This window comes from Apodemus sylvaticus, chromosome 2, assembly GCF_947179515.1.
Source record: "Apodemus sylvaticus chromosome 2, mApoSyl1.1, whole genome shotgun sequence".
NCBI lineage: Eukaryota > Metazoa > Chordata > Mammalia > Rodentia > Muridae > Apodemus > Apodemus sylvaticus.
Window position 1 is genome coordinate 145,457,331 of NC_067473.1, and position 143,868 is coordinate 145,601,198.

Below are 143,868 nucleotides of genomic sequence, written 5' to 3' on the forward strand. Positions count from 1 at the left end.
CCTACTCTGTGATTTCAAAAAGTTATTAAATTAATCTAGACATTTGGGACCATGCTGAGCAAGCATTTGAAACCTCATAGACCAGCGGACTGAACGAACAGCAGTCTGTTCCAGTTCCTGGTTGCAGTTCCCGCCTAAGAAAACAAAGAAAAAAAGTCCCCTCCCTAACCCTGCAAGAACCACACGAGGGAGGGGATTAAAAGTGTCCAGGTACATTCATGCTGGGGACGCAGTGGCCGGCGGGTGCATGGCTGGTCCGTGTCTGGGCTGGAGCCTGGAAGGGCTCTTTTTTTTTTTTTAAATTAATTCGTTATTATTTTTGTATGTTTTGGAAAAAAAATCCACGCCACTCTCTGCTCCAGATGACCCCTGGGCAACCCCGCCCAAGGCCTAAGAAGTGAAAAAGAGTTCAAACAGCATGGCAGCCAGAGAAAGGTCTGTGTGTGGAAACGCGTTCTCTCTCTGCTGTGTGGGTTCCTCCCAGTGCTCCTTGCTGCGTCGGGGAGTTGGTGCCTGGAAGGGTGTGCGCCTGGAGGTGGGTGGCGGCGGGTCCATGAGCGTGGCCAGGCGACAGGGGCCTCAGCTAAAGCGACGTCTCCAGGCTGTGGATGGGACTCCCTGGACTTGAAGAGGTAGCTGATTTGCTCGTGTCGGTCGTCAGGTTGATCCCGCTGTCGATGGCGCTATTGTTCTTGTTGAGCGAGGACGGCGGGCTCGAGTTCTGCTTGAGCGCGGCATCTTCTTCCAGGTCGGTGTCATCGATGAGAGGGATGTGGGGCTGGGAATCTTCGATCCGGAATTCAGGATGAGCCATGAAGTTATGGATGGAGGTTCGAGACTCGGGTTTTTCTAACCCTTCGTAGAGAGAGCTACGGAACGCCTTCACGACGCGGATCTGCAAGGGAAACATTTTGGTCAGGAGTGGGCTGGCCCTGCCAGGGACTTGGAGGAGGGTTGGGGGAGGGGAGGGCACGCAGGCGGCTGGGATCCACAGTCGTTGGTGTTATGAGCATCGATGGGGGACGGAGGGCAGAGGGCTTGGGGGGAATGCATCCATGAGTTGGTTTTTAAGTGGCTTTGGTTTGGGTCAGAACTATGGTGTTAGTGGGGACTATAAAAGCACCACCACAGAGATGCTCAGGAAGGTGTGAACCGGAGCATGGTCCACTCCGAAGGGCACTCGACCTAGTGAGAGACTGAGCCTTGTTAATGTCACAGCAGAGTCTGACCATGCAGGGGACTTGGGGGTTGCAGGGGAAGTAGGAAAGAGTCTATTTGTTAAAAAAAAGTGAATCTTCAAAAAAACCACACACAGTTAAGAAACCAAACCACATGGAACAGGTTTACAGGTCACACAGAGAAGGAACAGGAAGGAGAGACAGTCGGATGAGGTGGGATGAGAGGACACACGAGGGCCAAACAGAGAAGGGACATCAAGCCGAGGCAGCAGAGCAAAGCAAAGCAAAGCCAGGGAAGGCTTTCGGAGGTGCAGGGCTGCAGCAGCCACGGTCGAAGCACAGAGGAGCCGCACACGGGACGTTGGGGGCAGGGAGCATGCCACGGGAGTCAGGGGCCACACGCACACACACCGACACACAGCTACACTTGGAAGCCTGCACAATGTGAACGAAGTTGTTTGTGCCCAGCGCCTCTTTCCTTCATGCATTTGGGAGGTAAACACTCGAGTATGGGCTCAAAGCCCTGGCCAGCCATTGCAGCTTGCTAAGGAGCGCCCTTGTTTCCTGCAGTTTGGGGTTTATGTTTGTGTTCTGAAAACACAAAACCAAAAAGAAAAACAAAACAAAACAAAAGACAGAGGCCAGAAGTGGACAGTCAACCCTGAGATCCCCTCCAGGTTTTGGGGTACGGGGATTGGATACCGAGGGTTTGGCACTGCACCACAGTGAGAAAGCCAGAAACTTCAGGTCCTGAGGCCTTTATTCTCTCCTCTAAGAATGCGAGGAGCCTGGCCTCTGGTCTCCAAGGCTGGTGCAAAGAGCCCTGGATTTGGAATAAGAAGGGCCAGGTTGAAGTCCTGGCTTGGCCATTCCTTATGCCTTGGCTGTAGAGAGCTACACTACCACCTATCTGGTCACGTTCTAAACTACCTTACAGGGTACAGGGGAACAGGAACATATGCTTTGTGTCTTATGGGACTGATGGGACTTGGAATAAAGAGATTTCTTGCTGTCTTCCCAGAGCTGGCTCAAAGTAGGGCAAAAGAGAAAACACAAGATGGCCCGATGCTACCAAGTGGACTAGCCAAGTGTCATATATGGCCTTGGCCATGAGGGCAGGAAGCCTGCCCGAGACTGTTGTGGGAAGTCCTTGGAGTTGCAGCTTAGAGTTCAGCAGAACCAGGGATCTCCTCTGTGGGCCTGGTTAGGGAGATCCCTGTTCCCAGAAGAAACTCCTAGATGGCGCTGACTGCTGAGCCCGCGTCACAGCTGGCGGATGGCTTTCCATCTCTAAAGGCATTGGTCAGTTCCCTGCTTGGGCTGTGCTGTCTGGCTCTTGTCCCCAGGCAGCTCTCCCTCCCTCCTCCTTTGCCACCAGCCTTCTCTTAGCTACAACTTCCACTTGCCTTCTGAAGACCATTCTGTCCCTTCTCCCTACACACTAGTGACCCCAGAGGACTCTGCTTGCTGGAATCCAGGCAAGCTGTCGAACTGGAGTGGGCGAAGGCAGGCAAACTGAGCACTGTTGCCCTGTGTGGTGCTCTCAGCTGTCTCTGTCTCTGTCTCTCCTAGGCAGCTTCTGTAGGTCGTTCATCTTCTGATCTAATAAATAAGCTATTGAACCCTTGGAAATTAATAATAATAATAATAATAATAATAATAATAATTTTAAAAAGGTATAGCCTTAGTTTGCTTATCTTTTCTTTGTTATTTGTTTGCTTTTTTTTTTTTTTTTTTTTTTTTGGCTTTTCGAGACAGGGTTTCTCTGTGTAGCCCTGGTTGTCCTGGAACTCACTCTGTAGACCAGGCTGGCCTCAAACTCAGAAATCCACCTGCCTATGCCTCCCAAGTGCTGGGATTAAAGGCATGCACTACCACTGCCCAGGTTATTTGTTTGCTTTAAGGGAAGGTCTAATATAATTTAGGCTGGTCTCAGGGTATAACCTTGAACTTCTGATTCTCTTTATCTGTGCTTCTTGAATGATTTTTTTAGGGACTAGGATTTCTAATCCGCCAGTTGGGAGTGCAGATGTCCCGCCCTGTGTCTTTCTAGCTGGTGCTCTGACTCCTGAGGCTGACTGACTTGCCATAGGACACTGTCTGTCTGTCTGTCTGTCTGGAATGCCTAAGTTTGAAGGAAGTTAAGGGATAGTGGCAAGCCCTTGTCATGTGACTGACAACGCAGAGGGACAACACACAATGAGATGAGGCCCCTCCCCGCTCCCCCTGGCATGGAGACAACAGAAGGAATGAACTGCTCTGGACAGGACTGTGGGGACAAGACTTTTCGGGACACCCCGCCATGGCCATCTCAAGACTCCACTTCGGTTTTCTCTGCAGCTGAAATGGAAAAAAAAAAATAGGGGAAGAAAAAAACAAAAAACAAAAGCAAAAATCTCTTCCATTTCCCCGGCCTGCCTGCTCTAAAGATGGGGTTTCAGGACAGGAGACTTGGGTGGGGGGCAGGGAACAAGGTGGGGCCAGTGGGTGGGACTGTGGAAGTTTGCTTTCAACAGTCTGAGGGACCTGAAAACTCTTGGCCATTGGGGTCTCTGGGGAGGCAGAAGCCTTTCTCTGAGGCGGGCTCCGCATACTCGAATGTTTACCCGGCTTCAAGGAAGCCAAGCGTCTGGGATTGATTCACAGTCGTTTCAGGCTCAAGGGTAAAGACTCACAACCTCTTTAAATTTCACTCTCTCTTGCTGAACTCTGTGTCCAGGGTTCTCTAGCCCTCTAGGAAACAAAGACATGGAATATTCAGACAGTCGGAGAGCTCAAGGGCCCCCCAGAAGCAAGCTGTTCCCTTGCCAGCCCAAGCTTGCTTCAAATTCGTTACCAGATGCTAAGGAGAAAACCCAGCTTTCCTCTTTGCCACTGACTGCATAGCTCCTCACCACAAATGCTGCACACACTGGAGGTTCCTGAAACCCAAGTCTAAAGGCATGCGTGCATGCGTGTGTGTGTGTGTGTGTGTGTGTGTGTGTACACGCGTGTGCATGTGCATGTAGATCCTTGCCCTTGGCATAGTGGGGCTGAAGCAAGGTTCAGTGTGAGCCTCTTCAGGCTTACGGAGGACAGGGATGGCTTGCGGCAGCTGAGGAGCCTGAGGGGGATGGAGAGGAGGCTGGCTTGATGGATGAGCCTGGTCGACCAGTGGAGGTACTCTATGACTCTGTGGGCTAGAGGAACGCGCGTGGATACAGCCTCTCTACTTTCCACACATAGGGTGATGGAAGGGGTGCTCCTTCTCATCTGGAAAGCTGTGGGCACCAGCATTGGCTCCCAGAACTAATGCCATCATCTGTGTTAGCGAGTCCAGCTTGTCTGGAAAGTGGTGCAGCGCAGAGCGTGAGGGGCTTCAGGACATACTCCCATTGTCCCCCTTGCTTGTGACCTTGCCCAAGTGGTGTCTCTTGGTGACCCTGGGAAAGCCTCCTCTCCTCGTGGTGAGATGTATGTGAAGTGAAGGACGAGGGGCTGTTGAGTAGAGCTCAAGTACACAGCATTAGTGGCGCGGCCTTGAACCCCCAGGCGGAAACCCAAATTCAGCTTTGAGTCGGGATGAGAAAAGCTCACAACTGCCCTGGGTTCTCTCCCAAATGCTCTGGTCCCATCCCAACTGAGCGTGTCTCCCCATGCATACTGTCTATCCCTGGGGCATCTAACAGCTGCGCCGTGGAGGGGTGCACAGTGGGCTCGCCAATAGAAGCTTTCTTATCCTACCCCTTTGTAATCAACTTTTAATGACATGAAGGAAAGAGATAACTCCTGGGGTTTGCTCAGCAGGCATGTGGCCAGTCCTCTGCTGGGAAGATCTTGCAGAGTCTGGTATCCCAGCTTCATCCATCTTTCTGCTTTCTGTCTTGCCTATTGGACCTTTTTCCTATCAGAAGAAAGAGTTTTGCCCTCTGAAGGGACCTTGCCTGATATCTAGAGGGTGTTCAGAGTCCCAGGAGAGCAGAAGACAGAAAGTACGCAGGCAGAGGATGAGAGGGTGCCTATTTGATATCCGAATTGTGATCTCGGTGATCGAAATGCCTCCTTAAACCACACAGGTGACAGCCCTTGCAGGAGACCGCACTCCGCAGAGGAACGGTCTGGATGTTGAGATCTCATACCCAATGAAGGGCTCACAGAGATGAAGAATTACAAACTGTAGCTTAGAGTATAGGGTACCAGTGGGAGACTGTTAAGGAGGCTGGGGAGGTGACTGTGGGGACAACTGAAGGAGCTGAGCTTGCCCGACCGGAGAGGGAATGAAGGATCATGGGCCAAAATGGTAGATGAAGCCCCACCTTGGCTTTCTCCCTAGGACTGCTCTAAAGTTAGGGCTACTGGAATGAAGGAGGCACTGGCTTGTCTAGAGACAAGAGCATGGGGCACAGGGGCGTGTCTGTAGAAGTGAGGCAGGGACAGGCTCCTTGATGGCTCTGTATCGGTGTGGAAGGAAGAGTGAGAAAGAAGATGCTGGGGTGAACGAGTGGCTCTTTGTCCTAGAATGTGAGTGCTAAGCTGGAGGGGGACTCAAGGGTAACCTCGGAGGACGTGGATGCTTGGGAATGCTGCATCAAAGAGGTGAACTAGGATGTATAAAGAATAGAGTTTGTTCTCTGCAGCTAGACTCCTAGTGGTCAGAACTCGGGGTGATGCAGGAGTTGCCAACAAGGATATCTCTGTGGGAACACTTGGTGACCACACTTCAAGATGGGAGGTGCCAAGCAAGGCCAGAACTGGATTGATGCGACAGGGAGGAAGGAAAAGCCAACTCAGTAAGCACGGCCCACTCACAAAGGTGAGAAGGGGTGTCTGCTCTGAAGGGAAATCCTGGCCTTTATCTCTCAGGGACTCAGATACCACGCACTCAGGAGTGCCTTTGCCTCATTGGGACTAATTTTATGTCAGTGGCAAAACACAATTGGGCCTCCTAACCATCCTCTATGCCAGGGAGCGTGGCGCCATGATGTCTCAGGACACCAGCAGAGGCTACCAACAGGTTCCTAGTGATCTGTGCATCCTGCGAGAGCTGAGGGCCCTAATGGATGAACCTGTATGCAGAGCCTCCCTGCCGCTGAGTGTCCTGGTTTAGGATGGGTGTAGGGGCACTTTATAATGTATCAAGAGGTGGAGTCTGTTTCTTATCAAAGACCTTGAAGGCAGGCTGGGGTAACACAGGAGTTGTGTCTGTTAAGAGGCCAGAACGGAGGCTCCATGCACATTGAGAAGACTTGAATGGAGGCAGACAGGAAATATAGAGGAATCTTTTGGCGCCTGAGACCTTGGACAGGTCCAGCAAAGAACTAGGCAGAGCCAGAGACCAGAAGCCCAGGTCAGAGGCCGTGGTATGGGCAGATGTGCTTGGCAAAAGGAAGAAAAGGCTTTGGGGGTTTAGTTCAGGGGGTAGGGCATTGCTTGGCAAGCACAAGGTCCTGGTTTTGGTCTTTAGCCTGGGGGAGGGAGGAGGACAAAACAACAAAAAGGACCCCCGCCCCCACCCCCAAATAAGGTAACTGGCAGAAGAAAGATGAAGAGGAGGTGAGAGTTCCAGGCTACCTCTCATATAAGAAAAGGATACCAAGGTTAGACCAGCTCTTTTGGGACTAGCTGCTACCCATGCAAGATGTGTGTACCCCACTATTTTCTACTTGAGATCAGCTAGGTGAACAGGAGCCTTGTCTCTACCAGGAAGGGGCCAGGACTTGAGCCTGCTCCACTCTCTGTGGGAGACGGGCTGGTGGGGCAGTTGATGTGCCCAGCATACAGGGTGGGGATGCGGGTGGTCCTGAAGTGCTTCAACACTCCTGGCTGTGACCTCCGACCTTCAGTGACTGCTTGACTATTGTGTTGAGTCCCGCTGTGACTGTGACCCCTGAGAGATTTCAACACTGCCAGACCTTCCCTCATGGACCAAGCTTTACCCAACAAGGTAAGACACTAGAATGAGTGCTGTCCTGTGCCACTGGTGACTGCCATCCTCTAGCCTCAGGTCCTGAGGGGGACTGGGACCCTTTGGATTATGGAAATATTTTGACTATGGTATGACCCTTGGATGGACTAAGACCTGTTGAATGCTTATAATTCTAGTGACCCACTGCTGGTGACAATCCCTGACCCCCAGCTAGCTCCATGACTACTTGAGAACTCTTGACCAATGACACTGTCTTTAGTAGCCCTCAGCCCCTGGGCCTTACAGTGACCCCTGTCCCACCATGTTCTCTGGAACCCGGCCCCTGCCCGCCTGCCCGCCCAGGAGCTGGCGTTGGCAGTGCCAGCGGAGGCCGTAAGGAATCACACTCACGCCCAGCTGCAGCAGGAGGAAGGCTGGTCGGAGAGGAAAGAGCATTGGATAACGACACGCGACTAGGGCTAGAGAGACTGGCTACGTCCTGGCTCTGGCTGGTGACGGAGGACTGTCTCCGCAGGGCCCCCTGGAAGGAGGCCCCGCTCTTGAAAGTATTGACTACTTCAATCTGCAACGGAGGAGAGAACGAGACAAGTTGCGAGAAGAAACGAACACCACAGCTACACAACTGACGGGCGCAACGTCACAAACAGCCGCAGCCACGGCGACAAGGACAACACCACTTAAAACAAAAATACCAGACACACTCCAAGGTTCGGAAAGATGTCTGCTCAGCTCTGGGACCATCTGTAGGCCCTGGGGATCCCAAGCGGGGGTGGGAGGCCGGGGAGTGGCATGTGACCTCTTTACTCAATAGTGGCTCAGGAGCTGGGGTGGCCGTGACGTCAGAATTAAATGGTGGCTTCAGGCATAGGGCCAGAGTAATATTGTGAGACCTCTGGGTGGATTGACTTTGGATGGCTTATTTACTAGCTAGGTGCCCTTGGGAAAGTCCTGTTCCTTTTCTTTACAGAAGGTCAACACCATCCATGTGGCTGACGTGTAAGTGTCATAGCACCTGGCTCACAACATTGTGCAGACAAGGCAGGCTCAGAACTACTCACACCTATCCAGGATTATAATCATCAGGGGACTGTGGTCCCCTTCCCTCCTGAGATGTGATACCTGTAGGGCAGTGTCACCTACCCTAGCCCTCACAGGAAACAGGGCCTGCCAGGGTCCTGGTCACAACAGGAGAGTCCAGACCTCTGGGAGGCAACCCTGAGTCTAAAACCCATTTCCTTAAATTGCAAGTGGGTAGAACAGGGGAGTCATACCCTCCTCTCAGGGGCTGTAGGAGTCACATGAGTCCCTGTGGGCTGCAAGGAACTCCAATGGAGCGGTTTGCTGGAGTCTAGGGGAGGAATCTGGGGTGATACTCCATAGATGTCTTTCTGGGCAAGAGATCTCTTCCTCTGGATTCTACAGCATATCCAAAACTACACCTGCCCTAGGCACGGGGGACTTTGGGAGAACATGGGATGTGTGTATGTGTGTGTGTGTATGTGTGTGTGTGTGGTGGGGGGCCTTCCTGCGTCATCGTGTGCCACACAGTGGCTACCTAACTTCTGTTGTGGAGATGAAGCCTGCTTTTGGCTGAGCAGGCATATATGTTTTTATGTGTAAACTTGGCTTGCAAGCATACCTCTGTTTACTGGGATTTTAACCTTTGTTCCATATCTAGGTGGGATCAAGGGGCAGTGCTTGGAGACTCTTACAGAGGCGGAGACTGTGGGCATTTTCTGTAAAGATGAATATAGCTCCCAGGCTGACAATTTCCCTCCAGTATTGTCTGCTCCTCCTGGTAGCCACCCCAGCCACAATAGAATGCACACTCACCTTAGCCCTCATAACCACCCCTATCCTCTCAGGGGGATCTCTCTGGAAAATCATGGTGGGTGAGAGTTATGTCAACTCCTGGCTAGGCTGAGAAGGCAGTGTTCTTCCCGAGGCCACACTCTGCTTCTGTAGCAGAAATGTTTGTGTGTGCGCACGCACGCGCGTGCTCACGTGGCTGGAGGGATAGTGAGGGCTCTTCTGAGGCCAAATGACGGGCATGGGGAGTGTTCACTGAGCCCGCTCCGAGGCTTCTAGAGCCACCTGCCCTCACGTCAGAGAGTGAGGGTGCACTGGAACACACTGGCCACACACCCCTAAGACTGGCCCAGCCCTAGGAGCTCCCCATACCTGTGTCTGGATGCGGTTCAGGCCTCGGAACCACAGGATCTGGCCACGGCGAAGCTCCCGCTCTGCGTGGTCGATCTCCTCCACATCCTCGTTTAACTCCTCCTCAGGGATCTCCTCCTTCTGTGTTAGCCGCCCTGCCTCTTTCAGGAACTTGAGCCTGCTGGTGGGGATGGTGGCGATGACCTGCAAGGGATGAATGTCCCAGGCAAAGGTCAGGACTGCAGGTTTTCCTCCCAGCCCCTGAGTCCCTCTCCCTGTTTTTCTGCCCACTTCCCTAGTCACACGAAAAACTCCCTCTTTAACCTTTGGCCCATCCTAACTCAACAGTTGGTTATTTCTTATCAATAGCATTTTTTCTCTACCCACTTATCGGACACAAGGACACAGTGGAACAACTTGGCCTTGAGGAACTGGCCACTGTGCCTTGGGATGCCCCAGGCCTTATTGGTCATGTGAACTAAGACAAATCATGTGCCCCTGCTGAGCACTGGACTCCTAGTGATAAGGCTTAGGAGCTGTGAGGGCCCAGGCAGGTACTGTATGCATGCTGGACAGAGCTTTCTGTGGATGGCCTTCAGTGAGCACAGTGTGCACTGAAGAGGCCAGTCCGGGACCCAGAAGCTGTATGTGTGTGGGATATGATCATTCGTACGCTTTCCTGAAGGCCTTGGTTCCCAGGCTGAGGCTTTACATCTGTGAGGGCTAGACCATGTACTGGGGCTTCCTAGGAGTTCAGGGTCGGTGCTGGCATTGACCTCACTGCTCATGAGTCCCCTCCCCTGGGTGCTGAAGGAGCTCTCAGGGTGCATGCCCCAGGTCCCCAGGAAATAGGGAAAGGGTCCTAACCAAACTTAGTTCTTAATGCTCCAAAGAAGTGCCAAAGGGAGCTTGCATGGATCAGAACTTTATCGCTGAGTTAACATTTGCCACTGAAATTTCTACACTTAGTCTTGGCCAAAGGCTAGGAAGTGATTCCCATCGAGACAGGGCATTACCACGTAGTCAAGGCTGGCCTCAAACTAGTGGCAAATCTCCTGCTTCAGCCTTCCAAGCTCTGGGGTTACAGACATTCAACACAATACCCCATGGCCACTGTATCCCCATCTCTTCTACCGTCTCTTTATCTTTTATTTTTTATTCTTTGTGGCAAGGTTTGGATATGTAGCCCACTGCACCGCCTTCAAATATGCAATCCTCCTGCCTCAACCTTCTGAGTGCTGAGATTACAAATGTGTACCACTATACCTGGCTCACTATTGTGGTTTTTTAGTCTAACCTGGGGATACCCTAAGAAGAGAATCATCTTAGGCCTACGGTGAGTTGACTGTCTAGATGTCTGGACACCTTGGGAATAGTTCTTTCAGCTTAGTTTATTGACAAAGACACTTCTCCTGTGTAGAGTCCTGAATCAGAAAACTGAGATTTCAAGCTGTCAGCAGTATGATGGTATATGTGATGGTGTGTGCATGTGTGTGCCTTCATGCATGCGTGTGTGTGTGTGTGTGTGTGCATTTGTATATGCATGCACATGTGCATGTATGCTTAGAACTTGGGAAGTGGTAGAGAATGAACCAGGTGAAAGAATGTCTAGGGTCAGGGATGGAGTGGCCACTAGAGAGTACCTTCAAGTGAGGAGACCCCCGAGATAGGCACAGGACCACCTCAAGTCACACGGTAATGTGGCAGGGTATGCCATATTACCCTGTTTGGGACCACTGGTTACTACCCTCAGGTTACCAATAGATGATTCCCCTTTTAGCATGTTGGCTTCAGGTTCTGAGCTGGGGCAGCCCCTCCTAACATTATTTTTTTTTTCCGTAAGCTTCTATTTCTGGCAAGTCATGCCAGTAATAATGGCATTGCCTTTGGACATAAATTTAAGTTAAAAGAAACTGCTTGCAATTTAAAAAAGAAAACACCAGCAGCAGTGAAATACAGATAAAAGGTCAAAATCGGAGTGTTGGTACCCACGTGGCCTACATTTGGAGACTCGAACTGACTCCATTGTTCTGACGCCCAGTGTTGGGAAGGGTCTTCCCTGGTATGGACAGGGGGTACAGGTCACAGCTAGGACCTATCCTGTTGTTCGTCTTCCTTCGGCTCGACACCCCTCCCCCCACGCCCCTGCCACATACCTGGCCCCAGACAAGCTCTCCCAGGCCTATGAAGATGCACCACATCCACTGGTCCAGCTGGAGTGGGGAGCAGCTGAAGGGCTTCCCGCCAAACTGCACGATCACTATCTGCAGGTCAGAGATCGGAGGGACAGACAACGGAGATGGCACGGAGGGCTGGGGAGCCACCGCCTTGCCCAGCCCAGGTTAAGTGGGGGCTGGGTACCTGGATGGCGAAAGTGCCAAGGACGATAGTGCAGAAGATGGGGTTCCGGAAGATTCCGTCAAAGACGTTGCGCTCGCCGTGGATCTTGCGGGCGTTGATCTCATTGAAGAGTTGCATCATGACGAAGGTGTTGAAGATGATGGTGTAGTGCTCCGAGGGTGGTGAGTGCAGAGGGGCGTTCCTTCCACTGTCGATCTGGAACATCTTCTCACCTGCCAAGCCAGAGGGTGGGGCCAGGCTGAGGTGTGGAACGGAGCACAATGTGGCCTGTGCCTCCTGCTCAGCGGGTTTTAACCTGGTGGGAGGTCACCAGGGCCTGAGGAACTGAACTAAGGGGGATAAAAGGCTTGGGACCATTGGTTGCCTTCCCTGTGGACATCCGAGAAAGGTGGCATGCCAGCTGCCTTACAAAGTGGCATTCCTTATGAAGGGTGACTGTATCGAGAAGATACAGATCCTTGACATAAGCCACTACAGCCTAAGCAAATGTGGCCTGGACTGAGACCTATGTATCTGAGGCCCGGCGCCCAGACTGCAGTGCTGTGGGGAAGTAGTGGAGCCAGAGTGCCACAGAGCACAAGCTGCCCTTGAAGTCACTATGTAGCTAAGGATGACCCCAAACTTCTGTCCCTCCCGCCTTTGCTTCCAGAGTGCTGGACTGACAGGCAGGCACCATCCTGCCTGGTTTGTCTGCTGCTGAGGACGGAGCCAGGCACTTGAGGCAGACTGAGCGAAGGTTCGACCACATCCTAGCCGTAAGGGAGGAGGTGGAACCTCTTCAGGGTGGAGTCTGATGGGACATTTCAGGCCTTTAGGGGGCATTGTCTTGAAGGGAACTGTGGGGCCTGGCCCATACCGTTCTCTGCTTCCTGGCCACAAAGTGAGCAGTTTTTCTCTCCTTTGCCTTGTCACTGACTCCATATGGGGGGCAGAGTCATCTGAATATGACCTCTCAGAAAGAGTCCAAGGGAACCCCTTTTCTAAGTTAATTATCTCAGGGACCTCATTTTAATGAAGGGACACTGAATAAGGCACAGGCAAAGGCTCTGAGTGGCTGGAGCCCTCAGCTGAGGAGATGGGAAAAGGAGCTGACATCCCAACAGGTTGTGTGTCCCTCCCTAAGGAAGTCTACGTTCTCAATGAAGACATCTTCCGGGAGCAAGGAGTTCCTAGAAGGGGCCAGGGAAGGGCAGGTTGTTCGCCCAGGGCTTTGGCTCTCAGTGGCTAACCTAACAGAAAGCTTTCATCAGTCCCAGATGCTAACACTACCGATGACTTTGAGGTGAGCCAGCCTGGGACAGGGCGTGACTACTTCTAGCTCCCTGCGTGCTGCAATCCGCATTTCCCTCCCATGCCACAATCTCCCCATGAGTGAAACAGAATGACATGCGTGAAGGCAGACATCAGACGTTGGCCATGGCATGTCCAGAAGTTGGTGACCTACGCTCAGAGGGGTGAGTACAAGGGCGCTCGCTCACCTACGAAGAGCAGGGTGAAGATGAGGGTGAGCTGGTAGACAGCATGGCCCAGGATGTTCTTCATCATGGTTCGTGAGATGAGCGGCTTGTTGCGGCCATAAGGTTTCCTCAGGAGCAGAGTCTCGGTGGGCGGCTCTGTTGCCAGGGCCAGGGAGGCAAACGTGTCCATGATGAGGTTCACCCAGAGCATCTGTACAGCCTTGAGAGGGGAGTCCTACGACAGTGGCAGGGAGAAGTCTGTCACAGAGCGAGCCACCACAGCCACAGAGCATCAGATGGACCCGCTGCTGGGTCTCAGCCGGTTCCCACTAGAGGATGCAGGCTGCCCAGGCTCTGGTGCTCTGAGCATGTGCGGGACAGGATCTTGGAGTTTCTAAGGAGACCAACCAATATGAACTCCAAAAGAAATGCCCTGTCATGACAGGAAGTCTGTCAAGTAAGCAAAGCAGGATGCTAAAACACAGGTTATCACCACAAGCACGCCGGTGTAGACACAGTCAGATTCGCTCTGTGCGGTTCAGGCTGGACAGTATGCCCCATGTACACTGACTGAAGAAGCTGACCCATTCATCCTTCACGGCTCACAACTACAGGCCTTGTCCATAGCAGCCAGAGCCGGGCTTACCCAGAATCCTCTGCCCCTTGCCATTGGCTGTACTCTTGATCGTCCCTTGGCCCAGGGAGCCCCCCTCCAAGAGGCCTACCCTCTCTGAAAGCTTGACAGCTTCCTGTCTGCCTGCCTTCTCTGTGCTTCCCTGACTGTTCTGCCACTTCACCCCTGCCTGGTAGGGCTGCCCTGGGCTTTCTGCTCCCTTTACACCTTATCTGATTACAAGATTCTCAGAGTCAGGCGTGCAATTTTCCCACCAAAGCCTGCGTGGCCCTGCTCACTCAGGGATGTTGGGCCAACTGATCCTTGTCTCCAAACCTGTTTTCTAACTGGCATCTGTCCAGTCTCCAGAAAGCTGTCATGCAATGTCTCTAAGATACCACTAGAGGGAGCTTTTCATTCACAGACCAGGAAAGATGCCCCGTCCCCCTCCACCCCCAAGTAGATAGGGACCCTCAATCCAACACTCAGGCCTGAAGTGGCACACATGGTCAAAAGTGCAGCCACCATGAGCATCATCATGATGGAGGTCACAACAGAAGGAAACAGTGTCCTATGGGCCATGTGGCTCTTGGGGGTGGCTGCACAGCGGACTCTGTTACCTTATGGGTAACCTGTTACCTGATTGTGTAACTGGGAGGAGCCAGGCCTCTGAGACCCTCTTAGAGCTGAAGTCCCTCTCCTTCTCCAGACCAGAAAGTCAGCTTCTGGGAGATGCAGTCTTGTTATAGTTTCAGGAGATAGCAGGAGACAGTGTCCGAGCATTCTCTCCCCAGAACCTCTGTGAAATGGTACTCACCCCACCTGGCTCTACCTGTCTAAGCAGGCAGCTTGCTGAGGGCCCAGTAGCAGTGATCTTGGCACAAAGAGTCTCACTCACCTATCTCTCTGAATCCACTCTACTCTGGTGTGAAAGTCCCACACAACCTGAGGTCCTTATTTGGGCAATTAATCTCCCTTGGGCCTGCACTGCCTCTGTCCTGCTTCTGCCAGCCTCTGGAGCAAGGGTCAGGCTGGTGCCAGTGGACAGAGGGCATGAGGCCTGATACCTCTCATTTCTGGGGCCACCTGAGTCACACTACCTCTCCAAGCCTCATTTCGTAACTGCATAGGGCTGGTGGCTGCTCAGAGGTCCAAGATGGTATCCTGGTCTTGGGAGGAGCAACATAATATGTATTCATCCCCAAGGTTGTGATCCTAACAATCTTAGGATGTCCTGGAGCCTGAAGGCTGCCCTTTCCAGCCTTGGGGATGATTCTCCCAGGACCCACCTGTGTAATGCAGGCGCCTGTGAAGGCCACGATCACAGCTACCACATTGACAGTCAGCTGGAACTGCAGGAACTTGGATATGCTGTCATAGACATTACGGCCCCACATCACTGCCTTGACGATGCTGCTGAAATTGTCGTCTGTCAGGATGATGTCAGAGGCCTCCTTGGCCACATCTGTGCCTGCAATGCCCTGTGGAGATAGGGACAGGAGTCTAGTAGGGCAGCTGGGGAAGTGAGAGGCTCTGTCTGGCCATTCTTACCTCTACACAGCCTCAGTTAGTCCTGTGCACCTCACCCCTGACTCAAAAGAACTGGCACAGTCTGACCACGCACACATACACATGTTTATGCATATATGCATACAAACTTGTATATATATATATATATATATACACACGTATACATATATACAGGCATGCACATGGTCATACAACCACCCCTCTGAGGCCAACATTCTTCCCTGGGAAGTCTGGCCTTGCCCTACTCCTCTTTGACCTTTAAGCACCCCGCAGAACAGAGCTGACCCCAGAAGGACATTGCCTGCCCCCTCCAGGGAGCCCTCTGAGTCTAGGCTGGGGCTCAAAGCCTGGTTGCATACAAGGTGTATGAGAGGGATGAGTATTAAGTGTATGTAGGGAGTCCTGCAAGCCAGTATGCAGCGGTGAGGTCCAAGCTTACTATCCTTGCCTTTGAGACCCAGTCTGACACCCCCTGAGGCCCTCTTCAAGATACCCTTACCATTGCGAAGCCCACATCTGCCTTCTTGAGAGCAGGCCCGTCGTTGGTCCCGTCCCCCGTCACAGCCACCACCTGCCGCTGCTCAGTGTGTGTGCTGTCGATGATGCCTAGTGGATAAAGAGGGTGTGCTCAGGGCTCGTGGCCAGCCCCGAGCCTCTGCATGTCCTCCTGTCCTGTCTGTCTGTCTGTCCAGCCAGCCTCTTCCGTCACTGCTCTTCCCAGCCTGTTCAGAGTCACCAGGCTCCTCATTAGCCCAGGCTGGCTCAGGGCTTCCCATTCTCCAGTACTGTCTGCTCTTCCAGTCCTTTGCCAGACTACGTAGAAGCACAGGTTTGTAGCTGTTCTGTCCAGACTCACGATTCGCTCCATCTGCAGGGACTCCTACACCTGTTTTCCAGTATGTTCTACCTGGGAACTCCAGTCACACGTGGGGAGGCCGTGACCATGTCATTTGCCATCCTGACCCATTGGGCGTGACCTCTCTCCTTATGTACATCTTCAACGATAATTGGTAAGAACCAGATTGAACACAACCATGCCTGCCCCTCATGCCAAAACTGTGGCTTCTGGCCTCCTTGTCTGTGTGTGGGTATTGCCCTGTCTGTACCAGGCACACAAAGAGCAGCAGCCTGTGAGGGCAGGGGACAAGTTCCCAGGTTAGGGGGATCATTCCCTCTAACTGCCCCACCCCCAGGCCAGCTTCCATGCCTGGTTCTTCAGATGACCCTGGCTATTCCCACTGGCTGGCTCCGCCTGTTTGAACCTCTATCTCTGGAGTTGGCAGGTCAGTCTCCGACTCTCCTGGTTCCCAGGCCTTCATTGGGCTCCTCAAACTCAAGGAACTCACTGGGCCCTATGCTGCCTGGTTCCCCAGGGGCCTCCTGTGGTCACATCTCCATCCTGCCTCTCCTGGCCTCTCAGCAGCTGGTCCCACAGTGGGCCGTGTTCTTCTATAGGCCTCCCTCCTGGGTACCTCCCACTCCTGGGTACCTCCTCCTCTGTCTGTCTCTCTGTCTCTCTGGTCTTCTTTCTGTCATCACTTAGTTGGGTGCCCTGGGTTCTGGGGATTCCCTGCCCCCCATTTGCCCATCCCCCCCCTAGGGTTCTAGCCGAGGCCCACATTTTCTTGACAATGGCTGTCTATTGCAAATGGTACTACTAGGACTTCAGAGACCCTGGAAGACTTACATTAAATGATCAGCATCTTATCATGTCTGTCATGCCTGACACCCAGGTAATGGGGGTGGGCAAGTAGCAGGGTCTGCACAGGAGCACTCTATGGGATTCCCTGTTGTTTCTCCATACTGTATCCATACACAACCTACTTTGACTCATTGACTCACACATAGTACTCTACCCATCCTTACTGCAGCTGTCACATTTGGAAGATCCCGGTAACGCCTCTGCCTTCAGGTCACACTTCCTCTCCTGACCCTCCACTGTATATCCCTTTAGCCCATGCAGTGACACCACCATTGGCCCACCATGGCCAAGGTCAATCTCCCCCAGCTTCCTCTTGTTTCTCCCTGATGACATCAGAGGCTCTGATCCCCATGCTGTCTGGATCACAGAACCTCCCTCCACCCACATCCCTGGGGCTTCATATCCTCCGCAGCCTGAGCAAGAGTCCAGTGGCTGGAGCAGAACAGCCTCCTGCACTGTGCAGGTATGTGGTCTGGTGCCTGTCCTGTGGAGCCTGTGCTGTCCATGGTGGAGGACCAGCTAGAGCACACAGCAGGTCCTCCATAAATGCTCAGTGAAAGAGTCAGGGAGTGAACTGCGGAGTCAGTGAGGAATGACCGGTGAGCTAGGCCTCTGCTGTGGTGTCTGAGGTCCTGGGGCTCCATGCTTCTAGCCGCGGGCCACATCTGTCTCTAACTGGAAGACACATGAGTCTAAGGTGCCTAGGGGTTATCCTAGGCAGAAGTAAAAACCCCACCTTCTAGACATTTTACAGATGGGGAAACTGAGACCCAGAGTGGACAGGCTTGCCAAGGCTTCAGAGAGGGTAGTGGGAGTACTGAGACGCATTAGTGCTGATCGGGGTCCCTGAGGCTTTGTGAGTGGTGATGCGCCAATGAGGGGGATGTTCTAGACTTCTGCTATTCCTGGGACTTCTCGTCCTCTGGGTCTGCTTATAAAGGTTGGCTGGAAGCTTCCTACGAGTCTCAACTTCCTAAGTTCTGGGCCAGATGGAGGAGGAAGACAGGCTGCCTTTCAGATGACAAAGAGTGGCAAATACCGCCAAGCCACAAGAGAGCAGACTTTGCGGAAGGTTCCTGAAGGTCTGCACGACAAAGGCTTTATGCATATGGACTAGGCCACCTCTAGCCCAGCTAGGCCCAGGCTCAAGAGGAGGTTGGAGGAGCAGAAGAGAGTCTCACAGTCTCCTCAGACTCCCCAGGGGCCTCTGCAGCCCTCCCAAGGCTGAAAAGGAACTAGTCAGAGGGTCCCAGGGGAGGAGAATCCCTTGTGAGCCCTCTTTCCTTCTGCTGCGGAGCCTGTGTTGTCATAGTGAAGGAGCAGCCAGAGTCCACAGTGAGGAAGGCGCAATGCCATACAAATTGGGCGTGGTTTAGGCCGGGTGAGTTCTGGACTCACAATTACCATAGGTGGTACCCAGGCTTACCTTTGACCAGGGTGTGCTTATCCGTGGGCGAGGAGCGAGCCAGCACCCTCAGCTTTGGCCAGATTTTGTCAATCCGCTCCTGTTCAATCTGGAGAGGGGTGTGGTATGTCGGTGGGGGTCTCAGAGAGAAATCGAGCCCCATGCAGAGTCACTGGGCTCTTCGGGGCGCACCAGCTGGCTTCTGTTCAAGCATGCGGGGCCCTTGCCTCCCGGATCCCTCTCGAGCTTGGCCCACGGCAGAGCCTTTGCGGTGGGTGCATGCGCATGCGTACCTCCCCCTTCTCGTTGCGGATCCTCCGATTGAATTCTTTGCCTTCCAGGCACAGGAAGTCCTCTCCAGGGTGGATAATGCCGCACTTGATGGCGATGGCCCGGGCTGTGTTGATGTTGTCACCAGTGACCATGCGGACTGTGATACCTGCCCGCTGGCACTTGCGAATGGCTTCTGGGACCTGTAAGAGAGGGCAAGAGCCACGCAGGAGGGCACCAGTTAGGCAGGTCTTCCTTGTCCTAAAAACACCCAGGGCCGACTCTTCTTCCAGGAAATCTCCCTAGGTAACTAACCAGGAGAGGCTGATGGTGCCTATGGCCTTCCTTTTGTTTGTGACAGGCATTACCAATTGATCACAACATCCTCTGATTAAATTCGGTAGGATCTCAGAATTCTCAGCGCTCAGAGTACCAGGCAGCTACTACCTACCGACGGTGAGAGTCTATCCTGAGATGAAGCTTACTGTTTCTGACCTGGACAAAGGGCACTGGGAAAATCCTAAAAAATCCACCCATAAGTCTGGCCTCAGGCAAGAGTGGAGAGTGGTGGACAAAGTATACTTAACTTCTCCAGGCTGCACCTACAAGCTCCGTGATCCATCCCTTTGTGTATTTTCAATGTTTGGTGTGTGTGTGTGTGTGTGAGTCATGTGCATTTGAGGTCACTTTGTTTACACAGATTTAGAATAAATGCAAATGGTGCTTCTTCATGTTAAACAGGACTGAAAGGGACACAGCACTGGGCTTTTGCTGACTGAATTGACACACTGACTTCTGGTCAGCCAATCAGAAGGCAACAAGGCCCACCCCTCTCAGCAGCCTCCCCCTTAGAGTGGCCAGGATGCATAGCCAATGTTGGTGTTCACGGATGACCGGATGAGTAACTGGGAACCAAAGCGGGGGCAGACAGAGACATAGTGAGGGGAGCAGACAGAGACATAGTGAGGGGGCAGACAGAGACATAGTGAGGGGGCAGACAGAGACAGTGAGGGGGGCAGACAGAGACATGGTGAGGGGGCAGACAGAGACATGGTGAGGGGGCAGACAGAGACATAGTGAGGGGGCAGACAGAGACAGTGAGGGGGGCAGACAGAGACATGGTGAGGGGGGCAGACAGAGACATGGTGAGGGGGCAGACAGAGACATAGTGAGGGGAGCAGACAGAGACATAGTGAGGGGGCAGACAGAGACATAGTGAGGGGGCAGACAGAGACAGTGAGGGGGGCAGACAGAGACATGGTGAGGGGGGCAGACAGAGACATGGTGAGGGGGGCAGACAGAGACATGGTGAGGGGGGCAGACAGAGACATAGTGAGGGGGCAGACAGAGACAGTGAGGGGGGCAGACATGGTGAGGGGAACCTGCCGCCAAGTGTCTCTGTAAGAGAGAACATACCACTGTGTGCAGAGACCCGGAGCATGCTAGAATCTTGGGCCTGTCAGGTCAGCCCAGCACCCAACTCTTCTTGCACACAGTGGACCTGAGCCCTCATTCCCACCCCTGCCCTGCCAAGCCACTGGAAAGGGTGTGAACTAAACCCTACAGGACCCTCTGTTCTATGTGTGACAAGACCTTTCTGCAAGAAAGTGCGTTTGGGGTGGTCACGGTCAAATGAGGGCAGGACTGGCATCCTTTCGAGTCAGAGATGAGGATACAGAATCACAGCATGTATGTGTGTGTATGTATGTGTGTGTGTGTGAGACTATGTATGTGACTATATGTATGAGCATATGATATACATGTGTATATTATATATGTATATGTGATATGTGAGAATGTATATAAGTATGTGTGTGTATGATGTATATGTGTGAGACTCTGTATGACTGCATGTATGTGACTATATGTATGTGTGTATACATGTGTGTTTGTGTGTGTATGATGCATGTATGTGACTGTGTATACGTGTACTATATACATATGTGTGTACATGACTGTATGTATGCTTGTGTGTGTATGTGTGTATATGTGTTTTTGGTTTTTTGTTTGTTTGTTTGTTTTCCAGACAGGGGTTTCTTTGTTGTAGCCCTGGCTGTCCTGGAACTCACTCTGTAGACCAGGCTGGCCTTGAACTAATATCACCTGCCTCTGTCTCCCAGAGTGCTGGGATTATAGGCGTGCACCACCACTGCCCGGCTCAATGTGTGTATGTGTGTGTGTGTTTGTAGGTGGCACACTTGCCTTGAGCCCCAGAGCTGCTGTTCTTCTAGAAACCTGTGCTTTACTTGGCTTTGGTCCCTAAGGAGGGACCAAAGTGTTTAGAAGGTCCTAGAGTGGGAAGGGGCTTTGCATCATCTGAATCCATCCCTCTGCGCATTGCCTAGATCTGTCTTAGGTAACCCAGCAGATGCTTGGCCTAGTCTCTGCTCGCACAGCCCTGGTGAGCACCTGGGGTGCTCCCTTCCTCTGAGGTCCACTGAGCCACAGTTTATGGCTTATTCTTTCAAAGAACCTTTATTTTTCTCAGATGGAGTGTTACTCTGTCATACCTGAAATCTCCTACAGAGATGGGGGCTTTAGGAGACATGGACTTCAGCGCAGGCTGAGACTAAGGGCTCTGGAAAGCATAGGGGAAGGTGAGTGGAGGAGAAACCAGGGCGTGCTTCTTGGAGGAAGGGGTGTTTGAGCCAGTTCTGTTAAAAACAACTGAGGTTTAGGTTTGAGGGAGCGTGCAGGAGCTCAGGCCATGTAGACAGAGCACACAGAGAGCAGTCCTGTCCACACTGCTGATCTCAAGGCATACGGACAGAGAAAGCTTTGGGTGTGGGGGCTTTGGGGTTGTGCTATACAATGTGTGTGTGTGTTTGTGTGTGTGTATATCTTTCTATGTGGATCAGGCTAGACTTGAACTCACAAACAAAAAACCCAAAGCAAAAACAAACAAATCAAACCAACCAACCAACCAACCAACCAAAACCACAAAATAGCAGTTCTGGGAGAAGCACAAGGCTCCAAGCACCCTGCTAGGCTTTTCTCTCATAAATCCAATGGGGGCCCTCACAAGAGCCAGCAATGCAGCATCTGCAGCAGTTCCGGTCACAAGAGCCAGCAATGCAGCATCTGCAGCAGTTCCGGTCACAAGGGCCAGCAATGCAGCATCTGCAGCAGTTCCGGTCACAAGAGTCAGCAATGCAGCATCTGCAGCAGTTTCAGTCCAGTGACCCAGCAGTGCAGCATCTGCAGCAGTTCTGGTCACAAGAGGCAGCAATGCAGCATCTGCAGCAGTTCTGGTCACAAGAGCCAGCAATGCAGCATCTGCAGCAGTTCCAGTCACAGGAGTCAGCAATGCAGCATCTGCAGCAGTTTCACTCCAGTGACCCAGCAATGCAGCATCTGCAGCAGTTCCGGTCTGGAATGTTCCTTCCCTAAGGGCTCATATGTTGAAGTTAGGTCCCCAGGGTGGCGCTGTCAGCAGGTGCTAGAGCCTTTAAGATGGGGGTTGTATGTGTGGTGTGTCTTGGAAGGGAACTCTGGGACCCCGGTTCTTGTGCTTCTTGCTTCTCAGCTCTGACGTGAGCTGGTTGTGTGGCTCTGCCGTGTGCTCTGTCAAGATGTGCTACCATCTTGCCACAGGCCCACTGACCGTCAACTGACAGCGCTGAAGTCTGTGAGCCCCACTGGGCCTCTCCTCCTCCTTTTATAAGCAGATAACCTCCAGTGTTTTGTTACAGTGATTAAGTTTGGGTTTCCCATTCCTTCTCTTTGCCCTCTGCCCCGGCTGGCTGCCGGGAACATCTTTCCCCTCAGCCTCTCGATGGCAGTGTATTCTTGTCTCCTACGCTCAGAGCTCTCAGCTCCACGGGCGTCTCAGTCCCTCCAGCCCAGAGGGACACTTCATTAAGTTGTTCTGAAGGTTTTTTTTCATGCTCACTCATTCACTCCACAAACAGCAGTGAATATTCAATTGTTCTGAGCGCTGAGGATCGACATCATTAAGACTCCAGTCTCAGGGGTCTGCTTGAAATATGCTTTCCATATAAATAAAACCAGTTTATTTTAAAAAGTGGCTTCCTCTGCTAAAATTATCCAAGATATTCTCACTGAGGAAAAGCAGGAAACGGGCGCTTCCTGTTGTCATTACATAAAGGCTTTTAAACATCTGCTGTTTCTGGTGACAGCCGGTGTCTGTGACTCCGAGGGCTCTGAACACCCCGCCCTGGGTAACCCCAGCCTGTCCCAGATCGATGCTCTCCTGACGGCTTCCTCCGAGCTAGCTTCTGTCAGCCTTGGGATTATTTTGAGTAGGGACTTTGGTGAACACTTGATGTTCCTTTGGCTTGGCTTGGGTGGGCCTGAGGGAGGAAGGCGGTGAGGCTGCCGGGGAAACTGAGGGAGGTGAAGAGTGTTGGGAGTGGGAGCCCTGGAAAGTGTGGGGACCCACCGCAGAGCCCCTCTGCCTGGGCCTCAACATTCTGGAGCCTAGTACAGGGTGCTAATTTTGTGACTCCAGGAGCCATGCGCCGGGAAAAGGGACAGGGAACAGAGTCAGGAAAGCTACAAGAGACACTTGACACAGGTGAGGACATCATGTGACAAGTCACCCACAAGACTGGTGACAGGGGCTTACTGTGAGGTGGGAGGTGGGAACTGGGGCCTGGGTGTGGTAGGGGCTCACTGTGAGGTGGGAACTGGGCCTGGGTATGATTGGTTCTCACTGTAAGGTGGGAACTGGGGCCTGGGTGTGGTGGGGACTCACTGTGAGGTGGGAACTGGGGCCTGGGTGTGGTGGGGACTCACTGTGAGGTGGAAACTGAGGCCTGGGTGTGGTGGGGACTCAATGTGAGGTGGGAACTGGGGCCTGAGTGTGGTGGGGACTCAATGTGAGGTGGGAACTGGGGCCTGAGTGTGGTGGGGGCTCACTGTGAGGTGGTAACTGAGGCCTGGGTATGATGGGTTCTCACTGTGAGGTGGAAACTGGGGCCTAGGTGTGGTGGGGACTCACTGTGAGGTGGGAACTGGGGCCTGTGTGTGATGGGCTCTCACTGTGAGGTAGGAATTAGGGCTTTGTCAGAATGAGGCTATAGGTTCAAATCTTAACAGAAGGCCCGCTCCACCTCACCCCATCCCACCCCACCCCACAGCTCTGCTGGTTTAACTCTGGGATCCACATCACCCAACTTTCTCATTCCCAAACAGAGAAACTGAAGCCCTGGAGATGTTACCGCAGGTCACCTGTGGCATTTCATATTGACTGCATTAATAGCATCTGCAATCATCTTGGGGTCAACTCTCTGGCCATGATGGTGAGAGATTTTTCAGGTTAGATGAACTGAAGTGGGAAAATCCTCCATGGAAGTCGGCAGCGTCTGTCTATGGGCTGGGGTATCAGAGCAAACACTGAGGAGACAGTGACTGAGACCCAGCATTCTTCTCTCGGCTTCCTGACTACAGATGTGATGTGACCAGTGCCTCACACCCCTGCCACGGTGCCATCTCCAAAACAGGAGCTTAGGTAGGCCTTCCTCCATTAAGTTGTGTTGGTCAGGTGTTTTGTTTCATTAATGAGAGAAGGAATTGATCCATCACCCGTGAGAGAATATCCGAAGGGCGTGTTAAAGCTGGTGCCCAACCCTCTGCTGTCACTCGAGAAAACTGCAGCTCCCAACTCCTTAGAAATTAAAATAACTTATTCGTGTGTGTGTGTGTGTGTGTGTGTGTGTGATTTTTACATGCTACAGTGCATGTGTGGTGGTCAGAGGACAGCTTTGTAGAGTTAGCGCTCTCCTTCCTCCGCCTTTACCAGAGTTCTAGAGATGAAGATGACGTCTTGCATGGTTAACGGTTTTATCCACTGAGCCAAGCTGCCTTGCTAACATCGTAGCATGCATTTCTGCATACTTGTCCCAGGAGGCCGTGGGTGAGAAGCCTGGATGACTGAGGGCGGTGGGCAGGAGGGTGGGCAGGAGGGTGGGCTGGTGGAAGACCTGGCGGGTGTAGATGTGAGGCTTCTAGCAGCTGCCTCTGAGCTGAAGATGTCGGAGTCTGGAAGGAAAGGGCCCCTGAGTCAACACTCATTCTGTAAATAGAAGAGGAAGGCCCCAGAAAGCAGGTGGCTTGGTGGGGGCAAGGCTTGGGCTGTGTCCAGCTGGCCCTTGCCAGATCTGTGTTTGAGGCAAGAACTCTAGTGACAATGCTGTCATCCAAAAGTCCAGGGGCTCAAGCCTTGCTCCAAGGTCTTGGGCCGGATCTCTCTATAGGCCTCTCCGTCCTTCCAGCTCCTTTCTGTGGCATCTGGGCCAAGGTCTAGAACACCAGGTCTACTCTGGATCTGCCCATCCACTTCACAGTGGGACTTTGGGACTATCCTGGTCTCTCAGGGCCCAATGTGCTCATTTATAAACTGACGAGCAGAGAAGGGCCTGAATGAGACCAGGGTTCAAATCTCCACTCACTACAGTAATTGTGAAATCCATGAACAGCATTTAAAACAGAAGTGGGGCAGAGACACGTCTGGCATGTTTGACTTCATGGAATTCTCAGGTGGTTCCACGTGTTACTAACTCCTCTGTAAGGATGTTTCCAGCTGGTAGGGGCAGGGTCAGTCTGGAGCTGGAGGAGACTGCACAGAAGGACGTACAGGGAGGGGCTGGCAGGGCACGGGCTGGTGGCCTAGCGCACGTCAAGACAAACCTCCGCCCAGTGATCTCCATAAGGTGATAATACATAACCCAGCTCTGGGAGGCCTGAGCCTGCTCCCTGCTGGTGACAATCGCTGCTGTCCTGGGAGGCTGAAAACCATCTTCAGGGACTGGGCGTTAGACAGATAGATCCATGATAGGCAGGCAGATAAGAAGAGGGGCCACAAAAAGATGATAAAGAGGCAAACTTTCTGTTCTGGAGAGATAGAGATAGAGATAGAGATAGAGATAGAGATAGAGATAGAGATAGAGATAGAGAGATAGAGATAGAGATAGAGATAGAGATAGAGATAGAGACAGAGACAGAGACAGAGACAGAGATAGAGATAGAGATAGAGATAGATAGATAGATAGATAGAGAACACTACCAGAGAGTTGGGATAAGACCATTCATTCTCATGCATTCTCCCACAAGCCCCTGCATATTCTGAAGGTCAGGCTGTTGCCAATACAGAGTCCTGAGACACGACTCAGTCAGGAAGGCCATTACATAGCCTTAATTTTGGGCCACTGACCTATATGCTGGTTTTGGGGTTCCCATGTATGTAGTCTGCTCCCTTACACTATCTCAGGGGCATGTGTGGGCATGGAGGAAGATACTGTTATGTCCAGGCTACTGATACGGCTCAGAGAGGTTATGCAAGTGGCTCAATGCCACACAGCCCATTGGATCTCCAAGGCTAGCACATGGGAATCCAGGTCTGTCTGATCCCTGGGCTTACTCTGATGCCTCTTGTAGCTTCCAGGATGTAAAAGCCCATGTCTGTGTCCTGGTTTCATGTGTTCTTTGGAAGACAAGAGACCTACAGCAGCAGGCAGGCGCATGGAAGACAGCTCTTCACCTATCTCCACTTTTATAAAGGGACCACGAGAGCTCTGAGAGAGCAGGCAGTGGCCAGATGCCCAAAGAGAACACTATCAGTGCAGGGCGTGGCAGGGCGTGGCAGAGTGGGGCGTGGCAGGATACAGAATCCACCCTTGTTGTAGGAAGATGTTCCTTCTGGATACCAGGGCCAAATCTCACAGTCAAGGCCAAGGAGGACCCCCTCCCCCCAGCCTAAGGGGAAGAGGAGCCAGATCTTACAGCTGTACTCTCTGGGTACCCTGGGTAAGTGAATGCTTTGCCTGGCCATAGCACTAACATCTTTTCATGAAGCCTAATCTGGCACTGACAGACACGTACCACACAACTCTTCTTCTGTGACCATGACAGGCCTGGAGCTGGACAGCTCCCCCAGCACTGCAGATACCTCCTTTATCCTTATCACATGGGTGAAGCCGTCTGACCCTTTTGTTGGGAATGGGACCGGACATTAACTTGGAGCCTTGTCTCCCAGATGCCTGCTGAAGGCAGATTGTGGCTGTCATAGGAGGCTGGTCAGGGGACCTTGTTGCCAAGTCACCTCTGGGCAAACAGAGACTGCAAAACTGACAGAATATTATGCCCTGGGTTCTTCTGGGAGAATGCCCTGTGTACCTAGCTGTAACGGAGGATGCAGTGGAGGATGCCCTGTGTGCCTAGCTATAACGGAGGCTTGGGATCCAGATCGGATAATAGCTACATCTCATGCGGTGAGAGGCTTCTGCAGCTAGGCAAGCCCTACACCTGTCCCTAGGTAGTCAGGAAGGAAGCACCCTTGGGGACTGGAGGGACAGTATAAATACGGTTCTTAGTCAGAGCAGCACCTGTGTGGGGAGTCCTTCCCAGTCCTTCTGAGTAGACAGTGTCTAAGCATGGCTACATTGGTTTTAGAGTAAAAATCTTTGAGAGCAGAAGGGTCCTGATCCTGTTACATGGGGACCTGAAGCTTAGAGAGCCAAGGACGCAGAGCTCCCGGGTCCCCAAGCTCGCTGACATCAGGGCCTACCTCAGGTCGCACTGGGTCTTCGATGCCCACCACGCAGATGCACGTGAGTTCATTGAGAATGTCATTCTCATTGTCCCAGTCAGGCTCAGGGCTGCTGGGGAAGTCACGGTAGGCCACACAGATGGTACGGAGCCCGTCACAGGCCATGGGTTCGATCACCTTCTTAACCATCTCATCCCTGTCTCGGGGCCGGAAGACACGGGCCTCCCCTGCCCCACTGAGGATCTTGCAGCACCTGGGGGATGGGAAGGAAAGGATATGAATGAGGCCCACCTACCTTGGTCATTAAATGCCCACCAGATCTGCTTCCCATAATGCCTCAATGCATGCAGCAGGCCTGGAGTATCACCAGGTGGCCTTTTACAATATTTGTCCCAGGCCCCTCAGCTGTCTGCTTTGTGCAGTGTTTGGGAGGTTCTAGTTGCCAAGAAAAGCCGTACCATACATGAGATAGCTTGGGAAGCCCTAAACCCAGGCCAGTGCTTTTCTTCCTTGCTTGGCTATTGGGCTTACCTGAGGAGCATCTAATAAAACAAAGGTGTAGGCCAGCCTTCATGGTTCCAATCGGAACTGTCTGGGATACGACAGGAATCAATGCTCTGTTGTCCTTTCCTTTCCTCCTATCCTTCTTGCTCTCTCTCTCTCTCTGAGAGAGGTCTCAATGTAGGCCAGGCTGGCCTCGAACTCAGATATCCTCCTGCCTCTGCCTCCTCAGAGCTGGGATTAGTGTGCACTACCATGCCCAGCTTCTTTTTCTTTTCTTTCCTTTTCTTTTCTTTCCTTTCCTTTCCTTTCCTTTCCTTTCCTTTCCTTTTCTTTTCCCTTCTTTTCTTTTCATTGAGGTGACTCTAATGTACTACAAGTCAGGGTTGAAAATCTCTGGGTTTGACCAATGTACAAATGGGGAAACTGAGGTGCGGGTGGTGGTGGTGGGGAGTGACTTGCTTAGGTCCGGCCTGCATGGGGGTGGTGATGTATGACACAGACACCCACGGCTGTGAGGGGGCGGGGCTTACTTTTTGAGCACAATCTCCGAGGCACCCTTGCTGTACATGCGGAAGCTCTCGTCAGGCATCTTGATGACGGTGCTCATGGACTTGCGCACGGAGTTGAAGGTGTACACCTTATACAGCTTCTCCTCCGGCATCTGGCTGCGCACTGGCTCGTAGTCCTGCCTCAGGTCCAGCACAAAGCCCAGCAGGCCGCACTCTGTCTTGTTGCCCACCTGCCGGGGCAGGGCGCCCTCTTTTTCTGGGGGCTGTGGAGAAAGGTGGGTGACTTGTGCAGGGCAGGACTCGCCACAGGGGAGTCGCTGACCTGGTTATCATTTTGACCCCGAAACTGCTGCATGGCTGAGCCTCCAGGAATCCTGGGCCCCTGGTGGCTAAGATGTGGGCCTCTGAGACATTCCAGGCTAGTCCTGGTTCTGGGGCTGGTCATTAAGATTTTTTTTTTTAAATTATGGATGATTTATGTTCTAGTTTGCTTTCCATTGTGACAAAAACTATGACTAAAAGCAACTTGGGGAGAAAATGATATATTTTAGCTTACATGTCCTGATCATAGTCCATCATTAAGAGAAGCCAGGGCAGGAACTCAAGGCAGGAACCTGGAGGCAGGAACTGCAGCAGAAGCCATGGAGGAAGCTGTTTAATGATTTGCTCCTCACAGCTTGCTTAGCTGTTCTCTCACACCACTCAGGACAATCCAGGGATGGCACCTCCCATACTGGGCTCTCCCACAGTAGGTTTTAATCATGAAAAAAAAAACTGCCCCAAAAGCTTGCTCACAGGCCTGTCTGATAGAGACATTCTCTCAGCTGAGGTTCCTCTACCTAGGTGACTCTAGCTTGTGTCACATTAGCATAAACCAAACAGTACATTATACAATATAAAAAAGTCAATGATATAAGAAATAGAGGTCTTTATAAATACTTCAAACTCTTCTCATATTTTGCGATTCGGTCTGTCTCATGTAGCTTGGGCTGAATTTGAACTTACCACACAGCCAATCATGTTCTTAAACTCTTCATCCTCTTGCCCTTAGCTCCCAAGTGCTGAGATGACAAATGTGTGCCAGAATGTCTAGCAAGTTCTTTCTTTTTTAAAAAAGTTGAATCCCTCTCTGTATTTCTCATCTGCAGAATTTACCATTGGACCCAGAACTGGTCCCGATCTTTAATTTGTTTGTAATCATCACTGGGTGTGTGTGGTGGCATTTTATTTTAAGGTAACTGCTGATCAAAACTAACACAGGAGGTCCTCCGGCACTCTCCTTGAAGCTTCTCCCAATGTTAGCCTCTCACATCCCCATAGCAACAGAACCATAACAAGGCAGGGGCGCAGATACAATCAAAGCAACCCCATTCAGACCCACATGCATACATGGCACTTGCTTCTTTACCAAGGCATGGCATGAATTCCATCACGATGTCTAAAGAGGAGAGTTTATCACGTGTTCTTGTCTCTTCCTTGGACAGCCACAATCTGCCATTTCTCTGCCTCTAGCCACCAGTTTCCACACCTCTGATCACCTCATCTCCTTTTCGCTTTGGTGTATGATAGAGATCACATACAGATCTATGTACATGCTTTACCACTGAGAGGCCATGTCATGTCATGTCAAGCCCATGTCAGTCACGTCAAGCATGGTGCATACCTGAAAGCAAACAGGACGTCATAGATGTCCTGGCATTTTTACTCAGCAAAGCCACTTGAGAACCATACCTTTCAGTCCACGGTGTGGGCGGACCATCTTCATGATTGTGATTTAAGTTAGAGCATATAGAAGAGTTATTTCTGGCTGAACAGGGCTGGGGAGATGGCCTAGCTGTCTAGTGCCTCACATCAACATGAGGACCTGAGTCTGAACCCTCAGCACCCATGGGAGAACATGGGAGTGGCAGCATGAACTTGTAATGCCAGCGCTGGGGGGTCAGAGACAGGGGACTCTGAGCTTGCTGGCCAGACAGCTGAACAAAATTGGCGAGCCCATCTTCTGTGAGAGACTCTGTCTCAAAAAGTAAGGTGAAGCCAGGTGTGGTGGTGCACACCTTTAATCCCAGTACCCGGGAGGCAGAGGCAGGTTGAGCTCTGTAAGTCCAGCCTGCACTATATAGTGAGATCCTGTCTCAATCAATCAATCAATCAATCAATCAATCAATCAAAATTAATCAATCAATTAATCAATAACTACTGAGGAAGGTATCTGGTATCAACACCTGGCACGCATGCACGCACGCACGCACACAGTGGCCTTGAGCGGGCGGGCATGTAGCTGTGTCTTGCTTGTTGAAGGCTGCCTATCGGGAGGCTGACCCCTGCTCCCACTCAGCACTCGATGGTCTGGTCGTGAGGCTGGTTAGTGCTTGCTGCTCTGGCGTGCTCCTTTTAAACTGCTCTCCAAATAAGCACCACCGACTCATCCTTTCTCCTGGTTCCTCTCTCTTTCCCTCTTCTCCATTTGCCCCTTTGACATGTCATCCTCCAGTGCCTGCTGGTGCCTCCAGCAGCCTGTCCTGTCCCAGAGGCTTAGAAAAACATGGGCTGCTCCTGAAGAGTCCCTTTCCCTTTCCTGGTGGGCAAAGTCCTTCTCTTCCTTAAGGACAAACTCAAATATCTCCTTGGATTTAAAAACAGCCAGCATGGGTACATCTCTTGTATTTTTAATTTCCTCCAAGTTCCCAGGGCGAGCATGGAGCCCAGCACATACTAAGGTGCTTACCTACTATTTGCTGATGGCTCAAGGTGGACTGGTAGGCCGGGAAAGATGTAGGACATGCGGGTCAGTTTGAGATGCTTGCACATGGGCACTAGGGCTGGGGTGAACAGGGGGGCTGCTGGGAGTGCAGCTCTGTGAATGCACACACTCCCTCCAGCACCCCCAGACACCCACCTATCCATCTCACTAAAAACAACCGTGTAGCTACTTGGCTGGTGGTCCTTCTGGAACAGTAATGACGGCTGGAGATAACTCTAGGCCTGGAGATATTTGAAGAGGAACAGATATCAATGGTTATATCCGTGTCCCCTCTACCCCAGAAGTGGCTTTGCCTGGGTCTCAGACCAGTCCTGCAAAAGGGGCTTTTTGAATCCCTACCCTCACCCTCCTTGATATTGCCAAGACAGCATCCAAGGCAAGAAAAAGGAGGAGTCGAGATGCCAGCCTGGGGCCTTGACAGATGAGTTCAGCAGTTAAAGGTGCTCAGTGTTAATCCTGAGGCCAGAGTTTGGACCCCAGAGCCCATCCTGGGTAGCTCACAAATGCCTAGAACACCAGCTCCTGGGAATCTGACACCCTCTTCGACCTCTATAGGCACCTGCCAACACATGTACATGCACGCCTATGCAAACATACATACATACCCACCCATGGATGCACAGAAGTAAAACACAATTAAAGTTAATAAAAAAAAATGCTAGCCTGCGCCAGCAGCTCAGGGCTAGGGAGACTGCTCCACCATTGGTGGGGCATCTTTCTTGCTTATCTCCACTCTTGAAGCCTTGGTTTAGGCCTGGGGAGCAGACTAGAGCTATGTGGGGATACAGGCATTTAGAGGTAGTGACCCCAAGACCCACGGGTGTCAAGAAGGACAGAGCATTTCAAACATGCACACAGCTCCCCCATCTGTGAAACCTAAGGTTTGGAGCATGAAATACACCAGTCATCTCCACATCATCATCTCCACATCGACGGGATGTAGTGAGGGAGGTGGGGTGGGACTGAGTGGCATCTTCCTCCGTGGCTGACCTAGCACCTAGGACAGGCACAGGGATCAGAACATCTCCTGGCTGCCTCAGCCCTGCCAACCTGAGCCTCAGCACCACGTGCCTTGGAGGAACACCCTATGCTCAGGTCAGGGGAAGCAGAGACAGTTTTGAGGCAACTTCACATTGAAAATGAACTTGAGATAATAAACCCCAAGAACATCCCTTTGGCTCACTAAATGCAGTTATGTCACACTTTAAGAACTAATTTTATAACTAACTTTCTGGTGAGTTCAGAGTTTTATGTGTTTTCTACAACAGCATTCCACCCCTCTGCTAATGAAAGAAAATGACGATACGGAGGCCTTAAATAAAAATACCTAATTACTTATTTGCCCAAGAGAGCCGAGCAGCCATGCCTGTCAAGCACCCAGCATTTTATTACCCTCTGTGAAATATTTTAATTTTCCTCTAAAAGGATTTCAAACAATCCAGTGTTGCAAATGGCAGAGCTGCCTCCTCCGTAATTCAATTTGTTTCTCTGAACTTGAGCTCTGAAATCGCCTACATGCGTTATTAAGAAGCAGTTGCCCTCCCCTCTTCGCTCTTGACTTTATTCTTCTTGACAAACTCTGAGGTTTTGCTCCAGCTGCAGGAGGTGTCTGTACTCTGGGGCTGGGACTGCCTGCGGGGAGGGGAAGAAATAAGCCGCTCTTGCTACACACCTGCTGAAGCCAGGTCTGGACTGCTGTAAGAATTTTGAATCAGTTCCAGAGGCCCCCCCCGCCCCCACTCCTGCTTGGGTGTTACACCCCTCAGCCATTCAGGGTGAGGCCATGGGCCTATCATAGCTGGGCCAATCAGTGTTTCTGTCTTTTGGTACTGGGGAGTGAATTCAGTGAAAATCATTACAAGATGGTTTGAAGAGCTACAAACAATAAATACAGTTAGAAAAAATAAATGGGATTGAGGGCTTGGTGAGATGGCTCGGCCAGGGAAGGCACTTGCCACCAAGTCCGAGGACCCGAGTTCAAGTCCCAGAAGTCACATGGTGGAAGGAAAGAGCTGACTCCACAAAACTGCTTTCTGACCTCAAGTATGCCACGGCGTCTGCACTCACACACAGCACACACCCCTTCCATGGACATATAAAATTAAAACCAAATACCTAGCATGTATCACTTCATACCCATTATGATGTTACTATTAAGTAGCAGAAGCTTCAAGAAATAACACATGCCCGGTGGTGGTGGCACATGCCTGTAATCCCAGGCACTCTGGGAGGCAGAGGCAGGTGGATTTCTGAGTTTGAGGCCAGCCTGGTCTACAGAGTGAGCTCCAGGACAGCCAGGGCTATACAGAGAAACCCTGTCTTGAAAAAAAACCAAACCCCAAAAACCAACCAACCAACCAACAAACAAATAAATAAACAAACAAAATAAGAAACAACACAATAAATAAATAAACAAACAAAATAAGAAACAGCACAATAAATAAATAAATAAATAAATAAATAAATAAATAAATAAATAAAATAAGAAATAACACATGTCATCAAGAATGTGGAGTGGCCAGAATCCTTGTACGGCGTTGGTCAGAACACAAGATGATGCAGACGCTGTAGAAAGCCGGAAGCCCCTGAAACACTTGATCTAGAGAAGCTGTGTCACACAGCAAAGTGTACTTCTGGACATCTTCTTAAAACAGTGGCTGACAGGGACTCAAAGAGACCTTAGTGCATTCACATCCATGGTAACTAAGCCGTGGAAGCAACAGGCAGCGGAATGGAAACACAGACGGTGGCTTACACACAGTGTGGAATAATACCAGTCTTAAATAGGAAAGACATTCTGACGTCTGCTAGTACACCAGTGAAGCTGAGGACATTATGGTAAGAGAAATCAGCCAGACAAAGGTCTGATCTTAAGAGGCATCAACTCCTAGAGATGGAGGGCTAAGTGACCGCCCAGAGTTCAAGGACGGGCGACAGAAGTTAGTGTCACTGTGGCCGGAGGTTCAGTTTTAAGACAACAAATTTATGGAAGGGTCCCAGCCATGGGAATGCGTGTAATCCTACTAGCACATGTGCTTAAAGATCCAAAGGTTAAAATGGTCAGATCTCATGGTGTGCGTGCTTTATTACAATGAGGGAAAGTAACAAAGCAAACCCCAGAGTAACCGCTTTTTGAATATTAAACACCCCCTAAGGGTCAAAAACGTCTTAGAGTCTGACACTGTTAGGAGATAGAGTAGAGCAGGTATCATAGAGTCACTGAGTGTCCCCCAAAGGGGGACATTCTAGGATGCCAGTTTCCTCGTCCTGATCGCTTTGGCTACCTGCCACCATGATGACTGGCTCTCTCTGCCATATGTATATCCTCACCACAATTTGTGGTCTCACCACAGGCCCAGAGCAAAGCCCCACTGATCACAGATGGAAACCAACCAAAATAACCTATCCCTTATTCGAAGCTGGTTTCTCTTGGGCATCTGTCACATAGACACCAAGGTTGATAAAGTGCAATTTGGTTATTGTCCACATGACTGGCTTCCTGGGACCAAAGTATCATCCTCAAGGACAGACACTGGCAATGACAGCCCCTCCCTTGCCATGTCTGGATGAGTCACCAGGCATGGTCCTTTCACTCGGAGTTGCCTCTGTTTCCTGCTGAGCCAGTTGCTCACAGGCCCTTCAGGCTGCATCCTTGTGGCTCCCAGGAGGCGGGGCTGCTGTGCCCATTGTACAGCTGTGGGCTCTGAGGCCCCAGGAGGAGAGGTGGAACTGCTCGCATGCAGTTGAGCCAGGACCTGCCCCTGCATCTGCACTCACAACAACTGTTGGTGACTCCTGCCTACCTCTAGAACACTGTCACTGAAAGTGACAGTCAGGTGGGTTGTACCCTGGACTCACTTCTGCCAGCTTTCAGCACCGTGGACCAGCCAGAGACCAACTATACAGTTGATTGATAAATCCACTGTCTGTGTGGAGTGCTGCCAACAGGAGAACAGGTAGGGTGAATTTTGGCACAATTTGTCCTCCAGAATTGTCACCTAAGGGCCTCCCCAAGAACGTCTAAGATACCAGGTTTCCAAGGTGACTAAGCCATCCAGTGAGCCCCACCAGTGAACCATGAGCTCTCTCTGAAAGGCTGGGGAACAGGAAGGTGATCAGGTGTCCAGGACACAAGAGTCCCCAGGACATGTGGAACAAAATCCATGGGGACCTTCTCAAGCTTCTCATGCTACATACGCACTGCTCACATGTGTGTCCTGCTCATATGGACCGAGATCTGTCATGTGAACAGTGTGTGGTGTGTTTTGATGGCATACAGTATATGTATGAATGGTGTACCCAGTGGCTGAGAGGGGTGTGTTGTATATTACCAGTGAGTATTATGCACACTCTGTGGTAAATAGGATGTGTATGCTGTGGAACATGTGTTGTATGTGCCGGATAATGGTGTGTGGCATGTATATGTACTGTGCATTGTACCATGTGCTGTGCTGTGCAGTGTGAATAGCAAGAGTAAATGGGTAGATCGAGTACACTCTGTGTGCTGTTCTTTGTGATATGGGGTTGTGGGAAAAATGTACAGTGTATTGTATAGCATTTGTTGTGTGTGCTGTGCTGCAAGGTATGATTATGATGGGTATTACATGTTATGGTATCCTATGTTAGGTATAATGTGTAGCAACATGTAGTATGTGTCTTGGCATAAGAATGTGTGCTGGTCTGACATGTGTACTGATGTGAGGAGTGTGCTGGTGTGAGGAGTGTAATGGTGTGAGTTGTGTGCTGGTGTGAGGAGTATGCTGGTGTGTGGTATGTGCTTGTGTGTGTTGGTGTGAGGTGTATGCTGGTCTGAGGAGTGTGCTGGTGTGAGGAGCTGGTGTGAGGTGTGTGCTGGTGTGAGGTGTATGCTGGTATGAGGAGTGTGCTGGGGTGAGGAGCTGATGTGAGGTGTGTGCGTGTGTGTGCTGGTATGAGGCGTGTGGTGGTGTGAGGTGTGCTGGTGTGAGGTGTGTGCTAGTGTGATGTGTGTGCTGATGTGAGGAGCGTGCTGGTGTGAGGAGCGTGCTGGTGTGAGGTGTGTGCTGGTGTGAGGAGCGTGCTGGTGTGAGGTGTGTGCTGGTGTGAGGAGTGTGCTAGTGTGAGGAGCGTGCTGGTGTGAGGAGCGTGCTGGTGTGAGGTGTATGCTGGTGTGAGGTTCAGGTGTGCAGGTGTAGTAGTGTGGGGCACAGGCGGAAGGGTGGGATGCTGGGATTACTAGCTCTGTCAGAACTCGGATCCCCATCTGGGGTCCTTTACTCTTGACATCTTTCCTCAGAGGTCCTGTTTGTAAAAGATGAAAACCAGGATTGCTGCTGAGTTTAATGAGGTGGTTTCTGCCATTTCACTCACCCCAAGCCACCACCTCCTTCATGCCTGCCAAGGCCAGAGTCTAGCTGCGGCATGTGGTCTGACTAGAAGCCTTTTGAGTCTCCCTGGAGATAGACTGGACTCTGGCTTTGAAGCCAGGATCAGGCTCAGGGGCGTCTCTCCCTCCCACAAATACCTCAAGCCTGCCCCCTCGGCCTCCTTATACTCAGCTTGGCCCCATGACTCATGGTGGCACAATCAGCAGATCCTTTCTACCATTTAGGCGTGTTCCTCAGGCTCCCTGGTCAGGTGACACAGCAGCCACCTTAGGAACAGGCACCCTGGGACTTCTAACAAGGCACGGCGGGCTCATCTGTTCAGAAAATACCCTGTCAGGGCTATGTTCCTTCTGATCCAGGTTGGGCTCCGGAGAGACTCATTTTCTCTCCATAGTTCATGGAGGCTCTGGGCTCTCACATGGCTTCAGCTCCACACACAGCCATCCTCTGTGTAATATCAAATGTTCAGTACCAGGCCTGCCGGCTTTGAAGAGCCCATGTCTGCTCAGCAGCTTCTGCTAAGGCAGGAGTGAACGTGGGCGGAAGAGCAAGTCTTTCTAAGAAGGCAGAGAGCCTTTTGAATCGGAGGAAAGCCACTTCTACTGGAACACTTGACTGTGTCTCTGAGAAGGACAGGGTGACAAGAAGCCAGAAGCCTTGAGGGTCAAAGAGCTGGAGACTACAAAGGCAGAGGCCTGTGTGTAAAGAGCTCTCAATAGGATTTCTGAGGCAGGGAAGCAATTTGTGACAAAAAGATGACTCATGCAGCTTTCCATGGCGATCATAGTCATGCACGTAAGAGCTGAAGGAAAACGGCCCTGCTCTCTGAAGGGATGGTGCCTGAGCTTGAGGCTGGCCTGCAGGGCCTCTCCCGGCCTCCCTGCGTGCCCCCTCAGACCGCATACACCCATCTGTACTTCAGTGGGTCTCCTGAGGACTGGGGGTTGCGGAGACTATCAGAGGCTCATCTGTGGCCTAAAACCCCTTAGCTCTGAGCTTCATCTCACATCCTCATGTTTCCAGAAAGAGTTGAGTATCTCTAGATTTGAGGGTCTCTGTGGGGCTGTACTTGCCTGCAATGCTATGGCCCCTCTGCCTCTCAGAGGGTTCCTCTGGATTCTTGGGGCCCTCTGCTGTGGGGTGTCCGGGAGCTGCTATAAACCTCTGATCTTTGTCTTAAGACCTTCTAGAGTCTTGGGACTACAGATGTGAGCATCACATCTGGTTCATGCAACGCTGAGGATTGAATCCAGGACTTCCGTAGTGCTAGACATGCATGTAGAGAGAATTTCTTATGTATGTAGGGAAGCATCTCCTGTCAATAAAATGCTGTTGGCCTATTGGCTTACGCAGGGAAGAGGGAGGTGGAAGCTCTAGAACAGAGAGAGGATTTCTAGGACAGAGTCAGGTGAGGGAGAGATTAGCCCCAGACTGAGGAAGATGGTCACGTGAACCTGAGGAGAGGTAACCAACCACATGGTGGGGATTGGAATAGAATAAATAGGGTAATTGAGTTACGAGCTAGTGGGAACAAGCCAAAGCTTTTGGCCTAGGCAATTATTCATAAATAATTCACTCCTAGAGTCGTTATTTGAGGAACTTGTGTGCGGGTGGAAATGCCTGTGGTTACAGGAGCACTGTACCAGCTGAGCTGCCCCCGGGCTCTGCTCGTTTGGTTTCTAAAGAATAAAAGATACATTCAAATCAAGAGGTCTCTGGATCACTGAAGGCAGCCTTCGGATCCAAAGGCGGCTTCGGAGGAGAGCACGCGGGAGGCAGCCATCGAGCCCTGGTGCTGCCTGGTCTGGATCTGGGGTTCATATCCACCTTTTGCTGCCATGGAAAGAGCTATGGGGATGGGACCTTCCTGAGACTCCTGCCACCTCACTATCAAGTGGTCACTGGCCAGTGTAGCCATCCACCTATGCAGTCTTCCTCACCTCCATCCAGTCACTCACCCATGCTCATCCACCCATCCATGTTTTACATTCACTGAATCCTATCCATCATTCCAACCATCTACCCACCTACCTACCCACCTTCCCATTTCCATATATCCATTCATCCATATCCAACCATTCATCTACCCACATCTATCCATCTGCCTACCTAACCACCCACATCCATTCCATTCTGCTACCTATGCACTTAGAACAATCCATATTTATGTATCCATCTATCCACCCACACATCCATCCATCCATGTATCCATGCATGCATCCATCCACCCACCCGTCCATCCATCCATCCATCTATCCATCCATCCATCCATCCATCCACCCACCCATCCATCCATCCATCCATCTATCCATCCATCTATCCATCCATCCATCCACCCACCCATCCATCCATCCATCCATCTATCCATCCATCTATCCATCCATCCACCCATCCACCCATCCATCCATCCATCCATTCATCCATCCATGCATCCATCTACCCATCCACCCACCCATCCATCCATCCATTCATCCATCCATTCATCCATCCATCCATCCATTCATCCATCCATCATCCATCCATCCATTCATCCATCCACCCATCCATCCATCCATTCATCCATCCATGCATCCATCTACCCACCTGTCTGTCCATCCATCCACGCACCCATCCACCCATCTATCTGCATACATATGTCCATCTATCCAACAGTCCATCCATCTGCCCACCATATCCATCCATTCATTCCCCACTCATATTCCTCGGTTCACTCAACATCTATCAAAATCCATCCATCCCTCATCTGTACACTCACAACCTTCCATTCATCCACTTACCCACCCATAGCATCACTTCCTCCCTCCCTCCCTCTCTTCTTCCCTCCCTCCTTCCCCTTCATCACCCCACTAATCATACATTTATTTACCTATAAAGTCACTTCTCCCTCCTCCATCTAGTATTCCAGAGCTTACTTCGTTGCTGTTCACTGTCAAAGAGCCATTGTCATACAGCCTTCAGGAGACACCAAGGACACAGCAGCTTTGCACATGGAGGGTCCCCACACAGAGCCCCGTGTCCTGGCCAAGCTTTGGTCCATTCTCAGTGGAATGGAGCATGGAAAGACCGTATCTTTCCTGCCATGTCCTTTTGCGTGGTTCAGTCTGTCCTTCAGTGTGGAGCACCAACTTGGCTTGCAGGGTAGATGAACGTGGTGGGTAGTTTTAACTTGATATGCACAGTTGTCATTTGAGAAGGGAAAATTTCCATGCCTTTGCTTTTGTTTTTTAAGAGACAGGGTTTCTGTGTATATTCCTGGCTGCCCTGGAACAAACTCTGTAGACCAGGCTGGACTTGAATTCAGAGATCATCTGCTTCTGCCTCCTAAGGGCTGAATTTAAAGGTATGTGCCACCACACTTGGCTTGGGAAGATGGACTTTCAATTGAAAAAATGCCTTCATAAAGTTGGCCTACAGGTGTGTATATAGTGCATTTTCTTAATGATTAATGTGGGAGGGGCCAGCACATGGCAGGTGGAGCCACCCTTGGGCTGGTGGTCCTGGATGCTATAAGAAAGACAGACGAGCAAGCCATGGGTGAATAAGCCAGGAAGTAGCACTCTTCCATGGCCTCTGCATCAGCTCCTGCCTTGACAGTGGTGGACTGTTACTTGGAAGTGAGGAAAATGGACTTCCATCTCTTCTTGGGGGTTCTCCTGGACCAGGTAAAGAACTCCCAAGATGCCCTTAGCCTTATGTGGATGGAAGGGCCTGGGTATGAAGCTGACCCTCTGGACTCCAGGCCTTTCCCAGAACCAGCATAGGGGGTGGGGTTTGTTGGTTGGAGCTTCTAATTTGGGCCTTCTCATAGAGCAGATATCTTTAGGGCCTGGCATTGCCTCTGGATGCCTGTTAGGCTTTGGGAAAGACCCGTTTCTTGACCAGAACAATGCCCAGCGCCTGATTGTTTCTCAGCCTCTGCTTTATTCCCAATGGAGTGTTCTTAGAAAGGTGATTCACTGATGGACCAAGACAGCAGTTCTACCTCATGCTGACCACATGCTGACCACATGCCAGGGTTTGAGCTGGCACCTACCACTCCCAAACTCTGCCTGCCACAATCCAATCTTTTCTCCAGGGAGACTGAGGAATAGAGAAGTTGAGTAACTTTTTCATTCACACAGCTAGGGAGGGGTTCAAGGCCAGGCAGGCATTGGCATCTTAACCACTACCCACTTACACCCATTAGCTCCTATGCTAATGGATGTTAGCCCATGGCAAAGAGAACTGTATGGACAGAGAGCATTGTTTTACAGGCACACACAGGGGTCCTTGGGGGCCAAGCTTTGTGACATAGCAAGGGAACCTGCTACCTAAGAGGTAAGTGACCTCCTGACTTGTGTTACAAATCTAGTACCCCAGGTCCTGGTCCTGGCAAGAATGAAGATATTCTAAAGTAGTGGTCCTCAACTTCTGTAATGCTGTGACCTTTTAATACACTTTCTTATGCTGTGGTGATCCCCAACCATAAAATTATTTTCATCATTACTTCATAATTGCAATTTTGCCACTGTTATGAATTGTAATGTAAATATCTGATATATAGGATATCTGATATGCAACCCTTGTCCTTAAATTCCCAAAGGCAACATGACCCACAGGTTGAGAACCATTGTTCTGAAGGGATGCATGTGTTCCTCCCTTTGGCTTATCAGACTCCTGAAACGACAGACGTGAAGAAACTGGAAATTTCCCCAGGACTCAGACTGTGAGAAGCAAAAGGTAGAATTCTGGTGCTAGCCAGAGGGGGTCTGGGCTTGTTTTCTGAAAAAAGATCTCACACACTTTTGACTTGTCAGACCCTGGCACAAGACTGGAGTCCAGAAAATGATGGATCTGCGATGGGGGTAGGGGATGATGCCCTGACCAGGGCTGTCTATGAATACCTCTTGCCTTCTATTTAAACAAACCATGTCGGGGTTGGGGTAGGAGTGGGTCTCCTTTTATTTCTCTTCCCAATATGGCTGCACTGAACAAACCTCACTCCCCTTCCTGCTTTCCTCTATTAAGCTTGTCTTTGATTGGCCCTACTGAGGTTGAGTGGGCAAACCTGGCTTGTAAGGGTACTGTTAGTATGAAGACTCTGCCCCTAACACTGGTGGTTTTTTTGTTTGTTTGTTTGTTTGTTTTTGTTTTTGCTTTTTTTGTTTGTTTGTTTTTGTTTTGATATTTTTTGAGACAGGGTTTCTCTGTGTAGCTCTGGCTGTCCTGGAACTCACTTTGTAGACCAGGCTGGCCTCGAACTCAGAAATCCACCTGCCTCTGCCTCCCAAGTGCTGGGATTAAAGGCATGTGCCACCACTGCCCGGCTACCCCTAATGCTGGTTAACATGGCTTCTTTCCCAGCCTCAGCAGCTGCACCTTCACCCTGGGTAGACTTTTGACCTCTGACCTTGATGCCACCTACACACAGCTTTAGCCCATCTTATCAGAAGACACCACCAGAGTTCTCTACCAGCCCCTAATTCACTGCTCCATGGAGATTCACCACTGTAGCTAGAGGCTTCCATGCAGTCCTCTAGACAGCTTCCCCCAAACTTCCTCTGACTATAAAGGACACACAGGCACCTCACTCCAAGCCCACTCCATGGGCCTGTGCCCACGTGGCCCCCCTCCACCACCCTGCTTTGGGACTCCCTGCCCATCTCTGCCAAATCTGCAGGACAAAAATCCTCAGCAGTGTCTTGTTATTTTTGGAAAGCTCTGGGAACTGAATAAAGCATCGCCCATCTCCCTCGCTTCCGAACTGGGGGAAAGGAGATAAGGATGCTGTCATTTCTGGTACCCTTCCCCCGCTGGTGTGCCATTACACATGGGCTCCGACCTACTTCCCCCGTTGTCGCTTTGCTTCCTTAGCCTGCAGCCCCACGGTGGCAGGGATGGCTGCTCAGCTGGCGGGGGTGCAGAAGCTGCTTCTCCTTCCTTTGCCCGCCCTGCCCCAGTGCTGCTGACTCTCAGGCTCTTCAGTAACTCACACTTCTCCTGGCTCCTACGGACCCACACCCATGCTGACGCACCCTTCAGGGACAGGAGGGGAGGTCAGGTTTCCAGCGCATTTGAAGGGCTTCTCAGCTACACAGAAATACCCTACAGCTGAGCGGCAGAGAACATCTGGATGAGAGACATCTGGTTAATTAACAAGAGGTCACTGGTGCTTCTCTAGCAAGCAGGGATCTCAGCACAGGCCAGTTAGCTGAGGCAGGGAGTTACGGCTCATTCAGGGGGATGTTTCTGTAACCCGGAATGTCATGACAGCATCCTCTGAGAGACACGCCTTGTGAAAATGGTCACTTTGATCCCAGCACTTCCCTATGAGAGTGGCACCTGCCACCCCAACTCGGACTAATCTCCTAATGCACGTACACTAACCAATACGATATGACAAAATACCACAGCGGCAGATCCTAGCATGGCTCTCCATGGTCTCTCACAGCTTCTGTTCTCTCAGAACCCGGTTGCCTTTCGGACTAGCACTGCCTAGCTTGGCAGAGGAGGCGACAGTGCAGAGCGGAGCTGAACTAGCCTGGACCTGGTGCTGCTCCCTCCCCTATCAGCACAGCCCTCTTCCTGCTCTGAGAGGTGTGAGGAAGGCTGGAGGTGTGGGGTGGGGCTCAGCCTGAATGCACAGTGTCTACACACAGGGTTGGGGTCTCCCACTAAAGTCCGTGAATGCTTGTGTTCTTCAGATAACATGGCACAGTAGAACCCATGCAGAGCCCATGCAGAACCCATGCAGAGCCCATGCAGAACCCATGCAGAACCCATGCAGAACCCATGCAGGGCCCATGTAGAGCCCATGCAGAACCCATGCAGAGCCCATCAGAGCCCATGCAGAACCCATGCAGAACCCATGCAGGGCCCATGCAGAACCCATGTAGAACCCATGCAGGTTCTATGCAGAACCCATGAAGAGCCCATGCAGAACCCATGTAGAACCCATGCAGGTCCCATGCAGAACCCATGTAGAGACCATGCCGAGACCATGCAAAGTCCATGCAGAACTCCCTCTCTTGACTGACACCCAGTGTAGGGTAAACACTAAGAAACGGCTGTTTTCCTGCAGTTAGGTTGTAAGGACAAGAAATAAAGTCTGCTGATCTTCAATGTCCTTGCAACTCAGCACAGGCCTGTTTAGTCCTTTAAATATGAACCTCATGCTAGAACCCTGAAGGTGAGCTTGGGGTAAAGTTTCTAGACTTCTTTGTTCTTCCTGATATGACTACGCTGAATAAGTCTCCCCACTTTCTGCTTTTCTCTTTTGGTTGGTCTTTAGCTGGGCTACTGAGGACAAGTGGCCAAACTTGGCTTGAAAGGAGTCTGTCAGGGCCTTGCACAATGCACACATTTTTGTGTTTGTGCGTTGGTGTGTGTGTGTGTGTGTGTATGTGTGTGCGTGTGTGATGGCATGTGTGTAGGCAGATGTGCAGATATGCACACATATGCTGACAGCCAGATGGCATCAGGTGTTTTCCTCAGGAGTCCTCCTCATGCCTTTGGAAATGGCATCTCTCCCTGACTTGGAGCTTGATAAGCAGGCTAGGCCGGCCTCACCAGTGCTGGGATGATGGGTGTGCTCGCCCGCACCCAGCCCATGTATGCTGTGGCCCTGGGGATAACGTCTGGAGTTCGTTCTCTTGTTACTGTGAGAGCACTGGAGAGTGAACAGCTGGCTGGGCTTGGCAGCAAGCTCCTATAACTCAGTGAGCCACCTCACTGGCCCACATACCCAGATTTTTAAAAAGTGTCGGAGTACTGAACTCAGGTCCTTTTGTTTGCAAGACAACTGCTCCACCTGTACCATCTCCCCAGGCCTCGTCCTATTTCTGAGCCAGCATTGATTGAATCAACGGGAGCCTGGAGCCTGTTTATACAGAATGCAGACTCTGTATGGCTGGATGTGGTGGTGCATGCCTTTATATCTTAGCACTCAGGAGGCAGAGGCAGGAGGATTTCTGAGTCCCGTGCCAGGGCTAAATGGTGTCTACTTATTTGTTTTTTTTTTTTTTTAAGTGTGTGTGTGTGTGTGTGTGTGTGGTGTGCATGTATGTGTATGTTGAGGGGTCAATGGCAGGATTTAAAAATAAATCACAGCAACCACCAATAAACAACAATAACAACAACACTTTGTTTTGGTTTCACAAACACTGCAGCCACGTTAGTAGAAGGTTAAGCGCTGAGCCGCCTGTTTTGCGAGCGACTCAGACTCAGCAGCTGAGCCAGGCGCTCTGCTCCAGAGGGCGAGCCCATATCTACTTACGAGGATCTTGGTGGTGTAGGCGCTGTTGATGGCAATGGCGTTGACCAGCAGCTCCAGCGTCTTGGCATTGATGGAGCTGGGATCAGGGATCTCCTTGTAGTGCACGTCGCCGACATAGGCCTGTACCACGGTCATGCGGTTGGTGGTCAGCGTGCCTGTCTTGTCTGAGCAGATGGCTGTGGCGTTGCCCATAGTTTCACAGGCATCCAGGTGGCGCACCAGGTTGTTGTCTTTCATCATTTTCTAGAGAGTGGACAAGTGAGAGAGAAACCGAGAGAGAGAGAGAGAGAGAGAGAGAGAGAGAGAGAGAGAGAGAGAGAGAGAGGGAGGATTGCTTCTCTTATCCTCTGCACGGACAAATGACCTCTGGGCTCATTTAGCTTCTCATGTGGGCCTCCTTTTCATTAATCACTTGAGCTGTTTAAATTTTGGGTAGCTGAATTTATTAATTTTCACCACACAAGTCACCCATTTTCTGTTTTGGGAACAGGGTCTCACGCAGCACAGGTTGTCCTGGAACTAGCAACCCAGTCAAGGATGACCTTGAACTCGTGATCCTCCTGTCTCTATCTCCTAAGTGCTGAGATTGCAGGTGTGCTCAACCATACCTGGCTTCCTCTGTGTGTGTGCACGCACGCGGTGTCACCTGCGGATGTGCGAGATGATAAAAGGAGCCTCCTCTGTGGCTCTCTGCTTTCACCACTTAAGATGGAGTCTCTCCCTGAACCTGGAGCTCTCTGCTTTTTTGACTAGACTGACTGGCCAAGAAGCCCCAGTCAGTTACCTCCCAGTCTGCCTGCTCTGACTGTGGGGGCAGGGTGGGGGTCCAGGCACACACGGCCACACACAGCTGTTTACATGGGCCCTGAGAGTCTGAACTCAGGTCCTCAGGATCACACAGCAAGCACTCTTACCCACATAGCCACTGCTGTAATCCCCGATTAATACACACACACACACACACACACACACACACACACACACACACACGAGTGTACACACATACATACACAGAGAAAAGAGAAAAATTAAAGGCTAGTGAGATGGCCCAGCAGACTGTCATTTGCTGGGACCCAGATGGCGGAAGGAACGAACTGACTCTCTTAAGTTATCCTCTGATGCCCAAAGTGCACTGTGACATGCGTGTGCACATGCATGGGCACACATGTATACACTAAATGTAATGCAAAAGAAGATGCACGTAAGTTACTACACGTTTAATACAAAAGAAAATACGTGTCTTATTTATCAACTTCTCTTCCTTTTTAAATTTATAGCACTACCCTACTGGATCAATTAGCATTTATTTCCTTCTATGTGCCTTTCTTTCTGACCCAGTTCTATACTCCCAACTTCTAGATTGTCCCACAAGAGATGAAAATGACATCATTCTCAGGCAGGCCCTGCTGAGCCCATGTCACAGGAGAAATTTTTGTTCCTAGAGGCAAATTCAAGTGGAGTCTGTGCCAGTGGATTTGGTTTCCTTCATTCTTGTCCCCCCGCCCCCAACAGTAACCCTTTATTACAATGTTAAAAGAGTACCCTTGGATCTTTTAAATCGGTACTTACTTTACTAAAATGGAATATTGGTAGAATAAAAGGCTATTGTGTTTCCTTTCATATAACTCCCCATAGTAGCTCCAGTAAGTGGACAGTGGCCAGCTGATCAATGGCCATCTGAGTTTGCAACATGCTTGCCAGTCTGTTTTCTGGGATTGTTCTATAAGGATCCCAGGAGACCTTTGAGGAGCCTGGAAATCCACTTTGCAATTGACAAATTCCAGGCAAAGTGAACTGAGCAAGATCACCCGTGTGGTGAGAGTGAAGACTGGAGTTGGGGTCCAGCTCAGCCTAACCTACCAGCTCCTCCATCTAACCTACCAGCTCCTCCACCTAACCTACCAGCTCAGCCTAACCTACCAGCTCAGCCTAACCTACCAGCTCAGCCTAACCTACCAGCTCAGCCTAACCTACCAGCTCCTCCACCTAACCTACCAGCTCAGCCTAGCCCACCAGCCTGGCCTACCCTGGCAGTCTGGCTCATTCTACACACCAGTCCACCTGCCCTACTGAAGGAGCATCAGCCCTTTTAGAATCTCTTTTTGGAAGCTAGGTGTGGAGACACATTCCAGCACTTGGGAGATAGAGGCAGGAGGATTGTTGTTAAGTTCAAGGCCAGCCTGGGCTGTTCAGTGAACCTCTATAACCAACAAAACAAAATTCAAAACAAAACACACAAAAGTCTCTTATCTGGACTGTCCAGCATGGCAGTTGCTGAGGATGAGGGACACTTAAAATGTGGTCCAAAGTGCGCGAGAGATACCAGATTTTAAAGACATTATCAAACAGTAACCAAAGGTAGCATTCCTTGAGCTGATTACATTCTTGGATTGTTGATAATTTGGATGTAAGTGTGAGTAAATCTGTATGATTAAGGTTAACGCTACCTGTTTCTGAGACAAGGTCTCCTGGATTTCATGCTGACCTTGAACTTGCTGTGTTCAAGGTGACCTTGACCTTCTCATTTTCCTGCCCCACTTCACAAGTATTGGGGTCACAGTTTGTGTATTTCCATGCCTGGTTTATGTGGCACTGGGGATCAAATCCAGAGCCACTTGCATGCTAGGGTAGCGCTCCTACCGCCGAGCTATACTCTCCCCAGTCACGCTTTAAGCTCCACTCCTAGGTGTGGATATCCCTGCCCAAACGCGTGTAACTGGAGGTTAGAGACTGACATTAGGCGGCTTAGAAAAGCCTTGTTTTTTTGAGACAGGGTCTCTCGCGGAACCTAGAACTTGCCACGTCAGTTAGGCCATCTTTCAGGATCTGCCTGTGTGGCTCCCTTCTGAACTGGGGTCACAGTGGTGGGGTGACAGGTACATGTTTCCAGGCCTGACCTTTATATGGGTGCTGGGATCTGATCTTGGGTTTTCACATTTACACAGCAAGCACTTTACACACAGAGACAGCTCTTGGCCCAGTTTTTTTTTTTTTCTTAAAGCCAGTTAAATTGAGGCATTTAAAATGACACGGCTGGATTGCGTGATATTCCTGTTGAGAGGAACGGATACACCTATGTGCTAACTACTGTGCTTCTGTGGCTTTGCCAGTCACATGACCAGAGATGACCAAAGGTGCCAGAGATAAAAACTTCAGAAGATTCTCAGGCTTAGCGCTGTTGATTCATGATGTCCCCAAACCAGCTTTGTCGAGCTTCACAGAGACCCTAGCTCCCTGGTGTGGCAGTGGGGACCCTCATGGTTGTGTAAGAGTTATCCTTGCCAGGCAGGCCCTGGGCCCTTGGGGAGCACTGTGTTGTGACCTGTTTGGGCTTTGGTTTGTTGGAGGGGGTTTCTTTGAGAACTGTAAGAGAGGGAGCTGATTAGCACTGTACCCCTTACACAGAACTGCCACTTGCTGGCCCCTGTGGGAGAGCACCCTCTATATGGAATTACACCACAGGGTGCAGCCCAAACTCTGGCTGGGAAGCTGACACTCGCCTTGTCCTCTGGCTGAGTTGCCAACATCTCAGAGTGAAAGCCTTTTCAGTGATATCTTGGTGTTGAGACCCTGGGAAAGTGGAATCCCCATCTCTATCCAAAAGGATGGAAAACTCCAAGGAAAAGGAAGCACGTGAGCAGGTAGGACAATCTGGTAATGGTACACTGGGCCAGATTTGCAGCATGTGGGGTCTCTGATAGCCACTGCATCAGCAGGTACATGGGTGCTTAGGGAAGGTCCTAGAGTCCCACTTGGCCAGCAAAAATCCTAGTGGTACGCCACTTAAATCCTCCTGTGTTTTCAGCAACCCCTACCTGAAGGGTAGTGGCTTCCTGTGTGCTTTTGCTCATGCATTCCGCACCTTTGGGCATGACCTGTTGGGTTTGGTGAGATGGGGTTGTCTTCTGCCTTGTACAATGATGTCTTGCAAGCACTGTGGCCTCAGGCTTGCCAATTAAGTGATCTATCACTGAGCCACCCTCCAGTCCCATTTTATTTTGTAAGTCTGAGCTGTCAATACAGATTTAGAGAGTTTACAGTAGGTATAGATTTTTGGCTTCTTTTTGAAAAAAAAATTCTGAAGGTCTGGCCAGCCCAGGCTGCATCCCCACAAAGCCATGCGTTGCGGGGTCTGAACAATGAGGGATCCTGTGTGGTCAGGGCCTTGCTCTTGGCTTGCTTCATGCTTCTGAAGGGGTCTGAATTTGGGGGACTAGCCCACACACTCTCTCCAAGTCCAAGTTGCAGTCACACCCTTTGTAGCCCATCTGCAAGTACTAGCGCCACGCCCTCCCTTGTTCCCTGACAGTCCCAGCTGGGACTGCTTCAGGTGTCCAACACTGCTCTTTTCTCTTACCTTCACAGAATAGGCCAGTGAGATGGTGACAGCCAGAGGGAGGCCCTCGGGCACAGCGACCACCAGCACCGTCACACCGATGATGAAGAACTTGACAAAGTACTGTACGTAGACAGGTGTGCACTCCGTCAGCCATGGCTTCTTGTTGACCACGAAGGTGTCCACCGTGAAGTAGAGCACCAGGATGATCACCGTGATGGCCGACATCACCAGGCCTGTGACATGGGGACACCTGCTCAGAGGGCTCCCGGAGTGGGGGTGACATGTTCACAGCTAATCTGCTAGCTGCTTTTCCTTGCTTTGTGGCCAGGGGCCTTGCTTTGATTCTCAGAGAGCGCCAGTCGCCTCTTCTGTACAATGAGGCATAGGGGGAAGATTTCCTTCCTGGGGTTTTGTAATGCTCACGTGGAAATGCAGGTAAAGTGCCTAGCATGGTGCCTGCCCACACGACACTCAGCTACACTGGAAGCACGTGGCCAGGGAACACATGAGGACATCAAGAGCCACTCTATATGGCTGCCACACTATAAAGAGGGAAGGCAGAATCTTTTACTCATTCACTGAACAAGCACCTTTGAGCATCTGTGATGTAGCAGGTACATAGTGCTTCCTCATCGAGGACACAGCGATCTAGCAGCAACAAAGACAGCCACCATTGTATGTGCTACCATGATAGACATGGATTGTTGCTGTGAGAAAAAACGCCAGGAAGTCATGGCAGAAGATGTGGCTGCTGTAGTTAGCATGACCAGGGTGTCATCTTAGAGGGGGTGCTATTTGAAAAGACATCAGGAATATGTGCTATTCTCAGGGAGAGTGTCCCAGGTGGGGGGAACAGAGGCTCAGATAGGGATATGGCTGGCTAGGAATGCTGTAACTCAAAAGATACACTTGGTTTTTGGGGTCCCCCCTGCTAGATCGGTGTGCCTATTCCTGACCTGCCTCAGTTGCCCACAGAGGTATGCCTACCAGCTTCCTCTGATGGAGGAGGGGTGACGGTTAGGGCCTGTGGGTACAACCTCCCCAGATGCTCAAGGCCCAGGCAGCTCTGCATGGTGGGGGTGCTCTGTCACGTAACTTGTGGTCTACATGGTGGAGGTCCTTTGTCATGTAACTTGTGGTCTAGGGGTCCCATGAGATGAAACAAAGACTAGGAATTCTCCATAATTGTCAAAACTCTGGCTTTTCACTATCTCCGAGATGCATTTCTTGCTTAGCAGACACAGCTTGGAGTTGCCCATCAATAAATCCCTGGACACCAGGGATTCTGCCTCAGAGGGAGGCAGTGGAAGGCGGGGATGCTTTGTCCCTGGCAGGGTGGATTGGGGACTGAGGTGCTCAGAGGCCAAGAGGTTGCCATCACTTAGTTTCTTGGCCCTTTAGTGCCACACTCTACTGTGGAGTCACTTGCCTCTGAGAGCAACAGCAGAGAAGGGGGAAATCCCTGGGCCCATAGCTCCCTATGCTAGCTAGCTCCAGCTGTGGAGTGTCAGAGCCTGGCTCTATCCCTGCTCGACAGCCGCAGGGGCGGGAGCCAAGCTCTGGCAGCCTAGAGAGCTGTCACCAGGTTTAAATATAGACCGCTGAGCCTATAATTTGCAGCTGTCCCCTGCTGTGCTGTCTTTAATTAGAAATGGAGACAGCCACAGAGGCCTCGGTAGCCAGGTGGGAGGTCTTGCCTTTCATCCACCCTCAGTGCAAGGGGAGGTCAAGGCTGTGCTGCAGGGCTGGGGCTCACCTTGCAGCTGGCCCGGGAGACTGCCACAGCTATCACCTGCAGCTAACATCTCAGTTGGGAAGTCTGGATTGCTCGCTGGAGCTCAGATAAGTCCTTCTGCAAGGACTCCTGGCTCTGCCCCCAACCCCTTCAGCCCTCCTTCTTCACTATAGCTAAGGTGGGCATTATCAAATCCAAATCTATTCTGGCTCTCTCTTGCTGTTACCTCTTCCATATTTCCCCACTGTTCTCAGGATAAAGTCTTTGCCGCCGTGTCTATGCCACTTTAGGCCATACAGGGTATGTCTGCCTCCATATAAGCCACAGGCTAAGTCCCCTGTCTACACAGCCACCTTTAATTCTCAAAGCAACCTGCCTTCCTGAGACAAAAACTGGAGATTTACAGAAGAGTAGACAGGGACTCAGAGGCGGGGAAAGCTGCCATGGCAAATCCTCAGAACTGTGCTGTGGCAGACTGTATGCAGAGAGGGGCTTTGTCTATCCAGAGCAGGGCAGGCTTCCAGGACCATTGGAATCAAGGTAGAGGGCAGAATGGGGCAGGGGTTGGAAGGAAGGTCCCTGCTGTGAACTCACCTGCCTTGCCTATCTGCACAGCCAGCTTGGTGAGCTTGCCCTGAAGCACCGACTTCTCCTTCTTGTGCATGTTGGCTTTCTTCTTGTCATCTGCATCGCCGCCCTCTGCGCTCTTCAGAGGCTGCATCTCCATAGCAGCTGCCCCATCCTGCTGCTTGGCTGTACGGGCAGAGCATGCACATGCACACAGACACACACATGCGGGTTAGCCTATCAGCCGGGATGCTTCGCACCCACCCTGCCTGCCCAGGAGGAATGCTGGTTGCCCCATCTAGGCCCCGCATGGCTGGCAACGAAGCCTCGGATGGGACCTGCCCCTTCCAGCTGCAGTGTCTGGGTCCCCGTAGCACCTGGGACCTGGGATCAGAGATACATTTGGGATTTTATAGGATAGGGCTCTACCCTGGATTCCCAGAAGGACAGGGCTGAACCAAGACCCCACCCTGCATGGGCCCTTGGCCCTCTTACAATCAGATAGAAAGAGAGGGCCCCCCCTGGGCATTCTTGAGGCCAAGTTGTTGGGTTGCTAGGAAGGACACAAAACATGGCTTAAAAAGAAAGTAAGGTGTCCCAGGCACAAGTGCCAAGTTCCCATTTCCGGTCAAGGGATCCTTGTCATTGTGGGATAGCCAGAAGGACCCGTGGCTCTTTTGAGCAGAGACCAGCCAAGCCTCCACCTGTAATAGTCTCTAAGAGCCAACTTCCAGGCCCCAACTGAAAGGTAGGCTTGGGAGATCCTGACCCTGGTACATCCTCTACCTCACTATGACACCTATTTATCTTACCCAGTACAATGAGAATCATGGCTGCACCCCAAAAGATGCCAGAGCTCCCCACAGGCGTGGGCGCATCTGCCTCTGGCCCCAGCGAATTCCTATCTCTGTGTGACGCTAGCCCCATGGCTGCAGTTACCTTTGCTCTGGCTGCTGTCGGCACTGCCATCCTGCATTTTACCTACACAACAGAGAATTTCAACAGACAACAGGCAGCACGGGTCATCACGAGGACGCAACAGACCACAGACACGCATGTCACAGTCAGGATGGGCTAAGGTGCTCAGGGAGGCTCAGGACATCTGGAATGAGGGCCAGTCTGGCCATCGTGTGAGCCACAGGGGCTGTGGGGGCGCAAGGGCTCTTGGTTCTCTTTGGGGCTGCTTGTGGGGGGTTTTTGTTGGAATGACCTTGGCCTGCAGTGATTTATAGATGAAAAGAATGATCTGGAAAGCCAAAGGAACCAGAGTCTGCACACAGACAGCAGAGGGAGGCTCCCAGATCCCCAGACTGAACCTGGCATGATGCTTATGGCTGAAAGGAGGAAAAGAGAAATGTTCGAGTCTTCCTTCCTCCCTCTCCCTTCCTTCTTTTCTCCCTCCCATCCCCTCGCAGTAATAAGGATTTGAATGTACGGCTTTGTGTATCCTAGGCAGATACTCTACCACTGTGCTGTAACCCTGACCCCTCTTATGCTTTATTTTAGTAGAGACAAGATCTTGCTAAATATCTTAGGCTGTCCTGGAACTCATGGTCCTCCTGGTTTGCCTTTTAGCTATATCACTTTCATTTTCCAGAGAGAGAGAGAGAGAGAGGAGAGAGAGAGAGAGAAGAGAGAGAGAAGAGAGAGAGAGAGAGAATCAGTTTTCTAGGATGGAGGAATGGAGGGTCATCAGGTCCCTTTGTTTTGGGCTGGGCGGGGCAGACTGTTCTTCTGAAGGATATGATGCTAAGACACTGAGGACACCCCTGCCTAAAATCCTGCCGAGTATACATGGCACAGGGTGAGCAAGGGGTCCCCAGAAATGGTCACTGAAGGTCTGTGGGAATGTCCTCGTCCTGGGAGGAAGCCACTGGTCCCTGGAAAAGAGGTCTTAAGCAGTAGCTCCAGCTTCACAGACAGGCTAGCAGGATCCAGTGACTATACTGGGTGCTCCTGGTCATGCCAGGGCCTGATGCTGCCCAGGATGGTGGAAGGGCTGGGTGTCGGGCTGTTTTCCTGCCATCGGTGCTCGCTGGGAACCCCTGCCCTAGCCTGGGCCACTGTGGGCATGCGTGGGGGTTGCTGCTTCTTTCAGCTGTGCCTTCCTGTCCACTAGGCCTGCATCATCCACTAAAATTTCCTCCAGCTTTGGTCCCTCAGGCCGGGTGGGGGAAGGGTATCTACCCATGGTATCTACTGCCAATGTCACCAGGCTCTAGATTCACATGGTCTTCAAGCCTTCATCCACTACAGTGGTTTTCAACCATTCTAATACTGTAACCCTTTGTCTCCTCACTACTTCACAACTGTCATGTTGCTACTGTTGTGAAGGGGTCACATGACCAACAGGTCAAGAAACACTGCTGTAGTGTTTATTACTGCCTCTTCTGAGAAGGATGCTCCTTGTTAGACTCCCATCTATAGAGGAGAAACTGAGGATCCAAGAGGGAGGTGACTGTTAAGGCAGTGTGCTTTGGCGTGTGAATATTTCAATGCTGTTATTTCCCTCTGCCAAGACTCCTCTGAGCCCAGGGCAGGGGGCTCGTGGTGGCACTGTGAAGGGTTCCTGAGACTTTCGTCTCAACACCAACCAGCTGTGTGGCTTTGCTGCTTCTAGTCCATTCCCACCTCGGCACGGTGGGGTGATATAGCTAAACTCGGGGAGCACCTGGGGTTTTAGGTTTTTATTCATAACAGCCACTTCCAGAGTCCAGCCTTCAGCTGGCTGAAGACATTCCTGCAAGTGTCAGGTCTTGTCAGGCCCTGCAAGGTCAGGGGAGAGGAACTGTCAACATTTTAATTTTATAGATGAGAAAGCTGAGGCCGATGGAAGTCCAGAGGTATCTTGTCTTCACAGAACACCTCTAAATTAGCCCTGCAGCCTTGAGATTATCTTGCTGCTGTCACTGACTGTGGATGCTTGGTGGGTAACTCAGACAGGCCAGCTCACTAATCGCTACCCATAACTCTCATCAGAGGGCTTCAAACCCACCTGGGGTTTCAGGATAAAGACTCTTCTGGTCCTACTGTAAGATGCTTTCTTTTGGATTAAAAACAGCATGAAGAAAAGCTCTTTCTTTCTTTCTTTCTTTCTTTCTTTCTTTCTTTCTTTCTTTCTTTCTTTCTTTCTTTCTTTCTTTCTTTCCTTTTTAAGAGAAAAGAATAACGGGAAATAATTATTTTTTGTTTCTTATAATAATTTCACTAACTGGGTTAAGGGGTGTCAGAGGACTGGGTTCTCAGAAGCACCTCTGGAATGCTAGAAGGGCTGTTTTTACCTCATATTACCAGATGCCCTAGCTGCTGCGTGTAGCCATTAAAGCTAACTATTCTCTCTTTTATTGCTATAGCGATTACACAGCTAGACAAATAATCACCATTGCATACACTGGAGGAAGGGAGCAGTATCTGGGAGCGCTTTGCTGCAGATGGCCTGTTTTGTCAGAAGCAAGGGACTTATTTGAGGCTCTTATTAAACTGGTGTCCACCTAGCCCTGCATTGTACTGTGGCAGCCCTCATTAGGGACCCGGAAGACGGGCTAGAGGATAAGGGAGAGAGGAACAAGGAGAGGGGGTGAGTGAGGTCTATCAGGATCTCTTCTGCATATGTTCTAGATGGACTTATCTTGAACCTGGAAGATTCCTGGACAGCTGACAATAAACAAGCTTCGGTGGGGATGGGTTGCAGGCTAGGGGACCTAGGAAAGGTCACTTCTCTTTTCTTCCCTGTGAAATGGGCCCATGGCAGCCAGAGGGATGCTGAGGAAAACTACCTGCCGAGCACTCTGTTTCGATTGATGTGCATGAGTGTAAAAGGAAACAATGAAATAAAAACAGTGACTATGATGCTGTCAGGAAGGGCAGACACCCCACCTTTCGGATGTGGAACCGAGGAGGGTCACAGTTAGCGAACCACTGCCACCATTTTTGTGGCTGTTGCTTTTTTCTTCCCTGTATCACCAAAGTTTGGCTCAGAGAAAGGAGGTGAGATTGTAGTGGGTTCTCTCTCATTTCCCAGCCTCAGCCACCGGCTCTCTGTGCATCCTTCCAGAGTCTGAACAGTGTTACAGTTCAAATTCTCATTTGTTGGCCTGAATTGGGGTCTGATGACCTGCCTGCCTGCCTGCCTGCTGTTTTTCCTTCCTTCCTTCCTTCCTTCCTTCCTTCCTTCCTTCCTTCCTTCCTTCCTTCCTTCCTTCCTTCCTTCCTTCCTCCCTCCCTCCCTCCCTCCCTCCCTCCCTCCCTTCCTTCCTTCCTTCCTTCCTTCTTTCCTTCCCAGAGTCTTCTGATCATAGAATACCATGGACCCTGTCTATGCTAAGCAAATGCCCGGCCACTGAGCTAGGTCCCTGGCCACTGAGATCTTTCACATAGGACCCTACTCTGTAGCCTAGGCTGGTCTCAAATTTAGGATGTTCTCATCTGCTAGGATGTCTGTCTCCTAAGTGTTAGAATTATAGATTCATATCACCACATCAGGGCCCTCAAATGTCTTTAATTAGAGGATCATTTTCCTGGGGATGGGGAAATCTCTTAATTTCCTTGGAAAACCTATAAGACACACTTCATTGTGGAATGACCTCTAAGAACATTGTTGGAACAACCTCTAAGAACATCATTGTGGAGTGTATATCTGTGTGCCACAAGTGTGCCTGGAGGTCAGAGAGGGTGCTGGATCCTCTGTGCTTGTGTGTGAGGAGCTATGGGCAGTGTTGAGCAGCATGTGGTGAGAGACTGGAGCTCTTATGTTGTTGTTTTGTTTGGAGATGGGAGTCTATGTAGCCCTGGTTGTCCTGGAACTCACTATGTAGATCAGGCTGGCCTTGGGCTTACAGATATCCACCTGCTTCTGCCTTCCAAGTGCTGGGATTAAAGAAGTCAGCTTCCACACTGGGATTAGACTAGTGTCCTAATTTCCTTGAATCTCATTCTTTTCATTCTTCATAGTCAGACAAAGCCTGTGTCACTGGGCCTTCAGGAAGATGAAAGAGATAGAGAACAGGAAACAATAGTGCAGTGTCACTTGAGAAACCAAAGCTCCTTATCCTCTCTGTGGGTTCTGGCTGCAGCCTGTAAGGGAAACTCCCTTTCTTCTGGAACTGGCTGCTGGGGATGATGCCTGTATACTTGTCTCCTAGGGAAAGTGAGTCCTTGGTTCCCTCTAACTCAGCTGTGGGCTTGCCCATGCTGGCTCTTTCTGTCACCTCTCAGCCACCCCTCCCTGCTGCTCGACACCACCCACAGCCCCAGCTGCCTTTCTTCCTCCTCCTGGGCTTGAAATAGACCCATACTAGAATTAGCAACTGCTTGCAGAGGTGCCTTGTGCAGCCCCTGACATCTTCTGGGTGGGTCTCTCGGTCGCTTAGAAAGCAGGTAGGTTGGCTAGAGGTGTAGTGTGTAGGTTGGGAGGATGGGGTGGGTCAGGGTATCTACATCCTGCAGGAGGAGTGGGAAGTGAACCACAGATGGATAAGAAACACGTCCAGCACTCAGTGATGGACACTTCTGGCCCTTGCCTTGGCTTCTTTGGTAGTATATTCACAGCCAAACCCTAATGTCTCCAGCATCCAGGCATGGCCCAGGTGGTTACCACAGGACCTAACAGGGACACAGGCAGTGTCTGACGATGGTGGTCAGTGGAGATCCCTAGAGCGAGTGGTTACAATCCTCCATGGTTGTGTATGAGGAAAGAGTGAGAAAGACCCAGGGACATGGGCCGCCACCCCAACTGCCACCCCAGGGAAGTAAGAATGCAGAGACCCTTAGATTCTCCGGCCCAATGAGACACACCAGTTCAGACCAGAAGGACAGACTAGGCCCAAGTCCCACAAGCCCCGATACCTGCTGGCTTGGCAAGAGAGAAGAGAAAGAGACTGAGGAAGAGATGTCTGTTTGTGGCTCAATCATACTCAGTGGGGTTAAAGGGCTGAACCCCAGTCTGAGTCCTGCCTTGGGGGAGCTTTAGAGGAGGCTTGGAGCTTTTTCTAGGAACCCAGATGCTAGCTTCTGGTTAGTTCCTGACTGAATGTTCTAAAACCAGAGCTAGAACCAGGCTTAAGGGCGGGCCACACTGTGTAGCACACTGCTTCTCATGGGGCCAGAAGCCAAGGTCATGTGGAGTTGACTTCCTGGGTTGCGGTTCTGCTTTTAAGGACCTGTCCCGTTTGGGAGGGAGAGTGTTCTGGGAGGCCATGCGTGTCAGAGGTCTGTGGGACCCAGGACAGGGAAAGCCTCAAGTGGGGAGAAGAGCAGAAGACACCCAGGAACCCAGCCCAAGAGCTCGCCGTGGAGACGTACCATTGACTAGGCTGGCGTTTGCGCTACCTGCAGCGTTTGCAGGTGCTGCGCCGTCGGCCGCTGTGGGGGTGGGAGGGATGGAAAATGCAATGTCACAATGGAGAAGGCGACCACAGAGACATGAACCTACTGGGGATAATCACATGTCTTATTCTTAAAAAAAAAAAAAAAAAACAAAACCAAACAAACTCTATTAAAGTGAGGAACTCAAATTGGGGATGGGGTGAGATGTTCCTGTGGATGTCATAAGGGAGGGTGGGGACTGAGACTCAGGACAGCATGGAGTGTGGTCAGATGCTCAGGTGGGATGGCACTTTAGTAGTTATTTATTTTTGAGACAGGATCTCACTGTGTAGCTCTGGCTGGCCTGGAGCTGGTTCTGTAGACCACGCTGGTCTTGAACTCACAGAGATCCACCTGTCTGTCTCCCAAGTGCTGGGATTAAGGGCACACATCGCACAACTGTTTGGGATGGTACCTCTCTGGTTACATCTGGACTGTGTTGGCTTGGCTGGTCAGGTGGGAACCCCAGTCTAGTCCAGGGACTTGCCAATTCAAAATGCTCAGTGAGGGGTATATGGCCTGGACAGTCATAAGGGGCCTTCCCTGTGACCACCATAGTTGTGTCCCTGAAGAACTGCTGTCAATGCTGGTGATTTAGGATCATGCCGCTGCCCACCACTTCCTTCTCCTTCCTGGACCAGCTCATTGAAGATCACTGTAGTAACCCTCATGTGAGATGTCTCACCAGAAAGGGGCTTCTTCTAGATGTCTCCTTTTATATCAGGGAGATCTCAACTTAGAAATTAACAATGGCATGGCACCACCAAGCTCACCTTTATGGAGTTCTTTTTGAGGTGGGGAGACAGTTATGTGTGAAGCAAGAGGAAAGGATAACTAGTGAGTGAGGTGGACACACTGTGTGCTTGGAAGCAGAAACTGAGACTGCTTAGTAGGGACATTAGTTGGTTGTGGGACAGGGGTGCTATGATGATAAGAGAGGTATTGCATGCTAGTGTGTGGGACTTCAATGGAGGTGCCATTTGGCCTGGGACATAAGGACAAGGGGGAAGAGTGAGTGGTTTTTTTTGTCCTGATGGGCTAGAATACAGGAGATCAAAGAGAACTGTCTGGAGGGGACAATCTTTAGTAGTAGGCAGGGGTCTACTCCGTCTATGTGCTGCTGATCTAGGGGCCCACAGCTGCAGCTATTCCTAAGAGCCCATCTTCCCTGAGGGTTGTCTTACTGTACCTGGTAGCTGAAGGCCATCCCCCTTCTTCACACCTGTGTGATGATTTTTGAGACATGTTAATGAAGGAGAAGCACACACAACCTTGTGTGCATGCCACACAAGACCACCACACACTCACACACACATACACACACACACACATACACACACATGCTTCTGCCCGCACGCACACACACATACCATACATACACCATGCATGCGCACATGCACACACACATGCATGTGCACACACACACATACACACAAACACACAATACATGCATGCACACACACATGCACACACACGCGCGCGCGCGCGCACACACACACACACACACACACACACACACACACATGCACACACACCCCTGCACATGAGACCATCCTGGACTCTGAGCTGTGTTTCAGGTTGACATGATGGGATGGGAAGTCCAAAGGGTCCAATTCTGACTCTTCTGCCACTAACTGTTTATATTTCACCTTAACTCTCTATGCAAAACTGAATCTTGTACCTCGGTATTCTTGTTCAGCTTCAGCAAGGGACCCTGAATGGAATCCAAGGAGCCACTGATGCCTGTCTTCCTCATGACATTGTCAGATATAGGATTCATCTGCAAGAGCTTCTAGGTGTCTGTCCCCAGCCAGGCCCCACAGATACTGGAACGAGCTACTGCATTCTACCAACTTCTGAGCTTTGTCCTATTGCCTGCCCTTAGTCTATTCTCCCTGGCTACATGTCCTTATTCACTCATAAGATCCTGTCCCAATACCTGCTGGGACTCTCAGCCAAGACTTTGCCCCAGTTTGAACTCAGTCCCACTTTGCTCTTTCCAGCATCTAGATTTCCCAGCTAACAGTGAAGCTTCACTGTTAATGCTCAGTATTGAAGGGACAGCTGTGACCCTAGGGGGACACACTGGAAAGTAGTTCTTCTGTCAGGTACCAGTAGCCTTCAGCCCTGATGCAGGTTTTGTATTCCAGTGGCCTCTGAGCATGAGTAGCATACCTGCTTGAACTTGGGGAGGGCCATCTGCCCGGTTATCAACCTTTCCCAAGCTCCCAAAAGGTCAGAGTGTTGGGGAAGATTCCCTAGAGCTTAGGAAAGGAGTCCAGGGGCTGACAGTCTTAGATGGCACTGTGCCTGAGACTGAGTGTGGATTCCAGGTAAAGAGGTGGCTGCTATGACCTTTGTGCTCAGGACTTTTTATGTGAGCATCTCTCCTCTATTTTGAAAGGTATTTGTATCACAGACTGCTACTCACCTCACTGAGGGACACCAGGTAATAAGGACTTTTACTTTGAAAGGGTAAGTGGAACCAGGACTTGGGCATGGTAAGCTCCTGGGGAATTGAAGCAGTAAGCATGGGATCAATTTTAACCACCTTCCCAAGAATCACCTCTGCCCATGCCTGTCACTGTTCTGTGCTTGACAGATTAAATACTCTGCTGGTAGAATTAATTAACAATGTCAGAAGGAATATTTCTGTGTGAGGACTTCTATTTAATAGTGAGGTGATGGGGAACCAGCTCCTTCTGGCTGCCTCTGCTGCTGGAGCCTGGAGATTAAATGACATGTCCAGCATCCTGAGCTCTATCTTAAGGGAAAGGAGGGGCCTCTGTGACATGACTAGACAAGACAAAGACTAGGGAAGATGGAACATATAGAACCCACCCAACTACAGAAGACCCTGAGGACAAAGGTGGCAGCTATTGGCACAGGGCATGGTGTAGCAAGTGCTAAATAATGTGGAGTGAACAGATAAATGGAAAATGTGGCTTTAAAAGCTCCTTTCCTAGTTTTTCGAATGTGTGTGTGTGGGTAGGAGGCTTACCTTTTTTGTCTTTTTTCTCTTCTTCTTCACCACCAGCCCCAAGCAGGGTAAATATGATGCCAGTCTGAGAGTTCACACCCACAGCAGTCACCACCATCCGTCCTGAGCCCTCCATCACATGGGTTCCTGAGGAAGGTATAACTTCGTTACTATCACATGGCCAAAGATTCCTCCACAAATGAATGGAAGGAACAGGTGTCTGTCAGCTTGTAGTACCTTGGTAACTGAGGTAATGAGTGGCACTTTCAGCCAGAGACGGGCTTGAGACAGTATTACAAGATTGCTGTTGCCTCTCAGTTCTCTGTTTTACAGAAGATACAGGCTGAGAACCACCTATCCTGGCTTTGACAGCCACTTCCTGCTCATCTCTTACCCCCTACTTCTTCTCCTGATGTTCTTATAGGCCAAGCAGGTAACACTTTCTTCTTATGGATGATATTTAGAATCAGACCTCATTCTGAAACCAAGAAGAAATGGGACCTAAGGCCTAGAACTGCTGAGGACTGGCTCACCTTCCCTTCTAATGGAGAATTCAGGGGGTCTGTGAACTGAGGTGAGAAAACCTCAAATCATATATGCTTTCATGAACCTCAAAGTGAAAATCAGTGTTTTCTCCTCATTATAAATATACATAACAAATGTCACCAATAACAGTCACCAATAACACAATAACTGTCACCAATAACAGTACACATAATTTTAGATACATTATAGACTCCTGGTTGTTTTCTTATGATTTACAGCTGTGGTGGATGTTGACTATCATCCCCGTGACAGTGGACCGGTAGTTTGTCTTCCCTCTGGATTTAGTTTTGTGTGCTAATACAGAAACACAGACATGACTGTGCTATATACTTTAAAACTACTTTATTTCAACATGACTATTTTTTGTAAGTCATCCTGTGCAAACCTTCCAAGTTTCATGATGGTGGATATATAGTAACATCAGATTCCCTGGGGGCATTTATGAGGCAAGAAAATTCCAGGCACTTTTCCTAGAAAGTTACCACTACTATTATCATTGTTGTCATGGTTATTATTTGAGGTACTAGGAATTAAATCTAGGCCATGTGCATCTGAGGCGCTATTGCAGAGTGCCCTCCTCAGTCATTTTTGAGACAGGTTCTTATGTATCTCCACTTGGTCTTGAACTTGCTGTGCCGCAAAAGATATTACACTACTGATGCCCATGCTTCAGCCTTTCCAATGCTGGGTTACAGTATCCTACCGTGTCTGATTTATGTGGTGCTAGGGAACAGAACCAGTGTATGCTAGGCAAGCACCATACTGGCTAAGCCATATCATACTTAGCCTTTGGCATATTTGAGTTTTGAGACACCATCTCACTAAGTTGCCTAAGTTGGCCTTGACCTTGCTCTGGCCCAGGCAGGTTTTGAACTGTGATTCCCTTGCCTTAGGCCCCTGAGTAGCTGTGACTGAAGGCCTGCATTGCCACATTCAGATCAGTTTTTCAGAATCTCAACTTTCTCAAAATGGGTTCCAGAAAGCCCTAGAATTCTTAGGGATCTGGAAGGGCAGCTACAGAGTGAAGTGGCTCTAGATTTACTCATTTTGTTTATTTGTTTATGTATGTATGTATGTATGTATGTATGTATGCATGTATATGTTTTTCCTGGATGTATCTTTGTACCACATGTATACAATACCAAAGGGGACAGAAGAGAGCATTGGATCTTATGTAACTATAGTTACAGAAGGTTGTGAACTACCTCATGGGTACTGGGAACTGAACCTGGGTCTTTTGGAAAAGCAGCAAGTGGTCTTAACTGTTGAGCCATCTCCCCAAGACCTATCTTTGAGGCTTTGGAATCACCAAGTCTTGTTTTTTAGAAGGCAGGCCTTTACTGTGCAGGCTCAGAGAATGGCGGCTATCTTAGACACTCCAGAGAACTTGCGGGAGAGGGGGACAAATGGTATGTTTGTTATCTCTGTGTTTGGATGGTAGAAGAGATGAGAGGATCGGGAGTTCAAGAACAGCCTCAGTTAATGGACAGCCTAGGGTATATATATTGAGTTTGAGGGAAGCCTGGGCTGCATGAGGCCCTGTCTTAAGAAACAGTAAGACAAAGCAAAGGTGGGAAAAGGTGCTCTCTCTACCTCTCTTTGAACACTGGACTATCAACCTTCAGAAGAGGGCAGTGCTGACTCACACTGAGACACAGTGAACCCTAGGGACACTAAATAAGCTGGAGTCTGAAAGCCATAGACCCACAAGCTTCTGAATCCAGAGACAGAAAGCAGAGTGGGGCTACCAGGGGCTGCCGGAGGGTGCCAGGGGTTCCCAGGGGCTGCCGGAGGGTGCCAGGGGTTCCCAGGGGCTGCCGGAGGGTGCCAGGGGTTCCCAGGGGCTGCCGGAGGGTGCCAGGGGTTCCCAGGGGCTGCCAGGGGCTGCCCAAGAAGCTGGAGTTTCATGAGATCAGACTGAACTTTGTCTGGTGAATGTGGGCCATCCCTGGAGGTGCAGGGTGTCTACGCTACAGGAAGGTGTTGAATATCACTGAGTCTGACAGCAGCTTCCAGGAAGCAGACAGCAGCCATGCTCATCCAACTGCTCTGTCCCCTCCACCCCTCAGCCAGCTCCAGCACATCCAGTAGCCATGTCTGCTCTATGAGACTATGCAGCAGAGTTAAGCTGATCTACAACTAAGTGTTCTGGGTGCCAACTCTGCTCCTGTGCTGGGAGGAGGGGATTGACTGGCTCATGAGACACACACACGGAAACCAAAGCCCCAGGAAAGCACTGGAACACCTACTATGTACTGCATCCTGGAACAGTGCCACACTCCCTCCTACAGTCAGTAATCTCAGCTCTCACGCCTGGGGGGGACTGAAGCTGGAAGGGTGAGGTAGGTTGCCCCAGGCCCCCCCCCTGGTGAAAAGCAATGGAGACCTTTAAAACTCTCTGTCTTTACAGCATAGGATTGTAGGCATAACCTGCTTCTCCCCAGGGGAAAGGCCCCAAAAGCTAGCCCTAAAATCCGGGTAAGAGAAGGCTGGCTCTGAGACGGCTGCGCTGGTCCTTGGGACCAGAGGCCACAGGAAAGCTGTTTTCATTTGCCTAGCGGAGGGGGGATGGAAAAAGATGTGGGTGCCAATTTCCACCCATGATAAGCAGGCTTCAAATCACCTTCTAATCTAATCACTCCCATCACCCCCTGGGGGCTGGCAGCTCCTGTAACCTGTGCAGGTAGATAGGAGACAGAGAAGGGGGCAGGGCAAAGGGCTCACCAGATTTGGGGACCCCCCCCCAGGGGCTTCTCAGGCCTACCACTGGATAGATGCAGGCAGGGGATTGGGGAGGCACATCTCTGTCCTCCAAATGTCACTCTGACAGTGTCCCATAGTTTAGCTTCTTCCAAGGCAGTGGTTCTCAGCTTTGCCAATGCTGTGACCGTCCAGTTACAGTGACCCCCAACCACAAAGTTATTTCCTTGATATTTTATAACTGTCATTTAGCTACTGTTATGAATTGTAATGTAAATATGTGACAGTCAGGACCCTGTGAAAAGGTCATTTGACTTCTGAAGTGGTCATGACCCACAGGTTGAGAACTACTGTCCTAGGGGTATGGCTGGCTCTCTGAGGCCTCAGTGGTGCAATCAGACCCAGGATCAGATCCAAGCCTTCTGCTGTTCCTTGTTTTCTGATCTCTGGCACTTGACTGTTGACCCTAGGGCATGTGAAGTCTTTTTCAGAAGTTTGAGATGGTCTTAAGGTTAAGCAAACTAACCCAAGCAAGTGTTCATATTCCAGAGTTTATCAAATGTCACCTGCCTCTCAGGAACCTGCTGCAGGGGGATTGCTGGGTAAACACTACGGCTGGTGTCTCTCTAGGTATCAATAGAACTACTGCAGCCTTCCTCTGGTGTCTGAAACCCGTGGTGCCAAAGAACTGGGCTTTTGGGATTTCTTAGCCCTTCTCTCTGCCACCCCAATGTGCCATGGTTTGGTGTTTGTCCATTTGTCCACCCTGGGGTCAGTTATGTGGATGCTTCCAACCTGGTTTAGTGCTTATGAAAATGAGATCTTTCCAGAGTCTTCTCATTTTCCGGGGATGAGCTTGGGGTTTGGTGAGTGCTAAGCCAGAACTCCCTTTCTCTATCTCTCCTCAAGTTTGCTGTGCTTTAAGCCCAGTGCAGGCCTGTGACCTCCACAACAGACCTGGACACAAGCTTCTAGGGGCTCAGGGCTTAGGACCACAGCTGAACAGGACTGGGACAAACAATTAGAACCTGACTTTTCTTTGCCTTCTTTGACCTCAGATGTGTCATGGGCCAGCAGGGGGTTCTGAAACTGGGATTTGGGGGCATGTCCGTGGATACCCCAAAGCTTGTGCCTGTGGGTCCCTGAAGGGTCGGCAGACAGGAAGGCTGGCAATGGTTTCTGGCAAGGGTAGAGAGTCCAAGGCTTCTAGCCATGGCAGCAACCCCAGATCCACCCAGAGGAGCTGGGGTGGGGGAGGGGCAGCCTTGAGAGGTGGAAGGGGCAGTGGGACATGGAAAGGAAATAAAAGTACTTGTTTCCACATGCTCCTTTGAAGTGGAACAACCAACCCATTTTACAGGTGAGCAAACAGATGCTCGGGGAAGATGAAGAGTTGTCTGGGGTCCCCAGGGAAAGAGATTAGAATCCAGCCTTGTCTCCATCATAAGGAAGGATGCCCACAGGGGTCCTCCATGTGTTCTACAGACCCTGTGCCAGGGGCCACCATTTTGTGATACCACTGACACACTATGAGCCTTGTGGGTAAACTGAGGCTCAGAGAAGGCAGTAACACTTCTGAGGCCACACAGCAATTGCACACCAGAGCTCAGGGCCATTCATCCCTGCTGCCTGCTCTTCATACATTCTGCACAGTTTCTCCCTCCTCACTCTGCACAACTCAGGGCTAAAGCTGGGCACAGACTCCAGATGGCAGTGCCCTCAGTTTCAGAGCTCCGGACCAAGACTTGATTGGCTGGAGAATTGGTTCAGAAGGTTCAGAAGGCTGTCTGTGGTAGGTGGGGCCTCTCTGTGAGAGACCAGCTAGATTAGGCCTGGCAGGAACATCCTTAGGTCTGTTCTTTACTTTGGTGAATGTTGATGGTTTGCACAGTGCAAAACTCATCAGCATTGCAAAGCAATAATGGGGTGCTAATGGGGCGGCTATGCAGGGCACTGATAGTCCTGGGGACTTCCAGTGATGCAGGTCCTAAGCAGTTGTTCTGCCTGTCCCCAGTGGCTGCAGAGTACAAATCTTGAGGGTCTTTAGTGAGGTCTATGGGGTGGTGGGTGAAACTGTGACCCTCAGTGTTGATAGGGCATCAGATGTAGTGCCCCCCCCCCCCCCAGCAAGCCACTCTGATCCGTCCAGGCTCTGGCTCTGTTCATGCACCAGCAACGGGAACGCGCTATCTGCTTATCATCCTTGTGCTTGTTCTGTCCCCTGCTGCTGACCACACCTGTCCCTTTCTGCCGCCCTTCCTCTTGCCACCCCGCTGGGCTTCAGTGTGTGGCCTACTTCTTCCTCATCCATCGAGTTAGCTTATCATGTGCATGGGGCTATCTTTGTGGAGCTCAACTCCAACTCTCTCCTTTCAAGCTGAGAGTGTTTTCCAGAGCTTCCCACCAGACCACACAAGGTCAGCACAACCTCTGGGAATCCCTGGTCCAGCCGTCCTCCTACATCCTGCCCTCAAGGATGTTACCTGGACATCTGAAGGGGCAAAGTAAATCCACTTCTTTGACACCTCAGAGCCTTGGGAACCGGTGGCAGCTTCTTGAGATCTCCCCTGCTTGTCTTGGTTCTCACATGTCACCTGCTCCTGATCTGACCACCAGACCAGTCCATGCTTCAAGGACCCTCTTGGCTCCTGATGAGGATTCTCTGTCCCTTACTCATCTGAGATGTGTTCCCTATCCAATCTCCAAGGACCTCAGGTCTCTGTTCTCTTGTGGCTTCTGGCCCTTCCGGGCCATCCCCTGAGATGTCTCTAGCTCTACCCTTCTCCTTAAGAGAAGGAAGGGACAAGAACCATAGAATCCCTAACTGCTCCTCAAACTCCTCCTCATGACTCCCCTCCTGCCTCTTCCTAGGAACAGTTTCCTGGCTTTGCCAGTTTACCTTCAGCTTGGTTTCATTTCCCTCTGGGCCTCCTGCCTCTGAGAGGGACCCTGTGATTCACCCTAAACCAGCAATAGCCAGTTTCCAAAGTCTCTGTCATTCTAAAATCTCTGTGTCTCTGGTTGGCTTGTGGCACTGTTAGCTAGTAACTCCGAATGCCGTCTCCACCAGGCTCCTGCTGGCACCCTTCCCCCTACTCCGTCTCTATGCTGTCTGGAGGCTTGGCACCTACTCAGGCCCTGCGCTCCCATAGAAACCCTTGCATGCTTCCTTCAAGGATGCCTGCCTGCCTGTCAACTCCTGCAGCTCAAGGACCAGAACTGGGGCCATCAGGGGCGGGACCATCTCCTGATCTTTCACATGGCCCTGTGTTCCCAGAAGGGACTGCTCTTCCCTGATCTCTCACTCAGAGCCCAGGACCTTTGCACTTGCTATATCTCTGCCTGGAATGCATTTCTCAATGGTCTGACTTTAGCCTGAAAGCAGTGGTTCTCAACCTGTGGGTTGCAACCCATTTGGCAAACCTCTAGCTCCAGAAATATTTATATTACTAGTCATAACAGTAGCAAGATTATAGTTATGAAGTAGCAGCAAAAATAATTTTAATGGTCAGGGGTCACCACAACATGAGGAATTGTAATAAAGGTCACAGCATCAGGAAGGTTGAGAAGCACTGATTTAATGAAACTTCCTGAGTCAGGGGTTCCACGACCTGCTGAGATTCTTCCCTGCCACAGGGCCCCTCCCCTTCTCACTGCAGCCTTGTGTTTGATAGATTTACTGTCCCAGAGATCACCTCACCATTTGCTTGTTGTGCATTCCTTTCTTGACCAGGTTCAAAATTCCGGCACAGCATAGTTCTTGTCTGTCCCATTAGCCATTGGCATACAGTAGGGGCTTAATAGGTATATAGATATACTGGCTAGTCTTATGTCAACTTGACACAGGCTAGAATCATCTGAGAGAAGGGAACCCCAATTTAAAAAATGACTTCATAATCTTGGGGTGGAGGCAAGCCTATAGGGAATTTCTTAATTGGTAACCGATGGGGGAGGGCCCAGCCCACTGTGGGCAGTGCCACCCTTGGGCTGGTGACCTTGGGTTCTATAACAAAGCAGGTTGAACAAACCATGGGAAGCAAGCCAGTAAACAGCACCTCTCCATGGCCTCTACATCAGTTAGTGCCTCCAAGATCCTGCCCTGTTTGAGTTCCTGTTTTTGCTGATCAGTTGTCATATGGAACTGGGCAAAATAAATCCTTTGTCCCCAAGTTGCTTTTGGTCATGGGGCTACACACAGCAATAGTAACCCCAAATAAGACAAGCAGTAAATAAGTTCTAGATAAATAAATACTTTCTATTATCTGAAAGACTTACAGATCTTTCTTTTGTATTGCCAGGTCATCCCACTCGCCTGCAGGGAAATGGACCAAGTGAGTTCCCATTCACCCTCTAACCTCCAGGAGTTCCCATTCACCCTCTAACCTCCTCTCTGTTACCTCTGCTACCTCCGCTCACCTCTCTGTGCCTTTCTTGGCTTTTGCATACCATTTCCTATCTCTCCTGTGGGGTTAACTGTTTGAAGGGGGCTTTTCCCAAACCAGTTTGGACTGGAGATGCCAACAGCATAATCAGTCACTGAGACCTCTTAGTATCTCTGTAGGGAAGGGTTTCACAGAGGTGTTTCCCCCCTACAGGCTCCCCAGCCTGTCTCTTGACCCTGCTGCAGCCAGAAAAAAATGCCAACTCGACTAGGCAACCTCATCCAGGGAATTCCATTCTACTCAGAATAACGTCAGGATTTGGACGACAGTCCGGAATCCACGGATCTACCTCTCTGTCCCTCGCTCCAGTTCGGTCCTGCCTCTGGGCCTTCATTTTTGCTTTCCTTCCTATTCTTCCCAAGGAGTGGCAAGTCTGGCTCCCTCCCATTGCCTCCCCTGTCACAGTGCCTGATGCACAGCAGGTGTCCAGAAAGACTGTCACTTTACAGGAAACCAAGCCACTAGAAGCTGTGTTGCTGGGGTAGGACACCTTGTAATGTTTGTGGTAATAGTGCCAGGCCTCGCTGTGGCTCCGTCCATGGCAGGTATAATGTGGGCTTGCTTGAGAAAGGGGTGGTGTGTTCACAGGGAGCTGATCCTGGCAGCAACCCCAGAGCCAGGGACCACACCAGCCTCCCCATGGTGTGTGTGTGTGTGTGTGTGTGTGTGTGTGGCTAGCCACGGGGGTGGGGCCCTGTGGGCTGCATCTTACCTGATAGCAACATGGGGTCCTTATCCACAGACTTGCGCACCTGGTCAGATTCCCCTGTGAGTGAACTTTCGTCGATCTTGAGGTCATTGCCCTGGATGAAGAGGCCATCAGCAGGAAGAAGGTCACCTGGTTGGAGGAAGATGGGGTTCAGTGGGGTCAGCTGTATAGAGAAGCTGGGGCATCTGGGGGGAGGTACCTAGCACACAGCACACAGCCCCAAGATGGTGCCTGTAATCAATGGGCACATAAAGTGACATCCTTGGGGCCTAATACAGAGCTATCCTGGCTCATTCAAGTATGTCTTTCATATTGTATATCCTTTGACCTGATATGTCTCTGGGGCCGGTGTGCTCTGTGGTTCATTTTCCTGTAGTCTGTTTGTGGCTTGGAGAAGATCTTTCATGACAGAGCAGTGGGTGGACGGAGGACACCTCAATCAAATAAGCCACTAGGACTGTGCGGAAGCCCACTCCGATCTCCCGTCTGAGCCTACTGACCCAGCACATCTCTTATGCAAACCTCCTTTGGAGATAGCCTACTTGCTCTTTCAGTAGCAACATGGCAGGCCTGGGATACTCACCTACCTATTTCAACCGTTGCTAACTTCCACCAGCCTGGAAAGATCTATTTGAAGTCAATTCAGAGATGGAAGATGTATTTTGTCTCATAAACCCACCCTGAGTGTTGGTGAAGCTATGCTGGACGCCTTCTGAGGCTGTTTTCTGACTAAAAGCAATGATTGATTAGTCATGTCTGCTGTGGGTGGAGGCTGGAGTATAGCGGCATGTGTGTTATGAATCCAACATTTCTGATTTAACTGGATGTGGGAAGCCTAGGTCTCCTCTGGGATCCTCGGGGCCTCAGAATACATCCTGCCACAACACAAACTTTTAGAAACTCTAACCTATTTCCTGCATTAGGCTTTTTGTATCTGTCTGTCCTGCCCCACCTCTATCCAGACTCCAGTTCTAGAATCATGGAGAGGACACTTACCATATTTGATCTGGGCGATGTCTCCGACCACGATCTCAGCCACAGGGATCTGGACCACCTGGCCAGCCCGGACTACGGTGAACTTTTGCTCCTGCTCAATTCGGCTCTGCAGGCCCCGGAACTGTTTCTCCTTACTCCAGTCATTGAAGGCTGTGACAAGGACCACACAGATGACTGACAACAGGATGGCAGCCCCCTCAATCCAGCCTGCTTCTGCTTCGCCTTCGTCTTCTGCCCCGCCCTGGGCTGTGGCACATCCTGTAGAGACACAAGAAAGCACTGGGTTCCCAGGGTGGCAGACGAGAGCTGCCACATAGCTTAGCTCTGCTAAGTAATCCCCGATAATCAGATGACGGTGGTACATTTGATCAGGTGCCTCTGTGCCATGCTCTTGGCAAAGGGCTTCTCCTGGTCACTTTATAGGGCGCTTGTATATGTCTTCTACAGATGGGAATGTTAAGGCTTCTCAGAGGGGGTCTACTAACTTCCCAAGCTAGGAAGGGCAGGTATAAAGGGGGAGCGCCATCCCAGGCAGCATAACTTCAAAGATATCATCTGAACCATACCGACCCTGCCTCTGTCTTACTTGTGAGACAAGCTTCGGTTTTCTTATGAGACAGGATTATGAAATCCTGGGCTGACTTCAAACTGCCTATGTAGCTGAGATGATCTTGGAGTTCTGATCCTCCTGCCTCCACTTTGAGTGCTGAGAGTATACCCCACCTGCCTTTATGCAATACCATGGAAGTGGGTCGTTGCTAACAATACCTCCTAGGACAGAGAAGTGGCAACTTCTGGGCATACCTAGCAGGTAGCAGGTCTCCCTAACTCAGGCCCCAGCAAGGACAACGGGACTCAAGACACAGGCTGCTACTTGACCCACAATGACCCTGTACTCCACACTTGGCACTGCTGAGTCCCCGTATGGGCCTATGACTCTCCTTGTCCCTCTGCTGGCCAGAGAAAGGAAAGCGGCTTAGAAACAGACAATGGTTCAGCTGGAGTCACACAGCAGACCTAGAGTTTGAATCCAGGCCTGGAATCTGAGCTTAGGCTTGTCCTGCCCTGAGCCTCTGAGCCTCTGAGTCCATGGCAGGTGGACCTCCAATCTGACTAACTGGGCATCCCATCTGATTCCAAGGAATAGAGAACAGCAGTTTCAAGAGACTTCAGCAGAAGCTTCTGGAGACGCAGAGGTCAGAAGCATCCAGACAGGAAGGCCAGGGAATGCATGGGAAGGTGAAGGCTCACCATGGCCAAGCGACACATGCTGCTGGCAGACTTCAGGTCTCCAGCTGTAGCAGTATTCCTCCAAGGCCAGTAAATGCCCAAAGGGCTTTCGAGGTTGTTTGTCCTCTTGAAAAAGGGAAACATCTCAGTACTGGTAAAACTGTTCAACTAGACCACTGCTTGGTGGTGTCGGCCGTTACAGTGGTGCCCCTGAGCCAGCCCTGAATTCAAATCTCAACTGCAGATTGCGATGTGGCTATCTCAGCACAGTGTCTCTATTTTCACATCAGCAGAATGGGGTGATCACAGTTGGAACCCTCCTCAGGTGGTCATATCCTCCTTGTGAAGTGTCCACCAAGGAGTCCCAAGGACTCAAGCCTTGGGTCCATGGCACAGAGCACCAGTGTCAGAGATGTCAGCCTGACCAACTACAGATGGGAAACCATCATAGAGGATGGTGCACATGTAGTGAGCATGCCCAGGCCTCTCTTGTCATTACCCTCTATGTAACATGACCTAACAGCTGTACACAGCTGTCACACTGGGTGTCATCAGAAACCCAGAGAGACTTTCAAGTACCCAGAGGTTATAAATACTACCCACAGAAGGTTCCAGCAGGACCCTGGAATGCCTGTACACGCTCTAACACATGAGGACGGGGAAGGGAGGACTTGAATCCAGAGCCCAATACTTCATTTTGTAGGAGGTAGGTTATCCCTGTTTCTTGACACATGCTCTGTAAGGACATGCCTGTCTTCCCTGGTGTGCTTCTTCAGAGTCTCCATGGGGGCTTTTAATGGAAGACTGGGACACTTAGAGTCAAATTAGTATATCACTCTGAGATTCCGGACTCAGAAAAAACCAGATTCAAAGCCCAGGCCCTGCTGTGCAACCCTAGGTAAAAGACTGATTCAATCTCTCTGAGTTCTCAACAAATACCTAGCACATGTTGGGTATTGGTAAGTGCTGGAACTCGCTTTTCCTGAGTGCTCCACAGAACCTCTGTGGACCTTGCTGTCCCAGGATCTGTGTCCCTTCTGCAGTCCTTCCAGGATTTGATATACCTGAACTTGAGCCCATGTTTCCTAAGGTCCTTTACTTGCATGACACCTGACTGTAATACGGGTGCAGGCATGAGCTTGTTGTCTGCACTGAGGGTGGCCTAAGGTCTGGTTTGGAGCTATAGCCCATATATCTGAGGACAATTCTATCCAACCATCCTCTCTCCCTCGAGCCCAGTACCTTCCCTCGTCCAGAGGAATGCAGACCACATATCAGCCAGCATAAGAACCTCCTGGCTAAGATGCTGGCTCTTGGGTAACACAGCAGGTGGATTTTCATATGGGGCTACATGCAGGATTCTTAAGAAGCTGGTGGAAAGTCTTCATCCTCTCCTTGGGGACTAGGCTGTGAGGAACCTGTCCTGCCTCCTTCCCTCCACTACTTTCCTAGTGGGACACAGTGTAGTCATCTGCCTTCCAGCCAAAGTGTGGCTGGACCAGAGCACTGAGGTGCACCAGGGGCAGAGCCAGGGCAACTCGGGCCATATTCTGCCCACCAAGCCATGATCTTTGGGCCTTGGGTTTGTGTACCTCAGAGATGGTCATGGCAGCAGCCATCTGTCTGGAGCCATGGGGATGTATGGGGTCTCTCTTTGGCACAGCTCAGGCCACCATGTCATGTCCTGCCATGTCATGTCCTCTGCCAGCTGTTCCTCATCTCTGCTCAGCAGGCCACAGGAGGTCACTGATGCAGGTGACTGAGCTCCAGCTCCCTCTGTATCGCTGGATGTTTTGGCCAGAGCCACAGAGATTCAGTTCTTGGTGGGGGACCTTAGCATATCCTCCATGGCTCAGGAGCTCACACAAATAGCACCTACCTTCTCCTGGGTCTAGTCTGGTAAGTGGAGTTTTCACCCCTCATCAAGGATAACATCCCTTTGCAACAGACGGAACCATTACAGAAAACCACAGCTAATCAAAATCCAGAGCTGGGGCTCCTAGTCCCAGTGGGTCATCCACAAAACATCTCCACACCGAAGGGTCAGGGAACATTTAGGAAGAAGGGGCAGAAAGGCCAGGAGAGCCAAAGGATCAGAGATTGTGCTGTGAAGTTGTGTCATGTCAGAGGCTACACCCATAAAGTCGATCAACATGACTACCCAAGCGTGAACTGAACGAGGATGATACCAGCGAACACATCAAACCGCACAGGGAAAAGCCCACAAGACCCCTCGGCCTTACACAAAGAATTATAGACAATGGAGTCAGACTGGGAGCCGGAGAGGTGGCCCTCCCAGGGAAGAGCACACTGATTGGTTGTCTGGTGACAAATGGTCAGCCCTGTAAACGTGCATGCAACTAACATTATATGAACTCAAAAGGTTATATTAGGAGTATATATGCAAATGCACACACACACACACAATCACAATAGATGAAAAGGAGACCATGAATTTGAAGGAGAGATGAGGGGTATGTGAGAGGGGGTGAAGAGTAAAAGAGAAATGTAATATAAATAAATTACAGTCTCAAAACAAACAAATAAAAACAAACACAGTATCTTTCTCCAGGGTCATTGTGTGGATCAAGCGAGGAGGAAATGGGCTTTTGCCACAATAGCTCCCAACTGAGGTAGCTACAGAAACCGTAGGCCATATGTTAGTCTGACCATCTGCATCTGCAGTCTTCTATATTTGCTGAAACCATAAGGAAGGCTGTCCACGGTTCACCCCTCTTACTTTCCTATGGGAACGCCCATCCCAGGATCTACTGTCAGAAAAATCTCACCTCCCTTCTTGTTGCTAACCTGACCTATGACAAGCATCCGTCTTCCCTTTCTACCCCAGATGCCCAGGAAGCTCAAATCAAACTTCAATCTGAGTCACGGTAGCAATTACAAGTGGTTTTTATTCGCTTTCCCTCCTATCCTGTATGGAAAGAGCTCGTCTGGTGTGGTGCTTGAGCTGTACTATAGTGTGAGGGAGCCTGGCCTCGTGAGGCTGTACTGGCTCAAGCCCCTCACCAAATGTGCCACCTTACTGCTGGACTTGGGAGTCCTTGTGCGACAGGAGACATTGTTTCTTCATAAATTATGAAGTCTATGATACTTTGTAAGAATAAAAGGAAATGAACTTAAGTATTGCGTGACTCAGAGGAACTTAACCTCCTCTCCATACCCCAGTTTGCTCATCTTTAAAGTCTGAGCCCTGAGCTGGGCATGCTGGAACTGCCTAACAGCACTCAACATGGCCATTACTACAGCTGGTGAGGCCTTGCACTCACAGGTGGGTTGACCAGGTCTTGGGCATGTATTGGTCTGTGTGGCCTGAGGCCTGGCAAGCTTGGTCTCTCTTGTAGGTTGTGGGAGCGGCATGCCAGAGACCCTTGCCCATGCTGTGTGCCGTCAGGGGCACCTGGGTCACCCTACCTTCATTACTCTCTCCCGGTGGGTGGTAGAAGGACAGTCCCAGGGAGATGATGGCTGCAATCTCCAGGATGATGAGTGTCACGTCCTGTAGCGCTTCCCACACCAGCTGCAGGAAGGTTTTTGGTTTCTTTGGAGGTATGAAGTTTTGCCCAAAAATCTGTTTCCTCTTTTCCAAGTCTGGAGCAGTGCCCGGCAAACCTGTGGACAGAGGGCAGACAAGTTGGGTTGGGGCCAGGAGAGACGCATGCCTGCCCCTGGGAGCTGAGGAGGGAAACAGGCAAACAAGGCAGAACCTTCCAGGCATTTGTCCTAGGAGCCCAGTGTTCTAAGTGATTCATGTCCTGAAGGGGGCCCTGCTAAATGAACGAAGGAACCTCCAAACATAGATGCTTCTAGACTCAAGGGGACATTCCATCCCTATAAACGTGCACACCAAAGAGCATCTCACACACCTGATTCAGGACATCATAGCCCAGGCCAGCCAACTGGATGCAGCTCAGCAGAGTCACATCACACAAGGACTCCTTTATACTAAGGTGTTGAATGTCTGCTATAATTTATTGAGTATTAGGCTGATGGTGACCATCGGAATGACTGTCAGCCAGTTACAAGGCTAAAGGATTCATAGCCCAGACCTTTGTAAGCTACAGAATCTGTGACTATCTAAGCCTTCCTTCCAGGACCTGGCCGGTGACCTGCTTTGGGAAAGCACTCTATGGAAATGGAAGGCCAGAGCATCTTGGCTCGCCCATGCGTCCCTCTGTCCAGAGATAAGTGTCCTCATGGGTGATGCTGACCCAGGCAGGTGGAGAGTGGTGTAACAGGTGGACAGAGATTGGAGGCATAGAGCTACAAACAAGGACCTCACAGAGTCACTGGGAGCTGAAGGAGGCTGGGAATAGCCTCTCCTGACAGATTTAGGGCAGTCTGGCCAACACTCTCTGGCTTTGGACTTGGTGCTCCAGAGAGAAGCCATTCCTGGCTCAAGGCCACCCACTTTGGGACAGTGTGCTCCAGTGAGCACGGCAGGAACCATGTAGCCCGTGTCTTCCCTGATTCTGAGTTTCCACACATATCTTAACCACAACAGAGCTAAATTAAATGGCTTGGAGTGCCTTTTAATTTCTCATAATAAGCCTCCTCTGGGCTTTGAATCCAGTCGACCCCCAGTTTCTCCTCCTGCACCAGTGATGGTGATGGTGGTGGTGATTGTGAGGGTGATGGTGGTAGCACCTGACTCACAGGGTTGTATGTTACGTGAGTCAGCAAGCATTTCTTATGCTCCTGTGTGGTGTACAGCCCTGCTGCAGATCCTGGGGCAGAGCTGAGAATGAGATAGCCCAACACCGGCAGGGAGCCGCCCCATCCACTGTCCCCTTCATGGCCACACATGTGCATTACTGTGAGATTCATATTGGGGGCAGCAGACACTCAGGTGGATCTGTTGGTGGCTCCTGGACCAGGGCAGCATGGACAGCCAGGGAGGCTCTTGTCCTGCACCTGTTAGTGGAGTTCACTGACAACCCACCAGCTCTCTGTGCCTAAATAACTCCCTAGCTTCCTTCACACACCTGACCTCTGACCTTGCCACACTGGAAGCGCCTCGTTATTCCCAGATGGGGATCACGTATCCTGTCTCGCTGCATAGCTTCTCATCTGACTCCTAGGCTACAGCTGAGGTCTCATCTGTCACTCTCTGCCTCCACCCCAGCCCAGCCGACCTGGCTGGCTTCTGACTCCTCCTGACCCTGCATACCCATGCTGAGCCTTCCACATTGTCTCCTTCTGTGTGCTGGATCCATCCTTGCTAACACGTAGATGACCAAGGACTATCGAGCCCTTCACTGAGTATGTAGAGATTGGTGTGATGAGCCCCAGTAGGGGAATAGGTGTGTGGCAGGCACTTGGGCCACAGCAGTGTCCTGCCCTAACTGGCCTGTGTGTCTTACTATTGTTGTTATATATTAATAATATTGTTATTATTAATGTGTGTGATGTGTGTGTGGGCACACATGTGCCACTATTATTATTATTATTATTAATGTGTGTGATGTGTGTGTGGGAACATGTGTGCCACAGCACGTGTTTAGAGACCAGAGGAAAACACTGCAGAGTGAGTCCTTTTCTTCCACCTTCATGTCAGCTCTGGGCCTCTCTGGCTGTCAGGTTTGCACAGCAGGAAACTTTGCCACTGGGCAGTCTTGCCTGCTTCTGCCCTGTGCTCTTCCTGAGCCTCCTTGCTCCTACACTGCATGCCCTCTGTCTCACAGGGGCAGAATGCAGCCACCTTACTGCGTGCCAGCCCTGGCCACGATGGCTTATGGGTTTGTGGGATGGTCCTTTCATGCTCCGGGGCAAAGGTTGGTCTGAGGCCTGCCCATGGGCTGGCACAGGAGGCCTTAGCCTCATCTCACACACTGCTGCAGGCTGCCTGTCTGAGTGTAGGGAGAGGCTAGGCCTCTCCAGGCTCACAGGATATCACAGGCTAGTTAAGGTGGGTGGAGTCAGGGGGGGCACCTTTCCAAAAACACAGCCCTTTAGTCCTTTCATGGGAAGGCAAAAGCCCAAGGCATGCTGAGTTGGGGACTCAGGATTCAGCTAGTATATTTTCTGGGGCCTGAACTCATGTTACCAGGGTTGGTGGCAAGAGCCTGCTGGCTGGCCTGTAGAAGGTACTATAACCTGGAGCTTATGTCTTAGTCCTCTGTAGGACCATCCACTGATGATGCTTCCTTTCAGTCCGTAGTTTCCAAGTCTCTATGGAACCTGGAGAGAGTGGTGTATAGGCTACAGGTCGGTGGCTCATGGCTGTAAGCACTTAGGGGCTTGCAATCCAGGCCTGGGTGTCAGGGGAAGCTGGACTGCTGCATAGGTCGCTGGGTGGCCCTGTCATCTGGGTGGCTACCAGCTTCCTCAGGAGTGGGAAGTGCAATCTCTGTGTCGAGCTATTGGCCTGTAGAGACAGGACAAAGGGAAAATGGCTGCTAGGTGACCTTGGACCCAGGGTCCCTGGAAGCCATGACACCCGTAGGCCTTGGATCAGTGGTCAGCCCAATGGGAACATCACCTGGTCCAGATCACACGGTGGTGGGTCCCAGAGTCTGGACCCAAGGAATCCGCTCGTCACTCACTTCTTCGGGGTTTCCAGTTTCCGTGAGACCTGTCTTACTACTGAGAGTTTCTAAGCAGCTTTCGGGTTCACAGCCTCCAGGAGGCTACAGTTGATGCAGGGAGTGCATCTGGCTGAGCACTTGACCAATCCAGACATGGGGCTGAGGAAGATGAGGAGGAAGCTGGAGCCCCAGCAGGGAGAGAAAGGGGCGGGAGGAGGAGGGGAGGAGGAAAGCAGTCAGGAACTCACCCTCACACTCCACTCTGAAGAGTTCCCAGCCCTTCACAGCTGCCCTGCTCCTGGTCCCCTGTGGCCTCTCTGAGGCTGTTCTAAGGCGTCACATTTACCGCCTTCTCCACCAGGCCACAGGTTCTGCTCATACCAGGCATTGCTTTCTTAGTCTTGGCTCCAAGGCTGTTATCTTGCCTGCCTTCCTGCTATCCCTACCCTGCCTTCTTCCTTCTGTTGATTGTCATGTTTAGTCTCCAGAAACCCTGGTGGGAGTTTACCGCCTGCTCCTGAGAGCCTTTCTTGATTTACACAGCAGGAACAATGTAGGCTTCTTATCATTCCCTGATACCCCCCACCCCCCGCCCCATCACCAGCTCACACTTCACTCACACACATGCAGGCTAGTCCCTGGGCTAGGCTTTGGTCTTGGGTGGGGACTTGGGCCCCAAACCCTGATTGAGATCTGACTTTGCTGCTTTCATCGTCTGGACACTGACATTTGGCATCCTGAAGGGACCCTGAGAAGCCTTCTACCCTGTCCACATCTTTAGGGATCAGGGATGAGGGTGGGTGCCTAGGCTGCTCAGAGACACTTGAACACAGCAGAAAGCTACTGTGTACTTCCTGGAAGTCTTGCAAGCTTGACTTGAACTCTGTGGGACAACTGCACACATACGGGTCTCCCCTGTGGCTTGGGTCTGCCAGGGCCATGGTAGGTAGCAGGATTAGCTGCTATCTTGCATGCATGCCAGGCACATGTACAGCCTGGGACCACATCCTGGTTCTTGATGGGGGTGGGGTGGGGCATGAAGCTATCTCCTGATTTTTGGCGGTCTTGTGGATCCAGAGTCTTTGTTGATTACAAATGTTCTCAGGGCAGTGGGCATGTTTACTGGTTATGTGCTGGTGTGCATACATGGTACACACACACACACACACACACACACACACACACACGCACACGCACACGCACACGCACACGTACACGCACTGACACAGCTGTGGACTCAGTGTTCATAGCAGACACGACACTGCATAGTCACACCACTGACTGGTCTCTCTGCAGAGTCCTCTAGTGTATTGTACACACAGGGACATGGTAGGGTCCATGGGCCTCTAAGCTGACCCAGGCGCAGACACTGGCTCCACCGGTCTCAATCTCGTCCTGTCCTTGATCTGAGGCAAGCCCAGTTACTGCCCTTCTTGCACAGTAGAACTTCTATGGAGGGCTTTTCAGCTCACGGCTCCAGAATGTTTTATGTGAGCAGGGAAGAGGGTCCATGGGTAGGGGGGTATGGGGGTGGTGGCTAGTGGGAATCTCTATATGCTGTGAAAATATCAATTACTTATACCAAGGAAGAGTTAGGTTCCTGAGTTCCCAGATAAAACAGTCAGCCACTTGGCACTTGGGATAAATAGCAAACAAGTTGTTTAGTGTGAATGATGTCCTGTACAATATTTGGGACATAGGAGTAGTAAATTAATATTTGCTGTTCACCTGAAATACAAATCATACTGATCTGCGCCTTGTGTCCCCAAAGTTCCTCCAGGTCTCCCCTGGATCCACCTTGTAGGAACAGCATGGCTCCATAGTCACTCAGTGGGGAAACTGAGGCACTGCAATATGAGAGTGACTTTCTCTTTAAGTAGAATGCTTCAGCGGCAGAAGGGGACTGGGCCCCTCTGCCACCCTGGCCCTCTTCATGCTATGGAGATGTAAGGGGTGCGACCAGCAGGGTAATCATTCCTTCTTACTAAGCTTTGTTGGGCATTTCAGAATCTGGTAACCTTATAGAAGACACTTTATTCTGGTGGATTGTCCTCGTCCCTTGTTAAAAATAGAGTCCCGGAAGCTGTATCAACCTCTCATGCGGCCTCCCTCCACAGGTGGCAGGCTTCAGGACAGTACAAGCAGCACTTTGCCGCTGCTCCAGGAGGGGGCGCCCTGCACAATGGACAGTAAGCAGGTGGGTGCCTGTCGCTGAGACTTCATTCTCCAAAAGCAGCGCCCAGGGACAATCTAACTCTACTTGTTGAAGATAAAAAAGGGTGATTATGGTACTTAGGAACACGATGGGTATGTAGAATCTGGGCAGGATACCCTTTCCTTCCTTTGAGCGCTGCCGCTAACCACACTGAATCAAAGTCCATTGCCTTCCATGCCTGGTAGCTTCCTGCCTCAGAACCCAGTGCCTAAGTCAAAGGCAAGAACTCTGCTGCTCTGCTCTCCGGCAGCCCCAGAGCCAGCCTTGTGTTCTACACAGAGCCTTGGCTGTGGATGAGAGCTAGTTGCAAGGCACCTGAAGGGATTTGGAAACCATAGTCACCAGGCTTGGTGTTGCTAAATATTTGTGCTGTCAATGTGATGTGGGTTCTTCTATTAGCATAAATAAAAGCCTTATATTTTGAGAAAAAACCCATACAAGCCCTTTAAAAAGTTACATTTATAGAAAACCAAGTTTCTGTCTTTGGAAAGTGAGTGGGCTAAATAAACCGTAGTGCATCCAACCCATAATATACTACGTGGCAGTTCTTTAAACATGAGCTTGGTTCATGTTCCCTAGCATAGAAGATTCTCCGAGGAAAACTGACGAGCGAAACAAGCCTTAGAACACTATGTGCGGTTTGACTCCATCCGTGTAAACCGGAAAATGCTCCATCCCGCTGGAGGCACACACATGCAAGTATGTGGCGGGATATGCAAGGACCTGACCTAAACTCACGAAGGAGGCGCTGACTCGGAGGAGGCAGTGGGATCGGTTGTGGTGGTAGGTTCTGACTGGAATATGTGAATTTTAAACAGGAGAATATGTTTTATCTGAATAATTTAAAGTTTAACTAGGAAAGCGAAGGGCTTTTTCCCTATACAACTTTTAGATGAAATGGACCTGGAGATAATATTGCTGGGTTAATATTCAGCCTTGTTTGTGAGCTGTGTGTTCCTGACTGGATTATTTCAGCTCTACCATGGCATGGCTGGGATGCTGCCTAGGTCATAGCCTAGGCATGAAGATGCAAACGAGGTATGGCAAGCCAGGAACACAGTAGGTACTCAATAGACAGCACACAGTAGGTACTCAATAGACAGCACATAGTAGGTACTCAATAGACAGCACACAGTAGGTACTCAATAGACAGCACACAGTAGGTACTCAATAGACGGCACATAGCAGGTACTCAGCAGATGACCCTATCATCTCTCCTTCTCTTGTGTCTTGTATATAGTTCTCCTTCAGGTCCATCCACACCTTTTTTTTTTTTTTTTTTTTTTTAGGGGCAGGGGGACTGAGGTCTCAGTCTACAATTCCAGAGTGTATGCAAGGTGCATCGTGTTTGTGTTAAATCCTTATCTGCTGCACTCTGGTGGCTCCTATCACACAGTTAAAAGTCACAATCCTTACTGAGACCCAACTCCTGGTCCCTGCCGTCCTCTGTTGTCTCACGCCTCATCTCCACCATTACGCTCCAGTGATGCTTGCTTGTCTCTTTAGTGCAGGCCTCAGGACCTTAGCACGTCCTCAGTTGGGAATGCCCTCCTCTTTGGCTGAGCCATTCTTGGTGAGGGTGAACTCCATTTCTAATGTTCTTCTCACCCTGAGAATCCCTTCCATTCACATAACTAACAATCCAAGTGTTTTTCTTATACCTGGCTCCCTTGTCAACTGTCACCTTCATGAGGTCAGGGACAGCGTGTCCTGTTTTGTTCTGACCTACAGTAGATGGTTAGTAAGCATTGGCCTTTCCTAGACACACATGCCTAGGAAGACCAGAGGTAAGGGGCACTACTTGATTGCAGAGTGACCTTTTCTCCGAGATTGTGAAATGGATTGAAGCTTGGGGTGGGGGACACTTGGGGTCTGCTCTGGTCACCCCCTCTGTGCCAGAGCTCATTCTCAATGGCTTTGTGTTCTTGCCGACAAGAGGGGCATGAGAGGCATGTTTTTGGGTACACCCTTTCTTTGCTGTTGAGGTCCCACTTAAATTCAGACTCTAAACCTTTTCCTCTTGTCTGTCTCTACACTGGCCCCTCAGCACGGCTCCTTCCTCTCACCGTTTCTGATCGGCTGTGTAGTCTGGCTTCTCTGCCCCAGGGGAGCACGGCAGCCTTCCTCTTCACCACTCTTTCTTTCCTCCCAGCTCCCCCCATTCCAAGTCTTCTTTGTTCACATATTCACGCAAACACTTCATAGATGCTGCATCCAGAGTGTTAGGTATGTCCTGTCTCCAAAGGGCACAGGGACCTGTCACACTCAAGTAAGTCTCAGACGGTACCAGCATGAGGCTTCAAGGCAGCCAAGCAGTGGAACTAACCACAGGCTGAGGCACCTGTCACCATAGCACACCTGCTACTAAGTCACATGAAGAGACCATGGCTGGTTCCCCACAGAGGCCTTGAGTCTTGCTATTTGTGAGGAGGCAGACTTGGTGATGTTGGGCCCAGCTCCACCCAGCTGCTGTTTCCCCTCAGCTTCTTCAGCCCCCCATGCCCCCTTCTTTCTTTCATGGTACCTGCCACCATCCATATCAGGTCTACTCTCCCCTGGACCCTTTCCGCCAACCTCAGCTCTTTCCTTATAAAGTGTAAACCAATAGATATGGCTCTAGTCTTAAAGAGAATCTCTTGGGATTTTTATTTCTCTGGTCCTCAGCCCATCCTCCAGTGCTGCATTGCATCTGCTGGTCCTGATGCTGGGCTTAGAGCTACAGTGCCTCATCCTGTTGGGCACAGGCTGGACATATTAACCTCCATGGTGCCTTACCCTTCCCATCTGTAAAGTGGAGAGTTTGAATAGTACCACTCCCACAGGAATACAGTGGGGCAAAGATGCACCCGCCACATACGTGAACCTGTTGGGAATGGTCCACCATGATGGCCATACAGAGATTTTCCTGTTATTTTAAAGGATACCCTTGGCTCAGTTTTCCTTTGTGGGCAGAAGCTGTTCTGTTTAATTTGAACTGTTAGCCTTTTCTCCTTGCATCTATTTTGCCCCGGGGTTTTTTCCTTGCCTGTCTGGGAGGGGTTGTATCTTGAGGCACATTGGCAGAGAAGGGTGGATGCTTAGGCTGAGTCATTCACCCCTGTACTGGGTTGCACCTGGCTGCCTAGCAACCAAGAATGTAGCTACTTGCAATTGTATGGGAGACATGATGTTCTGAACGAGCCTTCAAATCACATTCTACCAAGTCATGTTCAGCCCGAGGCCCAGTCATGAAACAAAATGACAGAACAGAGTGCCAGGACAGTCAGGTGTAGAGCATGATGCCGGAAGCCCGGAGCCAGGGACATCTCAAGGTGGGCAGACAACAGTCAGTGGGCGGTGTGAGGAGCTTAGCCCTGGTCTGTGATAAAAGAGTGGCCGTGCCACATCTCACTGGGCAAGCGGCTTTTCCCCTTAGGTCTCAGCTGTTCCTTCCCCGTGAGACTGACAGTTTAGAACCTGCTTTGCAGGCTTTTGGCCAAAACAAACATGCTGCTCTTCCCATCCACCCCCAGAAATGTCCCACACCTTAGAGGACAGCCTCTAATCCCTGCCTGGTCTCCAACTGCCCTCCAGTCCCATGCCCTGGATAGACCCTATCTCTCAGCCGTTGCCCACTCTCTCCGGTCCATCCTCCAGCTCCTGCTGGCTCCCTGTCCTGGTGCTCAGAACCCCCCCGTGCTGTGTGTAACTTTTTGCTCATGGCCACTAGAGCCTCTAGAACCCTGGGCAAGCTCCCACACAGCTCCGTTCCTCGGCCTTTTCCTGCCACCCATGCTCACATGCAAGTCCCGAGAACACAGACACACTGATGAGTGCATGAACTGCTGCACCTAGAGCTCTGCTCAGCACACAGTAGGTGCTCAAGACATGCACGGATGAACTTTAAAAGAGGTTTCAGAAGGCTAAACCTTGTCGGTCGATATGCACAGACTTGGCCAGCGCATTGCCTCTGGCATCAAAGCCAGTTTCCAAGTAATCTAGAGAACACTAGGTGTCCATGGGCCTCAGCGCCCATGCTTACATCTTAAGTTTGTTCAAGAAGCCAGGTCAGAGCCCTCAAGCCTCATGCTAATTGGTCCCACATCTACTACTTTCTCAGACAGTCATCGTGTTATTAAACCATCACGACGTGAAAACACGTTAACAGAAGGTTACCATGCTTGTCAAGTTCAGGGACAAAGTTGAAAGTTCAGGGCTGAGGTGACGTGTTTTCCCAGAGGTCTTGAAGGGCTGTGTGAACTGGAGAACTGGAGCCAACCTGAGGGCGGAGGGGACAGAGCTAGGGCCAGCAGGCTTAGGTGCTGTCTGACTCCTGCCACTTGTTAGGGTGTGATGTGGCAACACAGACAGCAGCCGCTGCAGTCAAGGCTGCCCCCATGGCACTTGTTAGCACGTTTTGGACAAGCCTGAGTGGGTGTGGAACAGTAGAGGGGCTCCACGGTCAGGATCATCCATCAGACCCAAAGCAGGAACATGAGAGGGACAGTTTGCAGCCTGGTCCTGTGGCATCCAAGCCCATTCCCTTGCTTAGTCCTCTAGGCAACTGGAGTGCTGCCCCTCTGCTTTAAGAGGAAGCCGCCTGCCTTCTACCACAGCCAAGCCCAGGTATTGCTCGCCCTCCCTCTGTGAACCAAGGCTAACAAGGGGCAGCTGAGGTGCACCTCTGCCAGCTCAGAGGCCTTCTGATGGGGTGGGCCATGGCAAGCTTCTTCTCCTAAACTCTGATGTACAAAGACCACAAAGATTATTGATTGAGCCCACACAGCGACAAACCCACGAAGTAGACACGGGGACCTTAAGACAGCCACATGCACCCTCAGCATCCGCAGACATCTAGCACATTGGGAGTGCAGGGCAAATGACACCTTAGTTTCATTGACAGATCACATATCTGCCAGCCCAGCCTACCCGCTCATATCTGGCTCCAAGTGTGTGTTTAGGAGAAAGTAAAAGGCATCAGGTTGCTGAGCTGGACTCCTATCCCTCCAAGGTGGGCGGAGTCCTGCGGATGCCCTTCATCGTCATGGCAGATGGTCGGGACCATGGGCTTTCACTTATCCAGGCTTAGGTTTTCTTCCCACAACCATGTGACCTGGACAAGTCAGTCAATCTCTCTGTGCCTCACTTTCCTCTTCCACCAAATGGGGTCCTTCCTACAGTTGTGAACTGCTGGTAAGAGGCCAGTGTCTATCTTGTTGTTCCTGGAAGTGGGGGGGGGGGCAGGATTCCCTCTCCCTACAGGCTCCCTTCCTACCCAGGTCCCCTGATGGCCTTCTGTCCACCATATGGTCTCAAGTAAGGGACAACAGAAGTTTGCAGGTGGACTCCTGACCCTGGCATATCAGCGGGTCTTGGTATGACCACCTGCCCATGTGTTGAGAGAGGTCCAAAGCTTGGAGAACAACTATCACAGCCTCCAGCCACCAAAAAGCCTGTGTCCCCTTCATCTCGCCTATCCTCATAGGGTCTGCTGTAGAATGCTTGTCACCTTTGGGTGTCTGTTCTCTAGGGGATCTCCAAGAGGAGCCACGCAGGCAGGGTTGGGTATTGAGGGGTATTTAGTTCAATTATTTCTGGCGCTGGAGAAGATGGTGGCTGGGTGGGGCCCAGCATGGCCACCCAGGGTCCCTGGACTTCTGCGCTCCTTCCATTTGTCCGTCTTGGGTTGTACCTGGATCCTCTAGGACTACCCTGGAAACGTGTGTAATTGTGAGTTAGGAAGAAAAGAAGGAGACAGGAGAGACAGAAAGGGGAGGGGAAGGAAAGGAAGGAGAAAAGATATGAAAGGAAAGGGAATGATGGGGGTCAGTGGGAAGGGGAGAAAGAAACAGAAGTAAAGGTGAAAGACGAAAAACAGAAGGTAAGAAAAATGTAACTGGAAAAGCACATCTTAAAGAGATGAAGAGGAGACAGACAAAGCACATGCCGGGTTTGGCATGTATGAAGCTCTTTCCTGCAGGACATAAGAACATCCTCATGGGGAAGAGTTTTGAGAGCTGTCAATCAAGAAATACCATCTTCCTGGCCTGGGGATGAGCATGTGAACAAACACAGCCAATCGCCTTCCAGAGGAGACGCTCTTCCCTGGCTGGGGAGGTTCATAGCTGCTTGTTAAGCTGCCATTAGAATTCTGTAATGTAAGTTCGTAATTCCGTAAGTTGCCTTCTAAAAGGTGGCTGAGATGCTGGAGAGATGGTTCAGTGGTCAAGAGCACAGACTGCCCTTCCAGGGGACCTGGGTCTGTCTCAGACCCAGAAAGATACACGAGGTAAATGAATAAAATGCAGGGTAACCATGTTACAAACCACAGATCCAAAGAAGCTAAGTAACAAGGAAGGCCCGAGGGGGGCAGTTGAATCCCACTGAGAAGGGGAAATAGATTAGATATTGGGATGGGTGGGTGGAGGGAGGGGATCAGGTGGGGGAGGGCTTAGGATAAGAATAACAGGGATGAAGTGGGGGGGGGGAGAGGATGGAGGGAGTAAGAACTTGGAAAAAGAATTTAAATTGGAGACAGAGCCCTGGCCGGGGTGGGGTGGGGGATGGGGGTGGGGGGTGGGGGTGGGGGATGGGGGTGGGGGGTGGGGGTGGGGGAGTGGCATCTCCAGGATGAGCTAGAAATCAAAGACAAGGGAAACTCCCAGGAACCTATGAGGGTGACCTAGCTAAGATTCCTAGCAACACGGGATAATGGAACCTGAAATGGTCAGTTTCTGTAACCAAGCAAGATTTCCAGTGGAGGGGATACCAACCTACCCACAAAACCTTTAACCCAAAATTTGTCCTACTTGCAAGATGTGCAGAGATAAAGATGGAGCAGAGATTGAGGGAATGGCCAACCAATGATTGGCTCAACCCGACTCATCCCACTAGAGAGAGCTGACATGATTGAATGATACTCTGCTATGCTTGTGGACAGGAACCTAGTATAACTGTCCTCTGAGAGTTCACCCAGCAGCTAATGGAAACAGCTGTAGAGACCCACAGCCAAACATTACGGGGAGCTCAGGGAATCTTGAGGAAGTGGGGGAGGGAAGAAGGATCGAAGGAGCCACAGAGGTCAAGGAGAACACAAGAAGACCTACAGAGACCACTAACCTGGGCCCACAGGGGCTTATGGGGACTGAACCACTAACCAGAGAGCATGCATGGGATGGACCTAGGCCCGCTACACATATGTAACAGATGTGCAGCTTGGTCTTCATGTGGGTCCCCTAACAACTGGAACAGGGACTGTCTCTGACTCTGCTGGCTGCCTTTAGATCCCTTTCCCCTAGTTGGGCTGCCTTTGTCTAACCTCAGTATATGTGTTTAGGCCTGCTGCAACTTGGTATGCTAGGCAGATTGATATTCACGGGAGGCCGCCCCTTCTCTGAGAGAGGGAGGGAGAGATAGGAGAGGGGAGGCAAGAGGGAGTGTCTGAGAGGAGAAGGGGGAGGGGAAGCTGCGATCCCAATATAAATGAATGAATGAATGAATGAATGAATGAATGAAAGAAAAGAGACATTGAAAGCTCCAAGCCATCATTTACTACTTCTTTGAGCATGCCTCCCTAGGTCTCTCTCCTGGGGAAGTCTGTGTAGTGTGGCCACAATGTTGTTCACCCCTTCCCAACCCCTTGTTCACTACTGTCCTGTGATGGCAGTATTTATACCATGGGAAGTGACCCACACTGCTGTGGAGAGCTGGGTGCTATGCACTTTCTACAACAGCCCTGCTTGGGATCCTCAGTGATTGGTGGAGTTTATTGTCCCTCTGCCCGGCTCCAGAGCTCTCCAAAAGACACGGGCTCTGTCAGACCTGCCACAGAGCAACACTCGCCTCACATGGCTAGGGTCCCAGCTTCGGTCTTTTTCTGGGACCCCACAGCTACTCTTCCCTGGCATTTTATGCAACTAGGTCCCTTCTGTGGCTCACAACCCGCAACCTTAGCTAACTGTGCTCTTGGAATGACACGGCCAAGAGAAGAAAGAGCATTCCAGTTGTCCAATACCGGCACATTCTAGATGATTCTCTCAGCGCTTCCCTTCCGCATCTGTTTGCATGGAGTCATTGCCTTTGCTGGAATGCACAAGGAAAACCCCATCTTTTCCTCCCTCCCCCCCTCTCTCTGTGTGTGTGTGTGTGTGTGTCTCTCTGCCTCTCTGTCTCTGTCTCTGTCTCTCTCTCTCTCTCTCTGTGTATGTGTGTATGTCTTCCTCTCCACCTTATATTTGAGGCCAGTCTTTCCCGATTTAGCTGGACTGGCTGGCCAGCAAGCCCCAGGGACTCTTCCTGTCTCCACTTCTCTGGTGATGCAGCAACAATTGTCTTGCTCATACCCAGTTTTGTATGTGTGTGCCAAGGATCTGAATTCAGGTCCTCATGTTTGCATGCCAAGCACTTTACCAACTGATCTATCATCTCCCAGCCCCTGGCCTCCCCCCTCTTTTAAAATGCTATTTTGCAAGGCTCATATTATTTCATGTTTTCTGTAACAATTGTTCTCTAGAATGTTCCTGCTACATGGAGAAGCAGAAAGTGACTTCACTGACGCCCTCACGTTGGCATTTAAGGATCACCTGTCATCCCCTGTTCTTGATGTCATACAGGGAAGAACTGAGACCCTCAGAGGACACCTTGGCATCATTTGGATTTCTTCTAGATGCCCAGTGAGCTCCACAACCCCTCTGTCTCTCCTCAATCTAAGCTTTCTGTTTCAACATCCATCTCTCTTTATATTCTGATTAAAGTGTTTAATTTGTGTTTTACTTTTTGTGTGTATGTGTGCACATATGCATGTGTGTGAATACATGCATGCCATAGCATGTGTGTGGGGATCAGAGGCCACCTTGTGGGAGTCCACTCTCTCTCCTACCATTTGAGTCCTGGGGATTTAACTCAGGCAATCAGGCTTGGCAGCCATCTTGCCCCTCTTCTGACTGGTTTTTAGCCTGGGCGCTGGAGTTTGCCTCCTATCTTGAATCTCTAGTCCTCTCTGTGCATTGTCTGTGTGACCCCAGGAAGGTGAATTAACTTCCTTGTGCCGTGTTTGTAAGAATAGGATGCTTGCGCTTAACTGTATGGGTCATGGTGAGGATTCCAAGACAGAGATTTCTCAGGTTTCAGAAACACCTCCCCCTCTTGCTTGCTTACTCTGAATGGCTACTTCTCCTCTTTCCGGTTCCTGACCCCCAGCCCCAGCCAAGCCCATTCCATATTCCATTTTTCTTCATCTCTGTGACTCTATCCATGGATCTTTTCCTAATACAATTGTTTACATTTCAGTTTTGTTCAGACGCTGCCTCTTCCACGAAGGCCTCCTGGATTCTCCAGCCAGAAATGCCAGCTCTTGCCTCTTCACCCTATGAGTATTTGTCCAAATCTATCTCACAGAGGGTACAGATCTTCTACCCATCAACCTTACAAGACTACCTGGGTAGACAGACTGCAGGGATTTGTTTGTGGGGAGCTCTCTTGGAGGCAGAAGCTAATGCTGTCCTCTGGGTACCAGGGAGACACGGGCCTGAGGTGCTTATTTCCATAGGCTATAAATAACTGTCTGAAACCATGGCATGGGCCAGAACGGCACTGGGTGGAGTAAGGTAGCCGCTGAGAGACGAGGGACCTGTGTGGGCAGCTCATTTGCCTTGCCTAGACTTCTCAGGTGACAGGCGCCTGTAAAGAGAGGCAGTTTCGGCTGTCCTGAGCCACACCTGGCCCCATGGGACCCAGGCTGGTCTTAGAGCAGAAGCCCCGCTAATATTCAAGCTGGTCCAAACACAGAGCAATATTTCTCTTCCCTTAGCCCATTTGACAGATGGGGAAACTGAGGCCCAGCAAGGAGAAGGACTTGAAAATTGGGGTTCAGGCCTTTGGACTTTCAGGAAGCAAGAAACTCTTGCCTAAGGGCACCCATATACTGGTTCACTATGGAGCCCAGCTGGCTAAGGCAGGGCTCTGGTTTGAATTCTCAATGTGTCCTGTGTTGGAGAGCCAGCACCCCACATGGCAGTGACCTTTGGGCATGATGAGGTCACATGAGCTCTGCCCTCACAGATAGATCAATGGCACTGTGGTGGTTGTTGTCAGCTGCAGTGGGACAGCAACCACGGGTATGGGCAGTCAGTGTAGGAGAGAGTTTTAAGGGACGGACTGAGTCACTTTCCTCATCTCTCTGTCCCTTTCTCTGACTCTCATCCCTTCTGCCATCTTCTCTGGAACACTGGAACTTAGAGATCTGGCTCTCTGACCCTGATCTTTAACCTGCCGAACTATTGGGAATACTTGTTAAACAATGTCACTCAACAGATACCACCACATGAGACAGATAAGGATGTTATCTGCCTTGGACTTGCAGTGGAGGCAGAAGCCCAGTATATACTCTTATGCTCCGGGTAGAACCATGTAGCGACAGGGAACCTGCTAGGAGAACCAGTTCCCTGAATTCTCATTTCTTTGTCTCATCCAGCCCCAGAGATAGGTTTGTGCAGGGCTCCACCCTCAAGGAGCTTGAGGTCCTCTTCATACTCACACAGCACAAACAAACCCACTTCATTAGTTGCTTTTTCTGTGCTGTGATAAAATACCCTGTCAGAAGCAATTTAAGGGACAGGCTTTGCCTTGGCTTATAGTTTGAGGAGGATGCAGGCCATTGTGGAGGGAAAGGAGAGGCACAATATGAAAAACTGATCACATTAATCCACAGTCCAGAAGTGACAACAACAAAAGCCTGTGCTCAGCTTCCTTTCCCCTTTTTATCCAGTCCAGGATCCCAGCGCAGGGAATGGTGCCGCCCACAGTGGGCAGGTTTCTCCACATCGGTTAGCCCAGAAGTCTATCTCCTTGAAGCTTCTGGACTTGATCAACTTGATAATTTAGATTCACAATCACATCGGTTAAACCCAGACTGTACAAAAACACCTCCAACCTGTGGCTGGAGACCTCTGCCCTTGGAAGACTGACCCAGGAACGTTCATGTCTCACACCTATCCTGGTCCTCACCCCAATGTCTTCTTTCTTGCTGTTTGCCACTGAAATCATACTTTCGTCTTATGGCTGACAGTCAATGCCTCCCTGTCCTTTGACCCTGGCTCAGAGGACGCCCCTCCCAACTTTGAGCATCCTCCCTAGGCAGGGTCAGTGCTTCTCTGGCCTCCAGCACATTCCCTCTCACTGCAGTCCTTCCTGTCCATCACAGTCACGGCCAGGTAGCATGGGAGATACTTGTGAATGGAGAGACTCTGGGCCTCAGCTTCCTCCTGTGGCAGCAGGGATGAAAACCATTCCCAGTTCCCAAGGATGATGGGAAGACATTGAAGCACAAAGCCATGAAGGTTGGCACACTGTGGGTAAGCGTGCCCTAACTAGTTCATGGTGTCACAGCTGGGGTCAGTTCCCTGCTGTAAATAGAACTGCTTCTAGGCCAGAAAGTAATGGGGCAAGCATAGCTTTTGACCCACTTGTGACTCCCTTTGGGATCTTTAGGAGTTTAGGGGAGAGGATGTCTGGAAGAAATTCTGTCTCTCCTGCATCCTCCCCACTGACTGGACTGAAGCCCTGGCTGCCTGTGGCTTTCAGATTGCTTACAAACTCTTACACTAGTTTCCAGCCTGATTACCCTGACCTTGGACCAGAAGTGGGTGTCTGTGAAGGCTGCCTGGTCCTCAAAATCCCAGGGGCAGTCATGTGACACAAACATTGTTCCCTATGGAACATTAAGAAGCTATGTCATCTCTTTACACAAGAGAAGGTGTAGTCCAAACCTGAAAATAGTAGATATATATAATAAGGCTCAAAGAGGGAGAGACTGACCCAAAGGGCCCCATGACTCAGGACTCAAAGCCAATGTTCTCATTCTTTTTTTTTTCTTTTGAATACACAGTAGGCACTTACTGTTTAGTACATATCTGTGCCATAAAACAATGGTGGCTTTGTTCTGAGAATCAGGCGACCGTTCTTCTCCACCTGTGCTAAAAGTATTTGACCTGGATGTCTCAACAGCCCATAGTGTATGATGGCGGCCCAGTGAGGAACAGTGGGCCACAGTATGTGATGACAGCCCACAGTGTGTGACAGTGGTTCTCAGTGAGTGACGGTGGCCCACAGTGAGTGACGGCAGCTCTCAGTGAGTGACGGTGGCCCACAGTGAGTGACAGCAGCCCTGGCTGGGCAGAGCACTGCTAGATGGTCATCAGGGCCTCCTCGTCCTGCTGAGATCACCCAGGAGCTTTCTGGTCAGCTGCAGGGTGGCCCCTTTTTGAACTGCTTTCTGCTTCCCTTTGTAGCCCTGGCTGGCCTGCAGAGCGCATACTCAGGACACTCCTCAGCATGCACTGATGGGTCCTGGCTTTATTCTATTGATGATTCATATGCTGTGTGGGCGCCGCTCTGAAGGGCTGCTTCACTGACTCAGGCGTTTGGATCATCCTGCTTTTAAAGGACTTTTCTACGTGGCGGGGATGGGGTGGGGTGGGGGATGTCTCAGGGTGTGTGTGTGCACACTCCAAAGAAAATAGCAGGCTTAAAAAAACAAAAAACAAACAAAAACCCATACTCCTATTTGGTATGCAAGCTCACTCGTCTGCCAGGATTAGGTGATGGGCTCTCTCCACAAATTAAGCCAACATGTGCCCTAAAGTCACATGGAGATCAGCAGAGGAGAATGACAATAGCTGATGCTGAGGTCACAGCCACCAGGGGTCAGGCTTAAATCACATTGTGTGATTTCTTCACTTCTCACGGCAATGCCACGAAAGCCACACGGTCTCATACAGACCATGTTACAGACAAAGAAACTGAGGCCTAGAGTGGAAAATTACTGATCCAATGACCCACAGCTGGACAGGAAGAGGAACCAAGACTTCGCCGTGACCCCAGCCAATCTCCTCATTGCTGTGACATTTGTCACAGGCGTGCACATGCTGGTACTGTGATGCTTCCCTGGTTCTCTGGGTTGTGGTTATTAGGGGTGGAGTTGGGCTGCTGACTGTAGTTGGGGTGTAATGTGTTCTGGGATCTTCCATGTCCCTTAGCTGCTTCCTCCATCTCTTCCTCCTAGGTAGGCTGAGCACTCCTCGGGAGCAAAGTGTCTGCTTTTCCTCCCCACGGTCACGTGTGCACAGGGCCCAGAAGCCCCTGTGGTTGTCTCTAGTCCCCTCTTTAACCTCTATTGGTCTTGGAGAGACAGATCTGATTGGGTTAAGAGTAGTCACATGACTACAAGTGGACCAATGAGAATGCCTTCTTGGAATTTAAAGAGGTGAGTTATGAGGAAAGAGATGCCTTTAGCTTCTGGGGAGATTGGTATGGGGGTCTCAGCCTGAGTCTACCAGGGTACCCAGTGCCTGTTTGTAAAATAAGCCAAGGGAGGAGCGGCAGAACTTAAGCAGAGTAGAAGGGATGGCCAGTCACCCCTGGATGGCGCTGGAGCCAGCCATCCCTGTGGATGACATGTCTGTGTGTAGACATGGAATCCCTTCTGTGGCAGAAGCCTACATGAGACAATCACCAGTGAACAGCAACTCAGTAAATCCTAAAGGATATTCGATTTCCTTTGCATTGAGACATTGTCTCATGTAGCCCAGGCTAGCCTTGCACTCCCTATGTAGCTAAGGATGACTTTGAACTTCGGATTCTCCTGGTTCCACCGACTGAGTGCAGGATTAAAGGTGTGCACCACCATGCCTGGCTTGTGTGGTGCTGGGTACTGGGGACTGTCTTCCTCTAGTCTTTTCTTCTTGCCCCACATCTGTGTGAGAAGGTGGCTACATTTCTCAAACTTAGGAATACTCATGTGAGTCCTTCTCCTCTGGCCTCCATACCACACAGTCAAGAGCCCTACAAAGGAGCAGCAACCCTTCTAGAAAGATCTCTGGGGAACAGGAAGCCTTGTGGCCGCTCTCCAGTCTGTAGAAGTGTCCCTATATGGAATCCACATCCCAGAAGCCCCTGCTCACCATGCCTGGGACCCTGCTACATCTCGGGGTGCCTTGGTTTCCCAGAAGACCTCCCAGGGACCCAGGGTCCCACAGAAGACCTAGGACACGAGGATAGAAAGACAGATGGCACCACTCACTCTCTCACCCTTTCTGGGTCCCCATGCCGTGGCTGACCTATGGATGGCTCTGGTTCTAAGACATTAGCAATTTCCTGTCACTAGGCATACCCAGGCTCCCACGGACTGTTCCCCAGTCTTTGCCTCTTGCCCTGTGGTGTAGGCCGGCTTGGGAGTCATCTAAAATTACCCACAGGTTCCCCTTTACAACACCGGCATGGTGTCGAGTTCCCAGTGCCATTGTGGCCCCTTTGTCTCCCTTGTTCTCTCCACCGTGAGACACTCGGCAATGAATACCCGACCTGTCCCAGGTACCCTTCCTGTGGGGCCAAGGTAGGGTGAGGCCACTGGGCTTCATGTGGCTCAGGGCCACATCTGCCATGGGGAGCCAAAGCTACCTGCTTCATGGGTGACACTACATGTTCCATGTCCTTTCTCTAGGCCCCAGATCCATCTTTTACATGGAGGGGCACCAGGGCACGCTTGCCTCTCCCTCACCCCTCCTTCTGTGGCTTAGGGCCTTGGGCATTGTGCCAGACAAGGGGACACCCCAGGAAACAATGCAAGTTTCTGCTCTAAACTTGGGACCCCAACATTGGCTCCCCACTTTGCACCTCCTCAGAGAACACATACAGTCGTCACTGGGGGGTCATCTTCTCTGCTTCAATGTCCTTCACGGGGCCCGGGCCAATGTGTATGACTTTTTTTTTTTTTTTTTTTTGTAGTTTGATTTACCTATTCTTTTTTTTTTTATTTTTTATTCGATATAATTTTTTATTTACATTTCAAATGATTTCCCCTTTTCTAGCCCCCCACTCTCCGAATGTCCCGTAAGCCCCCTTCTCTTCCCCTGTCCTCCCACCCACCCCTTCCCACTTCCCCGTTCTGGTTTTGCCAAATACTGCTTCACTGAGTCTTTCCAGAACCAGGGGCCACTCCTCCTTTCTTCTTGTACCTCATTTGATGTGTGGATTATGTTTTGGGTATTCCAGTTTTCTAGGTTAATATCCACTTATTAGTGAGTGCATATGTGGTATATCTACACAATGGAGTACTATTCAGCCATTAGAAACAATGAATTCATGAAATTCTTAGGCAAATGGATGGAGCTAGAGAACATCATACTAAGTGAGGTAACCCAGACTCAAAAGGTGAATGTGTATGACTTTTAAAAGCACTCAGTGTGGTGACAGCTAAGGTGACCTGCATTACCTCAGCATTGCCTCAATGGCTTACGGAATCAAATGGCCACCAGGTGCTGCTGTTCTCCCTATGCTCAGATGAGGAGGAGGCCCCAGAAGTTTTACTGAACTCTCTGAGTGTCCCTTGAGGAGAAAGTCTTGAGGATTGAAACTCTACCTACCATCCAGGTTGGGAAGAGTGTGGATGCAGAAGGGTGAGCAGGTGAGCAGGGAAGGCCATTGCCGAGGACACAGAGGAACCGTGTGCCGAGGGTACACTGGCCTCATGCAGTGTCTCTAAGGTCAGGCCTCTGTGTAGACAGCCCAGGATTGCTGACCACAGGAGCTGAGTCCACAGCCTTTGTGCAGAAAACAGTGCTGGAAGCCTCAGGCCCCACCTATCACTCAGAGAGCTTTCTGCCTAAATTTAGCTGGATAAGGTGGCAACTGCTGTGTACAGGGCCGGGGCAGTTTCCCACACCAGCTCTCTGATCTCTACAGCATATGAATGGCAGGGCGTGTCAGAACAGCCAGTGTGAGTCTCCACGTGAAGCAGGCACAGCCCAGACCATGTGGCTTCTGAATTAGAGGCTGGGGCTGGGGGCCAACCACATCTTTAAATCATAAGGTCAAACCCAGTTCAGATGCTGAACCTGAGACAGCAGGGAGAAAAGAATTATGGGAGCCCAGCCACGCTTATGCCTGGTCTATCAGGGGATGCCCCTGGGTCTTATATTGTACCGATCTGAGTGGTAGTTAGTGGTGGCCTTCACACATCTGCAGAGTGGTCTTTCAGGAACACATGTTCTGGTACCCCAGAACACCAGCTATGGGTCCAAACACTCATAGATCACCTTGTTGGGAGAACATGATTATTTCTACTATAATGGCAAGAAGAACAAAAGCCATCACTGCTAGGTAGTCAGATGCTGGGTATTTGGTTTGTGTCATCCAGTGTGTACAACAAACTATCCATGGGAAAGTGGTGATGTTCTGTCCCGGGACTATTTCACATTATCCTCACCATAAACCTAGAAAGTCACTGCTATCCTTAGCTCCATGGAGATAAGGAAACAGGCACAGAGAGGTTGAGTAACATGCCTAGAGTCCCACAGCTGGAGAGTGGCAGAGCTGGGATTTGAACCCAGGTCCTCTATATCTGGAGATCTGTAGCAATCTGCCCCTTTGCCCCTCCCCTTATTTCCACCTCTCCAGATACCCGGAACTTTCTAGAGACCAATACCTTAGGATTGGTTAATCAAATGGTGGCATTCCCCCCATCAGAACTCTTTCTTCTTAGAAGCCTTAGGTCTGGAGAAGCGAGAGGCCAAAGGCCCAAAAGCATGTGGCTGGCTATGCAACAGACGGAGGGAACAAGAGTCTCTCATTTACACCTAGTGCCTAACTTCTCACTGTGTCCTGCATCTGGACTTTTGCGAGAAGCAGCATTCTGTGTCACGATACACATGTTCCTCTCTTTCCTCCATAGCCAACTCCAAACATCTCCTCCACCAGGAAGCTTTCCAGATCGTCCCTGTCCGCCCGCCTCACTACTCCTTGGAAGCACCAGCTAGTCCTGTACTCTGTGCTGAGTGGATGCTCAGCTACTGCTAGGGATCCCTGTGAGCTGGGGTCTCAGTGGACACACCCCAGGGTGCTATTGGACAGCTATTCAGCCTTCTTTGGTGGCAGGGACCAGGCTGGGTGCTGCGTGCACACAGAAAGAAGCCGAGTTCTTATCCTCGGGTTCACGCTTGCTCCACGGCCGCACTCCAGCAGTGCAGAGAAGGTGTGCACCTGGGAATGGTTCTGTGTAGTGCTAGGGTTTGGCCATGCATGGCCCCAAACTCTGGAGTCTAGAGAGCTGGTTGCAGAAATGGGGTTGTTAATCTGGAGTACACATGTGAAAGACCCCAAAGCAAACAGCTATATTTTTTTTCAATAGTCAGTTCTTTGCCTGGGGAGATGGTCACAGCCTCCCTAGAACTAGGGCCCAGTGACATTTAAAGCTACATTCTCCTCTCCCATTCAAAGGCAAAGGAGACCAGTCATTTGTGCCTCCTGGCAGGCCAGGTAGAAGCTGGATGGCAAGTGAACATGGTCCCTATGCCAGAAATTGACTGGGGTGGTATGTGGGCTCCCCAAGCAGAGTCCTCACCCTTCTTAGGGCCCCATGTGGCTGTTTGCAAGCCTAGAGTCAGAATAGGTGTTCCCTCTACACCTCCTTTCCACACCAAACCATGCTTCCAGACTTCTAGCTCAGCCAGCGGACAAGGTATCAGCAAGGGCAGGCAGACTAAAAAGAGGCTGGCTTCCTCAGCTTCACCTTCTGGCCCGAGAGGAAAGAGCCCAGACCCCTAGCAGACACCCAGAAATAGGAGGGTACGAATATGTGACTATCAACCTATCTGGCTGGACCCCAAGGTCCCCATGAGCTCGACAAAGCAGCCTCAGTGCCATTGTCCCAGGGATGGGGGTCTAGCCGTGCCCAGTTATGAACACAAGAATTTGGTGGACAGCTTTCTCCAAACCTAGTTGCCTCCCGTATCCCAGACTGCAATCTTTACTTGAGCGAGTAACTGCTACCCACTCAGAAAAAGTGCACTTGCCACTTACTGAGTGCCTGCTGCATATTCAACTCTACATACAGCTCTTGCACAGGAAACTTTGGCCTCATATTCCAGAGGAAGAGGCCCAGGCTCAGAGAAGCCATTGCTCTAAGTCACAGGCCTGAAAGAAGTCAGGGTAGAGCCACCTGCCTGTGCCTCTGGCTTTGTGTAGGGAAAGCATCCCACATGGCCACAGTGGACAAGGAATGGAGCCCTAGCAGGGCTGGGCTCCCTCTACTCTGCCTCTTGGAAAACGCCCCATCTCTGGTTGCTGCTAGAAAGGCATCATCATCATCATCATCATCATCATCATCATCATCATCATCTGAGTGCTTCTCATTGGAAGCCCCCTGGCCTGTTCACTTTACGAAGTTGTAAGATGGCCCCACTCCCCATCTCCAGGAAAGAACCTACAAGGACATCCACCATCTTGTCCATCATAGCTTATAGCTGGCTTCCCAGCCCATCCCCCTGTCCCTGTGTTCTTTATCCAGAGCCTGGATTTGTGACACACAACTGCCCCTGCCACCTGGAGGTGGGGCATGCTGTGATGACTGTAATTGGCTGCCTGCCTGCAGTGCCGTGGGCCGAACCCAAGCCGGCCATGATGAGCGCACTTTAGCGGCGAGGGCACAGTGGATAGATGTGGGCTGGAGGTTGGACTCTGAGCTATGACCAGCGTGGAACCCATGCTGTGTCTGGACACAGGTGAGCAGGACATGGCTCCTATGGGAGTCTCTCCAGTCACTCAACTGCCTCACCTCCAAGCCGGATGCCTCTTGGTTCTCACAGAAGTGACAGTAACCACCCCTTCAGGCTAATGTGTCACCTTCTTCCCAGAGTTCAGCTCTCACCCAACTGTCTTACTGCCATTTTCTTCACAAGTGGCATGAGCCAAACACGTGATGAGATTTAGCCTCCTCGCTGGAACACAGCTAGAACCTGAAGACATCAGTGTTTCAGTCTACCTCAGAGACACCCCACTGTTAGACCTCATGGACACAGACCCTGGAGCCAATTCCACAGTAGCCCTAGTTAAACCTCCCACACCTACCTTCAACAGGCGAGGTTTTGAGGCGCCGGCAGATGGCTTCAGTGTCCCCATATGTCTCCTTGATCTTGACCACAGCCTCGGTGCCCCGCAGCTCCATGAGGGAGCGCAGCTCCTCCATGGTGCACCCGAACTCGCCCCCATGGCTTGACTCATTTCTTTGGTTTTTGGAGTAAAAGTCGCTGTTGGTCATATCACCCATGTTTGCTGAACTTTCTGCTCAGGCTGGGCCTGAGGGTCCACACTGGAAAAGGGGCCTCTGGGTGATGGCTGTGTGTGGCTGTCCTCAGTACACCCTCACCAGAGGGTAGTAGCACGAGGCGGCCAACTTCGAGTCCCAGGAGGAGGTGATGGCTGAGGTGGGCTGGCTACAGCACTGGAGAGCTCCAAGGAGTGTCCCCAGGAGTGGGGTGAAGTCCAGGGGCCGAAGAGGCTCAGGAGTGCTGACCCAGGAGTCTCCATTCAGTGGGGTCCATGCTGATCCCTGGGGCTGGCATCTACATGGTCGGGACAGCTCCTGTGGATATAATCACAGAGTAAGTGATGAGGGTGAGACATTCAGAGACCATAGGGCAGGTGCTTAGGGGAGTCAAGGATCAGGAGTTGATCCAACACACACACACACACACACACACACACACACACACACACACACACACACTTCTGGCTCTCTATCCCTCAACACACTAGCATACTGCCAGTCCATTGGCTACCATACTATTTAAGTCCTACATGTATCCACATGACACTCTGAATTCCCACACATATCCTGGGGTGCAAATACCCTTTTGCCAAACACAGCCCAGCTATGCAACACACCAACCGCTCTCTTTGTGCCTATTCCACGGTCACAGACCTACCAGAACAGGGCTACATTTCATGCCACCCTGATGGAGATACCTTCCATGCATGCTGTCACACACTGTCCCATCTCTAGACATGTAACTGAATGTCCCCTCATAGACACACAGCAGGCCCCATTTCCCTTTCTCTGACTGGCCCTAGGTATTTACACATGCTGTTTGCCCACACAGTCTGGGACACAACTCCTCTCCCCATAGGTCCCCTGACATCTCCCCTACAACCCTCCCTCTTACAGGCTCCATCTGTACCCACAGCCCCCATTGCAGTCCTCCAGGAACTCAGACTGCTGTCAGAGGAGCCACCACAGGTATTCACGAGGCTGTCCTTGAGCCCCTAGCTTTGATTCCCTGCAGGAACTGGGATCCATGGAGCCCTCACCTGGAGCCCCCAGCGGTCAGCACCAAGGACAGCAGACAGCAGTCCACAGGTCCCTCTGGAAGCAAGGAGGAGGGAGCCGCTTCTCCCGGCTATATGGCTACCCATGCAGGAGTGCAGTGACTGTGGGCTGCCAGGAAGAGAATCCAATCTGCCAGGACACCCAACACCAGCAGCCGAGGCCCCAGCAAGCGTTGGGTGACAAAGGGCCCCAGCTGAGCTCACTTGAGCCTGGCACAGGGATCAGCCCCTCCCATGAGCCGTAGCCAGCTAGCCCTCCTGAGTGGTCAGTGAGGAACAGGGATACCAAGGAAGAAGAAAGGCTCCAGTATCAGCCCACCCTCCGCCCGTCTGACCTTTCTCTTCATAGGCCTCTTCCCCACATTTTAGGGCCGCCAGTGTGAGGTTTGTGTTTCATTTTCTCAGTGGGGAACTCCAGAGAGGGAAGGGAGTTTGTCCAGGGCCACAGAGAGCGAGAGGGTGGAGAAGCCCCGTGGGGATGATGCCCTCCCCCTCCTTCCTTGGTGGAGGCATCCTACGCCATCCTCCAGGAGACACTTGGCTTACAGGGATTGCAAGTGCACCGAGGCTTACGTACACTGGGACCAACAGGTATCCCATGGAGCGTAGTGTGCTGTAGACATGATGCCCTTAGAGGAGAGCTAGGCGCCAGAAACACTGTGTGCCTGGAGCTTCCACAATGCAGAGGTGGCCCTGCAATGGCACTATGCCAGGCTCATGAGGTCTCACTCAACGTAGGACCAGGTGAGGAGGAAGCCAACTCTGTCCATAAATACAATCATCTCTTCTCCCTCTTTTTTTGAGACAGAATAACCTCAGACTTGCTATGTAGCCAAAGGTGACCTTGACCTTAAACTCTGGATTCTCCTATTTTTACCTCCCAAGTGCTGGAGTTACATGTGGGCACCACCACACAAGACCTTTCTCCTCCATTTCTTAAACAGGTCAGCATCAGGTGACATGCTAAGAGGTCTCTGTACATACAGTATCACATATGACTGCTATGCATGTAGGTAAGCAACACATGCTTACCTCACATGCTGGGATCCATCCTCAGGATCATAGACATGCACACACACACACACACACACACACACACACACATACACAGTGCATGCATGCACACACTACACACTCCATACAGTATCATCTGCTAGGAACTAAGTTTCAAGGATGCAGGCAGTGTATTTCATGTGCTGCTCTGGCTAAAATGGTACCTCACTATTCATCTGGTAAATAACTATGGATAAATGAATGGAATAAAAAGTAAGCAATGTCTCATTGAGGTATACATATATATTTTGAGACAGTATCTCTTGTAGGCTGTCCTCCAATGACCTTGAACTTCTGGTCTTCCAGTCTTCATTTCCCAGATGCTGGCAGAACAGACATGCCCCACCATGCCCAGCTCTTTCCATTAGTTAGGTCTTTACAGTCCCATCAGGTGAATATTATAATTAAGCCCATTTTACTGACAAAAAGAATGAGCCTCATGGGACAGAAGAAATTTATTCAAGTTCACACAGCAGGGGACATGTTAGGGAAACTTTAAACTTTAGACTGCAGCCTACCACCCCATAAAAGGGCCTGGCTGGAGCCTGTTTAGGAAGAAGAACCTCTTTAGGAAGTGCTGACTCCAGAGACTCAGGCTTACTAGTTTTTTCCATGGCTACAAAAGACTGTGGGTCCTCAGCAGGATCCTGTACCCAGCACACACGAGCTGTGAGAGGTGTGGGGAGCTCTTTCAGAGCACAAGATTGGAGGAGGCCTGGGTCCCATACACAGAGGACATAGGGGCTTCCGTGTTGATCAGCACACTTTCTACTGTGTTTTGTGGAAGTCTAAGAAAATAGGAAAAAAAAAAAAACCTAAATGGCTTGAGAAGACGAAGATCTGGAACACAGAGTGACTTGTGAACAAGATGAAGATCAAATGAGGTGGAACATTTTGGACCCTTGATATCTGGAGACAAAGGTGGGTCTGAGATCAGGGTAGGTGGACCTATTGCTGGAGGGAGGGGCTCACTAGAAACCTTCTAGGGCAGGCTTTGATTTCTTAAGGGTAAGAGGTAACTTTTTATTTGTAATCTGGGAAGACTTGGTTCTCAGCCCCAGGCAACAGTGTGGTTAGGAGAAGGCAGACAGAAAGAGAGAGAGAAGGAGAGGGAAAGGGAGAGGAAGAGGGAGAGGGAGAGGAAGAGGGAGAGGGGGAAGGAGAGGGAGAGAGGGAGAGGGGGAGGAGAGGGGGAAAGGGGGAGGGGGAGAGGGAAAGGGGGAGGGAGAGGCAGAAACATCTTTTTGACCTCTGGCCTGCCTAGTGCTTAGTGGTAGAAAGCACTATGGGCCTGAGCTCTTCTGTGATTTGCATGTGATACCACGCCACTGGCACATGGGAAGACATTTATTGAGCGTTCACTAGGTGCTGTGCACCTTAGTATGTTACGGGGACATCTTCTCAGAGAAAACATGAAGTCTAAGGAGCAGTGGCTCCGGAAGCTTCAGTTGGCTCAGACTGTGGCTTTTTTCACCTCCCAGCTGAAAGCAAACACACATTGGTTTCATCATCTTACAGATGAGGAAGAGTCATAAGAGCATCCCTTATGCTCACAGGTACTCCTCTACCGTGTTGAGTTATTGCATGTGACATACTGAAGACCAAATCCAGTGCACAGGGAAGCACAGGGAAGTGATTGTTAATTAGTGCAACTACTTGAGACCTGGATATCATCACAAAACGTATGCAGAGCTGAGGCTGAGGAAGGTGGCTTCAGGCTCATGCGGATTGGCAGCAATGGACCTGGAATTTGACCCGGGACATAGAGACTCACTTATTCTGAGAGCTCCGGGGCCTTGTTTTGTGATGCTCTCTCAAGGACTTCTCTCAAGGCCCAAGCCAAGCACCATATGGGAAGCAAAGTGGCTTACAAACCACAAGGGGCTTTTAAACCTAAGGTGCTGTTTTTGCTCCATCCCTTGATACCTGTGGCATGGCTTACAGGCACTGATAATTACTTCTGTGACAGCACAAGCCAGGAGAAGTGTTAGCAGCAATTATCTCTGTGATCACAATAACAGGCCTGAGTTAATGGGCTTCTGTTGATATTAAGGACTATGGGTTAAGATAAACTGATTTTGAACCATGTCCGTCTGATCACTCACTGTCTATCTTACTCTCTTTCCTCTGTGTACCTACCCATAGATCTATCCATCTATCCATCCACTAACATTCCATCTCTCTTCCTTTGTTTCCTTCCACTTATCTATCCATCCATCTACACACTCACGCATCCATCTATCCATCATCCTTCTATCACCTATTAGTCTGTCCGTCTGTCCATTCATTCATCTGTCTATTCATCCATCCACACATCCATGAGACATCTTCCTTTCTTCTTTCCTCCCTCCCTCCCTCCCTTCCTTTCTCTCTCCTCCCCTCCCTTATTTCCATTCTCCCATCTTCCTTCTACTTGTCTGTCAGTCCACTACTTGTGCATTTACCTCCGTACACACCCCAGCCGCCTTTTCAATGACAGTATTGTGGGGACCCATTTGGTGCCAGGCAATGGATAATCAAGACCTGGTCCCTTCCATCTTAGAACTGACAATCCGTGTGACAGTGAGAACCACAGAGTCCCATGACTTGATGTGCTTGCTGCCTTTGAGAGTCCTGGGTTCTGCAGACACGATGAGCAGGGGAGACCCTTTCTTGCATGTAAATAGGAAGCTGTCCCAGAAAGAAATAGAAATACACAGCTGGTGGGAGGGACTTGTGAGAAAGTGCAGAGGGATGAAAGTCTGGGGCAACCAAATCAGCTACACTCACAGGTGACTCTTATCTTCTCCATCTGTTGCTGCTTGTCCCCCATCTTCACATCTCACAGCCACTTGCACAAGGTCACCCCCATGCTGGGTACCTTGTTTTTTTTTTATTTTTAATTTGCACAACTTACTCTGGAACTTGCTTTGCCTGGGAGAGATGATCAATTAAAAAAATCATGGGGTCCATAGCCATGAAAAGGATTTGGTAGAACCCCAGGGAACTCAGGAAGACAGAAGGAGCCAATGACTCAAAAGTATGTGCTAACCCTATCAGTCCCGCAGTGGCCACATCTGCAACACTTGTATCTGCCCAGGCAGTGGCCTTCCTAGCAGCTGCTGGCCTTCTTGGCTTCAGTGTCTCTGTCCATCCAGCCTCCATACTTGCCCCTGGCTTGGTGTACAAATCACACTTCATTTCTCAGGCCTAGTGAACTGTCCCCTTTACATGAGGGCTGGAGAGCCACACATGGATAGGAGTCATGCTTCCTATGGAGACACACAGTACTGGTATTGATGTGTGTTCCATAAATGCTTAGTGAGTGAATGAAACCCTGGGTCAGCCCTTGAGATGGATGGATACATTGAGAGGTAGGTAGAAGGCTATTGGGTAGATGTACTGATATCTATCTATCTATCTATCTATCTATCTATCTATCTATCTATCTATCTCTTTCTCTCTCTCTCTCTGGTAGATAGATGAATGAATTGGTAGGTAGAGGAATGGATAGATTGGAGGGATGGGAAGAGGAAGGAAAGAAAACAGATGTGTGCATGGATAGATGAGTACGTGTGTGGATGGAGTGGCGGGCAGGAGGAGGGCAGGTTGAGTAACAGATCAGGTCACACAGTGAGCCCCTCTCCCTCCACACCCAGCTTCTGTAGTGTGACCTTAGTCAAGCCTCTTTCTTCTCTGGGCCTCAGTTTCCATAAGGCAAGTGAGGAGAGTGGACTATCCTTCTCCAGGGTCCCTTCATTTTCTGAAGTTCCAAGCTGTTTAGAAACCAGAACATTGTGACAGTATTGGATTTCTAAATGTTGGTCTCGTCGTAGCATTTGAATGAGTATGCATTGTTAGATCTCAATGAGTCAAGAATAGGTTAGGGTGCTTCAGAAAGTCTTCACCAGGAGAGATGCTGGCAGAGGGAGGAGATTTTATACGTATGCACATATGAGTTAATTTATATATCATATATAAATCTATAAATTATATATTTGAGCTAATTTGACAAAGAGGGAATCTATATTTCAAAGGAAAGATTTAAAAAAAGCAACCCCTAGCTCAAACCAACAGCTTTTCGGATCTGAGCTGAAGCCTGGGACGGTTGCAAATGACTGTCTGCTAAAAATAACTCCTGGATGCCAAATCCTTCTGTTTTAAGAGGTGCTGAATTTAAATGCCACCTGAATATGTATTTTTAAAGCCACCACTTTCTTTGAATTATCCCTGACAGCAAGAACTGATATGGGGATACAAGCATGGAGGTCCCAGGCCACCCAGGTCTGTCAGCTTCTTATGTGGCTCTGGCAGGACTCGAATCTCTGTGTTCCTTCCACCCCATCCCCCAAGATGGAGGAGACCAGTTAGTCAAGCTGGCAGGAATTTGTAAGGATTAACTGAGGCAAGAGCCTCTGGTAATAAGACAAGTGTTTGTTACTTGCTAAATGGTTATTTCATTCACCTTCTGCTTCTAACTGGTTAAACTGGACAGTCCCCTGAACGCCACCTTTAAAACAACCCAAAGTGGGCCTTGATGCTCACTGAAGAGTCCTCCTCTCTGCTTGGGCATCGCCCAGTCAGCTCAGCATGTAGGTGTTGTCTCCTCTGCTCTGGTCTAAATGAACTAATTATCTCTCCCCTGGGAAGGGCATTGTCTTTTCTCTCCTAGCTACACATTCTGGTGGCTCAGGGGAGCTGGGTAGGAGGCCAGAGAAGCAGAAAGCTCAGCCCAACAGGTGGAGATAGAGGGACAGAGTTCTTAGACATCTCTTTTGGGAGGAGGCAATTTTCTCTGTACATGTGTGTTGAAAAGGAAAGAGGCTGATTGATGGTCTTGGGTGTTGGTGTACAGGGATGTACTGGGTAGTATATATTACAGTGAGTGTGAGCATATATGGGACAAGGCCCAGGCAGACCCAAGTCAGGAATGAGAGAGACGGGGAGGTCTTCAAAGTGTGTCAGATGTCTGCTTAGTATGAGGGACCCCAAAGAATTAAAGGAATCACACAGGCCACCGAGTAGGTCCACAGGAGTGTGGGAACATGACTGAGCCAGAGAGAACTGGGCTACCCCCATCTAAATGTTGAAGCCCTGCAGTGTATGCATGCATGAGGGCTCGTCAGAGTGGGCGCTGACAACCTCAGCTCTGTATCCTCAGCTGAGGAATGAGAACAGGGAAAGAGGAACTGAAAATGAATACCTCAGAAGCAAAGCTACGGCTATTTTTAGGCAGCTGCTATTCTGTTAACCAGAAAAGGAAACTCTAAAAAAGAAAAGAAAAGAAAAGAAAGGAAAGGAAAGGAAAAAATTCCCACAGAGAGCCTGGAGAGGCTTGTGGACACAGGTGGCAGGAGCAGGGTAGGCAGTTAGGAACCTGGGCTTCTCCCCAGGGTCTGCCCTAGTGTCAACTTCCTCCATGTCCCTGGTCTCCAGATGAGCTGCCAATGGTAGTGGTGGGGACATGCATCTGTCTTTGGAGAATCAGGTTGTTCATACACATATCCATGTATCGGTTGATTCAATTACCTACCTGCCTGCTCATTACTCATCCACCTAATCATCCACCCACCCACTTAACCATCTGTCAATGTATCCACCTCCCTATCTAATCATCCATCCATACACCCACCTACCACCTAACCATCCATCTACCACCCACCTAACCATCCACTCACCCACCCACTTAAGCATCCTCTAATGTATCCACCCATCTGCCTAATTATCCATCTATGTACCCACCTACTACCTATCAGTTTATCTACCTACCTACTTATTCATCCATACTACCCAGCCAGCCATCTACTCATTCATCCACCTACCCACCCATCCATCCATCCATCCATCCATCCATCCAACAATCCATCCATCCATCCATCCATCCATCCATCCATCCATCCATCCATCCATCCAACAATCCATCCATCCATCCATCCATCCATCCATCCATCCATCCATCCATCCAACCATCCACCCATCCATCTACCCAACCACCTAACTAATCACCTGTGTATCCATCCACAGCCCATTCACCTAAGTATTCATCAACATACCTACCCACCAACCTAATAACACATACACCCAACTAGATATCCATCTACCATATCCCTCCCATCCAGCCATTTACCCAACAACCCATTCATTACTCCCTACATGGTCACCATCAATCTACCTTACCTACCTATCCACCTAACCATTTATCCATCCCCTAACTATCCATCTAGTTACTACCCACCTACCAATACCTAATAATCCATATACCCATCACCCACCACCTAGCCATCCACCCATCACCTACCATCTAGCCATCTAGCCATCTACCTACCATTACCTAACCATCCATGCATCCTAACCATTCACCCATCCATCCACCCACCTAACCATACACCCAACAAGGTACATCTCAGGTCATCCGGGACACTGGAGTCATAGGGAGGAAAGTGAAGTACTTAGATTTTTCTTCTCCTTTGCAGGATCTGATCATCATGCTGTACAGCCCTCTCATGACCTCACGATCTGGGGGATGAATTGGGAAATTCACACACAAGTTTTGGTTTGATGCTTTTAAATACATAAATACCCCTTGCCCAGGCATCATATCCTCTGGGTCTCATCTGTGGCTTGACCACCACTGCCAACAGCCACTGCATCTCCAAGCTCTCCACAGTTGCTTCTTACTTCCAGGCAAGGAGGGCTGGAGATCCAAGATATAACAATGGTCAAGGTCATAGGGTGGAATTTGAAACAGCTGAAACAGGTCTGCTACGGTCCTAAACCTTTGCATGTCTGTGTCTTACTACCCTTTACCCAGCATATCCTTGGGCAGTGCCTCCACCCTCCTGCCTCAGTTTACTCTTCTATAAAGAAATGTTATGTGTTGGATATTCAACTTAAAGGGCCATTTTAGTGACACCCTTAAGGCACTCTTGCCCCTTGATGCTTGTTGCTAGTGCTCTCCAGCAGGAAGGACTATCCCACCTGCAGGCCAAATCCTGATTGGCTAGAGGCAGAAGGAAGGGTAAACAACACCCTGGAATCAGATGCCAGTTATAATTCACCTCCTGTCTGCGGTGTCCACAGCTTTCCACTGAGGCCTCTGTACAACAGTGCCTACCTTACAGCATGCTTCACTGTATACTCAGGCCCAACCACCTTCCTGCTGAAGAAATCTATGGGTTTCCTGACCAAGCTAAAACAGTCAAGTCATTAGTGGGTGGACACGAGAAGGGCTTAATGTAGCAGCAGTGCACTGGGAAGGTCTATTCTTGGTTGCTGGAGAGAGATGTGTGGTGAAAGGCTGGGGAGAGTGCCGTGCCTGGGATGGGATGGGTGATTTGGACATTATCCCCTGAGCCCAGCCACATTCCTCAACCTCCTCTCAGGTTCATTTCTTGCCCCCAACCCCATCCCCATCACGGAACTTTGCTAGGTTCTCTCTGCAATCCTGCAAAGCAAGGCTTTTGTGGATGGAAAGAATCCTATCACAGAGAGACTTCTAGCTGGCTGATGGGTCCACAGTCACCCCTGACTGTGAAAGGCTGGGGCCTAGGGAGTACACTCTGGCGATGAAATGTTGATAGATGACTGGAGAAGGTGCTGAGAGCCACTGGGTGTCAGGAAACCTGATGACATTAGCCTGCAAGGTGCCTGCAGAAGTTGGCATGTGAGCTGTCCACATGGTCCTGGTACTGAAACAGGCTCTTGCCTCTAATCCAGCGTGGCAAAGAGATACCAGAGCAGCTGATTCCACTCTGAGCTGTCCTCAAGCCTGAGGTGCTGATTTGGAGGGAGGAACTGAAGGAGCGCCTGACAGAGAGCTGTCCAGGGGCTCTACTTACACAAAGGGCTGTAAATGTTCTAAGCTCTCCAGGACAGCAAGGCTAGCTCTCAGGCTGAGGGGGTGAGAAGGTCAGAGTTAAAAGTATTGGTGGATCTAGGATGCAATATGTAGGTGCTAGGAAGGGCTACTGTGTTTCTATGAGTTCTAGCCCAGGCACAGGGACGTTATCTGTCACATCTAACAATGATTCTCAAAGGGTGCTTCTCAGGAAATAGGGGCTGTTGCAGGGGACACACCCGGGCAGAAAGATGACACCACTTAAAGATGCCACTTAAGTGCATGGACGGAGAATGCATCAGTCCATCACTGTTACCTGCTCCTAATCCCAAAGTGCTAGCAATCAGTGATTTATTCTTTGTTTCTATGCACAGTCCCTGGGCCCTGGCTCCTACCAGAACTGAGGGCATACTAAGGTTTTTGGGAAACCTCTCACTGAATTTACTCTTTTCTCCTTGGAGAAGGGTGAAAAAATCCAGAAGTGCCAGGGATAAGCCTTAGTTGGGAGACTGTTTAAAAATAGTTCAATGAGTCCCTTGGGCTCTAGACTAGAGAGGCAGAGAAAAAATACTTCTATATAGCCAGAGTTTGCAGAAGTCTGTGGAACTCTGGGGGACAGAAAAGACAAAGTAGGACTCTGTGTCACAGGAGTGGAGGGGACAGCGTGACCCTGTGGCATGTGTCATCTCTCAGCATAGGCCCGCCCCTGCTCTCTCTCTCTAGGCTTCAGTCAAGGGTGGCTTGTGTTGGTGACTGTGTACATATTGTCGCCATGCCTGAACCTAAGTTATCTCCATGTAAAGACCCCTTGAAGGAAAGCCAGCCATCTCTGTGACACCTCTACCTCGGCCTCAGACTTAAGGAAGAGCATCAAAGGCTAGGAAGCCACAGTAGCTGTGGTTGGTACCTGGGCTCCCTTCCCCATGGTGAAGGTGTCATCCCTTTATTCTATAATGGCATCTCCAGTAAGGTTCAAGGTCCCTAAAACAAAGCTGCTCAGAGACACTTCATTGAGGGCTGCTTGGGTTGGCACCCCAGGGACTGATTAAAACAGAAATGTGCGGCTCTGCCCTGTGTGGGTGGGTGAGTGTCTGGAGATGCAGGCCGGTAGCTTAAAGAAGCTTCTGGTCTCTAATGCTAAAGGTTCTGGCTCAGAACTATCCTGGTTGTCAATTTCTAATCCATTAAAATATAATTCCTGATAGGCCAGGCCCTCAGGTGGTTTTGCAGGTGGTTGAAAGCAGCCAACTCCAGGGACTTCCAGTCTCTAGATCCTTGCATGTGACAGATAGCCCCTCACATCCTCTTCCTTCTTCCTTCTCAGGCCTTTTTCCTGATCCTTCTTGCCCTGGATTCTCTGAGGCTTGCCATGATCCTGCCCTTGGCACTTGTAAAACCTCTCTAGCTCTGGGCTTTGCTATCCACCCCGCACCAGACTGTATCCCAGCATAGGTGTTGCCTATGAAAGCTCTGCAACTGACCTTCCTATGGCTACCCAGCATGCCCTGGTTTTTCATAAATATCCTGGGCCCTCAGCCTTGCTCAGATCTTTTCCTTCCAGAGGACCTATGATCTTTGTGGAATTTAAATACTTCCATCCTCCACAGCCAATCAGGTGCCCACCTAAATAGTTCCCCTTTCCTCTTTCCCTTAGGCTCTGTACTCTGGCCCACCCAACTCACTCACATCCCGGGGCTCCTAGGCCCTCCCAGCCCCACCCCTCCCTTTCACCCCACTGCAGCAAGGGTGGTGGCAGCATCCAAGTACAAAGGCCTCTCTCTATGCGGCAAGAGCTACATTGAACGCCACAAGCCCTACCCTACAACAGTTCACAGAGAAGCATAACTGCTGCTTTTTCTGCAGATGAAGAAATTGAAGCTCAAAAATGTTAAATAGCCGGGCGGTGGTGGCACACGCCTGTAATCCCAGCACTCTGGGAGGCAGAGGCAGGCAGATTTCTGAGTTCAAGGCCAGCCTGGCCTACAGAGTGAGTTCCAGGACAGCCAGGGTTATACAGAGAAACCCTGTCTCGGAAAAAAAAGTAAACTAACAGTTTCCACATGGATACAGCTCACAGCAGAACTGAGACCTAACTCTGTGCCCATGTGGTCCATCACCTTTGGAACTCTGTGCCCACGTGGCACCTCATCCCTTTGGCTGGGGAGATGACTCAGTGGTTAAAGTGTTGTCTATATAAACATGAAGGCCTGAATTCAAATCCCCAGACCTCATGTGAAAACCTGGGAATGGTTTCCTGTACCTGTACAGTATCTAGAGTCATAGAGAGGTGCATTCTGGGAGCTCACTGGGCAGCCATCCAGCCAAAATGGTGAGCTTTCAATTTGGTTAGAGATCTTGCATTGAGGCAAAAAGGAGAGAGACAAGAAACTGGACTTCCTGCTCTGGCTTCTGCATGTGCTTATAGGGAAATAAGCATCTACATACTCACGTGTATCCACCACACCCACATCCCACCACAAACCCCAGTCCCCCCGATGTACACACATATCACACCACACACTTATGTCATACACATATACACCACACCATACTCCAGTCATGTACCACACCCATATCCACACACAAAACCTTATACATATAACACCCCCCACATATATCATACACATATACATCACACACACCAGAACCATATCTAAACACCAAAATATACACATATAGCACTCATGTACATCCCATCCCACACACTGCACATGTATGTCATACACACATACACCACACCTACCCACCAGAATCATATACTAGACCCACACACTAAACACATACCATACCATATACATACACAAAACCTGTACCATACATATACCTTATGCGCACGCCATTCCACACATACCACACACACATGTACACACCATATCATATACATACATACACACAGATACACCACATATACACCACACACTGTACAACACACACCCATTCCACATACATCCCTCTCACATCCTACCACACAAAATACACCACACACATACACTCTGGTCCAGCCAGGTGGTGGTGGCACATGCCTTTAATCCCAGCACTTGGGAGGCAGAGGCAGGTGGATTTCTGAGTTCGAGGCCAGCCTGGTCTACAGAGTGAGTTCCAGGACAGCGAGGGCTACACAGAGAAACCCTGTCTTGAAAAAAAAAACAAAGCAAAACAACCCCCCCCCAAAAAACCCCAAAAAACCAAACCAATAACAAAAAACCTACACTCTGGTGCAATGTGTGCCCATATTCATTCCATATACATACATGACACTTACACCCAAACACACACCATGCACACACACACACACACACACACACACACACACACACACACTGCATCTCTCACACACATACATACACATACCATAAACATATACTGTACACACACCCCACACATCCACAACACCCTGTACACCCACACTCACCGCCCCCCCCACCCCCCGACTAAAAGCCTTCAATAGCTCCCTAGTGGCTGTTTTTAAGAAGCCTATTCAGGGCCAGGCCTTTAGTATTCTGTCCAGCTGGCTCCACACCAGCCCCTGGAGCTCTGTTCTAAAGGCACCACCTGCCATTTCTGATCTAATTCATGCTCCTGCCTCTCAGCACATGTGCTCTTCCAGAATGTCCAGGCCCCGAGATTCTGTTAGCCACAACTTTACCTCCAAGACATGCCCTAATGCCAACTTCCCTGAAAAGTTTGCCCCACTCCCAAGTCCTGCCCCTCCACATTTCCAGCATCTCCACAGGCTCACCTCTCAATTCCACAGTCGTGGGTGCCGTTTGCCAGCTTGCACCCCACCCCTTACAAGTGTGAGCACTCTCAGAACACAGTCCTCAGCCAGGCTGGACGCCACTACAGGAGGCTGTGCCCTTAATTGACAGAGGGCACCCAGAACAGAAGTCTCATGGTGGGGTCTGTACCTCACAGCTGAAGTTGGTGGCCTCCCTGAGATTGCTGCGAGGTCCCCTCTGGAGAGCCTCCAAGCTCTCGGGCTCCCTGAGATGTCCTCACCCTCCTGTGAGTCCTGTGCTCTTTGTGGCAGGGGCAGCTCAGCCCAATGCTCTCTCACCAAGGGCAGTTACTGGGCCCCGCATACAGGCCTGGCTCCTGCAAGCCCAGGCCCAACCCTGGGGCAGCTCCGGGACCTGACATCCTACACAAGGGAGCAGAGGTGTGGCAAACTGAGGATGTTGGCCGGGGTCGCCTGTAGTGGGATCTGAGCTCCAAAAGGCTATTGTTCAGGCCTGTGCTCCACATTACCAAGTTGATATAATGGCTGCCCTGGTGGTGAGACCCACAACTGGGAGTAAAGTGGAAAAGGGTCCCAGCCCTTCTGGTCTACTGATGTCAGGTTCACATGTTCAACATACCAGGTGTTAGGTCCTGTGAGGATAGGTTGAGAGCCCTCCCCCGACCCCTGTGTTCTTCCTTGTCAGTCCCTTGGTCACCTCAATCCTGAAGGTCAGATACTCAGCATCTATAAGACGTCCAGGCTATGCAGGGACTGTGGGGGCCTATGATGCCTCCCACCCTAGGCTTGTCCTCTGCGTAATCTGTTTAGTCTCTGCCCAGCCCCTGAATCATATGCCCTGCAGGCCTCAGGCTGGTAGGCCGGTCAGTGACTGTCCCTGCTAGAAGCAACGGAGGTGGAGGGCCCGGCTCATTCTGCAACCCTCCCCTGACTTGGCACGGCTGTCCCCGGCCATGGCGGAGACACGCAGAATCCACTCAGTACGTTGAACAGATGGTGCCACCTCTAAAAATAACTATGCTGTACCACACTCCCCGGCACAGCCGAGGCCTGCGACAGAAGGGGGTCCGGGTAGGGGTGGGGGCTGCTAGATGCTCTCACCAGCCATCTGTGAGGGGACAGATGAGAATGCAGCCTCCTGGGGAACATGGGCCCAGAGGACCCTAGCCTTGTTAAAGCTATGCAGAGCCACGGGCTTCATGCCCAGGTTCCAAGACAAACGGCTCACTCCTCTAAACTCCTCCTTCGGTGACCCTCAAGTGACCTCACCTAAGTGGCCCACATGGAGTTCTGAGATCAGGCTTGTAGTGTCCCCCCAACTCCCTCCCTGTCACCTCCCACCCATCGCTGGTCTCTAAGGCCCACAGTTTCCAGTAATGGCCCTTCTAGGCAACTTCTCCAGCCATGGGGGCCCCTCATCCTGTGGCTCCCTCCGTGAAGCATGCGCCATTTCCCTCACAAGTAGCTAGGACTGGAGTTCTTTTGCTCAGTGCATGTGGCTGGACAGGCCTCAGTTAGACTCCTCTCCCTGCCCCTGCTGAGAAGCCATGGTACAGTTGGGTCACCCACACCTCCCTTCCACATAGTGTTGGGAGGTCCCTGACAGTCCCCCACTGACCTGGGATAACACAGTTCTAGAAAGGAAGCAGAAGGAGCTGGCCCAGAGCTATAGAGCAGCTGTCGGTAGAGCTGGACACAGGCCCAAGGCCTGTCAGAGGTGTCACCCTCCTGAGCCACCAGACTCCTTCTGCTTCCCAGTGAGCCAAGGGTGCACACACCTTCATCCTGGGCATGGTTCTCTCCAAGTGCCAGCTCCTCCCCTCCCAACCAGGTCTGACAGGCTTGAAAGATCCTGAAAGCACTGGCCTCACTTCTTGCTAAGAACCAGCCTAATAGATTCAAACCTCGAACCCTGAGGGCTCCTCCCTCTTCCTCTCAGCCCAGCTCTCTCTGACTGGAAAGTCCCCTTCTCTATAGTTCTGCATCTGAGGAAGGCTCTCACCTGGTCCCAGCTTCTCAAGCCCCACCCAACGCCAGGGTCAGGTCATGCCGCCTTCAGGGATGCTTCTCCTAGCATGTGATTGGGGAGTTCAGGGCTGGGCTTCAGATGCAGGTCTCCAAGCTGGGGTCCCTCTGCGTGTAAACTCCACATTACAAGGACTAAGTAAGGTCAGGAGTGGCACTTTGTTCTCTCACCTGCGTCAGGCCTGGCCCAAAGTGGGTGCTAGGTTCACAGGCTCAGCTGTGACTGTCTCTAGACATTGGCTCCCATTTTCTGAGGGGAGGAGAATTCCCATTCCCCGGCTAGGGGAGGGGAGCATCTAGAAAGGTCCTCCCCAGAACAGTGGCCCCTCAGGGTCCACATGCTCACAAAGCTCACAAGTGATCCTGGATCTCCAAGCTTACTAGACTCTAGAGTTGGGGGCAGAACTTGAAGGTGCAAGTCTCTGTGGGAACTTGGGTTCCCCACAGCATCTGGGTTATCACTTGTGTCCACACGCCTTTCTCGACAGGGGTTCTCTTCCTGCCCATAGAAGTCTGTGCCAATGCACTGGTTCCAGGGGCCTCTGGGATAAGCGGGGGTTTCCCCTTCCTAACCATCTGCATTGTTACCCAGGTCCCAGGGGTGTCTAATGGATTCTCCATGCTGCCCAGGCCGCTGCCACTTTCCACTACACAAGTGTGTCCGAATGAGCCAGGCAGGAAGAACATGTACAGTCCCTCAAGCAGGCACACACGTGCAGACTGAATCTGTGTGTCAGGGCAGGACAAAGTGCAAATGTGTGTGCATGAATGTGTGTCTGGGTGTGCCAGGCAGGGCTGAATAGTGCCCACGAGTTTGTCTGAGTGGGGTGGGTTCTGAGGTGGGAAGAGAGTGTATAAACCTGGACTCTGTATGCATATGTGTGTGTGTACATTTGCATACATGCACATAAATGTGCCCACATTCATGTGTATCCATGTGTTTGCATGTATATACATGTGCATGTATCTATGTATCTGTGTGTAGACATACACACATGTATATAAGTGTGTGTATGCATGGATGTGTGTATGTGTGTGTGTGTGCGCGTGTGCGTGTGCGTGTGCGTGTGTGTGTGTGTGTGTGTGTGTGTGTGTGTGTGTATGTGTGCTAAGGGAGCATGATAAAGCCAGCAAAGATGACAGGGCCTCCATAGTCTGGAGCAGGGTTTGACTCACCCCAGATTGGAAAGCAGGGGAGTAGGAATCAGGGCCATTTCGAAGGACTTGGGGCAAGAAAGAAGTCTGACCTACATCTTGCCTCTGTCTCTGTGACTGCCACAGGTAGTCCCGAACCCTTTAAACCTGGAGTCTTTAAACACAAATCATGTCAGTGGGTGGTGATGGGTTTCCAGGGAAATCTGCCATTAAGGTTACCATGACCAAAATGCCTGCCACAGCACCCTGCGTCTGTAGCATGTGCTCACTGGTGGCTTTTAGTTTGAGATTTCAAAGGATCCACTTGCTATTCCCATTCCACAGGTAGGAAAATTGAGGCCAGAAGGATTCAAAGGTCTGTGGCGGGGGCCACATGCAGCAATACCTGCAGCTGTGACCTCAAGGCTCATGGCCAGGCATAGAATACACATTTCCATGGACATCACTACCAACCATTTCCCCCCCTTTGGGCCTCAGTTTCCCCATCTTTCCCAAAGGAAAGTCAGGCTACGTGGTTCTAACAGCTCCACTCTGGCTCCCACTAGGACTTTGACAAAGACAAGTGGACTCCCTGGCTTACACATCCCACCCTCTGCCCCAGCAGTCTGCTAACTGCTCAAACATCCATGTGTGGAGAGTTTCTCCACACATTTAACAAAACCACGGAAATCAACTCAGAGATACTTTCTGGATCGTCCACTGTGCCTTAGCATATGCTGCTGCTTCTTAGCCATGCATACTCCTAATCACCCTGCAAAGCCCAACTCAGCATACCCTTCCTCAGTAAATCACATGCTGACTCCACTCTCTGGGCATCCATACGACTTGGCCACGTGTGCTCCCAAGGCCTTACATAGCTCCAGGTTTGGTGCTCATATCCCACAGACACAGCCTGCCCACAGCAACTGGGCACCCAGAAAAGTACCCACAGGAATTCAAGGCTTGCCCTGAGAAACCATAAGTCTCAAACCCATCTACTTCCTAATACTTGGGTCAAAACACAAGAACTGAGTGGGCACTGAGCGCCTGCTGTATACCTAGCCCTGATCCCTGAGAGGGTTAAACCTGAGGGAGACGCAGAGGTCAGGAGGGTCATCTTTCTCGCAAGCAGCTGGCCAGAAGAATAATGCCATCGGAGTGAGCAGTGATGGACATAAAAGTAACCAGGGTCTGCCATGTATTGTCACCCCAGGGTTGCTCTCCAGAACTCCCTTTCCTCTGTGCATGTCCGGTGATGTACACAGAGGTCCCCACAGAGATTCCCTGATTTTCTTCACGTTAAAGACGAAGAAACTGAGGTTCACTGAGGTGGAGTGACTGGCCGAGGTCACACACCAGGGGTCAGCCTGGGCACCAAGCCTGCACCCTGATCTTGGCACACAATGGTTTGGACTGAGGCACACGGAGTTGCCGTGTGGAGTGAGGATGGACTTCTGAAGATGAGGGAAGTCTCCCCAGTCAGAGGGGAGGCAGGCAGGGATGGAAGCCTCTAGCTCCAGCACTTAAGGAACCCTTGAGACGACTTTCTTCCTGGACCCTGGGGCCAGGCCCAGAACAGGAACAGGTGAGGGGCTCTGGCTGACCTGTGGCAGGGCAGGAGGGGGCGGTAGGCAGATGGCAGCCCCTTACAGTGCTTGAAGAAGTCAAGCAGGGAACGTGGGAGCTGCCAGCCTGGCCGTATCACCTGCTGTTAGAAACAGCCCTGGGTCAGAGGGCTGGCAGCCGCCCAGTGCGGATTTGCTGACGAATGGTAGGCCCTGGGGAGACTCAGCCACCAGCCTGGCCCTGTTCCATGGCTGCGCCGTTACCTCATTATAAATAAGGGCTGTCACTTGAAGGGACTCTACAGTCTAACCTCCTCAGTCTGTAACTGTGGAGCATGGAGGGAAGTGACCACTGCACAGATGAGGAGACTGAGGGTCCAGGAAGGACAGTGATATGCCTGACAAGGTCACTCAGGCACTGTGCTGGGACAGAGCAAGGCCCGGCTGCCCTGGAGGCTTCGAGGGTGGGACATGTGAGGAGACGCTGCTGGCGCTCAGGTTGGATGTGCTGCCAGCTCCCGCTCTACTCCCATCTGTCTGCCGGGCTATTTCCGTCTGCCTGAAGCACCCAGGCTCCCGCCCCACCCAGCCCAGGGCAGAGAGCACAGCTTATGTGGAGATCGTAAGCTCTCCTAGGGTCTCATTGTGGGGCTATAGCTTCAGGAGGGCAGAGAAATCCTGGAGTCAGACATGGGATGCTCAGTGGGAGTGTGTGTGCGTGTGTGCGTGCGCGTGCGTGCGTGCGTGCGCGCGCCCTGTTCCTGCAGCAATGGCTGCCGTCAGGGGCAATGTCCACTTCTACTCATCTGATGAACTCTTGCAGCTCCCCCCCCCCCAGGCAGCTTGTGCCCTGAGGCTGGATTTAACTGTCCCCCAAATAGGTGTGGTTCCCTCTCAGTTTAGCACAGTGTACAGGTACTGTAGCAGTTTAGTAAAACTAATGGGCGGGGACATTTTTATATATGCTGACTCACATGCTCAGCGCCCCATAGGAGTCAGCTCCTTTGATTCACCCCATAGCTACGACACTCCACCTTCTCACTGTCAAACTTCACAGATAAGAGAACTGAGGCAAGAAGGAAGGAAGGAAGGAAGGAAGGAAGGAAGGAAGGAAGGAAGGAAGGCAGGCAGGCAGTGACCATTGAAGCCCACTTCAGTGGAGCACAGAGCTGTGGGTATTGGTGGAAGAAACAAGAATGAGAGAGACCCCGTGGGGAGGCCAAAGCCATGAGGGTGATGTGATTGGCTATGTGTGGCATCTTGGGAGTTGGCACCAGGCTTTTTTAAAATTTATTTTATTTTATTTTATTTTTTGGTTTTTGGTTTTTTTGAGACAGTGTTTCTCTGTGTAGCCCTGGCTATCCTGGAACTCACTCAGTAGACCAGACTGGCTTTGAACTCAGAAATCTACGTGCCTCTGCCTCCCAAGTGCTGGGATTAAAGCAGTGCGCCACCACTACCTGGTGGCACCAGGCTTTTAAAAGGGGGTCAGGAAGTCCATTATATTTGATTGGGAGCTTCCAGGAAAAGGGTGGTGGTGACAGCTACCAGGTCAGGCTGGCAGCCAGAGGGGCTCAAGTTTCTCTGAGCCTAGTCATGGGTTCTACCTAGAAAGCTATCCAGGAGCAAGCACCCTTCTTCAGGTAGACTTGGGCAGCCATAGGACTTCCTCTGAGTCTGGCTCAGGTAAGGGTCCTTGTGCAGAGTCTGTCTCTTCCTTGTGCCTCCTGGGAGGGTGTAGCCATTACCGGACACCCTGACACCCAAGCCTCCCTGGCTCACACCTTGGTTGCTAGGTAACCAGGTAGGCTAGCCTTCTCCTTTAGCCAGCTTGAGTTTCCAGAGGTAGGCTCCTGGGTGTGACATGATAGCAACTGCCTACCCTGCTTGGGGGGATGCTAACACACAGCTCAGAACTGGGCTGTGGTCATTGTGTGGATGGGGAGACCTAAGAGCAAAAGTGAGTGACTCAGGAAGTTAGGGAGGACCATAAGGCTGTCTCCAACCTAGAGGCCAAGGCAGACAATAGCCTTCAAAGTGACAAATACCACTTCCCTTGGGGGCTGACTCCATGGCTTCTCTACGGTGGCCCATCTCATCTATAAAGCAACAGAGTGGGGGAGGGGAGACAATGTTCTCATGTCCACTTCACAGGTGGAGAAACGGGGTTGAAAAAGCATTACCTGTGTAAGATCACCAGGTAGATGAACAAGAAAACCCAGGTCAAGGTGACTGAAGCTTGCAAGGCATTACTGAGGTCCCCAAGGGCCCAAGAAACCACCTGCCAGCTGGCTGAAGCAAGGATTAAGGGATTTGAACTTGTGCCTCTGTTTTAAAGGCTTGAGTCTGGCTCACTGGGCCCAGCCTACCAAGAGAGGATCCTGCCAGGCCCAGAGCCTCCTAGCCTCAGGAATACTAGCCTTAGTCTCCCCAAACCTAGTGAGGACTCCAAAATTTTAGCCCTAAAAACAGTGCTAGCCCTCCATAAGTGGTGACTCTTAATTCCAGGACTGGACCTGTCCCCTACTCTCCTTCACCCTCACCTCCTGAAACCTGAGCCTGGGCCAGACAAGGACACGTGCTTCCATGGCAACAGCACAATGAATACTGACCTGGGGACCCACTGGTGTGCAGGGGAGGGGCAGGCTTTCCCATGGCTTGAGTAGTGGAGAGCGAAGTCCTCTAGCCTCATAGGAACCTGCTTGCTCTCCGGACCAGACTTGGTCCAGAAGCTGCTATTTATGAAGCCACTGAACACCCAGTGGACCGATGTGCAGGCTCACCTGCCCCGGATGCCCAGCTACAGCCCCAATAGGGAGAGCAGGCTCAGAAACACCGTCTTCCCAGTACAGCGCCTCTTACACCTGCCTCTGTACCCAGAAGTCATTATCCCTGAATCTTGGGACCCAGGGAGGTGGGAGCTTGGGCTCAAGTCTTACTTATGTCTTAAGCGGTGGTTCAGTTAGACTGGTTATGAGTGTGTGCACACATGTGTAAGTTTTCTAGGAATTTTCTTATTAGACAGAGGGAAGAAGAGAGAAGGGTGGGAAGAGGTGAGACAAAATGAGAGGCTGAGTAGGACAAGAAGGAAGGGAGGCAAGGAGCCTTTGATGCTCAGGGAAGAAGGAGAGATCTGCAGGGCAGGAAGCAGAGACTCAGAGACCAAGGAGGAGGGGTGCTCCAGAGGAGCCCTGGCTGGCCAGGTAGAGGGGAAACCACCACAGGGCCCAGGAAGAGAGAGGGTCTGCACCTTGCCTCCTGAACTGAACAATTGGGCTCTGGGCCAGTTCCGTCCCTGGCACCACCTGCCTGGGAAACAGGGCAAGGATGGCTCCAAGGTCACCAGAAGCCACTGGGAAGCTCTCAGCTCCCGCAGCTTGCTGGGCTGTCCGCCCTCAGATCTGGGTTATTTTGGGAACTGCGCAGCCAGAATACAACCCTGCCCCCCCTCCCCGATCCAGGGGCCAGTGGTTGCTGACGATGACATTCTCTCAAGGAATTGTCTCCCTGATGTCCCTGCTTCTGGGAACCTCCCCTCCTCTGTCTCAGAGCGAGTTCTGTCTGGGCCGTGCTTACTGCACTACGGGTGCTTGGTCCAGGGATCCCCCACCAGATAGATGCCAATCTGCCATCCCACCTTCATCAGGTTCCTGAGCATCCTTTACAATAACTGTTGGCTGAGCACTGAGAAGGACCACCCAACATGCTGTTCACCGAATGCCCCAGGGCCAGGTGCGAGAGTGTCATCAGCACCCAATGTGATACAAACCAGTAAAGAGAGGCTCTGATGGTGGTGTAGGGTGGAAACCACTGAACCAAGACTGTATCCAAGGTAACATTGCTTCAGAGCCCACATCACACATATGGCAGCCCTCTTCTTTCAAGAACACTGCCACATCCACGTCTCCATTCAAGAGTCATCTTCAGCTTCCTAGGGTCTCCTAAGGTCAAGACCAAACAATCTTTCCGGTGCAGGATACTTCTCTATTTACCTTACCCTTTTCGGTCTCATTCTGTCTCCCTCAGACCTACTTCTAGTCTCTTCTACTTACTGATTTTTATGTTGAAAGGTGATTAAGTGAGCACCTACTGTGTACCCTTCTCTAGAGACAGGCAGACTGAGAGATGGCTATGAGGGAAGATGCAGAGTGGATGCTAAAGAGCCAGGCAGTGCGCCTAGGAGGAGGGGACAGCCATGGCTGGGGAGGGACAGTGTTGCTTTTAATAACCCGCAGAAGCCAAGTAGGTCACTGATAGCATCAGAGCTACGCCAGGAGCCCGGGTTCACTCCAGAGCCAGGGGGACATCTCTGAAGACTCCTCTGTGGGAGAGTAAATTGTGTTTTTAAGATTTGCCACCTACATCAGGAGTGTGATCAAGAACAGAGGAAGTGAGGAGGCTCCTGCGTCACAGAGGCGAGTGGGGACATGGTGGTGGTGGCAGCGGGGGAGGTGGGGCCCAGGTGTTAGGAAGTGGAGGCCATCGGATGGGCTGGAGAAGGAAGCTGGATGAGTGGGGGTGACAGGGAGGCTTGGCCCAGCCAAGTGTCTGTTTTGGGACTTGGTGACACTGGGAGGTTTGCGAGACATCCAGGGAGACGTCAGGCAGCTCAGAAGAGAGCCCTAACTGCAGACAGAAGTGTGGAATCAGCAGCTCATGGCCAGAGCTTAGAGGCTGTGACAGGGTGAGGTCACTGCAGGAGAGAGCCTGGACATCTGGGAGGAGGCTCGGGACTGAGGCCTGACCTTGAAGGTCAAGAAGACAGAGAGCCACACACCGCGCTGGCAGAACTCACTAGGTGACTTCCCTGCTCAGAAGCCAGCCATGGCTCCCTGCTATCCACAGAACAAGGTTTAAAATCCTTAAGTAAATACACCAGTTCCGCTTTGTCGAGATGGGCGGATAGCCTCCCTGCTTTAAGCCTGGGAAGGTCAAGAGTAGAAAGTGGCAAAGAGGACCAGGTGTGGTAAGGTCACATGTGAGTGCTGACCCCCTGACCCCCGCCCCCGCCACAGCAATGAGAAAAGGGGGAAAATGGGAAAGAGAGAAACAAACCAAAACCCAAACCCCAGCGATCAAGTCCACCTGCCTTCATTACTGCCCTGAGTTCAAGACAAGAGACTTTATTAAGCAAGAAACAAACACACAGGGTGTCAATGGCCCCGTCACAGGGCAAACTCAAAAGCTCCCTGTCCCTGACTGCTGTTCGGTTTCCTGCTGCATGTCACCACCAGCAAGGGCTGGCAGACGCTGTCCAGCAAAGAGGGTCTGGGAGGAGGGCAGGTAGCGCATGTAACCAACACTTGCCACATCACCACTCAGGACAGCACACAGATGGACCAGCTGACCTGGGCTCTGATCTTGGCTCCTGGGACCTAGCAGCTACCATACTCCATCTCGCAGATGGGCTCATTTATACCCACCTGCCTTGAACCATCGCAGGGGCTCTGGAAGGGGCTTCTTAAATGTGGAGCTAGGGGACCTTCAGGCCAGCTTGTGTGTGCTGAAGAAATCTCCAGCGGGACACAGCTGCTTCCTGCTTTCTAATGAGTACCATGGTCATGGAAGGTACAAAATAGCAGGGGCCAGGGACAGCGGGAGGCAGGGGGTCAATACTGGGCTAATCCAGAGAGTCCATCATCATATTGAGATTGTCTGGGGGAGATGGAGCCGCCATGGCTTCTCTAGACCTACAGTGACTGGCTGTGACCATCGGTGACAAGCATGGCAGCTGAGCCCAGGCCTGGTTTCTCAAGCACCATCTGTGGTCTCCATTGGCTTTCTTGTTGACATCATTCATAGGCGCATCCTTTGACTGATACCTCATTTTATATAATAAGAAATGACAGAGGTCCAGGAGATGGACCTGGATGAACTAGGTTGTTGGGGGTGTGGCCTTAGCTATATCGCCCACCGGTGTCCTTCACATTCCTCTCTGCCTCCTGACAACCCTGAGATGAGCAGTTCTCCAGCCCCACCTCACCAAGGTCTTGATACAATGGGGGTTCGTAGACCTGAAGCATCTCAGAGCTTTTGCCAAAGTACAACACTTTCCCTGTAGGCCGAATTCCTCAGGTGTCTTGTCACAGCAACAAAATACAGTAACACAAGACCCAAAGCTCAGCCTTGCACCTCAAAACATCACTTGGTCACAGGCCTCCCTCAGCCCAGGTCTCTCCTTGATTGGCTAACTCCAACATAGTGCCGGCCTCTCTACCTGAATGTCTCCTCGGTACATACTCAAGAGCTCTCGAGCCCACTGTATCTATTTCCCCCTTTAATGGTGTCTCTGTCTCTCTGAGGCATTATCTCTTCTTCCTAGCTGGTGAAGACGCTGTGCGATTTCTTCTAGGAGAAAGAAACTTGTATGTTTCAGGTTAGCCCCATGAACCCTTTCACGAATCCCTTTCATCTAATTTTCTTTTTACTGTGGTGAATTTTACATGAACACCCACCATTTTAACCATTGCAATGCTCTGTCAGGGTGGCAAGCCCATTCTTAATGACATACAGCTGCTGGTGCCTTTTTAGTTGTTTTATTTTGAGACATGTATGTAGCCTGCAGGCTGGCCTTGAACTCCCTATGAACCTCAACTGCTGATTTTCCTGCCTCCATCTCCACAGTACTGGGATGACGGGCACACATAACTGTGCCTAGTTCATGTGGTACTGGGGACTTCATCCCCAGATACTCTGAACCTTGCATTCCCCCAAATGAATCCCTGTCTCCATCAGCACTAATGCCTGTATTATCTCTCCTCCTCCCAATACCAACTGTGTTCTGCTTGGCCTCTCTAGGAACCTCAGTGAGTGAAATCATATGCTCCTTTTCCTTTTTTATTTTTATTTGATTTCTTTTAATTACATTGTCCACAGGTTTCGCCATGTGGTAGCATGCACAAGAATCTCCACTTCAAGGCTAGGTAATATTCCATTCCAAACATGTAGTTTATCCACTTTCCCATTGACAGATATTCAGGTTGTTGCTATCTTTCCTCTACTGCGAATAATTTGTATTCTGTGAACAAGCACAGAAATATCCCTTCAAGTCTCTGCTTTCAGGTTTTGCGAGTGCCCCATGATGGAGCTGCAGATCCAGTGGCAATCGTGTGCTTACTGCTTTGAGGACCTGTCACTTTTCTCCTCGGCCTTGGTCCCATTTTACCTTCCCACCAGAAATGCACAGGATATGAATTTCCCTACACTCTGTCAACACTTTTTCACAGTAGCCAACAGAAGGTATACAGTGGCGTCTCAATGAGACTTTGGCTGTACTTTGCTTCTCTGAGGACTAGTGTGTTGAGAGTCTCTTCCTGTGTGACTGTGTCTTCTTGACAGAAACATCTGTTCCAGTTCTTTTTTTTCATCATTGAGCAGTGGTGGTTCTTTATATATTGTGGATACTAATCCTGTCTCAGGCACGTGGTTTGGAGGCATTATCCTGTCCTGTGGCTTCATTTCTATAATTTGTGGAAATATATTTCACTCTATACCAGGCTGGCCTTAAACTCAGAGGTTTCCTGCCTCCCGAGTGCTGGGAGTAAAGGCATACACAATCACCACCTTGCTTGGGAACATCTTTGACGTACAAAGCCTCTCAATTTGATGAAGTCCAACTTAGGTATTCTTTTTTCATTTGTTATCTGTGCCTTTGGTGTCATATCTAAGATATTGATGTCAAATCCAGGGTCAGGAGTCTGCCCCATGCTTTCTTCAATCTTCATTTAGTTCTCTGTGTAGTGAGAGGTAGAGATTCTGACTCTGCTCACCTGAAACGGAACGTCCAACCCTGCCTTCTGAGCTGATGTGCCTGGGGCTCACTGTGACCATCGTTCCACGCCATTACTCAGACACCAAGAGAGACAGCTGTTCCTCTCTCTTTATCATCGGTTCCAAGAGTTCCACCTGCCTGGTTCATTTCCTCCAACTCACCTCTCCCTGCCCCACAGTGTCATCTGAGTTCTTGTCTCTGCTCAGAAAGCTGTGGCGGTACTTAAGTACCACACCTCTGGTCACATGGCAAGCTTGGCTGCATATCTTGCTCTTCGACTAAAGACAAAGCCTTAGTGCGATTCCAAGAACTATGGGGCCATTGTTCCTTGGGGAGTCCAGCACCCTTTTCTCCTCACCCCTCAGTGAGCCGTGCCGTGTCTTCCTTCTGTGTGACCTTTGCTCTGTTCCCTCTGACTGGAATGTTCTCCTTACCTATCATTACCTTCTCACCCTCCTGCTTAGCTTAAGTCCCCTCCCCCCAGCCCAGAAGGCCTCCGCTGATGTGCCTACACCAGATCCCACTGCGGCACATACCACAGTTGCATCTTATGTGTATTTGTGGCACTGCTGGCTTAATGCTTGACTCCAGAGCCCTGAGAGCAAGGCCTGTGTCTTGTCTGATCATCACTCCTAGGGTCTTAGCACAGCACAGATCCTCAGTTACTGATTCAAGAGAGATGGGGGCGGGGGGAGGAGAGGTGGGGGTGGGTAGGTTGGACATTCACCAACACAGAGCCAGACAAATTTCCTTTCCACAGCAGGTATACTTAGGTCTCCTGAAGAAGGCATACAGCTCTGCACATGGCCTCAGTGGGGGAGGGGTCAGGAAGGATGGTCTTGACTTTCTATGAATTTGAGAAACCATGTGACAAATGTCACCCAGGACCTTTTTTTATAGTCAGTTTCCTTATCTGTAAGGTAGGCATAACACCATCACCCTGCAAAGTGTGGCTTTAGTAAAAAAAAAAAAATGTGTGAAAGTACTGAGCCCCCAGGAGGCACTCTGCAAATGATCTTGAGCAGAAATAGACCCTTCAGTGCCAGATTCTCCTGGCCCCTGTGTATCAGTCTCCCTTTCTCAGATGTCATACTAGGCCCAGACACAACCCAGAACAGAGTGAGGGAACCCAAACCTCTTCTAAAGCAAGCTTTGAGATAGTCCAGATGTCTACTTCAGAACCCTGAATTCTGCTGTTCCCAGACCCAGCCATGCCTGAAGCCCGTTTCCAGATGGAACAGTAAGTGTGGAAAACTAAAACATCTCCCCAGTTTGCATATCCACAATCCCATGGTTCCAGTGGGGGCAGAGCTGTCTTGTCCAGCTTGGTGGGTCATGGCTGGGCTATCCTGCAGTGGAACTGCTGTCTACAGCATGCTTTAACCCTGGCAAATTTCTTCTCTTGTGGGTAGCTCTGGAAGATGCTGCAGGAGGCTTTCTGGGAGACAGGAAGCTCCTTTGGCTGTCTCCAGTAGCTGATACCTAGTTGAAGGCCAGGTTGGATGCTAAGAAGCACTGGGACTAGTCAGGAGTCTGCTTTTATGGTATAGGGACTTCCCTGGACTAGAGGAAGAAATGATGCTCTCCATCTCTGCTTCCCATAGCAGGGCTCCAGGCTCAGGGACAAACCTGCCACTAACCAGGAGTCAGTGAAGGGCCCCCAGCCTTCAGGGCTCCCAACATGTCTGTGGCACACAACTCCATCCCATCCATTTGTTTTCCCAATTGAGACTTCGGTGAGTTATCATCAGTTCTCCGTCTGAATCCAGGTTCAGCCAGAGTTTCCATTAGGTTCCTCACACCCCCAGTCCGTTTATTCCCATTTGCCTTTCTCCATGCATGCTTGCTAGCCGACTGAATCAGTGCATTGACAGTGCCCGCTATTGACCTCTCTACCCAGCAGCCAGTGGACATAAACTAATGGTGTCACCACCTTCCTGCTTAAACTCTCCCGGTAGGGCTGGTAATATAGCTCAACAGAAGAGTTCTTGCCAGGCATGCACGAAACCCAGGTTCAACCTCCAGTGCTGAAAAAAAAAAATCCAACTGACTAAACAAAATATCCCAAAACTATCCAGTGGTTACTGGCTACGTGAAGAGCTGGCTTAGCATCCTCACAGGGTCTGCAGGGTTTAGGGGGTCCCTGGCCCTATCTGGCTTTCATCTCACTCACTGATCGAGCATGTTAGACTTTCATTTGCCACACCTGCCACACTTGGACCTGGGGACAGAGTGACCAACTCTGTACTCGCTTACAGACAGTTTTAGCAAAACTGTAGTGTAGCCCTTGTGCAAGTGACATTTACTTGTCTGTCCTGCCAGTAGGGAAGAGAGCATCCCACTGCCCAGGTTTGGTTCTGTTTTGTTTGATGGTTTGTTTGCTTGCTCGCTTGTTTTGACTAGGGGCTTCTTGGCAAGTGGAGATTTCTGAATTAAAAGTGGGAATGCCCTGGGCAAATGGCATGTGGATGCGTATATGCTGCTCTGTGTACTCCTGCCTGGCACATCACAGGCGTCTGGTACACAGGGGAGGAGGTGACTAAAGATGGGCTCTGGTCAGGTGGTCCAGCCTGAGCTATATCATCCTCACATTCAGCCTGGAGAGGGTACTTTTGCAGCTCCATTTTTACAAGATGAAGAGGTTTGCTTGCCTCTACAGGAAGGCCAGGAGAGAGCTAGCTCTCTCACTTCCAAGGCTGCAGCCTTGCTGCTCCGCAAGGCCTGCTTCTCTGTCTTTGCCGTCTCTGTCACACCACCAGTGCTTGTCCTGTTACCCACAGCTAATCACATACCACAAGGTGCATGGGATATGATATAAGGCGGCTTGCTGTGGCCAGGTGTAAGATTTGGGTGAGAGTGGCAGAGGACATGCAGGGTTGGAGCCCAGAGTGTGGCGGCCACACCTTCGCCCATGCCCCATGGGCATCTCCAGCCTCTGTCAGTTACCCAAAGGCCTAAGATAGGCATCACAGCCCTGTCACTGTGCTGGGCCCACCATTCATGCTTGGCCTTGGTAGCTTGGGTCAGACAAGGAGATCTACAAGAAGAGAGAAGTACTTCTCTTCTCCCATTTTGTGGATGAGGAAACTGAGGCCCAGAGAGGTTAGGTCCCTCACCCAGGGCGATACAGCTCATGTGGGACAAAGATGGTTCTAAGTGGGGTCCAGGTGCATCTCCTGAGCTTGTCTGACTTTTGTCCCACCATGTGTCCTTGGAAAGGCGTTGTCGGAGTGACAGCACCCATCAGTGGGTGGCCGTTCACATGCTCCCCCTCCCTTTCTTGCTCTCTCTCTCTTCCTCCTCCTCTATCCCAGCCCCTAGGTCTTATGTGGCCCAGGCTGACCTCAAGCCAGCTATGTAGCCGAGAATGACACTGAACTTAGTATTCCTCTGCCTTGACTTCCGGGAGCACATACATGCATCACCATGCCTACTCTACAGAGGCCTGGGGATCAAACCCAGGCCTCCACGCAAGCCAGGCAGGCACACTACCAACTCAGCTGCATTCCTCACGTCCTGGTGTGTCTGGTGTAACTGTCCTCGTTTTTCAGATGAGAAGGTCTGAAGGCAGAGGGGCTGTCTGGACAACCCGTCCCCCATTTCGGGTATTCTTCCCAGGATGCCCCGCCCACTCTCAGTGCCTCTTGCAACCTACCTACTTTCTTGTCAACTAACCAACATGGTTTCCAGTGTCAATGACGTCAACGACATGTGGGGCTGGGCTGCACCCACCCTGCCCCTGCACCAGTAGCAGGGGAGACCTCGGAACTGCCCTGGCTCCCTTTCTACCAGGCACCAGCTTGCAGCCCAGGCTCCCCTGACACCCTTGGGTCTGATTAGCCATCTACCCTGGAGTGGCTCAGAGGGAACTCTCTGTAGGTTTAACTGTAGGATCTCAGCTGCTCTGTCCCCTGCCAGGCCACCAAGGAGGTGTTTTTCATAACAACGTGGGCGGAAGAAGGGCCCTGTGAGCTTGTCAGGGTTCCATTGTTGGGAATTTCCATGGTGGTGGAAAAGGCCTGCTGGCTAGCCTCCAGCTGCCTTCCTGAAGAAAGCCTTCCAAAATGGAACTGAACTGCCTGACGGGTCCAGTGCAGCCTGGTCACCGGAGACGCCCATGGGAGGGCCAGGGCCTGGATATAGACATCAGCCCTTCCTCCCTACGCTCCAATACCACACAGAGGTTGACAGCAGAGGGTCATGGGTCAAGCACAGGGACTTCTTTCTCTCCTAAGGAAAGTGAGAAAAATGAAGGAGAATACCTCCCAGGGGAATATCAGCCTGGAGCTTCTGCTGCTCTGAGCCCCTGAAGGCTACTGGGCTTCTCTAAGTCCAGCTCCTGCCTGGGATCATACGTGGCTGTCTGTGCTATCTGACCTTAAGTCTGGAGCCAAGAGGGCTGTGAGGAAACTGAGTCACTGGAGCTTTGAAGGAACCTGTAGGGCAGAGACTCTTAGGAGGAAGGGATGAGCACACAGTAGGACTCAGAGGTCTTAACTTGATGAGCCAGTGGTCCTTCAGTGTGACTTGGGAGGGCATGGGACTCTCCCAGGTCACCACAGGGACAGGCTGAGTGTCTGCAGGGTGGTGAGGCTCCTGCAGAGACCCCCGTGTCTTCCCTTCCTTCATCTTGGCCATAATCCTGGATTCTACCATATTATGCCAATCTCTTTGATCCCACTAGCACACTCTTTCCCCCTTGTGCTAGGCCTGCCCTGCCCAGTGCCCTTGCATGTGGCAGGTAACAAACTGACTGTGGTAGGCAGAATGGGGGTCTTGGGTCAAATGTCACCCCCCTGCCCTGCCCCAGGCTCTCCAGGTATCTCCTGGTGGGAGGATACCTTCCCCATGTGGCTCGCCATAGAGCCCGGGGGAACCAACAGACTAGGCACAGGCCCTGCAGCGAGGGAGGCAGCCCTGTGCAGACCTGCGTCTGAGCTCTGGGCACTGAGGTGGATTCTTCTACTTTGTTGAGCCCTGTACTCTGGGCTGTGATGTAGGCATAAAGGCACCTACTCATGCTGCAGGTTAGGATCCAAAAAGGCTCAGATAGAAACCTCTGGCCACACAGCTTGGCCAAGGCTAGACCCTGGAAGAACTGACTCTGGCCCTTTCAGAAAGGGGCTATATGAGGGGTCAGATTTAAGTCTGCTGTCGCTTCCATGGGACAGGCAGGAAGAGTGCCACAGGAGAGACTGGCTGTGAGGTGGTGCTCTCAAGGCTGGCTGCTCAGCACCTTTATCACTGTCATCAGAAATGCATTTGCTCTTGGAGATGGAGCCCAGGGCCTTGCGTATATAAGATAAGCGTGAAACCCTTGCACGCATGAACTGAGAACAGAATCCAGGGCCTTACATGTGCTAGGTGAGTATTACTATTGAGCTATACCCAAACCCTTAAAAAAATTTTTAATTTGGAGATATGATCTTATTAAATTGCCAGACACAGTTTAACTTCGAAATCCCCCTGCCTCAGCCTTTCAAGTAGTTGGAATTACAGGCCAGTACCACCAAATCTGGTCTACCATCTGCTTTCTAAGGGGAAAGGGCGATGAAAAGCAATTTGGGGAGAAAAGTGTTTATTTGGCTTGCCCTTTCAGGTGTCAGCCCAATGCCGAGGGGTGCCAGGTCAAGAGCTCCATTAGAAGCTTGAAGCAGAAACCTGGGGGGAAGGCTGCTTTCTGGCTCATTCACATACAGCTTCATGCTTAGTTAGATTCCTTACACATTTAGGACCACCTGCCTAGGGTTGGTATATCTGCAGGGGGGCTTCTACATCAAGTAATAAGACAACCTCCCACAGACATACCCACAGGGCAGTCCTGTCTAGGCGATTCCACCACTGAGGCTTTTCTCTTAGATAACTCTAGGCTGTGTCAAGTTGACAGTCAGAGCTCACTAGGGCAGCAAGGTTCCAGGGGCTTCCTCTTTCCAGGCCTGGCCTCCTCACTTCATAGCCATGGAGACTAGACTCAGTGAGATGAAGTTTCTCAGTTGGGTATCACAGGACAAGGGCGTTTGTCCCTGAGCTCGGGGCTGGGTGAGGGCATAGGAGGGGACAGGTGGGTATCTTGAGGGAGGAGAGTGGCTGGACCCATACCCTGGCGGGGGCTGAAGTCAGGTAGGGACACTCTGGCATGGCCTGCTGTAGGCAGGCACTCTAGGCAGGTGCCTCTACATCTCTTTCTTCTGCCTTGGGTCATCCCTCCTGCCATCCACAGCAGGCCACTGGGGACCTCAGCATGGAAACCCAATCTACACGATCCATCTTGGGGTAGGAAGTCTGGCCCAGGCCACCTGCGCATTTCTGGATGAGACATATCCTATAACCTGGAGCTGAGAACAGGCTTCCCGGGAGCAGATGCCTTGAGAGGATGCCACGTGCCAATGGCAAGGGAGTATTTCTGCAGAAGCTTCTGGAACAGTCCTGTGAGATCCATACACCCTGCACTCACTTCTCCATGGCTCTGAGTCAATGCTACGCCAGAATACTAGGGACACAACCTGAGGCTGAGGGGACAAGAGGACATGGCCGTGGGTGATGTATAGAGGTGGTCAGTGGCAGGGCGGGGTGAGTAGGTGTGGCCCCACCCAGCCGCATCTGTCAACATCTCCACTCTCACGTTGTTTGCTAGCTGGGAGCTTGCTGAGGGGCCACTGGTCAAGCTGGGACTTGGCTGTACAAACCTCATTATGCAACTCAGTACCTGTGGGGCTCCCTTTCTCTGTCTGTAGAATAATGGTGTCATTATCCTCTACTAGCAAGGGGATCAAGTAGGGGAACAGGGTTTTCTACATGGCTGTCACATGGGGTGCGTACACCTCTGAATAGCCCAATGTCAAGATAAAATTTAAGCTTTATACTATCACCTACAAAATACCACATGGTCTGGGCCCTTCCCCCACCTACTCTCTGCCCTTTGCCCTTTCCTCAGCCATGTTGGCTCGGGATCTTTGCATGCACCCAGTTTGTTCCTACCTCAGGGCCTTTGCACAGGCCTCATCCCTTTCCTAAACATGCCTAGCTTGCTCTCACCCCAAGGCCTTTGCACAGGCTCCTTTACTGGGACAGCTGTTCCTCGGATGGTGACAAGGCCAGGGGTCCTCATTCACTTCAGTGTCATCTCCTCAGTGAGGATCTTCCTGACTATCCTACCTGAACTATTTTGGGAGGACCCTGTTAGTTGTCTTTCTAGCAATCAGCAGTGATTGAGATTATACATCTTTACTGAGGACACCATCTATGTTTGTCCACACCGTGTCACCCCTGCCACAAACGTAATGGCCCAGAAGCAGGAGCTCAAGAGTATTTGTTAAATGAGCAGATAAATATACACAGCGCAGAACAGAGTGCATGTGACTTGCACATCGGCAGAGCCCTTCCCACCCCATAAACAGATGGAGACACACCACATGTGCACACATGCATACATGCACACACATACACATACATTCACACATGCACACATACTCATGTGCACACACACATTCACACATGCATACACCCATGTACACACATACATGCACACACATATACATATATGTGCATATACCCACATATATGCACACATATATACAAGTACACAAATGCACACACATGTGGACACACATACACATGCACACACCCCATGCATACACACATGTACACATGCACACGCATGTGCACACACATGTGCACACACATACTCACACATTCACACACACACATGACCATACCCCAGATCTCCAGGTAGGTCAAGTGGCCCCTTTCCCACCCACATAAGCAAGCCCTGCAGTGATGCTGGATTCTTAAGATCAAGGCCAGCTGTCAGGAATCTCTGGCTTACCTAGCACTTCTATAGAGGCCTTGGGAAGCAACGTTCCTCGGAAAGGACAGAATGATCTGTCCCTTCCTGGTGTAAACCTGGTGGGGCTACAGGGGTTAGAGAATATGTCTTGTGGTCAGGAACTATGCCTGATTTATTCACACATGGCCCCAGTGTCCCCAGTTCTCAGCTTGGGCTAGGTACAGTCCCCAAACCTATTAATCAATGAATGAGGTGGGAATCAGGCAGAAGCAAAGAGAGAGGCCTGGTGGCTAGTATCCATGGAAGATCATGGCTGGGATAGGGCCATAAGCCATCCAGTGCTTCTGTAGCTCCAACAGCTTCCTCATCACACCCCTCAAGAGCATGGGGGTTCCCACGGCTTCAGAAAAACCTTTAGACTTCTTAGTCTGGTAGCCATAGTGTGCTTGCTTTCTTCTCTCCCTGCTTTCTCTATCCTCCCCTTCCCTCTTTTCCCTCTATTCACCTGTCTACCTACCCACCTTTCCATTTACCCTATACCTGCTTATCAATCCATCCATATATCCATCATCCATCCATCTGTCTATCTGTCCACTCATCCATTCATCATCTATTTACTCACTCGTCAATCTACCCACTCATCCATCCTTACCCACCCAGCTATCTACCTATCTATCCACCCACTCACACAGCAATTCACCCGTTATGAACCTATTTTTCCATCTGTCCGTCCATCTATCAATCCATTTACTTATTTATTCACCCACTCATACATTCACCTACCCACTTATTATCCATCTATCCATCCATCATCCATCCATCCATCATCCATCCATCCATCATCCATCCATCCATCATCCATCATCCATCCAACAACCATCCATTCATCCACCCACTCCTCTATCTACCACCTACCCATCCACTCATCGAACACCCACTCATGCATCATTCTATACATTCACTATCCACTTGTCCATCTGTCGGCTACCTACCCACCGCCTATCTCATAAATCTGTACATCTAACCTTCTGTCCCCCACCTCTGCACTCTCCCATTAATCCTTTCTCCTAGCATTACTGAGTACTTCCCATCTTCTAAATAATGACTTCGGTTCAGTTCCATAACCACAGTCGCATCAAATGTCACCCATAAAGGCCTGAATTGTTCTCAGGCCCTTTCAGAATGGGAGCACATCACACAACCTCCGCTTCTAGCTAGATCCATGGCTGTGTCACCTCTCACCAGCTGCAGAGGATCCCTGGTCCCTTTTCTTTCTCAGGCCATTTGCCATACACACCAAGTCCCTCTTCCGCTGTATCCATTCCTGTGGCTCCTTTCACCCTCTCAGAAAAAGACAAAGTCTCCATGATGATCTGCAGGTCCCTGTGTGAGCCTGACCACTCTGAACCTCTCTGAGTTCATTGGCTCTGCCTTGCTTACTCTGCCCCATAGCCCAGCCCGCCTTACTGTTCCTTTGACCCACTGGAGAAGGCCTTGATACGAACCAAAACTTATCCCCAAATGGCCACATAGCAACTTTAAGTTTCTTCCAAAACTGTCACCTCCTCGGGGAAGAATTCCCTGATTCCTTCCTCAGCTTTACTCTCCACATCCCTGGGGTTCCTAGGCAGGCTTGCAGCCTGGGCTATTGTCTTATCTCCACTAACTCAAGCAGAAGCTTGCAAATAGAAAAGAGCCTGTTCTGCTCATTCTGGTGTCTCTAGGCACTGACACATAGTAGGATGTTAACTCATGCTTGTGGAGTGAATGCAGGATCCCACCCAGCTTTGGCAATGGCCCTTGGGACTCTCTGGACGACAACCTGGAAGCCCTTCTCAGGACAGGATGAGTGGTTCCTTCAGTCTGCTTCCCTGATCACAGTCCAGGCCTTCTAAACAAGCAGCAGGGCTACAGGCAAGGTCCATGGTGGCCTCTGTGGTCCCAAGGCCCAGCCGGCCCGTCTCTCTTCCCCTATTTGAGGGAGCTGCAGCACCTGGCCTCTAACTCCTCATTTGTGCAGAGGGAGGGCCTCCAGCTCCCTTTTGCCTGTTCATTCACACGGGGACCACAGGATCCACCCAAAAAGGCTGAAATGGAATCTGGTGACATCATCTCCAGTTGGGAATGGGCCTGTAGGTAGCTCCGAACCAGGGCTGGCAGCAGCAGACCAGGGTTACCAGCAAACCTCAGTTTCCTTTAGTGAACTGTGCAGAGCATGCAGATCAGGGCTGGGACCCAGCACACAGGCTGCAGCCCACAGGCGCACAGCGGCCCAGGCCCCTCACACCCATCAGGGGCCATGGGGGATGTGGCACCACCTAGTCCTTTCTGTGACTTTTTCCTTATTAAGAGGCCTCTTTTTTTCCCCCTGTTTGATATTTTTCAAACACCGCTTGTTTGCTTTGGGGTGAGGGGACGGTCTTTGCACCATGCTTTCTGTCATTCGGCTTGCTTCTTTGACCTTTGAGCTGTGCTCTGATGTTGCCTCCTGCTCCTGTTCGTGCTTTGAGCTGACTTTTGGCATGCGCTCAGACTCCCTGCTATGACTCCGGGTGTCACGGAGAGCTGGCTATGGTAGAAATGGTGACCTGTTCCACGATGTACGGTGGTAAGCGCTGAGCCTGGGCATCATGGCTCCACATGTCCTTGCTCCCAGTCTGGCCACTGGTCAATGCATAATAGCACGGCTCTTCAGCTCCCTCCTTTCACGATCACCTCTACAGTCTCTGGTTCAAAGACCACCAAGCCCCAGGATGGATGATACAACACACAACAAAGTAGCCAACAGCACAAATAAAGTGAATGCAGTTACAAAGGCAGCAGAGAGATGGCCCAGTGTGCAAAGCGGTTGCAGCACAGCATGCGGACCTGGATCCATCTCTACCTCACAGAGACAGGTGCAGTGGGGCATGCTTATAACCCCAGTGCTGGGGAAGCAAAGACTGGCAGATCCCCGAGGCTTGGTGACCAGCCAGTCTAGCCTAATTAAGGGATCCTGTCCCCCCAAAACAGTGCAGGTAACTCCTGAGACTGACCTCATACATATATGCATGCCCCCTTTGAGCTCAGATGTGTGTCTGCACACACACAAACACCATTGCATACTTATACACACCTATATCTCCATGATAAAATAGAATAATAGTAAATAAAAGAAATGAAAGCCCTCAGAGCCTGTGTCAGCCAGGACTCGAAAGGACAAGCAGGCAGGGACACAGCCTGTGGCGGGCTCACCACCCGGAGGCTGGATTTTAAGAGCAGCCACGGTGCTGTATCCCACCGAGAGGGAGGGGCTTCCCTTAGACCTGGGGGGCTGTAGAGTGCCGCCAACGCCCTCAGTCTTCACAAGCTTTCCCTCCGGAATTCAGATGGCTGTGGTTTTAAAAGGGGAAGTAAGAGTTCCAGATGATTCTGGAGGCTCTCAGCCGGCCATCTCATGGGCTGGGGACCATGACTGACAGCTTTGTGATGTCCTCTGCATGGGGAAAAGGCAGGGGCTGGGGATGCAGGTAGGTGTCTGTCTGTGTGGGTTTCATCAGGAGAAATGTCACTTAATGAATGCTTGGTCCACACACCCACCATCAAAGGCTCCTTTGAGTCCAAAAGTCCACTGTGGTGCTACAGACAATGGGACAAAGCTGTCCCAAGGACAGCTGCAGAAAGCTCCTTTTCCCTGGGACACCTTCCCTGGCCCCAGCCACAGCAGAATCCCAGACCCAGACCCCACAATGCCTTTGTCCCTGCAGCAGCTGCCAGGTCACTCCTACACACACACACTGATGCTGCAGCCTCCATACCCTCCACCCTCCCTTCTGCTCCTCTCCATTTCAGGGGCTCCACAGCATGCAAGTGGCATCTACTGTCACTTCCTGTCTAGGATTGTGCGCTAGACCACGACACTGAGGAAACTTGCTCCTTTTAGAGCCGTTCAGGAGTCATCAGGCAGAACTTAAGCTCGGCAGGGACTGCAGCCTCGAACAGTTCTTGGAGGACATTTTCTGGGATGGTCCAGAATTTTCCAAGAGAAGAGACATCAGTGTCCTGGGGCCATTTGGTGCCAACCCTGCTGCTCATTCAACAGTGTTCTGGTGAATTCTCATTCATTCATTCATTCATTCATTCATCCATTCATTCATCCATCCATTTATTCATTTTGTAAGTGCTTACACAGACCTCTCCCCTCAAACACAAGGGTGAATATGAAATCCTCATTTACCCCAAACACTTGCTTATGAGATGGCAAAGGAATAAATACAGAAACAAATGCCCACTGTGATGAAGGCTAGTGACAGGGACAGTGGCAGAGAATAGCAGCAGGGCTGGGAACACAACACAGGCCAGGGTCTTGACTAGGAGACACTACTTAGTTTCACAAGAACAATCCTATCACATACATCGAAGGGAAAACCGTGTTCTCCCTGGGGAAGTAGAACATGCAGAGGGCAGGAGGCAGGAAAGAGTCCAGTGAGTTTGAGGAAAAGGAAGGGTGACAGTAAGAGAGAAAGGTGGTGTGTGCTAGGGTAAGGACCAAACCTGGGAGAGACACTAGGCTGTGAGGAGGAGTCTGGGTTTGAGCCTGTGCCTCATGGGAGGGTTGCAGGGTGTGCAGTGTGCGGCAGAGAAATGACATCCTGATTTTTGTTGCTGACAGGGTATCTCAATGATGAGAAAAAGAGAGAACAGGGGACCAACCCTAAGGGAAGATTTCCCCTTCCCAGTGCATGCGCATTCAGCAGTGTTCTGGTGAAGTCTCTGAGAAACAACAGAAAGCAACCAGAGGCTGGAGGCTGGCAGGAAGGTGGCAACCCAGCAAGGGGTTGGGGATGGGTGACAATGACAGCAAAGGCTGGGGGCAGGGGGAAGGTTGGTGTGAATGGCCTCTGTCCTCCACTCTCACTCTGATGGCTGAACTCTCAACTGACTGAGCAATTGGTGCATGGGGTGTGAGGGCGAGGTGTGGAAGAGGGGGCTGGGAAGACGGGCAGGGGCCATGGTGTCACAAATGCACGGATACAAGAACGAATCCTGGTCTCTTGCAGTCTGTTTGGTAGAGGAGGGTTATTGAAGACCGAGCAACGTGATGGGCCAGAGGGACACTGAGTGATGCTCGCCCTAATGGCATAGGGGTTGTCAGGGAGCCTGGGGAAAGATTCAGAGGGGGAATTAGGGTCTCACGCCCCCTGGCGTTCTGACCCCTCATTAATAAGCAACAGTTAAACAGCCATGACTTAGTGGAGGGTACTCTCTGCCAGACACTGTTCTAGGCTGTTTCCTGTATGAGGAAATCAGTACTTTCATTTACCCTCATCCTTTGCAAAAGTGAGGATGTTGAGGCACAGAGAGACCGAGTCACCTGCTCAGGGTCACATGGCAAGTAAGTACTGGAGAATCCAGCCTAGACCCTTGGGCTCAGAGTCTGGTCTAACCTTGTCCTATACTGGTTCCTCCATCTGTACTGACAGAGAAAGTCCTCTCCGATGATGCCCAGCCACTCTCTGAAGTCCCCTAGAGAGCACAGCGCTGCCCACATTGGCACAGTAGCTGACCAGCGCCCACCTATGTTCTACCACCTTCCTGCCACATGGCAGGGGGCAAGTCCTGAAACCTCGCCGGGAATCCGTGAAACAAGGACACATGCTGGGAGCCGTGGTGACAGTCTAGTAGCCGTAAGGCATAGGCCAGGCTGGGCACAGCCATCTCTTCACCCTCAGACACTCCCCCACAGCGGTCACAGTCAGGAACAGTCACCCACACAGGAGACACGACTTGTCTATGCTCACGCTGGGATTCCCTCAGCAGTGGCTGGCTAATGCTAACACGATAAAGAACCCATCCCCAAAACAGACGAAAGCCAGGGCTCCCTTTAGTTCTTGGGTGTGCGTGGCCTCAAGGATTGCCCAACCTTGCTTGTGCCCTGGAGAAGGAGTCATTCTAACCCTGTCCCTCTTTGGTCTGCCTGGGCCCGGGCTCGGAGTTCAGTGAATGGTACCATGGACAGCGCTCAGCCTTCCTGGCCTCTGCACTGGGCCTGAATTCCTCTGCTTCAGTCCTGGGAGCTCCAGGAGAACATGGGTTTGGTCTAAGGGATGCCTGAGTCCCCAGCTCTAGATGTCTTCCTTCTGCCAGATCATGCCTGCTATGAGGTCCAGTCACCAACGCCTTTCTTGATGGTTACATTATAGGGTTCCTGTGAGGCTTCAAGGCATATAGGGAGGGGACTGTGCCCGCAGTCCCCCTTCAGAGAATGGGGACATCCCAGGGACCAGGATGCCAGTTTTTACTCAGTTTAGAATCCCCTTCCTCAGAAGCTATCAGAGACCCGGGTCACCTAGGGAACAAAGAAAGCCTCCAAAACAGCAGTGGACCACAGTGCCCAGCCGCAGTCCACACCATCCCTAGTGCGGGGACACAGGCGTGGTCTAGGCTGTGAACTCTACACTAACCTAATTCATTGCGCAGAAACCCTGGAGGACCCAAAATTCATCCAGGCTAAGTCTGAGTCCCATGAGTCCCGCGAGGGCCCAGGGCCAGTGTCCCACTTGGACACCCACTGTCAGTGACCACCTGGGCGCAGCAAGTCCCCAGCAAGGGCGTTGGCACACTCCAAGTGCTCAGCCAATTTTTGCTTCTAGCTCTGTACTCCCTCCCTTCTCCAAGAGGCTCCAAGCTCAGAAGCCAGGGCTGGGGCGGCTGAGAAGGGACTCATTTCCATCTGAAGTGAGTCACTGAGGTTGATAAATTTAGAAGTGGCCTAAAGAGCTCTTAATATCCTGCCTTCAGACACTTGTGAGGAGATTGTGACATGGTAGCCTGGGCTTCAGCTACACATGGGAGAGTGGACAGAGTGGGGTCCCAGAGGGCCCCTTCCCCAGCCTGGGCTTCTCCGCTGCAGTCCCTGACCCACAGGAGACCGGTTGCCTTCCCTGTGCATACAGATGCCTGAGTTGGGACAAGGCAGCTACTGCAGGGGGTCCTCACACGTCACATCTCCTTGCTCAGAGAGCAGCAGCCACAGCTCACAGCTGTCCTCATACAGGGCACCAAGGGCCACTGCACTTGTCACAGCTCAGGGGACACGCTAGGCACAGGCTATGCTGCAGAGCCACCCCAGGCTGAGGCTGAGGCTCAGGGTGGATGCACTGCTGTAGTCACAGCTTCTGCCCTGCCCTGCCCCACCTCCTCCTATCAGCCCCTTTCTCCTGAGAGATGCCTCCAGCCATCCCCATGAAAGGGACATCATGACAGACATGCCATGCAGATACCAGTTCCCTTTCTCCCGTCGTCTGCCCCTTCCCACGACCTTGACTCTCAGAAACATCTGAGCCACTTTGAACTCAAGAATTTCGAAGTCATCTGGGCCCAAGTCTTTGTTCCAAAATTGAGAAACTAATATCTAGATAAGGACTCGTCCAACGTCGCCCGGAGCACTTGTCCATGCCAGGCCACTCCATTCCCAGGTCTCTGCAGCGCCCCTCCCCCGCCCTGGGTGGCTCATGCCTGCCCAGCAGCTAGATAGGCTGCCCCAGGGCGTCTGCTCTCTCCAGGAGTGAGTTCAGTCTGTCACTCTGCAGCAGGGCTGGCAGCCTCCGGAAGGCCAGGAGCCAGCTGGGCAAGGGCAGGGTGGTCAGCAGGCTCTGCTGCTTCCTCTAGTGTGGTGGACAGGCAGGGAAACCCTGACATATGAGAGTCCTCCTTACCCAGTGCAATCTGGACCAATACCTCCCTCCCCACTCACACCCAACTCCATCCTCTATGAGATTCACAGAACCTCAGACTCATATCACAAAGCGTCCACACTGGCCAGTGCCTGGACAGGGAGAGGCAGCTATACAATCCCAACTAACCAACATCTTGGGCCTTGGAGATTCCTGATGGCTGTTACTTTGTTAACAAGTGTTTATTTTTGCTATCATTTATGGGATTAGAAGAAACTCACTAGATGCTCAGGATGAAACAGTTGCTGGCACTTCTGCCTAAGTGTTTCGCTTTTATTTGATAAATCCCCCCCCCCCTTTTTTTTGAGTTGGAGACTTATGGTATCTCTATTTCAAAGGCAGGAGGGTTGAGGCACAGAGAAGTTAAGGAACTTGCAGCAGATCACACAGCAGAGAAACAGAGGGGCAGGCCAGGCACTGGGATCCCAGAGCATGTGCTTTCTGGTCCTCCCTGGACTGGGGTGTTTGTTGCTTTGAACTGGCATTTATTAAGCACCAACTGTATACAGGCACTCTAACAGCATCTCCGAGGAGTGAGTATTCTCAAGCTTTAGGGGGAGACAGAGGTTCCTGGGGGAATGGAAGGTAGAGGCTCCTTTGTTCCCTTCCCCTGGTCGCTCCTTGCTAAGCCTTTCATCTTGTTCCCTGGATTTTGCTCACTCTATGCTATACCATACTGAGATGCATGGATGCGTATGAAAGCTAAAGTGGTTAAGTGAATGAAGCCTCGCAACCTCCACCCTGGGATGTGGTGAAATGTCAGAGTGACATCTTAGAGACCACCCACCTGTACAGACATGTCTTGGCACAGTGGACATTTTCTGCCCAGGTCACAGCTGTGAGAACTCAAGATGTAGAAATGGAGGCCGCACAGCCAATATGGCTGAGCCCAGATTTGACCCCAAGCAGCCTGGGCCTATCTTTTGTCTCTAACCACTGTGCCACCTCCCAAACTGTGAGGATGGCACCCTGTCCACTGAAAGCTTGAGCAGGTGCAGGAAGGCTCTAAGATCCCTCAGCCCTGCACAGCTCAGCAGCTCAGCTCGCCAGGTCACCCTTGAGCTCTGGTCCAAAGGGGCAGGTGTCCTTGAGAGCCAGGTGGAGTCACCAGACAGCCCCTAGAGCGGCTCCAACAGGAGGTTATGCCCTCCTGTAAACTCCGCCTTCTAAGGTGGCACAGGACACACCAGCTTCCCCCTTCAGAGATCTGTGCCGCTTAGACCCAGAATAGAGTCATTCATTTGTGGCAACTCCTACAGGTTCTGTCACACCATCAAAAGATTGAGCTGCAGGGTCGTTCTGAGCATAGGACTTCCCTCCTTGGGCTAGGATTGCCCTTCTGCGGTCACCTTCAGCATACCCAGGCCTGAGCAGGACCCTATTTAGACACATTCTGCAATGATATCTGAAGTCAATCCCACTTTTAGAGATCAGAATGCTGAGCTCAGAGAAGCCAAGTTCCTGGCCCAAGGTCACACAGCAGTCAATACTGGGCTGGGGTTTCTATTCAAGGCTCTCTGAGTTTCCACTCAGCAGAGTGCTTTCCATGCAGAACCACACCACACTTACACAACAAGGGAGGAACTGTACAGCCTTGAAAACTTTCAGTGCTGGGCAGCAGGAAACCCCTGAAAACCCACAATCCTCAAATGCTCTGGTCTTCCTGGGGCACCACCATATTTGCATATAATTTACAAGCATTCTCTCAGAGATCTTTTTTGGTTGTGGTTGAGACAGGTTCACGTGTAGCCCAGGCTATGCAGCCAAGGAGAACCTTAAACTCCCAGTCTTCTTGCTCCCCACCTCCTCAATGCTGGGATGACAGGTGTGTGTCACCACGGTCGATTTTCACCTCTCCAGGTGACTGATAACATCCAGCCCCACACAGATGAGCCTTACACTGTAGCATTTTGGGGGAAAGATAAGAAAACTGCCAGGGAATTCAGTACAGTACAAAGATACAAAACTTTCCTTGAATATTTTGTGAGTATGCATATAACATGTGGGGTATGTGCGTATGTGTGTGTCACGTGTGTGCAGGTGAGTGTGCACATGTGCACGTGCATATGAAAACTGAATGCTAACACTGGGAGTTCTCCACTATTCTTCTTTACTTTGCTCTTTGAGACAGGGTGTCTCACTGAACCTGGAGTCACTAGGATGCTGTTAGACTGGCCAGACTGCATGTCCCTAAGGTCTGCTTGTCTCTGTTCCCTGGTGCTAAGGGTACAGCTGCAAGCCACCATGTCCAATCTCATGGGGATGCTGGGGATATGAACTCAGGTCCTCATGCTTGCATGACAGGCTTTAGACAAAGCTGTCTCCCAAGCCCACTGAGCATTGCTTGGGCTGCTGTTGGGGGTTCACCATAGATGGAGAAACCCACGTTCCTAGAGGGCCAACTGCACCAAGGAAACTGACAGACTCCGTTTGACATCCAAGGACTGCCAGGGTGAGCACTTGACTTGAGTCCCCTTGCCCTTCACTGCCACCCCCACTGGCAGGAAGATGAGCACTAGTGTCGCACCCACTTTATGGAGGTGCAAATGGAGGGTAAACCTCTAGTGTCACTACGCACAGCTGAACAGCAGAGCCAATTCCCTAAGATGCGACTTGCAAGAAGCAATCCCCTCCCACGGAGAAAATGGAAGAAACATTTACCAAACACTGAGAACACAGCATAGCTACTCACAAGGGAACCAATCAGTGTGTTAGTACGTGACTATGATCCCATGGATGAGGACATGGGGGAAAGGTGGGGTTTCTTAGGAAGGGACTGTGGCTCTCAACCCACTGTCACATGCTCGTGTCTCGTGGCTAAGGCAGGTCCCTCCTCCCTCTGTGTTCAGCACCCATCTCTGTGGCCCAGGAGCCTCTGCCCCTTGGAATCCTGGCTATGATAGAGCGGCCAGTTTTAGTAGCTGTGAACATTCAATAAATACCCAGGTCCAGGACCCTCAGGGGTCTCTACATAGTGGATTTTTTTTATTAGTCTTGGCCCCAAACCCAGGGCAAGCATCTGTATAGGAGACACGGGCATATAGAGCAGAAAGGGCCTGAAGACAGAGGCAGCGACCAGCCACATGCCCTAAGCCAAGGGGCACTAGGGACTAGAATGGCCAGCAGCTAGGGGATAAGTGGGGACAGATTTCCCAGGCCCTCTCCTGAGGCACCAAGTGGGCAAACCCCACATCAGACTTCTGCCCTCTAGGACATGAGTAAAATTTTTCTGTTGCTTAAGCTATGCAGCTTGTAGGAATTTGGGATGGCAGCTGAG

General features: G+C 50.9%; 1 protein-coding gene and 1 long non-coding RNA gene across 2 annotated transcripts; one reads left to right on the plus strand and one right to left on the minus strand.

The window, feature by feature from the left end:
- Positions 1-583: 583 nt before the first annotated feature.
- Positions 584-98,929, minus strand: Atp2b2 (ATPase plasma membrane Ca2+ transporting 2). The gene is made up of 23 exons (XM_052172890.1): positions 98,731-98,929; positions 74,524-74,721; positions 69,865-70,122; positions 68,872-68,997; positions 60,493-60,618; positions 52,068-52,109; positions 51,156-51,314; positions 48,845-49,059; positions 44,488-44,730; positions 28,125-28,366; positions 27,109-27,343; positions 18,605-18,784; positions 18,333-18,420; positions 15,704-15,810; positions 14,964-15,155; positions 13,083-13,296; positions 11,605-11,816; positions 11,400-11,507; positions 9,265-9,447; positions 8,917-8,958; positions 7,559-7,645; positions 7,384-7,479; positions 584-895 (listed from the first exon to the last, which is right to left on the minus strand). Exons 1-23 carry the CDS (start codon positions 98,927-98,929, stop codon positions 584-586), a joined length of 3,864 nt encoding a protein of 1,287 aa, XP_052028850.1.
- Positions 22,734-24,206, plus strand: LOC127679060 (uncharacterized). The gene is made up of 4 exons (XR_007976674.1): positions 22,734-22,843; positions 23,053-23,118; positions 23,739-23,845; positions 23,994-24,206. It is a non-coding gene; the product is annotated as an uncharacterized LOC127679060 (long non-coding RNA).
- Positions 98,930-143,868: the final 44,939 nt, after the last annotated feature.

Coding starts and splice junctions, on each gene's coding strand:
- Atp2b2 (XM_052172890.1), bottom strand. CDS start 98,929: ATGGGTGATATGACCAACAGCGACTTTTACTCCAAAAACCAAAGAAAT. Junction 44,731..48,844: donor CACTGGCCTATTCTGTGAAG/GTAAGAGAAAAG, acceptor TCCACTCTCTAG/AAAATGATGAAAGACAACAA. Junction 9,448..11,399: donor GAGAGCTTGTCTGGGGCCAG/GTATGTGGCAGG, acceptor CATCCCTTGCAG/GTCATCGCCACCATCCCCAC.